Source organism: Hippichthys cyanospilos, chromosome 17 (genome assembly GCF_059441005.1).
Source record: "Hippichthys cyanospilos isolate Australia breed blue-spotted pipefish chromosome 17, RoL_Hcya_1.0, whole genome shotgun sequence".
In the NCBI taxonomy this organism is placed as follows: domain Eukaryota; kingdom Metazoa; phylum Chordata; class Actinopteri; order Syngnathiformes; family Syngnathidae; genus Hippichthys; species Hippichthys cyanospilos.
Genome location: NC_142385.1, coordinates 8,583,168 through 8,698,022, shown reverse-complemented (window position 1 = coordinate 8,698,022; position 114,855 = coordinate 8,583,168). Strand labels below are relative to the sequence as shown.

The 114,855-nt window shown below is 39.3% G+C and overlaps 7 protein-coding genes and 1 non-coding gene across 14 annotated transcripts; 5 read left to right on the top strand and 3 right to left on the bottom strand.

Moving 5' to 3' along the window:
- The first annotated feature begins 20,404 nt into the window (after positions 1-20,404).
- Positions 20,405-34,375, top strand: LOC148409467 (uncharacterized). Its single transcript, XM_088439675.1, has 13 exons — positions 20,405-20,544; positions 22,117-22,656; positions 23,360-23,661; positions 23,772-23,952; positions 25,535-25,674; positions 25,948-26,513; positions 27,252-27,525; positions 28,357-28,549; positions 29,988-30,172; positions 30,833-30,928; positions 31,709-31,867; positions 32,004-32,097; positions 32,205-34,375. The coding sequence occupies exons 2-13, from the start codon at positions 22,127-22,129 to the stop codon at positions 32,266-32,268; spliced, it is 2,784 nt and encodes a 927-aa protein (XP_088295801.1). The 5' UTR covers positions 20,405-20,544; positions 22,117-22,126; the 3' UTR covers positions 32,269-34,375.
- trnas-gcu (transfer RNA serine (anticodon GCU)) lies at positions 29,126-29,207 on the top strand. Its single transcript has one exon. It is a non-coding gene; the product is annotated as a tRNA-Ser (tRNA).
- A 318-nt stretch (positions 34,376-34,693) lies between the features above and the next one.
- On the bottom strand, positions 34,694-37,311 carry LOC148409466 (proline-rich protein 15-like protein B). The gene is made up of 3 exons (XM_088439676.1): positions 37,026-37,311; positions 35,424-35,470; positions 34,694-35,354 (listed from the first exon to the last, which is right to left on the bottom strand). Exons 1-3 carry the CDS (start codon positions 37,045-37,047, stop codon positions 35,031-35,033), a joined length of 393 nt encoding a protein of 130 aa, XP_088295802.1. The 5' UTR covers positions 37,048-37,311; the 3' UTR covers positions 34,694-35,030.
- Positions 37,312-40,228: 2,917 nt separating this feature from the next.
- cdk5rap3 (CDK5 regulatory subunit associated protein 3) lies at positions 40,229-45,994 on the top strand. The gene is made up of 14 exons (XM_088439160.1): positions 40,229-40,353; positions 40,492-40,537; positions 40,884-41,015; positions 41,138-41,238; positions 41,301-41,349; positions 41,444-41,622; positions 42,345-42,481; positions 42,545-42,692; positions 43,559-43,642; positions 43,774-43,855; positions 43,923-44,011; positions 44,105-44,310; positions 45,394-45,565; positions 45,871-45,994. Exons 1-14 carry the CDS (start codon positions 40,348-40,350, stop codon positions 45,934-45,936), a joined length of 1,497 nt encoding a protein of 498 aa, XP_088295286.1. The 5' UTR covers positions 40,229-40,347; the 3' UTR covers positions 45,937-45,994.
- Positions 45,995-46,380: 386 nt separating this feature from the next.
- nfe2l1b (nfe2 like bZIP transcription factor 1b) lies at positions 46,381-56,377 on the top strand. Of its 5 annotated transcripts, none has more exons than XM_088438383.1 (7): positions 46,381-46,583; positions 47,455-48,208; positions 49,562-49,795; positions 50,667-50,756; positions 50,960-51,091; positions 51,606-52,247; positions 52,576-56,377. In XM_088438383.1, the coding sequence occupies exons 2-7, from the start codon at positions 47,660-47,662 to the stop codon at positions 53,218-53,220; spliced, it is 2,292 nt and encodes a 763-aa protein (XP_088294509.1). In that variant the 5' UTR covers positions 46,381-46,583; positions 47,455-47,659; the 3' UTR covers positions 53,221-56,377. The 5 variants fall into 5 exon arrangements, with proteins under 5 accessions (XP_088294509.1, XP_088294511.1, XP_088294507.1 ...); XM_088438385.1 differs by having other exon boundaries at positions 47,451-48,208; positions 50,706-50,756; XM_088438381.1 differs by having other exon boundaries at positions 47,451-48,208.
- A 339-nt stretch (positions 56,378-56,716) lies between these two features.
- cbx1b (chromobox homolog 1b (HP1 beta homolog Drosophila)) lies at positions 56,717-59,933 on the bottom strand. Of its 2 annotated transcripts, XM_088438390.1 has the most exons (8): positions 59,741-59,933; positions 58,687-58,741; positions 58,387-58,471; positions 58,160-58,243; positions 57,887-58,043; positions 57,664-57,817; positions 57,454-57,548; positions 56,717-57,180 (listed from the first exon to the last, which is right to left on the bottom strand). In XM_088438390.1, the coding sequence occupies exons 4-8, from the start codon at positions 58,206-58,208 to the stop codon at positions 57,039-57,041; spliced, it is 597 nt and encodes a 198-aa protein (XP_088294516.1). In that variant the 5' UTR covers positions 58,209-58,243; positions 58,387-58,471; positions 58,687-58,741; positions 59,741-59,933; the 3' UTR covers positions 56,717-57,038. The 2 variants fall into 2 exon arrangements, with proteins under 2 accessions (XP_088294516.1, XP_088294514.1); XM_088438388.1 differs by lacking the exon at positions 58,687-58,741.
- Positions 59,934-59,991: 58 nt separating this feature from the next.
- On the top strand, positions 59,992-67,129 carry snx11 (sorting nexin 11). Of its 2 annotated transcripts, none has more exons than XM_088438387.1 (7): positions 59,992-60,052; positions 62,817-62,924; positions 63,189-63,275; positions 64,559-64,659; positions 64,815-64,910; positions 65,823-66,062; positions 66,214-67,129. In XM_088438387.1, the coding sequence occupies exons 2-7, from the start codon at positions 62,910-62,912 to the stop codon at positions 66,785-66,787; spliced, it is 1,113 nt and encodes a 370-aa protein (XP_088294513.1). In that variant the 5' UTR covers positions 59,992-60,052; positions 62,817-62,909; the 3' UTR covers positions 66,788-67,129. The 2 variants fall into 2 exon arrangements, with proteins under 2 accessions (XP_088294513.1, XP_088294512.1); XM_088438386.1 differs by lacking the exon at positions 59,992-60,052 and adding an exon at positions 60,216-60,777.
- A 1,343-nt stretch (positions 67,130-68,472) lies between these two features.
- skap1 (src kinase associated phosphoprotein 1) lies at positions 68,473-114,507 on the bottom strand. Its single transcript, XM_088439200.1, has 15 exons — positions 114,381-114,507; positions 114,077-114,171; positions 113,074-113,225; positions 112,910-112,951; positions 111,206-111,311; positions 110,749-110,774; positions 109,712-109,828; positions 91,269-91,349; positions 90,289-90,372; positions 90,088-90,212; positions 89,808-89,871; positions 87,352-87,570; positions 82,847-82,900; positions 82,672-82,775; positions 68,473-69,195 (listed from the first exon to the last, which is right to left on the bottom strand). The coding sequence occupies exons 1-15, from the start codon at positions 114,387-114,389 to the stop codon at positions 69,103-69,105; spliced, it is 1,371 nt and encodes a 456-aa protein (XP_088295326.1). The 5' UTR covers positions 114,390-114,507; the 3' UTR covers positions 68,473-69,102.
- Positions 114,508-114,855: the final 348 nt, after the last annotated feature.

The following is a 114,855-nucleotide window of genomic DNA, read 5'->3' as shown; positions in this document are numbered from 1 at the left end:
GAAACACTTTTTTTTGCGACCTATGGTTGTAGAATCTTGTAAATACTCTGTGTCTTTGATAAAAACAAAAAAGATGTTAATACATGTTGAAATAAAATTTAATTATACACCACTTCCTATGATTCCCTGAGTTTTTGTTTTGTTGTGTTTGCTCATCTCAACGGCAATCGAAGTGCATTAAGTATTCTATAATCATTGGTCAATATAATAAATAATCAATGGTATCATATTGTAAAATTACTTGAGACTTTGTTGTTGTTTAACTGTTTTTGCTTAATTCAATTTGCAACAATAATAATGCTCAGCAACACTACTGCAACAAATACACAGATATAATTATCAGTTAGTTTTTGGTTAATAGAGTTTAAATAAAATAACTTATAGTAGGAACTGAACATTTTCATTTGCTGCATTATTTTTGGTTTTCAATCTCATTACACTTACAGTTTCATAAATGAAAAGTACAAATACTAGTAAAATAAATGTTAAACAAGTTCTTATATTTTATTTAGGTTATTTTCTAAATCAGCAACACAACTTCAACAAATACATACAAATACAGTTAACAATATTTTATTTTATTAAACATTTTGTTCATAAGGTTTAATTTAATTAATTTTAATGAAAAACAATGACAGTTTTTTGTGCATAATAGTTTTTCATTCAAATTCATTTAAAGTTCAAGTATTAGTTACATAAAACAAAACCCTAATTTCTGTATTTTTAAGTGGTTAATTGACTACAATTAAACAAACAAAACAATAAAGAAAAATAAAAATAAATACATGTTTAAAAAATTTATTAAATAAATACATTTGCATTCATTTGATATAGCTTATATTACATATTATCCGCAACAAAACACTTTTTGATATTTTAAAGGGACAATGTGTAAGATTTAGACAAGTTTTCATTAAAAATAAATAAATTAAATGATGTTACATTTTAAAAACTTGCGAATAAACGTGTCCTTAACGACCAACAGTATGTTTTAAATATAATCCTAGATCTAGTTATTATTAAATTATATTACTTGGGAGGTGGTAAATGCAGCACCTCCTGTTGTCTGTAATGAAAAACAGTCTAAATCTTACACACTGTCCCTTTAAGTAAAATAAAACACATATTGGTATTTTTTTTATTGGATCGTTTTCCTTTTGGTATTTTATTCACACTTGGTTTAATGCCTTGTTGGAATGTTAATAATGATAAAAATACTAAAAAAAGTGGGGGGGGGTTGTTGTGTTTGACAAAAACTGTCAATTATTATGTGGTTGGTGTTATAAAACAATTAACATTTGTCATGTTCTCCATCTAATAAACTATTACAAACTTTGTATGTTTGTGAACTTTCATAATTTGTATTTTGACCTCATCTACAAACGACCCGATTTCATCTGCCCGCTGCATTGGTTGAAGGTTATTTAGAAATCACATTTGATCTCCTGATGCTTTGGAGCCCCGACTTTCTTTGAGATGATCTCCTCCTCTCCCCAAGTCCAATTAACTTGCCGGTAGATAGGAGGCTATCTGCTGCCCCTCCGACGCAAACCCAGTTCAAGGGTGCTTTTCACTACAGGATGTGGCAGAAAATGAGCGTGCGCTTATCGCCTTTGTTGTGACACGCCGGAGACCTTGGCTGGAGTTGTTTATGAGTTTGAACAGGGATTCGCAAGTGTGGAAAACATCTGACGAAAGCTACTCAGTTCAGACAGCAGGAGAAAGGAAAGGTCAGCCATGACACGTAGGATTATAGGGAAAGGAAGCGCTCCTTCTCTGCTCTATGATACTGCAATCATCTTTTTTATCCCTTTTTTTTTTATTAAATGGATATACTTTGACTTATGTCTGGGACAAAGCAGAAAAGGGCGTCCTTGTTTTGACTTTGGTGAAGGATTTAGAGCACAGCAGCAGCTAATGAAAGGCGAAAAGCCGAGGTAGTGAAAATATGGCCGTTCTTTACTCTGGCCTCCTTGCAGAAAAACAGAATAACAAAAGGAGAGTCAAGAGTGTCATTTTTGCTTTTACCTTTATTAAATTTTGATTTGTAAGGAACATGCCTTTAGCCACAAATTTTATAGCTTTTATAGGAAAGTATATAATAAGATAAAACAAAGGTTATTTGCATCCATATAAAAAAAATATGTGAAAAACTGTTGCACAAATGAAAACGATTAATATTTCCCAGTAGGTTGATGATAAACAACATATGGAAACAATCTTTTTAACCAAGCAGCTAATTTTAGAGTACAGGTAAAAAAATGAAAATGCTGATTCTTAAGTGAATCGATTTTCTGCCACACCCCTTAGAAAAAATGTGTTTGGACAATTAATAGTTATACAGCCTACATATCCTGTATATATATATATATATATATATATATATATATATATATATATATATATATATATATATATATATATATATATATATATATATATATATATATATATATATATATATATATATATATATATATATATATATATATATATATATAAAGTATATATATATTTTTTCTTTTTTTTTTACTGTATGTATGTATATGTTGTTTTTATTGATTAAAATGTATTTGAATAATACTGCCCAAATGTCTATTTTAAAAATCAAATGTGGGTCTTTGGCACGAAACTTCACCCTCCGCCGGTTTATCTTAACTGGTAGATGTCTAATAACCTCTCGAGACTTTGTCATCATTAAATTGGAAGAGATAGTTTTTAAGGGAAGAAATAAAAGTGTTTTTTATCCCCCCATTTCTGTGGTGCCTCTGCACCCTCCCCATAAAGCTACCGTGAACAATGTTTTGTATTTCTAATGTAGTTCTGCACATCATCTTTAGGCGTGACACAGCTTCAGAAATCCAGATCTCAGTGGAATGACGGGTGTCAAGGGACGTTTCTTCCCTCTCTCTCAGATCCACATAAGGAGAATCCGTGTCAGATCACAGCTGGAGAGGTAAGCTTGGGGAACAAAAAGGGAAAGGATGTCTGGCAAGAGAGTGAGGGAGTTCGTATGTAAAGTGGGACAAATGCGCTTATAAATGGTAACATCGTGCAGGAGGTGTTTACCTGCGATTCACATTTGACGTTTGATGCACTAAGTTTATTAATGTCATCTTTCAGTCTCTTTTTTTGTGTCAGGTTTTCAGTAATCTACAGGAGAACTGGAAGGAAAAATCAGCAAATTTGCCTTGCTTCTCATATGTATGAGTGACAGAGTGTCAACAGGTGGCTGGTGCTTCAGCCATAAAAGTCAATAATTTGCGTGGCCACCATTATTTTCCAGTCCAATTTTTTTAAGGTTCTGAGAGATTTCTTTGCCATGAGGTGTCATACGTTTAATACACCTCCGCCACATCCACATCTAAGAAGTTGTTACACAGAGTCAGATGATACCGGGTGAAAAAAATGCATAATTGGGTCTAATTATGAAAATTTTCACCTAAGGGTGTACTTATTTTTGTTGCTAGAATTTTAAAAGGTAAATGGTGATTATGATTACATATTATACATATTTGTATTGTTTCAGTAACCCATGAATTTCTTTTGAACGCTGAATAATGTCAAAATAGCATCTTTCCATTTTTCTGCTTTCAAATGCTCTAGTGTAGGGGGGTCAAAGAGAAAAATCTATTTCCAAGAGGGCTGGATCAATAAATCATGGTATATATTCACGTAACTGTAAAACAACTTCAAATTAATATTTTTTTTTTATACTCTCCAAAATAGTACAAGCACAGCATCACTATAAAACATTAACAGTCCTATTCACCTTAAAACATTTCCAGTTTTTCATATATTGAAAAAATTCATCTTGTTTTTATACTTTACATTACAAAATCATCTGCCGGGACGAAACCCATGGGCCGTATGTTTGACACCCCATCCCATAGGGGTACCAGCCCCTATAAAAAATGGTTTAAAAATAGGGGTATGCGCCTTCACATTCCCCTATTTAATCGTGATTCTGCAAGTATCCGCAATTTAAGTGTTTCCCTGCTTTTCACATTTACATTTAAATTTCATTTAAATTCAATGGAATGCTTTTTAATGCCATGACACTAACAGTGTTTTCTTTTCAAATTAAGAGCAAATAAATTGTAACATCAAGCTACTCATTCCTAAATTGCCTTTTAGTAACGAATTTACAAAATATTTTTTGAAATTTTAAACGGATGCAGATTGTGATGAGTGATGAAATTTTCCTGCAGATTAGACAGGATGATGTGATATCCCCTAGTTTCTGGAGTTTGTATTTACATTTGTATTTCCAAAGTTAAGTAATTTACACTCCATTTATTAAAGATCTTTTTAATTTCATTCAAAAATTCTTTGTCCTGATTCTTGGGTACTTAGCTGGATTAAAAAAAAAAGGGACAACATTAAAAGCGACAACTGGTTGATGGTTGTGAAAACCTGCAGGAAGACAGAAAATGATTCACATGAAAAATTGCTTTTTAGGCCATTTCAATCCAGAGCTACATTGGGAAAACATCTAATACTCTGTGGTGCAACTTCTTTTTGTCAACGCCAGACAGAAACTCTCAGACAGTGTGTGGCGCTCGGACGGCGTTGCCATGGCAACCGAGTGTGGGAGAGGACACCGACTTTGTTTTGGGAAGCAACACTACATTGTCTGAATGAGAATCAGAATCAACTTTCCTGGCCAAGTATGTTCAAACACACAAGAGATTGTATATATATAAATATACAGTATAGTGTATTTGTGTGTGTACAGTATACAAACAATATATTTAATCATGTGTGCCATATGGTATCTTACCCTTCTGAAAGTAGGCGTTTGTTTTTAGAAATGTTTGTGGCATATATGCAGCTGCATTTTCTAATCAACACTCCCACAGCGCTGATAGCATCTTTTGATTGGATTTATTTTCTTAAGGGAAAAGGCCATCCCGCCTCAGCTTGGAAGGCAGGATGGATTCATCATGCTGAAATGCAGCATTATAGATCACAACCCCAAACTATTTTCTCTCCTCGCCTGTGCAGTAAACATCCGAAAGCCCTCAGAGTTGTGGTAAACAATCGCTTTGCCGGCTTGTCATTACAAGCTTGTAAATCGCAAAGACCCCAGGGATGCCGTTCCCGCAGAGCTCACAATCAGTTATTTTCAATTATGTGCTAATGAGTTCGCTAATGAGTTGAGGCAAGGAGAGGGAGAGCGTGATGGTGTATGGCGGCGACAGTCACATGATGGCCAAATGATTCATGTCCACCTTTGCGAACCGATAGCAGGAAGTAAACTTTTCATCTTTGTAATTATAGAAGAAAACGTGTTCTTGTTTGGCTTGACTGCACAGCATCAATTGATTCTTTTTGTTGTTGCTTTTGTTTAGTGGAAGTGGAGATCAATCATTCTACGTGAATCCTGGATTTGCAGTTAGATGCAGGATACTCTGGATATGCTATGCAAGCCTCAGCTGAGTAAATCACGGTTATTAATCACGATTATTCATCATATTTAGTCAAACATGTCCATTTATTGCCCTTCTTTTGAACAAGTAGTATATAAACAAGGCTTCAAGGCTTGATACTTACGAATAATAGTTACAAACTAAAACAAATAAAGTAAATAATAAAGAAAAGTGGCCAAGACATGGCAAAAACTTAGTACCAAGTGCAACACAGCTAACCTACTGTATTTTCCGCACTATAAGGCGCACCGGAATATAAGGCGCACCCTCAATCAATGACATATTTTACAACTTTTCCAATCACACTATATTAATACTCAAAGTAATAACAATAATAACTCAAATAATAACTCTAAACTCTCAATAGCATAATATCTCAATGTCAATATGATCAACAAACACACAAAAGAAACGGGTAAAGCTGACTTTATCAGTTCATTCCCCGTCTACGAATCCCAATCTCAATATTGATCCATACATAAGGCGCACCTGTTTATAAGGCGCACCTTCAGCTTTTTAAAAAAAAATCAAGGCTTTTAGGTGCGTCTTGTAGTGCGGAAAATACGGTACTTGCTGACTGCAAACCAATGAAAAAAAAGGAAGCGTACATAGAACCAAGCACGTTATTTACTTTTATGCAAATTTTAATCAATTTGCTGTCAAAATGTCATTTTCAGTCATTTCAAATCAAATTTATTCCAATTGTGGGTCTCAAGTGACAGCCGGGACTGTATATATTAGGAATCAGGTGAGAAACTCAACGCCATTTCACACTGGTAAATAATATATTAGGGTGAGAAAAGCATAGGCTTTTGTCATGCAAACATGTGGGAAACATTGCCCCCTTGTGGAAGAATGAGAACATGTTTAATTTGACATGTATCCAGCCACCCATTGCTTGCCCCACCGATCGATTGACCAACATGGATGTTTATTTGAGACTGAAAAGGCCTCTGATCTGGCAAAGAAAATGGCAAGACTGATTTGTCGGATGAAGAAAATGCCACATTGCTTTGGAGAAATGGCAGATGGAAACTGCTGCTTTGATTAGATGCCAAAAACTGACATTTATTGCCATGAACATGCCTGACATTTTGCCATGAATACGAGATAGGTGGATCAACGGCGTTTGGCTGTAATACGCTATTCCCTCGGGTATTGCCGACACAAAAGCATTATTTTATACACAGCATTATTATAAATAAAGTGTATGAAATTTGTTTAAATAAAACCTCTCCTCGCATCATAGAGCACTACAACCCACCCCCCATCCATTACACACAATGCAACTTTTTAAAAATAGATAGATGGATGGATTCCAAAAAAAAAAAGGCATAGTAGTTCTTGGAAGAATCGTGAAGTACCGTGAAACAAGTAAATACTTCTTAGGCTGCAGGTCAACACCTGAGCGAGTCACAGCTGCGGTGGTTGTAATGAGGTGAAGACTGTGCGCCTCATGCTCGGTTGCTTCTTTTTCTTGGCTCTGTGTGCGGCAGACACTGAGTATGCGTGTTGTACAACACACACTCTGCAGGGTTTCATTGAGTCATTAATTAAAGCATATTCCATGCAGTTTAAAGTGGTTATTTTGCATCGGGTGTAAACACTCGCGCCGTGTTGCACCAGTCAATTCAGTTCAATTCATCGACACGCTCGGAAACCAGACGCGGCTTTTAATGAAGCAAATAGGAATCCTACTGAGGGAGAAAAGGAGAGAGCAATCGACGCTCGTAAAAGGTATCACATAGTGAGGGGTGGGGGGGATTAGATGCCACCCTGGTGGATTCAGCCGCAACGCTGCCTGGTTGATTATTTTCTATTAATACGACTTGTCGGTGGGTGTGACTTTCTCAGAGGGAAAGAAAGCGGTTGAATTCATAACAAAACAAGTTCAAGGTGACACAGACAAATCTGGGCTTGCAAATGACTGAGCGCAGCAACTCATTTCCAAAAAAAGGCGTTGAAAGTGATCAGAATGAGGGTTTGTGCAAAAGAGGGAAAGTAAAAGACTTTTGTTGCCTAAAATGGAACTTTAACATGATTCATTTATATTTTTTTTTCTTGCTCCTTATCCCACTTATAGTCTGCCTATTTTCTATTCAAACGTCCATACATCCTAACAATCTATTTTACACATTTTATGAGCATACATTCGATAAATAGTATTATTTTTCCCCAGGTCAAGGTTAAAGAAGAAAAAAAAACATATTGGTTACATAATTTGACTGAGAACTGAAATGAGGAATCAACAAAATGATTTATTCAATCAGTCCATCACATATTGTGTGACCTGTGATGACCTTTCAGGCTGCTCCATATACAATCACAGTACAAGTTTGTTGTCAGATTTTAGCGTGTGCGCTTCTTACGCAACACATGCGGATCTTGATTAAATTTTGTCACGTTACATAAGCTCTTCCTCAAAGAGATGCTTACGCCATGAAATTAAAATGCAGGCTAGAAAAAAAAGGCAGTTTAAATTTTAATTGTTTTCTAAGTGCTTTGGCTTGTCAGCTTGACCTTGCTGAGCCGTGGGGAAGGTGGTCCAAATCAAAACTGCACGCTTTGCTTTAAACATTCGCAACTTAGTTGGAGTTAGCGATTAGGAAACTTTTGGAAGGGTAAAAAAATGTTTTTGTGTTCTATTATTTTTGGGGGTGAATGAAATTCATTTTTACTAAATATATATATATATATATATATATATTTCTTTCTTTTTTTTTCATATCATATGATATCCATTTGGTTACGCTTCTTTGCAGTGTGCAAAGACATGTGCCCATAAAGTTAATAGATAGCCAATCGAGTCATAAGGTGGCCATCTAGAAGCCTCACGTTGAACGTGACGTGATTGGATGCTCACTGCAGGGAGGCGGTGCTATGTTGATCAACTGTGTTTCACGTTAGAAATTGAAGTTGATAAATCAAGTTATTAAAAATACATGTCGCTCGACCTAGCTACACTGTGTTGCTTGACTGATCTGCATTAAATATGTAGCAAAAAAATCAAATCTACTCGCTTTTTTTAACCCACTATTGCTTGAAGAAAAGCAAAACGGAAAATAGACAGCTGCGACTTTCAGCATTAGCAATAGAAAAGAATGTATTATTGGAAATGAAACGTACAGACAAACTCTACAAGCAAATCATTGAAGTCTTTCTGAGGAACGAAAGAAGAATGGATTTTGCATTGAAATCTCGATCTTTTTCTCCATTTGTCTGCATCACTTCAATTTGAAGCACTCACTAGATGTATATAGTAAATTGCCATTTGCCTTTGCGCACACATTCATTCATCAATCTGTCCCTGCACTCCCTCTCACTCCCTCCCCCTCTTCATCTGTCTCACTCCGTCACCTCCCCTCCCATTTCCCATTTTGTCTCCTTTCATTTCTCGCTCCTCTTCCTGCTCCCCCATCACACCCTCACTGCACCTTCTCTCCACCCTGAGGATGACACCCCCCTCACCCCCCTCCCCGCTCATGAACACATCTGCGTCATTCTTGTTGTGGAAATACGTCAGAGGCACTTAATAAGCATCCTGAGGGGGGTGCGGGGGGGTCAAAACAGATGAGAATGGGAAGTATGTGTTGAAGAAATGGGGACAAATGGGGGTATAGACGAAAGACGGCGCCAAAATCTGCTTCTCTCATTTACGTCAGCACTGGCGATTACAAAAACTGCAGATATGCAAAACAATTTGCATGCATCCATCTTTAGCTCCTCGTAGGCAATGTACGTCCTGGAGTCCACACATAGCCCGCGCTGTTTTTTTATTTCTTTAATGTATTAATAGGCCAGCACCATAAGTGTGGTTAGAGCAGCCACCGCAAATTTCAGAAGCCCGGGTTCAGTTCCAGCTCTGACTTTTCTGTGTGGAGTTTCCATGTTGTCCCTGTGCCCCCCGTTCTTTTCAGAATCCCCAAAACATGCATGGTACTTGGATACTCCAAATGGCCCCTAGGTCTGAGTGTGAGTTTTCGTTCGTATATGTGTTCCCTGACAACCAGTTCAGGGTGCACCCCACCTCGCCAGCAACCCTAGTGAGGATGCGGAAATAGAAAATGGATGGAATGGATGTTGTATTGATGTCACTTTTTTCTTTGTCAGGTTCAGGCAACCTAGAACATTCAATACACAACAAGGAGACAAACACAAGGACAAACAAGGAGGAAGACAAGAGGCTTGAACTCTTTTTATTCACGAGGAGAGCTTCTACCATTTGGATTACACCATCTGTCCGCCCCTTTTTTATTTGTTAGGGTTGGCCCTAGTTACCAAACTACTTGCTGCCCTAAAAGCTTAGAGGAGACATTATGGCAGCAGGTTAACAATCGGTTTCTGATAGTAGGGGATGTAGGTGATGTCCATATACTATCAATTCACGCAATCACTGCTATCTTCTTTCTGAGGAACATTGCGACAAACCCCGCACCGTTCCATCTTGCGATTAGGTCATCGTGCATGTGATTTGTTCGTCATGCCTGTGATTTAGTCATTAGGCCTACATGCCTGTGATTAGGTCCTTTGGTCATCATGCCTGTGATTCATTACAGCTGCAGGAGACATGACAATTCCAACAACAAAAAAATCTACTCATATACATGTTGCAGAAACAAATATGGGATAACCTATATACAATTATTGTAACATTTAATCCCTTTTTTATTCATTACATCATCATCTTGAAAAAATAATGTGACAAATATATATCCTTCTTTCTAGCCAACCACTTATTGAAACTATACCTCCAAGAAACTTTCTCACCATGCAGCCTCCAAAGTTCATCACAACAAGGCAGCGTTATGTCATACGCGCCAATCTGTCCAGACATTGTATTTCCATCGCATATGTCCCGATGATATTTATAGTAACTTATGCCAGAATCTGTGCCAAAGATGCAGAATGGCGCCAAGAACAGATGGCACTTCCTCTGTTAAGTCGCAGCTTTTCAGTAAAGGACGTGCCATGAGATATAAAAATGGAATGGGGAAGACAGATAAAAATAATGATGCACAGTATGGAGAGAATTTACTTGATGTTGGAGAGTAAAATGTTACCGTGCAACATAGAGATTCATCATTGATTGTTGATTTTTTTTTTTTTTCAGGAACATATTAGCCTCCAATTTTTTTAAAAATATCTGAAAAAAATAAAATGAGCTATTTTCAATAACATGTTGACATGTATTCAACTCTATTTACATTTTTTAATGTTTAATGCTTTATTAAGTGGTTGAAAAACAGACTGGAAAATTTACCCCTTGTCATTTGTTCTGACTGACAAAATTCCAAAAACTCTTATGTCATGACATGTATTCACGTTCACAGCAGTTAGGAACAAACTTTTTTCACTGCAGGTGATGTGTGATGCATTTTCTGTGTTGCCATTGTGGGAATATCTTTAAATATTAATTACCCAAGGGAAAAGGTTGCACTTGTGCAGCGGTGGGGAAACGTTTGAGCTCAAGAGGCACTTGATTTTTAAAAGGAAGTTGTTATTAATTTAAACCGGACTAATGGGCCAAAATGACGCAACCTAAAAATTGGGTTGTTTCTTGCAAATCCCCCTAAATTTAGTTCATTTGTCCCCAAAAACAACCCTAATAGTTTGTGTTATTGTGTTCAAAACAACTCCCTAGAAAGTTGGGTCCATTCAGCTAGGTTAAAAATAACTTAATTATGGGTTGGAAAAAAAAAGAGAAAATATTGGTTTGCACAAAACAATTCCCCAAAATGGGTCGTTCTATACAAAACAACCTAAAAGTTGAATTAATTTTTATAAAACATATAGAATGTTGGATCAAATTAACCCAAATATTGGGTAGGTCCTTTTTGACCCCTAATAAGGTTATTTTGGACCCAACTTTCAGATGTTTTTTTTCCACAAATTAACCCAATTTGAGGTTTGTCTCGACGTGCAGACTATAAATAAGATTATCTCTAAAAAAATGTATAAGTATACCTAAACCTGTATCCTTTTTAATATTAACAAACGAAAAAAGCAATACAAATACATTTTCAGCAACTGCTAATTATTTTTCACACCGTTTATATGGGTTATATATCAGTCTAAAACAAACAAAAAAACAAGTGCATTAAAGTGCCTGAAACTAAAAAAAAATGTACATTTGTATTTTATTGCAATTATACTTTACATGACAAAAACAAAGCCTTTTCTTCGGGGTCATCCATGCCCCCCCTGGCATCACCTCGCATCCCCCACACTGACCCCCACTTTTTCAGAAGCACTGATTTAACACACATTTTTAAGTCAAACAAAGTAAGCCAAAAAGATGTGTTGGTCCCTTTTATGACTCATGTTGACTTATTTTTGACCCAATTATTTGAAAGAATGCCTTATCACCTTTGCTCAGCCCTGCTCTAGTGTATGAATTGACTCTAATTACAATGACTCACCCATGCAGAAAAGATCTCAGGTTCACACGATGTGAACACGCGTCCTCTAAGGCGCGATACTAAAGGTGAGGGTGAAGATCACTTGCGGCAGCGTGACCGAAGGTTTTTTTTTTTTTTAATGTCAAATGCTAAGAGAGATAAGAAGTAAGGAAAAAAACATGGTACTCACGCATGCTTTAGTCTTTAGTTAGCATACTGGCCGTGGGCATCGATAAATGTGAGCAAGTCGCCGTGAAATAAAAGGCTGTTTTTGCTGCTGGTGCTGTGCAGCTTCTGCTGTTTTTACATAAGTGCTAGTGACAAGCCCATTTTTGCCAGAATACCTCAAAGTAAGCTTTCTTTCGAATGTCCTATTGTAATGTGGTAGCATCCCAGTTGGCCATTTTTTTCATTTGGGTGTAAATTATGTGTTTTGTTCCCCATCCCACAATATGTGAAATCTGTTATATCCTCTTGAGACTCAGCCTATTCATTTGAGTCCACTGTAGTGGATATTATTTTTGGTCACTCATTGGAATTTCCCCACTAAGTTTTATGTTTCATGTTTGGGTGGGATGCAATTATTTTTGCATCTTTTTTTTTTTTGCTGAGACACAACAGTGGACATCACTGTTGGATCTCAGGAGGATATAATTACCTGAACTGCCAGGCAGGTCTCACTGCTGAAGGCCGAGGGGAGCCGTCTTGTGTTGCCTCTATCTCCAAAAACGTCTGTTATTTTGGTTTTTATTGAAAACACAGCATTTTTATGCTCTCGAGTTGTGATGGGAACATGAAGCTTCATGAAGTACCTCTGATATGGTTTTACTATTCTATATGGTTCAAAGATGATGGATAACAGTGGACAACAAAAACTAATTGTTTAAATAGTTTATTTTCCAGAAGATCTGAATAACAGCATTCAAAACGGAAAATGAGAATGTAGATCACAAACAGGAATTACCAGCCTTCCCTATAAAGTATTTTTTTTCCCATAATAACAAACCTTGGCATTTTGTAATTTTTTTAGAGGGGCGACAATGGTGATCTGCAATATCACCTGTTTTCATTCTTCTTGTTTAGCCCAATCTTCACACTGGTAGACAAAATAGTGTGTAGCTCCACTATAAGCACATCCAGAATAAGCATGGAGGATGATATAAAAGTATAAGACAATCAAAAAAAAATCTGAATCTAATAACTTAACCAACATTATGGTTTTTGCATCATGTTGCTGCTCTGTTTACAATCCAAATTATGATCCAGCAAGTATAATTTCTTCAGAGAGGACTCGATGCTACATAATGGCCCACTTTCCACAATTTTTACAGATGAATATGTCTGGCTAAAAAAAAAAAAAAAGTGGGCCAGAATTGTCCCTTGAGCCTCCAAGCCTCAACAGGAATGAGATTTATTACCCAGAATGCAGTGTGGGGAAGTGTGTCTGTACTGACCTGCAATAGGCACAATCAATGAAGGGAGAACAAAGCAGCAACTCACAAGAGGCAAACTGTACAATATTTTTAGATACTTTTAAATGAAAAAAAGTGTACTACCTAATGGGCATTTTACATTTTTCTCATTTCAGTCATACAAGCATCTTAACAAGGTAGGCAAACCCATACCAAAACACACTATAAACACACTACAATGCCTAGTGTGTTGTGTAACAACTTGTGTGCTGTACAATGGCTTCATGAGCTCCTCTGGCTCTAGGTTGCAATAAGCAATCGTGTCCACTAGGGCGCATCATTCTATTTCAGACAGCTTTAACCTCTGTAGCCAATGGTCAACTGCTTAACTCATTGAAAAACCATTTCAAGTGACGGTTGCATAAAACTAAATTCAAGTTTAACCACCTGCCATCTGTAGCATACACAACAAGAAAAAGCATGGTTTTGCTGAGCTCAATTGACTAGATAGGCAAGTCCAAACCAGGTCCTCGAGGGCCGCTATCCTGTATTTTTTTTATGTCGCCATCATCCAACGCAGCTGATTCAAACGATCAAGATAGTTATCAGGCTTCCACTGAGCTTGCTGATGAGCGGATCATTTAATCAGGTGTGTTGTGAGCACAGAAACCTCAAAAACACGCAGTATAGCGGCCCTTAGTTTGTTCATCCCTGGACTAGTGTCTTTTGGTGAGGAGGGGGGTTCAAAATCTTCTATTTTTGCATTTCCAAGTTAAAAGGTAATCACAGTGAGATTGTCACTTTGCGATGTGCCCACTGGTTACTTGAATGTTGTCATCTCTTTGCTCGCAGAAAATCTTTTTCTTAACTATGTGCAAGCGATTTATTCATTCAAATTGTATTTAAAAAGCAAAATGACTAAACAAAAAAAACAAAACTTAATATAAAATCTAAACATTGATTTTTCCTTTAGGTCTATACAATGAATCCACTTAGCAATATTGCATGTATTATGCATTTCAGTTCATTAAACCATGACTCTGAAACCGCAACACATTTTTACCTTAAACCACAAATGGCAAGACGTTATCCAATGCATCATTTGAAACATGAGAGATGCACTTTGCCTGCCTCATATCTAACTGTGGATTGCATCCATGACATACACCATCAGTCATGCGGAGTCCATTTGATTTCAGCGGAATGTGCAGATGGCCGATCAATATCTGATGAATGACAGTATGGCTTTTCAAGTGGGGTTGAGCATGCCTAGAAAATGTCAGATGACAATAATTGAATATAGTACACAACAGGGCAGACTTGTAACATGTAACACTGAGATACATATTGCAGGTATGCCTTATTAAATATCCACGGTCAATCACCCCTCATGAGCAGGGCCTCCTTGTACTGCTTATTTGATGTAATCACTTGTTGACACAAGTCATCAAAATGAGCCGCTGTCTCTTCATGTTTATTCTCTCCGCGGCCACTCGAGTCACCCAGCATCATTTCACTCACGTTCCCCTCAGAGCCGGCATACCAAAAGATACTAACAGATGGTTAGTGTGTGTACATACAGCCCATATGTAGGTCAGGTGCGGTGCCCGGCGCCGGTTGCCATAGCAACTGAGAATCAAACAAGAACCGCAATCTTCACCGCTCTCAGAGGGACGGACCCGCGGACACCTCTTATCCTCCCCTCGCTGGTGAACCCCTTTTGAGATTATTTTCCCAGATTATGGCAAATGCATCACGTTAACAGGGCGGGAATGAGTTGAGACCAGTGAGAAAATCAATAATCCAGCACACATCTGGTGTGTCGGGATAACATTTCCAGTCATGCCTTTGCAATTAAAGCCATTAAAATGAAAAAAAATGTAATCTCATGCTGTGACCTCAAATATTGTGCATCCGGAATGGCTTTTCATATTCCCCCCTTTTGCTTTTCTTAGCTTGTTAGCAAAATGTTTGGGACTGATTGCGTTACCAATTCCGTCATCCATTTCCAAAGTATAAAAAAAATAAGAAAATGTTTACTGCTGGTACGTTAAAATCAGATTTTGACATTGTTTTTCAAATTAAATAATAGCTCAAAATCCTTGATTAATTAAAAAGTTGTTGATTAAATTGATAATAAATTAATTTTGACGGAAAAAAACCCATTTTGTCAAAAATATTTTTTAATAACTTTCTAATTCTGAAAGTATTTAAATTTGAAAAAAAGAAAGCTAAAACTGACAATTATTTTAATGATGGAATCATCTTTCATGACAGATCTTTTGTTTTTTTAATTTAAAAACAAGTTTTCACCCCATCCTTTCATAGACTTTATATTGTAGAATACATTTTTGAATGATTTAATTGCCGGTTTGGGCCGCAATATGTCAGAAAATTGGCAAAAATGTTGTTTTCCAAAGTTAAAGCAGATATTTGCAAATATTATTCTTTTATATAAAATGCTAATTTGTCTGCCTTCATAGAGGACTAAAGTTATCTGATAATTTTTCCAGTTGAAAAACTGAGCATTTGGACAATATTATGTCTCCAAACAATTGTTCAATTTGCAAAAATATGTATTAATTTTGTAATTAATTAGTTGTTGATTACGTGTGCGATTTCAAGAACATTGTTTTCCTTGTGTCAAAAAAAATAATTCACCTAATTTAAATATAAATAAAAAACTCAAAACTCAGCTCTTGAAAAATCTGACTTTCCTAAAACTGACATTTTTTATAAGAAGAAAAACGATTTTAAATAATAAGATTTATTTAATTCCAAGAGGAAGTGCTGAATGTACTCGAAAAATATTACAGGACTCCTAATAATGTAACCCCGAATTCAAATTTCAATTGTACATCGAAAAATAGCATTAAAAAGAAAAATACCACAATATAATATCTCTAGACATTTACATCTGCGAGTGGACCAGCCTTTTTATTGACGAGCATGACCTTGATGGTGGGTGGCGGGGGGGCTTCATCGTGACACAAAGGGGGCTCTCCTCGCTTGTCTTCCTGCATCACACATATCACTATGGTGAGCGCACGTGAGTGGACGCGCTGATCCGATGGTGCATGCAGAATGCTGATGAGGAAAGAAAAAGAAGGGAAAAAGAAAGCCTCCTCTGTAGCTGTGAGATAGCGCGGTAGGGCAGGCGCCAGAGAGAAAACAGATCCCCCACCGTCACGTTGCTCATTCGCGTCAAAACGCCTTTATGGTTACGGAGAGTACAGTAAGAGCTCAGATTTTACCTTTGCATGTGCATCGGACTCTCAAGTGAAGGATTTTGGGTCATTCTTATCACAGCTTCCACTCTTAAGTTAAATTCCGTCTTTGTCATCGCTGTGGCCCACTTTTAATGTCTGTCCAGGCTAATGAGGGGAAAATTTAACTGCAGGCTCTCCAGGGAGGCTTTTAGAGGCAACAACATGATTTGATATTAGGCATTGTGTATTTATGCGCAACACAAAAGGGTTTATTCAAAAGGCCAGTGATGATGAGAGACGCTTGATGTCTTTTCCAGGTCACAATCGAGCGAGGAGGATTGAATGAAGGCCAAAGGGATTTGTTTGCAGGGACAACAATTCATTGAATGCTATTAAGGGAAAACGTTCCAAAGCCAAAACATCAAGGCCGTCACATTTAGGACAATGCATACAACACCAAGCAGTGTATGCAACAACCAGTGCACAATATGCGCTTCTGAGAGACAATTACATTTAAAATACAATCATAATAATAACTTACTTTTGAATGACATGAAAATGTGTTACTCACACGGTTTAATTCGCTCAAATTGTTGGTCCTGTTGTGTTGTATTGTGCCGGACGTTGTGTCACTTTGGCATTACCTTGTTAAATTCCTAAAATGTAATTCTGAGTCATCACAGAATCCAGGCATTCATTCTCATGTACTTACTTGCAGTATTAGTATTATTATTTATTTATTTTAGAGTAAGGAAGTGTCTGAAAAAAGCTAGCACATTAACTCCCAGATATACTATAATTATACAGCTTTACCGTTCAGACATTAATTCTCCTGTTCTAATTATCATGATTGTGATTATTAATAATATGTAATACTAGGTTAAGGGAGTGTCTGAAAATAGCTTGCACAATCAATCGCAAAGAAATACAGTTATTATACATCTTTACCATTAAGATATTCAATCCAATGTTCTTATTACAATATTAACTTTTTCAAATTCTAAAGATGGAATTTTATCATATATCTTTACAGAGAGCCCAGACATTTAATCCCATGTCCCATCCCATGTTTAATCCCATCCCACATTTAGAGTGTGTGTGTGTACATATATATATATATATATATATATATATATATATATATATATATATATATATATATATATATATATATATATATATATATATATATATATATATATATATATATATATATATATATATATATATATATATATATATATATATATATATATATATATATATATATATATATATATATATATATATATATATATATATATATATATATATATATATATAGATAGATAGATAGATAGATAGATAGATAGATAGATAGATAGATAGATAGATAGATAGATAGATAGATAGATAGATAGATATGGATTTTTTTGGTACAGTAAATGTGTGAAAATATCTGGCGCGGATTGAGGTAATATGATTTGTGTTATTTTTACACTCTGAGATGCTGTTTTGGTGTAGAACTGCACTCTAGCATTCATACTGTAATTTCAATTCTTTGATAATAGACCAGCGCTAGCAGCGGTAGCAATAATTGCAGTAGTGGTTGCCATAGTAACAGCAATAGCTGTTGAATAGTAATTGTAGTAATGGTAATATTAACAATAATAGTAACAGTACGTAATTGCAATAATATTAGCAATAGTGTTTGTAGTTAGGGATGTTTGATGCCAGTTTTTCAGACAAGCACTCAATTCTTGAAAAGTCAGCTAACACACAAAATTTGCACCCCTCAAAAATTATGACATAATAAATAAATAAGTATCTATTCCAATGTGGCATTTTCCTTAAAGAGACAGTGTGGAGAATTTAGTGCTCTCAAGTGTATAAATTAAAAAGTATTCTTTTTAAAAGCCCATTAGATTTCAATAATTCTTAGTTTGTGATAGTAAAACTGCTCCAAGAAATCCACAGTAGCGGTTGTTCATTCATTGTCATTATCATTTGCTAATATATCTTGTTTTATATAAACTCTGCTTCTACTCAACACTAGCAAGATCTTGACTCACTGCACTGTACTGTCAAATCTCCAACAAGTGACATGATGACACATTAAAGTATGACACATTTTGCTGAGCTCAGACTTTCCAGTGCACTACTGTGCAAATTCTATAAATACTTTTTTATTTTTCTTCTTGGCAAGAAAACAAAAAAATACAATGATGAAATTGGCCAGGTTGTGGTGAAATAAGGTTTTAATCGTAATTAAGAGTCTGAGAAACGTAACAAATTGTAATTGATATGATGAACGGCAGCCCCCTGCCAGTTATGTAAGTGTTATGATGAATTGGCTGTCAGATTAGGTTCAGCACAGTCAATCTTCTCCTCCTCCTCCGCCACCTCTTTCAACCATGAAACAAATTGTCAATGCACTGAATGTACTGGGTAGATGAGTCTATATTAAATCATTGTGGTAATTAAGCGGGATTGTGTTAGGCCCACCTCTACATGCAGGGAACCCGTCATTCATGCTCAGAACAATAAAGCAGATGTTCTAACCACTAGGCCACTGTGCTGCCCCCCCCCCCCCCCCTCGAAAAAAAACTCCAGTGATCGATATACAAGTGTGTAAGAAAGATTTGTTTTCTTAAATATGTGTTGTTGCGACCTCAAGCAAAATCAAGGTGATATCGTGTCAATAGCGTCACCCTGTGGCAGTTGGCGGCGTTGACGCAATTTTGTTTTAAAACGTCCCAGCTTTCTATTCATAAATTTGTTTTGTTCTATTCTCATTCGTGCTATCGTCATTTCCTATTCTGCAGCTAAAATGACAATTAAAAAAAAATCTTACTCACAACATAAGTCAACACCAGTTTTTTTTGTTTGTTTTTTGTTTTTTTTTAAATTTAGGAGAGCAAGTGTATATATTAATGAATATTTCTGTAAATGCACCAGAGCTAGCCAAGAAGCGAGTTTGTACCTGCAGTCCCCAAAGCAACCGGGTGTACGGGGTCTTGCGCAAGGGCACGGCAACATGGTCGCAATGGTCGAGGTATCGAACCCCCAGATTTCTTTCTTTCTTTGTTTGTTTGTTTTTTTCTCTTTTATTGCCTACTTTATCATTTGCTCGATTGTGGAATGCAGTCTGCTCGGGAAGTGAAAAGAATAAGAATTTAATTGTGTGGTATTACTATGCATATGACAATAAAACTCTTGAATCTTGAAACGACCAAGCTTCCACTGAACCATGCTGTTCCACTTTTTGCCCTTGTCTTGTAAATTTGGAGAAAAACTCTCTCTATGTAGCAATTTTCCAGTGATCCAGCTCGGTATTAAAAGTGAAACAAGAGGTATGTTTTCATTTTGACTTTTTTAAAGTGCTTTTTGACACATGGATTCTAACTGAAAAGTTATAAATAATAATAACACGAATAATACAATAATAATAATGAATAATAATTAGTTAAACTCCTTAAGAGTTCCAGTAGTTGGAGAAAGGTTATATTTTATTTTTTTAATGTCAAAGGGCTGAGGCGGGACTTCCCGTCGGTGGTGACGAAAAATGGGTTCAGGGGGCCCCCTTCAGGTCTGATTTAGGGTTTTATGACTTGAAATTCAAACCGCCCGAACAAGAGGTTATGGAACTCGGCCTGAATGACTAATTACAAATATCCAACAAGTAAGAGGACCTTAACATAAATGTATTCCATTTGAAGAGATTTGTGACTATATTTAGTGTCAATACTAACATTTTATTTTGTACTAAAAATATTACTAATGTTTTACTTGGAGCGCAAAAGTTTGCCCCACTCTCTTGTAAGCTTTTGTTTGTCATTTTTCGTTCGTTTGTTTGTTTATTAATATAGTGACGGCGTGCAACCTGTCGTGAGGAAGTAAGGGGGTGGTTTAAAAGCATCATCATCATGCCCCCCACCCCCAAACTCCAGCCTGACGGTCCGCCTACTCCAGGGGGGAGAAAGTGCTGCTTTGTGAATAAAGGGAGCGGCGGAAGGGTCTGAAAGCAAACTTTTTCAAAAGAAGGGGAAAAGGCCGTTTTTTTCCTGCACCTTTCGGTGTGAAGAAGCTTCTACAGCACGCACGGAGCGACACGGTAACCCACGCTTAGAAAACCGCCGTTTTAGGAGTGTGTGCGCGTTTGTGTTTTGGGATGCAAAAGATGCATGCACGGCAGCCGAACCGTGACCGGAATAAGTGTGGAGTAATGATTGGTTATTCCCATGCACGATTCGCAGCGTCGCGGGTCATCCGTGTTTTCGCACTCGGTCAAGCGATTTTACTCGAGATGTTGTTCATGCATGCGAACTTTCCGTTTCGCAACATGACATGACTCACTCATAAGACGTGCGATGACCGGTGTCACAATTCCACGCACACACACACGCGCGCGCACACACACAGACAGAGAACTCATTCATGCCTTTATTATGAGTGTCTCTCGTGGACGTTTCACGTCAACGTGTTTTACTTTTTGAATGCGGTTTTGTTGTTTACGATTTCTATTGAAAGCGCCACATTTTATGGTAGTGATTCATAATGACATGCCAATTGTTTAAGACTGAACCATCTGCGCAACACGTGTCAATACAGATGCATCCGTTTTCAAAATTGTTGTCCGTAGCAGGGGTTCTCAAACTTTTTGGAGTTAGGGACCCCTTCTGAAAGCAAATTTTCCAAGGGCACCCCATTGCAAATGTTGCAGAAAAAAAGTGCCCTTTTTTCACAAGCATATTCAATTTGACAACAAATACAATTGTTACTTTTCAGCCATACTGAAGTTTACAAAATAAATATTGCAAATTACGTGCTTCTTCACTACAAAATTGTTGTTCACTACAATAGTGACTAAATAATCAAGCTATTTGATGATGACATGTGGGTCTTATTGACAAATTGAAAAATTATTACAATTTAAAAGATTAGTCAATTCTACTAAACTGGTAGAATTGATGGTTTATTGAAGAGTCATGAATACATTCATAATTTAATGTAAATTAAAAGGAAATTAACACAAATATATGTTTTTTATCAATACCCCGAAATATTTTATGGACCTCCAGCTTTGAGAACCACTGCTGTAGATCACTGGATCGCAATCGGGGGGTAATGAAGTCACTTCAGGGAGTACATGCGATTTGAATAGGGTTTCTGTAGGTATCAGCAAACATAATTTTTATTGCTGTCATATGAAGAGTACATTTTTCCTTTCAGGTTAAGAGCAAATTGATTGGAACATGAAGCAACCTTTTTTTGCTAAATGGTATTATCAGTGACCTTTTTGTAAATAAAATTCCTTCATTAAGTTTTGGAAGTGCACATGAATTAACGTTTTGTGCTATTAGTGGGGAACTTGGCTGGAAAAAAATATTTCACAGAAAGTGCATGATTGAAAATAGGTTGAGAACCTCTGCTGTATATAAATTGTACGTACATCATGTGCTAGGGTTAGGGTTACAAACATTTTTTAAAAATGAAAATTAAGTGTATATCTTATGTTGAAACCAAGCTATAATTATAGTGCAAAATGTCTTTGGTTTTTGTCATTGCTGGTTAAAATTACACAGGATCTTTTGGGGTTTATTTTGAAAGTATTTGTTTTGGTGTTTTTGAGATTCAGAACAGTGTCTACCCCGGAAAAATCTATATGCTTTTTTCATTCATGTAGGAGCTGCTCCATGATGGCGGTGTTCACATGTTTGTGTCTGTTGCTGCTGGGGGCGCTGGTTCGAGGGGATCCCTGCCTCATCATCAGCGAGATCAACGCCGACAACCCCAAACTGGACACCAGCGAGTTCGTGGAGTTGTACCACACCAGCGGACAGCGGTCCTCGCTGGACGGATACACTATGGTCTTTTATAACGGGAACGGAAACGTGGCTTATAAAGTCTTAGACCTGAAGGGCCACAGCACAGACGACAGGGGTTTCTTCTTGGTGGGCTCCAAGGACATGCTCCCCAAACCCGCCATCCCCCTGCCTCCCAACACAGTCCAGAACGGTCCGGATGACGCCGTTGTGCTCTACCACACGTCTGCGGCGCGTTACGTTGAGAAGATGAACGTCACCGCCCTGGGTTTGGTGGACGCCGTTGTTTATACGACGCGCAAGACGGGCGGTGCCAAGGTCCTTGCGGAGATCCTCACCCCGGGGGAGCTGCCCTTTGTCGAGGATGAAACCACCTTGGAGGGAGACGAATCCATCGAGAGGTATTTAAAGGGAGAAGTGTTGACAGTTTTGAGTGCCCATACCTGGGTTCCCAAATGGGAGTATAAGTACATCAAGGCAGAATCTCACAAGTGAGATTTTTAAGAATTTATGAATGCATCAGCAAATCTAGTTTCATGCGTTTTAATTGCCTGATTTTTTCCCAAATAAAGAGGAAATTCACTCAAATATGCAGAACAAAATACACCTAGAGAAAACGTAAAAATGTTGTTTTGTCTTGAAATGTCGTTCTTCTGCACTTCAAATCACTTTATCGAACAAAATAAGCTCTTCAAAGTCAGAGATAATACTATGTAAAATGTCATGCTTGCAACACTCAGTGAACAAGAACAATTATCTTCATAGCATATGCATATTTTGTCTTGGTATTATGCATACATTAGCTACACCCGTCTTTCTGTCTAACTTGCATGCTAGTGTTTGATAGCTAGAGCTAGCTAGATAGCTACTGTACATAGTGCTAGCTTGTTTAGACCTTGTGCTTGCTGATTATCTATCTATCTATCTATCTATCTATCTATCTATCTATCTATCTATCTATCTATCTATCTATCTATCTATCTATCTATCTATCTATCTATCTAGCTAGCTAGCTAGCTAGCTAGCTAGCTAGCTAATCTAAATCTAATCTAAATCTAATCTAAATCTAATCTAAATCTAATCTGATATATGTAATCTATCTAGGTGTTTGTTGTCTGAAGATCAGTGGGGCTTCAGGGTGTCGTCGCCCTCCCCAGGCCAGAGGAACAATTGCACGGCCGCAATTGCAGCAACACCGCCGAACCTGCCCGTCATCACTGAGCTGAAGCTGGGCGGAGGTCAAGTGGACGGCTTCGTTGAGCTGGCGTTCGCATCCGAGGTCCGTCCTCTGGTGTTGGTGGTGCTGAATGGGAGAACGGACAGAGTTAGCGTCAGTTTGAACGTGGATGCCGACACCTCCAGGAATGGTCTTATCGCCATGATTGTTGATAAGCAGTATATGAAAGGTAAGTTTGTATGTTTTTAGGTTAGTATTGTACCATTGTGTTTTGATGTAGAACTGGTGTCGATAATTGCCTCATGTTTTTTTTTTTGTTTCTTTGTTTTTGTTTTTCAGGAGATGAGTCAGGGGCTGTGGCCATATACAGTGGGACAACCTCGGATTTTCCTGTGGGCAGCCCCCTAAGTGAGATTGAGCCTCTAGACTCGTTTGTGTTTGCCGGCCCCGGAGACAAGCCGAGCGCCAACCTCACCGAAACCCTCATCCCCGGCCGGCAGCCCTATCAGCTCAGCAACAGGTGAGGAAATAGGACTCCCTTGGAGCACAGACCTGCAGTGGCTCATTTCAAGGTTTCGCAAAGGAAATAAAGGTCAAAAACATGTTTTTTTGTTTTTGTTTATTTGTTTTGGTCACCTCCTCCAAGTAGTTTTAGCGTTTGCATTAACCTGAGATTTTAAAATATACTGAAAAAGTGACATCCATGCAAAAATACTTTAAACGTAATTATTAAATGATGTAAATATTTCAGTAAAATATACTGTAAGAATAAAAATAATTTGATATTCATTAGCTTATTCCGTTTCATTATTGTAAAAGCCCAGTCTCCCCCACTTCAGAATGGTTGGACCTAAACTGTCATATACCACCTAGTATCACCTGTCAACTTTATTTAAAATTAAGTCAATTATTTCTTTTTGACAGGAGATATTAACTAGGTGGAATTTTATGTGCATAGATCTTTTTTTTTTCTTTTTACTTACAAATAGATCAAAAGATGACAATACCGACTACAAAGTTGAATAGATCTGACAATGCTGCCACAGCAAACTTTTAAAGATTTATTTGGTAAACCTAAAATGGTTTGCATCGTTTTAAGGGCGTTTAGATTAAAAACTGTCTGTGTTCTTATCGCAACACGATTTGAATGTTTGTATGGATGGAGGGGGTGGGTTTATGGTCACCTCGTGACCATTGTGGTTTTTGCAGAAGTATGCCTTCCTGTATTTTCATCTAAAATGCACACTTTGTCATGCTGACTCAGACTTCATCACATAACATCAGGTTCTCCTTTCAATTTCAACAAAAGATGTAAAGAACACATGTTTTTGTTTTTCATTGTTTTTCTTTGCCTGCAATAAAGCAAAAATGTCAAGAAAAGCCTACTAGATATCAAAAAATTATTTGGGGTTAAAATAGATTTTTTTCATAGAGTTCCATTGAGGTCTTTTCATTACATCACAAAAACTTGACATTCAAACATTCAATAAAAGTCTAGACTTTTTATATCCTTTCCAAACCAACAGATCTATCGATAGATTATAGGCCTGCAACTATTATTCTCATAATTGATTAATCTGGCATTTAGTATGTCTATTGATCAATTAATTAAATAAAACACATTTTATTTTCTTTCTTTAATCAAAAACAAAACATTATTCCAAATTGATAGCACAAAAAACATAATTTAAATCTTATTAATTCTTTTGCCCGTAACGTGTTGGGAAACAGGTCAAAATGTAAGTAAAAGGGAAATGATTTATTTTGATTCAATTCCAAGACAATAAGTGCTTTCTTGGAGGATGACGGAGCTGAAAAAAATTACACAGTTGACAAGCAAAAATTCTGAGCATGTGAACAATTTTAAATGAACTAATTCAGTGCCATTGACGACAAAAGACATCGACGACCCATTTTTATACAGAAATAAAAGATCCGTTTTAACTGGGCTGGCAGTAAATGGATTAAAAAGATGTCTAAACTACTAATCGATTATCAGAAACCATCATTAAGCAATCCAATCATTTTAATTGTTGCAGCTCTATGTATAGCTATAATGTACGTGTCATGATTATATTTTTCTTCTTTTTTTACTTTGTCAGTTTAAAAGAGGGCGGCTTCTACCTCAGCCGTTGTGGCATGGCCATGTGGACCAGAGATCCCGGCGTCTTCTGGGAGGCCCCGCAAACCCCGGGGCAACCCAACCAGTGCCCCTGGCCAAAAATCTGCCCTCATACCATGGGTGAGTGTAGTATCAACTTGCTGTCATGCATGTGTAAATAATTAACTATTTGGATAGAAGCATTGGAACAAATGGCTGATTTTTGACACTGACGAATCAAAACGATGAATCAAGAAATTAGGGACACCCACGGGAGAATATTTATGAAGCTTTGCTCCCTCACGGTCCAGCCCAGTTCAAAGAAATTTTTGACTTACATAGCTGTCCTTTCAAAATGAATCTATAATGTCAATGGTCGTCAATAGCAGTGAATGCATTCTCTTGTTGAATTAGTTCCTGGAGGAGGTGCAGATACATCCCCGCACCTTCCATCTTGGGGGACCGGTGACTTCCTGATCAATGAGCTGAACACGGACACCCCCGGCACGGCTGAGGACGGCGAGTACGTGGAGCTGTGGCACCCATCCGGACGCCGCATGTCCCTGCTGGGCATCTGGATTCTGTTTTTTAGCGCGCACAACAATAAACCCTACAGGGAGCTCAGCCTCAGTGGGCACTTCACCACCGCCAAGGGCTACTTCCTGTTGGGAAGCGACAGGCTGGTACCTGCGCCTTCTCTCCGCCTACCTCCCAACACCATCCAAAACGGACCGGACGCCGTAGCGCTGTACCGTAGCCCATTCGGCCCCCCGTCGGCGGAGCAAAGGGGGATCCCCACCAAAGGGCTCCTGGATGCTGTGGTGTATCGCAAGATGGGATCGGATAAGGAGGCGCAGGATCTGAGTAAGGCGCTGACACCTGGTCAGCTTCCCCTACTGGAGGATCCGGAGGTTCTTCCTGGTGATGAGGCGCTCAGCCGCTGCAGGGGCCTTTATCCGTATGACCTGTCCGCATTTTCCGTAAGTATAACGCAAAACATATCTACAACTCATCAGCTTGGTTAGATTTTAGCCAAATCCTTAACCCAGTTTTTGCTCGGTCCCTTTTGCAAAGGGTGCTGGGTTAGCTATTTCACACACTTTGGGTTACTTTTCACCGAGTGGTGGGTGAATAGTGTCAATTGTTGTACACGTCCCTAGTATAAAAGTTTATCAATTTATAAGTACTTAGAAATGAACACACAGTGCCGTTTGGAAATCAGGGGTGTCAAACTCATTTTTATCATGGGCCACTTTGTAGTTATAGTATCTGTCGTTTTGACCCTGACGTCAAATATACCATATTTTCCGCACGATAAGGCGCACCTAAAAGCCTTTTTTTTAAAAAGCTGATGGTGCGCCTTATAATCGGGTGCGCCTTATATATGGATCAATATTGAGATTGGGATGCGTAGATGGAGAATGAAGTGATAAAGTAAGCTTTACCTGTTTCTTTTGTGTGTTTACAGTTGAACAAGGTTGGTCATACTGACATTGAGTTATTACGCTATTGAGAGTTTAGAGTTATTATTTGAGTTATCGTTGTTATTACTTTGAGTATTACTACATTGTGATTGAAAAAGTTTTAAAATATGTCATTAATTGAGGGTGCGCCTTATAATCCGGTGCGCCTTATATATTATATATATACTATTTTGGGATGTTTTTTTTTTTTTTTTAAACAATTCATTTTTTTTTTCCTTTCATCAACCCTCACAGGTAGCGCCGCCAACTCCCCTGCGGGAGAACAGTTGTCCCCGACCACCTCCCGCTCCCGAGGGCGTGGTCATTAATGAGGTGGCCAGTGGCCACTGGACCAATCACAGCCAGCAAAGGTCCTTTGTGGAGCTGCACGGCCCTCCGCTGACCCACCTGCATGGCCTGGTGCTGGTCGTGTTTGACCAGGAACAGAGCAACGCGATCGTCGCGCTTCCTCTGACCGGATTGACCGACGAGGATGGCTATTACATGGTCGGGAATTTCACGCAAGCGGGTGAGCACAGACAGGAAATGATAGAAAACTAGAGCTGTTGTTTTTTCAAGGGGAAATCAACCCCCCAAAATTCCTTACAATAATATTTTCCATCCAGGCCCACTAGTGTAAAAATGTCATTCTGTATAATATTGGATTGGTGGAGTATGAATTAAAGAGCAAAAGCTAAACATTTTTTATTCAGCTTAAAGGGGCGGCCATTTTGCATTTGTGGTCATTGATTGAAAATGACATCCCATGTGCTCAGAACTCAGGTAACATCCAATCACGGCTCATCTTGTGACCCTCACATTGCGCAACAGGGAGTGACAAAATGACCTCCCCCAAAGATGGAAAAAAACTAGTGGGATTGGCTGCTTAATTTATGATCCACAAACAAAAAAAATTGATTACAAGTGTGTGTTTAGATGAGTGAGGGCGCATAGAACACATTACTGTAAAGCAGTCCTCAAATTGCAGGCCCCCCAGGGGGAATAACCTTGGGGAACAGGCTTTTCTTTTGCCGTGCGAAGTGTATTTGCACATTCACGGCACCAGGTGTTACTGTGATGTCCTCATGGTCAAAGTGTGTGAGAGTTACAAACTTTTTAAATTGCTGTCAACTGTCTACTCACACAATTTTTATAGCTAATGATCCATTTTTAATCATCATGGGGGGTGGGCGTGATTTTTTTTCTTTTTTTTCTAGGGGAAAAGTACTGCAAGAAAATGTTTGTGTGGTCTTCCCCTTAATTGTGACCACATAACAGTTTTTATTTCAACCAACTGTTTTTTCCTTCATACTGCTACACACTTTGATTCTCCACGCTCAAATTTCTCTTCTCTGGATAGATCAGACTTTCCCCGAAGGCATCAATGTACCGGCACGAGGAGCAGTCCTCTTGTGCTACGACCTTTTCAGCGTTTGTAGAGCTGCCACGGCCCTCACCAATTCCAGTCGGCGGGATGAACTCATGTTCAGTGACGTCCAGCTGTTGCTCTCCTCAGTGTCCACTAGAGGGAGCCAGGTCATTCCGGCTCTAAGGTAAGCGCAGAAATGTGCAGTTAATCGCAGTTTATTATCTGCCTAACATATGCAGTGTTCTCTTGTTTATCACAGGGACCCCCCCCCCAAAAAAAAAAAAAAAAAAACACAAATAAATTGAAATCCACGTAGAGGTTGATGATTACTTTGTTGGTTTATTATATGTCATGCGTTTTCACAAAACCAAGCAGATGTCTGTGAGTTATTGATGACAATATGAATTTTGCACAGAAATTTCTATTTTGGAAATTTGACAACAACAAGCTCCTTAAGGTATCGACATTCATTTTCGAGCTGTCGAAAGATTTAAATTGATATCGAAGCGTATGAAAATACGCTTTCACTTCCTGTTTCTGGTTCATATCATCTTCCTAAAATACTGGTTGCTATGGACATTTTAAAGATGAAAATTGATCACTTAGCCAATCAGTATGCAGACTACAATGCATTCATGCTCCTTAAAAAAGAACATGAAAAAACAGCGAGATCATGAAAATTGACTGACGTGTTTACTAAATTTCTATTCGTTTTTCAGCTATTTTTGTTTGCGTATGTAAATCTCCATATGGTTTTTCAGACGAGGTGACCGAGTGGTTAAGGTGATGGACTGCTAATCCATTGTGCTCTGCACGCATGGGTTCAAATCCCATCCTCGTCGTAACTCAATTCCACTTACTTTTTCCAAAAAACACTTTGCATGCGTTAGCTTGAGTCCCATCATCGGCAGAGTTTTTTAGCTTTCTTCTTTTCCAACATAAGGTGATGGACCGCTAATCCATTGTTCACCCAACGTGTCCGTTGGAATACCATCTTCTTCGAAACGCGTTGCCCTTTTCCTTTTGTTGTTTTCGAATAAATACTGCGCGTGTGGGTTTCGAATTCCATCCTCGTCAGAATATGTTGGCGTTTTCCTTTTGTTTTTCCGACAAATGCTCTGCAAGCGTGAGATGGAATCGCATCATCGTCGGAATTTGTTGCCGTTTTCCTTTTATCAACGTAATAAAAAGCTAATCCATTGTGCTTCTTTGCATTCTTCAAGAAACATCGACAAACAAATCATAGGATGACACAATAAATGCTTATTTTTAATATGTCAAATATGTCCAACTCTTAATGAAATTTTTCTCATTATCTCATTATTATATGATTGGATTTTTTTGATTTTTAACTTGGTCGCCTTGTTTAGGTGAGAAGTTCTTGATTTTACCAGTAACAAGGTCAAAAACCTGGTTTTCAGACAATCGCATCTATTTAATTTGTCATCTTTACAGGCTTGATGAGTACTTTCGGGACGTGTAATCTATTTCGCAATTTGTCCTAATATTAAGACACTGATGAAAAAAAACTGCATCTATTTTAACAACATCAACTCGATGATTATTTTTTTGTTTGCGTTGATTTCCTTTTTTTCATTATGTTTTTGTCTGTGCATGCTCAGGTCAGTGAAAAACGGTGCAGTTTCTCTCAGCCGCTGTGCATGCTGCGATGTGAGGAGCCCTTCTTCCTGGACGACGTCATCGCCGACCCCTCATGGCCCCAACATCTGCCCCAGCTCGGCCTTCTCTAGTCACATTGACATTTGCCTCGGACCACCGTCCAGCGGCTGGTCGGAGAAGTTTGGAGGTGAATGAAACCGTGCTGTGAAGTGTATGATGAAATTCTGAATCAAACCATGAAGAAGCACTGGAGAAAAAAGTACTGTATTTTTCAGACTGTAATCCGCACCGGAGTAGAAGCCGCACTAACAAATATTTAACAGAAAATGTGTCATGTATAAGCCACACGGGACGATATGGCACAGGTTGTAACATCAGATATTTACTCAGAAAGATAGTACATGGAAGTTTTTGAAGCCTAATGAGGATGGATAAATTTTTTATTTTCTATTCAAATTGCCTTGTTACAGCAACAGTTAGAATACTGCACCAACACAACAGTAATATGCCTGATTGTGTTTATTATTAGAAAGTGCTCCCTGGTGGCGAGTAAAATAGTAGTTTGAACCCAATAGCAACCCCTTTTTCTGTCCCCCTTTGTTTACTGACAGATCGCTCTAGAATTGCTAAAAAAAAATGCAGATAAACCGCACTAGACTATAAGTCGCAGGGTTCAAAAACGTGATAGTTATAGTCTGAAAATTATGGTACTCGTAAGAGTTTTGATAGCAAGAGTGTGGTATGTAGGTTGCTAGCTACTTAGCTAACTACCCGCAAGAAGAAAGTTAAGCTGGATTATTTTTTGTAAATAATAATACAGCGTATCATTTTTGTGGTATGTTTTCAGATTGTAGTGGTCTCATTCTGGGGAAGAGGATTGTACAAGTGGCCCACTACCTGGAGCAGAAGTGTCTTTGTGGAATATCCGTATTATCGCTCCAAGGTGAAACCTTTTGTTAAAGGAATATGTGTAATTAGTGCTGCACAATTATATCCAAAATAATAATCACTATTATTTTGGTCAGTATTGAAATCATGATTACTAACCACAATTATCTATCATGTTTGGTCAAACATGTCTATTTATTGCCCTTTTTTTTTAAACACACGATTTATAAACAAGGCTTAATACTTACAAATAATAATAATAAACTTAAATAAATAAAGTCATTAATCATTTAAACAAATTCACCAAAAACCTGGCACACTAGACCTTACTTGCTGACTGCAAATTAATGAAAAAAATGAAGCCTACTTACAACCAAGCACATTAATTACTTTTACACAAATTTTAATCAATTGGCATTTTCGGTCATTTCAAACCGAATCTATTCAAATTTTTTGACAATCGAATTTTTCAAAATGTTTCTCAATTGACAGCTAGCACTGTATATATTAGAAATCAGGTGGGAAACTCAACGCCATTTCACTCTGGTAATTAATATATTAGGGTGAGAAAGCAGACGCTTTTGTCATCCAACCGTGTGTGAAGCATTGCCCCCTGGTGGTAGGATGACAAAGTGCTGCGTTTGACATGTAGGTAGCTGCTTTTTAAACGTTAATATCGCCGAGTTTCAGCTTAATTAATCGTGGCAGGCAATATTGTATCGTGATTAAAATTCGGTTAATTATGCGGCTCTTTGTGCAATTTAAGAAGATCGTATTATTTGTCCTTCACAATCTTCACCGCATTCCAATTAACTTCGCTTTGCTCTCGTGCAAGGAGCCAATTTCTCATGTGTGTCCGGCTGGTTGCGAGTGTGGGGAAACATTCGAGCCTTCTCCGACCACCAGAGGGCACTCATCATCCAAACGTCCGCTGTGAACCTGTCACATGCTGATGTTTGCTCCGCCCCCTCCACTGACCGACGCATCAGTACAGGTCAGTAAGTTCTTTGCGGACTCTTCATTAAATTCAAAGACCTTTAATTTACATATTTACTGTATTGGAGTAAATAGTCTAAGGATAATTTGGCTGAACAAATATTTTACATGTTACATGGCATTTTTTTTCCTAGGGTCCAGCCTGGGTTTACAGATTGGTCTTATAGTCGCAGTTCTCCTGCTACTCGCACTTGGAGCGGCTCTTGTCACATATTTCTACAAAAGGAGGTATGTATTCTCATTTCTTTATTTGGGTCACATTAGAGATGACTTTTGCTTCATACAAAGATTGAAAGATTTTTTTTTTTTTTTTAAATGTTCCCTGCTTTCATCAGGCGTCCTCTGGACTACGCCACCATGGAGTTGAGTGAGCACGCAGAGGGTCTCTCAGATCTATAGTCCAGGAATAAGCCGAGGGACTTTTGAGTTGTCATGTGACTGTGAGTGTTTGTGTTTTGATAGTGAAAATTAGCTGTTGTAGAACATATTTTTTTATCGTGTCATCTTTTGTAAACAATGAGGGTTACTACTATGAAAGGGAAAGAAGTACCCGAGGGAATTGTGTGTGTGGGGGGGCGGGGTCATACTTGAGAAAAAAGTCATTTTTCTTTTGTGGAACATGACTTGAACATGACTGTTGGTAAATTTTTCAGCAATCGAAGCAAGAAGTTAGAAACCGAGGCCTAACACAAATATTATGGAGTTGTAGAAAATGTTTATAGCTGCTTATGTTGACGCTTTCCAGGGGTGTCAAACTCGTTTTTGTTGCAAGCCGTGGGGAAATTGTGGTTTTCCTTCAGGGGGTCACTTTATGACTGTGAAAACCATATTCATGTATTTACATATGTACAACTCCTCCCGTATACATATTTTTTGTTACTATGCTGTATGTATTTCTAACGACAAATTTAATTTCACTCCAACAACAGCTTACCAAGTTTCCTTTAGCATCAACGTTAGCGTCAACGTTGCCTCAAACAATATCCGCATTTTTACCCCTTAACGTAACTTCTAACTTCAGAGCTAATGAAACGTTCCATCACGTCGCTGTTTGCCATCAAGTCGACTGTCTATAATCTGATGTAGCTACGCCTCCGCTAACATGGCTCTTCAGAAGAAGCTAGGGCATTAAAACACGAGCGCAAAAATAAGCCTTTGCTATTATTGTTGGACTTGAATGAAAGTTCTCTAGTGATGGACTCATGAAGCTTCATAAAGCACTTGTGATATATTTTTTTACTCCTTTCCTCTTGGTTCAAAGAAGTGAGGGAAATTGAATACATTTCCACTTCACTAGTGTTTATTTTTAAACCGAGTGCATCATCTAGAATGCTTCATGAAGCTTCATTATCCCATCATCACTCATATTTACTTTGTGTAGCATATCAAATAAGATTGATACTCATTGCTTAGCTGCAAAGATTTTACTTTTGTAATGTGAATGTGTTACAGTTACCACTTTCTAGACTCACTTTAAAAAGCGATATGTTTACATTTTCTTATCTTACGATAAAGGGAAGTGAGCCTTGATGTGGACAGTCGTTTCTTTTATGAAGGTAAATATGAGCGGGGTCTAGTTTACGTTTGTTGATAGCGCCTCCAAAATGGTCACTGTGCCTTGTGTTGTGTGTGTGTGTTTTATTTTTTATTTTGCTTGATCTGTCATTTGTTCAAGGAACCGATGCAGTATAAAATACATATAACTTTTTTTTTTTTTAGATTCTATACAGTAACTTGTATGTAAAGTAATTACACAGGCATAGGAGGTAGTATTAGGGCTACACAGAAGACACAAAAACTAAAAAAATCTAAAATTAAATGCGTCACAATGTCATGAGAATTTAAATGCAGTTGGCATAAAAGCAGTCACCTAAATCGTAGCAGTTTGAACTGTATTGTTGTAAAATTAATGTCGTTGTCTTTATTTTTGGAGATGACGTTTTTTTCTTGTTTAAAGAAGAAGCTTTCCTCACAATGATTGGACTTTATTCTCAAACGTCATTACTGTTCTTGTAGTATTGATAAAATTACAAACATATTTATTTCCGATTTTTTCCTCCTAGTAATATAGCATTTTCTTTTCAGTATGACCCAAATAGTCTTTCGTAGAATCAAAGTGCCATAAACGACTCCAGTATCTTCCTCAAATGAGAAATGAGGTCAATTATTATTTAGAATTGTCTGAATAAATCCTGTCGAATCATATTCACCTTAGAGACACATAAATGTGAGATGACCACATTACTGTAAAGTTTTATAGTGTCTTTTTTTTGGAACTGTTGATTGTTGAAAAGTGAAAGTAGGAAATTGCATTGTAGTTGTACACCCCGGGTAATATATCATAGTCTGTATTTTTGACTTGAAAATTGAATCATACTGAAACTTATCATGTTTTTTTTTTTTTTGTGAAACAAAAAGCAGTATTAATGTACAAATGTTGACCATACATGGTCTTGCATAGACTGGAAAAAACAGTCACTGTCTTCCTAAATGTTTGAAATAAAAATTTCCCTCTGTTGAAAGTGTGGTGCCTATTCCGAATATGTGACCAGCAGGTGTCACTATTAAGCTCTACTTAAAAGAATGAAGACAAGTTGGATCCTTGGATGGACCGGCAGGTGTCCGCTTACCGTCGTCATGGCAACAAAGGCAGCCAAATGTGAGGCTCGAACTTCCATCCTTTTTTTGCTGAGCAAGGACAAGTCAATCCTAGCGAATATTCAGAGGCGGGTCTAGACCAATTTTACTGGTTGGGGGGGGGCCAAGTGGGGCACAGTTTTTTGAGGAATGTGTGAGAAAAACACCACACACATAAGGGAATATCCAAACTTAGAATGTCTACATTGTGGTAGAAAATACAAACAGGAAGACACATTTTTACATCAACACGTCTTTGTAGAACGTATCAAAAGGAACATCCACAGTCTTTTTTAATATTTACAACAAAATGTTTCTCCACTTTGATTACAGTACTTCACTTGTGTACTGATTGTGTAGCACAAGTGAACAGAGTTAGTAAGAATAAAACACTCCCGTTAGAATATTAAAATGTACAAATTGACCAGAGCACATATAGGTTTTGTTTGAGTCTTCGATGTTGATCTGGCACATGTAAGTCCACAGTTAACGTGCTACGTGTCACTCTTTTTTTTATTGCGGTTCTACTCGGCTAGGTTCTGCTCCCCAAACAGGTCCGGGTTCTCAGCCAACGTCGCTCGGATCTTCTTCTTCTCCTTGAAGCGTCCGGAGTGGGAAACCTTGACGTGGCGCCCCTTAGTGGCCGACTTGTCCACAATCTTCTCCAGCCTGGCGCTGAACTCGGCAGTTTCCGGAGCGGGCCCGCCGTTCCCCGAGGTTTCTATGGTGTTGCTGCCGTACTCCGCCGGAATCTCGTACAGGACCTTGGACTCGGACTTCTTCTTGCGGGAGAAGGTGAGTTTCCACCAGCTGGGGTCAGCCATGATGGCGGGATAGACGCGAGACCTGGTGGATACATCAGGATTGTGATCTTTTTGTGTGTGTGCGTTATTTTTAGCGCCACCTGACACTTGTCTCTCAGCTGATGAATGGATGAATAATTTAATGAAGGAGTATCTTGTGTCTGTGAGCATACGTGATGTCATGCAAACACCTTCTGGTTGAGGTAACAACACTACAGAGCACTTGCTTAACATTTGCATTCTACTATACTCATCTACTTTTCATTTGACTGAGCTTCGCCTTGAACTGCTTGACTTGTTGCCTTTGTCTTTCTCATAACTCTACTATACTCAGTTTATGGCACTACTGCATCCTACATAACTCCATTGGTACTCAAAATTCTTAGCATTCATGAAATAGCCTTCTAGTACCTACTACTATTTAACAGGGTTCCTGTAGTTATAATTATACACTGACAGAAACAGTGTTTTGTTTGTTTGTTTTCAAATTGAAAGCAAATTAATTGGAACATGAAACAACTTCTGTGTCTATGCTTTAAACCAGTGGTGTTCAACCTTTTTGCAATCATGTACCACTTGTGCAAATATTTTTTCAGCTACATACCCTCCAGCCTGTGTAAACATTTTTGGATGAGGGAAAAAAAGACTTAAAAGAGAGTGCTGTGCCATTCATGTCTGATTTATTACATTTCAGAAGTATATTTTTTTTTATACTTTACTATAATACAGAGGGTTTTTTTTTTTAGCTATGGCACACTTATTTTCTTTCTCAAGGCACACCATCAGCCAAAATTTTTAAAATTTGAAATTCTGTAGCCTATATTGACAATATAAAGTAATTCTAATCGGATAAGGAATCAGGTAAACACATTTCAACACATAAGATCTCGTCTCAAAGTACTGAGCTGCCGACAGTTACCCACATGCTATTTTTGTGTAAAAAGGCATGCTACTTACAGATCAAAACTTAAAAAAATACATGTACACCCTTTGTAATTCTGTCTTGAAAAGTTGATTCCTTTGCACTTCTATAGATTGAAGCAGAAATCATTTTGGATTAATTGAATCGAAACGTTTTGAATCAGAAATTGTTGAGGATCAAATTCGATTCTGAATTGAATCAGAGACTCCCAAATCAGAAAAGAATCGAATCATGAGACATCCAAAGATTCCCACCCCTACTATATATACTATATTCTTAACCTGTTTGTAGTGATGTGAAATATTTTTTCAGCCAATTATTACATAACCATTGCAAAGCGTTTTGGAGGAAAAAACAAACAAACTTTAAAAAAAAAATACTGTACTGAGCCATGTGTGTTTAACTATATTAAAATGTGGACCTATAATTGTGGTGATAAAACATATTTTATTCAGCAACTTAAGAAAATATCATTTATAACATCAAATGAGTTATGTATTTTCAGGCTTGTCAGCTATAAAATACTATCACTAGTCACAATGTGCATCTGTATAAAACTTAACAAAATAAAGGCGGTCAATACTCTTGCAGAGGGCTCACTATAAGATCATTTAGAAGAAGTTGTTTCATGTTCCAATTGATTGACTCTTAATTAGAAAAGAAACATTTACTGTTCCTCATGTGATAATAAAAAGGCAACAAATTAGAATGTTTGTTCAATTTGATCCCAAGGGGTCTTCAAGTACCTCCAGGGGTATTCGCAGCCCGATTTGAGAAGCACTGTTTTACATTACCCTGCACTGCATCACACTCCATTAAAGCTTTCGCTGCATTACTCCACTCGGTTGTCCGCTCTTTGTTGCAGACGGATTAGGAAATTGTTATCACACAATTGTGTCCTGTTGTGATTGTCCCGCAGTGAAAGAGTGTGCATTTGTTCTCAGTTTTCTCCCAGCAGCTATGCAAATAGCAAACATGTGCGGGGCTCTTATCAGTGAAGTGCACACCTGTCGGCACAAAGGTCCCACGGCGTGTTTGATCTGCTGTGTTGACTCCTAAAGTCGTAAAGGTTTTATTTCTTTTTATGCTGCTAAAAGGCTTGTGCATCAAGCTCGATGTATTATGTGTGGTTCGCTGTTCAGGGGCATATGCCAATTTAACATTATCTTTTTTTTTTTTTTATACGTCATATCAAAATTATTTCCCAGGGATTTAACATTTTGCAAATTTCTGTTTGCGCATTTGGAGACATTTGTGCACATTGTTGATGCCTTTTTTTTTTAACTAAATGCAAATGTGTAGCCCTTCAAAGTTAAATACAACTGAACTTACACAAGCATTCAACTAGTGCTAAAAAGGATCCTGGTTAGCTTCCGAAAAATAACTTTTGCAATGTGTGCATAAATCCCCCTGGCGTGTCGGACCTTTGACTGTTGACTCAGTGGAAGCCTAAGCATGGTTAAATTTTAATAAGTTACCGTGTGTGTTCTGTCATGCCTCAACACATCACAGCAGCAGAACAATCCAAAAAAGAACAGGAACACTTTGCACCGTTTTTTTTCCAAATCACTAACCAAGTGACAGCGACAGAAGGTGCTCGCTGTCACACTGTCTTGTGTTTGTGATTGTAACTTTCAATTGATTTTGTTTCGTTTGTTACCGTGGTTACAATAGATGGATAGATTTATCCTCCTGAGACCCAGCCTACTGATTTTTGTCCACTGTGCTGGACATTTGTTTTGATCTTTTTTTGACTCCATGGAGTCAAAGTTCTAGTGTCCTCAACAGAGGACACCCTGGCCTTTCCAATGATGTTTCGTGTTTGGGTGCAATCTCAACTTTGGTATCTTGGAGAGACAAAATGGACACAACAGTGGACACAAAAAAACAGGCTGAGTCTCAGGAGGACATAGATACATAGAAGATGACCCGACACATTTGACGCCATCACTCGGTTCCTTTGCAAGGAAAAGTATGATTTCGGATTGTCCCTGAACGCAACACATGGTAGACAGATATACAGATGGATGTCCTACCTTGCTGGCTGTAGAAGATTAAAAAAAGCAAAGTTGTGCCGCCATCTTTAAAAAGTCTTTCCCCCCTTTTTGTGGTCTTTTGTCAGGTAAGCAGCATCTCTCTTATCCGCCTGTCTTTGACCACAGTCTCACCTTGTCACCCTGCAGCCCCAGCCACCTGACACACACACACCCACACACCTTGGTCCCGCCCAGTCGAGTGCAGGCGTGTGTGACGGTGACTCAGTGGGACCTTCCTTGGGTCCACGTCGTAGAGATTCCTGAGAACCGTGCAGCTTTCCAAATCCGCACATAAATTTCCCTTTATCAGCCACTCGGGCCCTAATGTGGAAGTTGGACTCGGAATAAAGTCATCTTTGTGTTTGACTTGTCCCACTCCTGTTTCACAACTGGGATTGCACACACACACACACACACACACACAAACTGAACGGAGACTGTAGTCAGCCATGTTTTGCATATGTTGTATGAGGCCTTCACACGCTTACTCTGGAAGTTTGCTTGAAATTCAAATGGATTCCCTTGTATAAATTTTAAGCCACCGAAGAACTAGCGTGAGTCAACTCTTTTCCTGTCGTTTTTAAGCTAACTACAGAGATGTGAAGACACATTTCTGAATACTGGTCTAAATCTAGATTTCGACCTTATTTTGACTGGCAGTATTTTTTTTCTATTGCACTCAGTACTTTGCCTGATTCTCTAGTGCAACACTGGGCCAACTCCATTTTCCAAGATGGCTCTTCCCTTCAACTACAGCTTTACCTTCTGCAAACAGTCCAGAAAGTGAAAGAATGGATGACTGTAAAAAATGAGAAATATTGGCAGATTTTTGAACTCGTCTTTCTCTTTTGCACTTTTTCTACACTAATTTACTTCTTATCTTTCAGGCAACCTTGATGGTACAGATAAAAATTCGTCAAATAATATGGGCAATTATGATGGTATCAGTGGAGGAAATCGCAAGCAGTGCAAGCAAAATTAATTCTATGTTTTGCAAAATGCCAATCAGTGGAAAACTACGGTGGCCGAGAGCCCTCAATGCTGCAGATAAGAAAAACGTGTGGGCTCTCGGCCACCGTAGAAAACCCCACTCTTAAAAAAGTATTGCGTCAAGAAAGGATAAACAAACAAACAAAAATCTCACAGAGTTCACTGTAGCCATAAAACTTTAAATCATTTTCCTGCAAATGACAAAAATAGAGAACTGCATTCCTATGAAATATTGGATGTTTATCGCTATACACCGTAAACATCTCAGTGTGAGCCAATACATTCTAAGACAGGATGAGGTAGAGTAGGGTTTCAAAACAAAGTTTTGATCGGGGTAAGAGTTTCGACTGGATTAGAGTTCTTTTTCTCTCACTTCTTCCATTCCTTTTATTATTAAATAATTTGACAATAATTTGAAAAAAAAGTTGTGGCTCATAACCAACGCCAATAAACAGATTAGCTGGAAAGAGGCTGTCCAATAAATCACAAAATTTATGATTAACGAGTGTGGGTGTCTGGAATGAATGTAGTCATACAATAACATCATATCTAACTAGGCCATTTATATTTGAAAAGGGTTTACAGATTAATTGTTTTATTGTAAATATAATCTACATGAACAGAAGCACTTTTTCTCGATTTCAGACAAACGAGAAACTATTGATACCGATTACTGTTACATAAATAAATCTGCATCGAATGCCTTAATATTTCGGGATGTCTGGCAACTAGAGCGTTGAATAAGATAAATGCATCTCTACTTAATTCCCCAGCAGAGATTAAAAAAAGTGAACGCTCACCTAATTCTTTGTTAATACATTCGTTATAAGCATTGATTAAGATCTGTCGCCCTCTACTGATAGACTATATAAACTGCAAAATAGATCAACGGCCAATCACCAATCAGAGTCAAGTTCTAGCAAACTACGCTTTGATTGGCTAGTTTTTTGATAATGTAACATCGACGTTTTCTATTGGTTTTCTCTCTCGAAACGTGTCAAAACCGGATGATGAGCACTTCTTCAACTCAGTCCACTAATAAACATGGAATAAAGCCGTAAAATAGGATTTAAAAGAAGAACAAGTCATAATGGAGGTAAGGGAAAATAAATAACTGCCCCTATTACCGTGAGGTATATGTTTTAAAGCTCCGTAAGGTGTAATTTTGCAGATTTCCGTCGCTTCTGAACCGTAAAATGTACGATTTCGAATGTTCATCTTCTTACTTCAACAGAACATACAGAACGTCCCAATCGACATCCAGACGAACAAACTTTTGGGTAAGACCGACAGCAATATTTTCTACTTTAAAGCTATGCTTTCGTGGACCTTCGGAAAGTAGTCGATGGTGCGTTCAGTGTCCTCATGTAGACCAATGTTTACGACCTTTATTGAGCGCTACATAACTTTCGAAACATTTTCAATCATGTATCACACAAAAATATAATGCTGTGCTGAGCATTATTATAATGACGAATACTCATGTTAATTGTATCCTCTGCCATCTAGTGGACGAATGTTTAATTACTCTGCCTATCAGTATAGGTCGCCAACCTAGATAGACGAATCCATTGAGTCAAATTTGATCATTTCCCATGGTACTTCCGAAAATGTAAATGTGTGCAGACTGGCTGATAGATCGACGTCACTGCAATCTCAAGTGGCAAAATGGCATCAAAGGGATCCGAGAGAAGATCAACGCCGCCATGCAGGACATGCCAGAGAACGAGGAGATCAAGCAGCTCCTCTCAGGCTCCTGTGGGTTCTTATCCCCTTTGGATCTTGATGCATGATTGCCATGTGTTGACATTTACGTTTTTTACAACCGTCGTTTTTTTTTGTCTCTGCGTTAACATACTAATTGATCTTGTTACACGTAGATATTCACTACTTCCACTGCTTGAGAATCGTGGACATCCTGAAGGGAACGGAAGAGTCAACCAAGAACATTTTTGGAAAATATTCCTCGCAGAGGATGAAGGTGAGAAGATCCAAAAGGTGAAGAAATTCCAATTTTCTGATGCTTTGGTTGTCTCCTTTCAGGACTGGCAAGAGATTGTGCATCTGTACCAGGCGGAGAATATCTATTTAGGCAAGTGCAGACTAATTACAAGATCTTTTGAAAACATTGGAAAAAGGGGCAGCAAGTAAGCCCTGTGTTGTTTTATTTTGATTTTTTTTAACAGCCGAGGTGGCCAGCCTACTGATTCGCAACGTGAGTTACGAAGGCCCGGCTCTGAGAAAGCAGGTGGCCAAAGCCAAGCAGCTGCAACAGGAGATGAACCGACGTGAGGTGGAGTGCCAGAACCTGGCCGCTGACATGCGGGACCACTACTATGCCGCCTGCAAGCAGTACGGCATCAAGGTGAGTGAGGCTATGAAGGATTAGAAATAATGGTGGGTGGTACATATGCATCTGGGGGTGTGTTCAATTTCATTATTCAAAAACCCAGTCTCCCCCCATATCAGAATGGTTTTACCCAAACTCTAATGCTACCTAACATCACCAGCCAATCACTTGGAAATTTTATTTAAAACTATGTCATTGCTTTCTTTTTTAGAACAGATCTTTACTATGACCTCAATGGAGGACACTTCCTCCTTATGGGCACGCATCTTTATTTATTAATAATGAATTATTGGGTTATCCTTAAGTGCTTTACGTTGATCACTTGGTCGAAAAAAAAATACTTCACAAGAAAAAAGATCGAAAACAGCTGCCTTAGCAAACACCAATTTCATTTATTTTTACCTAAGTAATATAAAACACAATGAATAACATTGCAGTTGCAATATAGTTGGATAGCTATCTTGACCTAGCTAGCTAGCTACGTCAAGGTAGGTCAAGCTAGCTAGCTAACTCGCTTGCTAGCTGTCTAACTACTGTAACTAACTAGCTAGCTATATAGCGAGCCAGATCAGGGTCCAACAAGCTAGCTAGCCGCAGAACTACCTGGCTAACTAGCTGTGTAGTAGAGGAAGAAAATAATTGATTCCATTTGGGGAAACAGTACAATATGTAAAATTACAATTGCAAAAACATGCTATGCTGGTTTCACTATTATCAGAATTCTGCACCTCTCCCAGGGAGACAATGTTCCTCGTGAGCTGCAGGCTTTAGTCAAAGATCTACCAGACGTTCTTGACAAAGTGGGGACGGATGCCGCCAGGCTTGAAGAGAAAATCCAATTTTACGCCGCTTTCACCAACTTTGTTTGCAAGTGGTGAGTACACGATCCTAAAGGAACTCCTGTCCCATTGCTGAGCTGAGGAAAACTGGTCGGCAGGTCGGAGCCGGTTCTTCCTATGTTGACATTCGCGCAGAAACGAGGGAATTCTACTTTCTACGAGTGGAGGACCGGAAAGGTTCCCACGTTGGTAGAGAGGCCGCGTGTGGAGGAGACGCCTGTTGAAGCGCCACCGGCAGAGGACACGGTAAGTAAACATCTCGGTGTAGATCACGGGTCAAATTCAAGATCAGTGTGCAGAAAAATCCATCCAACCATTTTGTAGAGCCGCTTATCCTCACGAGGGTCGCAGGCTTGCTGGTGCCTATCCCAGCTGACTTCGTTCAGGCAGTAGGTGGGGGATGCCATGAACTGGTTGCCAGCCAATTGCAGGGCACTCAGAGACAAATGACCATTCACGCACCCAATCGCACCTAAGGACAATTTAGTATGTCCAATACACCTGCCATGCTTGTTTTTGGAGTATGGGAGGAACCCACACAGGCTCGAGGAGAACATGCAAACGGCACACAGGAAGACCGGAGCGAGGTGCATTTGAATTCGGGTCCCTGAACTGCGAGGCGGATTCTCCACTGAGCCACTCCTTACCCCCTATGAAATTTTTTTTGAGCCGAGTACCCCTTAAATGTATTTTTGAACTACATTTTTAGTGGTATCAATACACATATGAAGATGGATAATGAAACATCTGTTATTCCTTCCTTGTCTGCTGCAAAAATTGCATCACTGACTGCAAATCCGTACAAAAACATTTTGCAAATGTGTCACTATAATACAATTTTACAAGAAGTTGCTTCTTGTTCCAATTCATTTGCTCTTGATTTGAAAAGAAAACGTAGTGTCCCTTTCATGGTATTAAAAAGCATTAACTTTTCACTGGTACCTGCAGAAACCCTGTTAAAATCTCATGTGCCCACTGAAGTGCCTCCATGCAGCCATTTTCGAGCAGCTAAAATAGTTTTGAACTGCAGTCCCAACGTGAAATAGTTTTATTCATACAAAAGTCACTCATTAACAATAGGTAACTAAGTGACGTTTTTTTTTGTGCTTCAGATTGACTGGGGAGACTTCGGCACTCAGGAGTCGAATTCCGAAATCACAGTTGAGGATGGGATCGACTGGGGTATCAGTGTGGAGGTATCTGAGGTTTTGTATTGTATTTTGGAAAAAAGCTGTGACATAACCTAATGTGGAAAAAGTGAAAAACTGCGAATACTTTTCGGATGGATTGTATATGCACGACATCGCCTGATGTTTTCTGCCAACAGGACGGCGGCGGCGATACGATCGACTGGGGGGACGGCGACCACGCTCCCGTTGAGATTGAAGTCGTACAAGCAGGCACAGACTGTGAGTGGAACAAATAGCTTTGTTTGAAAGTTTTTATGTTTGTTAAAGAAGTTGCACGTCGTCGTAGGTCCTGAAGGCGTGGCCAAAGGCAGCGATGCCTTGAGCTTGCTGGAGAACGCTAAGTCACGCTGTCAGTTCATCGATGAACTCATGGAGGTACAGGTCACAATTACATTAGTTAGAAAATACCCAGAACAGATTTAGCCAATCCCTGCCTTAGAAGTTCACCCTGTTCCTGTCCCCACACAGTTGGAAATGTTCCTCAGGCAGCGCCTCAACGAGATGGGCCAAGAGAGCGACGTGGTGGCCATCAGTCAGTTTCAGTCGGCGCCGCACATCATTCAAATCCAGAGCAGCGAGCATATCCGGGGAATGCTTTCGGAAGTTCAGGACCTGCTGGGCCGACTCACGTCGCTCCAGATGCAGCACCTCTTCATGATCTTAGCCTCGCCGCGGTATGTAACTGCAATCCATTAAAAAAAAAGAAATGCTTCCAGCACAGTTGAACTTGATCTTGAGTTTGATCGTTTATAGCCGTCAATGGCAGCAAATGAGATCATTTGTTTTGTTGTTTTACATATTTCTTTACATTTCTTAGCTCATTCAATATCAAAGATTTATTTTGTTTTTTTCTTTTTTTCTCATGCCTTGAAACCCGCTACTTTTAGTCCAGTGTGCCTTATTGGCAGTTTTATTCACAAGCCAGCAGGGGGCAATCCCATTAAAGTTTAGTGAGACAGATGCCGATGATATCAAAGTATAGATTTGGAGTTTGAACTGGTATTTTGCTCAACACCAGGGGGCACTCTTACGTGTTTACGCAAGCAGGCATGTTACTGATGTATTGGTGCAGTATTCTAACAATACAAGTGTGTTGGTGTCAAAAGTGTTAGTGCTAGTGTTGTTTCTAAACTGCAGGCATGTTCAGTCTTTGTTGAAGGCATGATAATGCTGTAACCAGGCAGTTTGGGGGGAAAAAAGTTTAGTTAAAAAACAAATACCCAATTTCAATGTATTCCTGTGTAAAAATCTGATGTTACAACCTGTGGTTTATAGTCCGGTGCATCTTGAAAATACATTTTCTGTTAATTTTTTGTTGGTGCGACTTATGCTCCGGAAAATATGAGGCTTCGGATCCTAAATTAATAAATAACTTTAGGTATTAAAGTACTGACGTTGTGAATTTGATTGACGTAATTAATTACTTTGCGCATTCAAGTATGAAAGAAATCAAGTAATCGATTACTTTATTACTTAATTACCTACTACAGTACCAATAGTGATGATTACTTTAGTACTTAATTTAGTGCCCGCCATTCTTACACATTCCTTAAAATGGAACAAGATAAAAATAGGAAACTGAGATTGAATGTTTTGACTTTTAAAAAATGTAAAAATGTCTTTGGGATCAAATGAGTTAACAGGGAAGGAAGTTATCTGTAAAGATATTCTGCCACTGACTATCTCTACTCTTGAGTTTATTGTTTTCTCAACAAGGTCCTTGTCATAAATAAAATGTAATAAATGCTTGAGTGCAGGTATGTGGAGCGTGTGACAGAAGTGCTGAGGCAGAAAATGAAAGAGGCTGATCTTCTGGAGGTGAAGGCCATCAGCATGGTGGAGAAGAGGCGGGAAGCCGTGGAAGAACAGTCTAGGTTGGAGCCTCGAATTGATCTTCTGGTAGAACGCACGCAGGAGCTCAAAAAATCGGTAAGCATATTATTGTGAATGCTGGGGAGCATACCGCAGCTGTCGGGCGGAAATCTTTGTCCAAATATGGCCAGTTTGATCTTTTAGTTAGCTTTTGTCAAGTATCAAACGGTATATATAAAATCTCCTGTTGTCACCCTTTACATTTCCCGCATTTCTTCTAATTCATATCCAGGTTTTATATAGAAATTACATTCTCTAACTATTGCTACCCACTGTATCCTAAATAACATGAATCTATTCTATTCAAATGTTTTATCCGTCCCAGTGTTTGTATTAAGTGTTGCTTACTTTACTCCTCATAGATTGAAAGTGACATTTCCAAGCGCTACAACAACCGACCGGTCAACTTGATGGGTGTCATCATATAGTGTTTATCCAGGACAAAATTAAAAGTTTTATTTCAATTAAAAAGTGCCGTAACGTGTGTATTTGTGTGTATGTGTTAGAAACTGTCCATTCATCCCTTCTCTAGACTTATTTTTCAAGTTTTTGGCCTTTCATTTACACACTTATTTAGGGTGGAAACTGTCTTAATTTTACTCCATAAGTTGATGACATAAAAGTAGCCAGCACAACATATTGCATCGGGTTACATCATTTAGTGAAACAATAACAGAAAACCCGCAATACAAAATATGAGTCATGTGAAAGTAAGAGAGTAGCAGCTGTTCTTTTTCTTAAAAGGAAAGAGTTCTGCCCTGTGACGTGTATGGTCTGATGATATTTATAAATCCGTGGAGGGGAATTTCAGTCGGCTGATGAAAGCTGTCGACTAGAATGTTCTACGCATGCGCCGTGCGAAAGCGTGTTTTGGTGTCAAGCGCTAGCTAGGCTAACGCTAGCGGGAGCAGCTAGCAATTCTGCAAGTCATGCTGGGCCATCCAACGAGGGAAGGCTGGGTGGGCTGAGCTAAATGGGACGACGGCAACACGGAACTTTTGAAGAGGCTGGATTGTAATAGCCGAGCTTCGTCAACTTTGTGACATGGAGACTTAACACAAAAAAGCTTTTTGACGTGAGTATTAAATCCGTGTTTTGAAATGCGTAACCCGGTATATCTTTGCAAACGACGTCATTACGTTAGATAACGCGTCCACGAGGAGCCAACCTTTGTAAGGGAATAAATGTACGTGTTTCAACAATTAACTTATTCAGTCAAGTACTTTGCGGAGTATTTGCTATTTTGACAGCAAAAAGTAGCCCGACGAGGCTAATCGCAGCGTGACACCTGCGACTTCCAATAGAACTTGAGACTTCGTCCCGTCCCGCCCTCGCTACGTCTATCATTGGCTGCTAAAGGCTGCACTGGCGTGTCGCTTCCGCGTTTGGGCTGCGGCGAATGGCTTACACCACACGTCAATCACCACTTGTTGCTAGGGAGAATGATGCTAAAACGTCAAAATCCGGTGTAGGCGTCTCTCACTTTCGTTTTCAGTTGAAAAATCACAGAAACTTACACTCGCACGGTTAAATGACCCTACAACTATAATATGCTTTGTTTATAATTTTATACTTTGATGCACCTTCGAAGGATTGTTAAATACAAGGTGGCTAAGTGTTAGCCACCAGGAAGAAGGAGAGGAGGGAGGGAGGGACCTCCCTCGTCTGCTGCTCGGCCAGCTTTCACCTTCAGCCTCACCGCAAGAAGTTGTTGTCCCGTCAAGGGTGGGGTGCGTGATGCTTAAACCGCTCCTCGGTTGAGGTAAATAGGAAAAAATGACAGCGACGTTGTTGGGAGTTGTCTGCGGCGTGGCGAGCGACTAAATCCTGCTGGTCTTGTCTCAAATGTGCAAATGTAGCCGGGCTTGGAGATGGAGATGTCTGAAATGTCTGCTGCTTCCTCACAGCTCTGTGGAGCATTCACGGTTGCTTCTCTCGCCAGGAAGATGACAACCATATGAAGAAGGAAAGTGGACCCTCTCACAAGTGGAAACGTTTGTCCCCTCCCCAGAGCTGAGATCGTTTCTTTCTGGAGTCTTCCTTACTCGTTTTCAAGCCCTTTAATCCTGTAATTGTCGGATCAAGGCCCCGTTTTTTGTTTTTGTTTTATTTTTTTTTTTACTTTCACCTTTCTGTTCCTTTTGCAAAGAAATGCTTTACCTGAAAAAGTACTTCACAGAGGGCCTGATTCAGTTCACCATCCTTCTGAGTCTAATCGGGGTGCGGGTGGACGTGGACACCTACCTGAGCGGCCAGCTGCCACCCCTGAGGGAGATCATCCTGGGCCCCAGCTCCGCCTACACGCCCACTCAGTTCCACAACCTGCGTAACACGCTGGACGGCTATGGCATTCACCCCAAGAGCGTGGACCTGGACCAGTTTTTCGCCACCCGCCGCCTGCTGAACCGGGTGCGCCAGCTGGATCGCCTCTCTGTGCCCAGCCCTGAGCTCGACACCTGGCTGGTGCACCGCGACGGGGAGAGCGGCCAGTCGGGCGGCGCCAGCATCACCCTGGACAATGGGGGCGGCCTCGAGGACGTGAATGACCTCGACGCTGCCCCGGCCATGAGGGGGACTGGAGAAGGTGAAGGGGGGCCGCCCGAGACCACATACAACCTCAATATAGCCGATGGCAGCCTGGGGGCAGTGGCATCCGAAGGCGACCAGCGACAGGACAGCAATGACGACCTCAGCAAAGAGGTAAAATAGGCGCAGTCACACCTGTAAATACGTTAACCCTTGTGCAGTGTTTTGATCATTTTGGGGTCATTTTCTAACACATCATTCTTTCAATATTTTAGCAGATGGATGGCATACTTCAGGTAGCGCGATAACTAAGTGGTTGGGCCATTTTGAACTTTGACATGTCACCATTTGGGTGAAATTTCACACCCCTGGTGCCTTCTTTCAATGCTTTCCCTTTATTATGATATACTTTTGATATAAAGACCAAAGGATTAGACTATATTGTGCAAGGGTTAAAGTCTAGCAAAAACTTACGCAAGCACCCTACAGGTTGGCGTGAGCGCAGATTCGAACCCAGAACCTCAAAAATGTGCGACTGTAAAATGCGACTAATCTTATTATTAGCATCTTTCGTCTCTTAAGAATGTGCATATTGTTGCAGCACACAAAGTCTTTGTGGTGCCATAATCAAGTAAGACTCCAATTTGGTCACATCACGGTCACATGGTCATGTTAGCTTAGCGCTAATATGCTAACATCAGCTGACTCACGTTTTTATAACTCAAAAAGAATACATTGCCTGCATTGAGCGGTTTGTGTTACTTTGATTTAGCAATTTTTATTCATTCGAAATTTGTGCTTACAATACATAATTCAGTAATTTATAATATAAAAGGTCATTTCCCCTGATGACTTAGGATGTGCGGCCCGATGTTTTCATAATACAAGCTGTTCAGCCCATTGTTTTGCTTTGGTTTGTGGGTAGAAGCTAGAAGCTCTTTATGAACTTAACTCATAACTTCGCAAGAAGCTACTTGGCATACACCGAAGAACCACAAAGCTAGGCTTTAGATAACTCAATGGCTTAAAGCCAACACACAATGTGAAAAACCATAGAATGAATAAATAGTGTCTTGATAATGTCATAACCTCTTTGAGCAATAGATATTTAGTTAAGCAACACATAATATAACTATACTCAAATTAATATATTCTTTATCATCTGTGAAGAACAACTATTACTGGACCTTATTAACAAGTTATAACCATCAGTGTTTATACGCATGAGTGTCTTGTACTATGCTGCCTCGAGGTGGCCAAAGCACACACAGCAGAAGCAACACAATGTTGACGATATTAAAGTGTGTTACTGTTTATTCACTTTTTTCCGGTAGGCTTGAATAGAACATATTAAAAGCAGTTCCGTTCATTTTCATTGAGAACGGTGTCTTGATTTAAGAGCACTCTCTAGTCTAGAAAGAAAAACTTATATCCCCAAGGAACCATTGTATCGGCAATGATAAGATAAGGTGAATATACACGGACATGAATGTGCATTATTACGTTTGTGCAACTGTTTTCCCGCAGGACATCGACCTGATTGACATCCTGTGGCGACAGGACATTGACCTGGGCGCGGGCAGGGAGGTGTTTAACTACACTAGCCGGCAGAAGGACAACGAGGAGGACAAGCCTCGCCCGGCCCAGGAAAGCAAGGACAACAACGAAGAGCAGCAGCAGCGCGAAAGCTGGAGGAACGACGTTAACCTCCAGACGCTTCGCTCTGTGGACATAGAGACGGGAGAAAGCATCCCGCAGCAGGTTAAATAGCCTTCTTTGTTTTGTCTTCTTTTTATTATGTGGTTTCCCAATATCGGTGCCAAACTTTCTTCAGAATCTGCCCGAACCAATTCTTTTTGTGTTGGTTCTCATTTTTTTTGCAACGTTGCAACCCTTTTGAAATATTTTTTCCAACCATGTACGCCCTAACCCACACAAAGCTTTTTTTTTTTTGGGTGCTCATCTGCTGGAAAATTGATTCACTAATGACAATGCACATCGATATAAAACTAGACAAGATAAAGGCATACAATGTTTTGCATGGGAGTCACTATAATGTAAATTAGCAGTAAGTTGCTTCATGTTCCAATTAGTTTGCTCTTAATTTGAAAAGAAAACTATACGGTTCCTGTCACAACATTAAAAAGCATTGCATTTAGTTTAATGATGCCTGCAGAAACCCTTTCAAAATCTCATATACGCCCATGGGTACACTTACCTTGATTTTACAGCCAAAAAACTTGTCAAATAAGTACTAAACTACCGATTAGCTTTTGGCGAGAATTACTACCAAGCCTTGAGCGTAAACCGCTTGTAAAGAGTAACCCACCACCTAAGATATAAATAAATATGTGCAAAGTATAACCAAAGAGTCTCCATTCAGCAACAAAGTCAGCACATTTGGGAGAAATATGATCAGGTTAGCTTTTTCAAGCACAATTTGACACCTACCCTGACTTGAATTTAGTCCTAGACCAAGCTTATGCAACCAAAATTTGTTTGTGCAATTATTTTGATTGATTGTATAAGATTTTTTACTCCGCTTCCTACACCTTTTGCGTTATGCTCTTCATCATCTTCGCTGCCTCACATTTTCACACATTTTCCACTTTGTGATGTGCATGTTGTGCAGCAGCCTACAGCGGGCTCACAGACCTCCCTGTCTCTGCAGGAGTGCTTGAGGCTGCTGGAGGCCACGTTCCCCTTCGGAGAAGATTCTGAGGTACACAGAAAACAAATTATTGCAACAACCACACATGCAATTGATTTTTTTTTTTTTAATGGATAATTTACTGTAGGTGACATTTACAATAATTTTGAATCAATGATCACGTCCAAGTGTGACTGTCTACACAACTTGAACTTTTCTTATGGGTCAACAAATATAGTGCAAGGTAACTTTTTTCTTTCTTTTTTCTTTCTTAGTTTCCCACACAGGCCGCACCACCCGAAGTGGCGGCCCCCGGTGCAGAAACTCCGTCCACATCGCAGGGCCTGGCACCCCAGCTGGACCTTGAGCAACAGTGGCAGGATATCATGGCCGTCATGGAGCTGCAAGTAGGCAAATCTCAACACTTAGACGCAGCCACAAATTGCTGATTCAGACTTCCAACACCTGCAGTCAGTTGGCGACCAGTCCAGAGTGTGTTTGCCCCCCTCCCCTTGCCCATAGTCAGCAAGGATGGGTTCCCAGTAAATAAGCACCATTTTTTTCATTCATTGAAATTATTAAATACATGAACCACGAATTAGGTTTTACCTGTACTTTTAACTTTTGGAAATATTCTGAACAGTTAAAAATAGGGTTAGGTTATATCTTATACCTACAACAAAAACAAAATCTGACATTAAGCAAGTCATCCTTAAGTATAGCGCTGCAATATAACACTTCATCAAATCATCTGCATCCAAAAGAAAGCTTTTTGTTATTTTTTTTAAATCAAATTCTATGTCAAGAGTTTTACCCAGATTGAATACTGTCCTGGTTTCAGCCTGTCAAAAGTCTCTCAAAACTTCAAAATTATATACAAATTAAAGTCATTTGAATGTAATGTGGCATTTTGTGTCAAAGGCCATGGATATGAACAATACCGACGCAGGATGCGGCGTTGACATCAGCAGGACGTTAACATCAGATTTTGGACTGGTCCCACCCTCTGCGCCGGTCCACCAGGACGTGAGTCTCCACCAGGCCTCGCTGGCCACCTGCAGTCAGGAGTTCCCTCCGGTTTTCCCGCCTCACCTGGATTCAGCCGGCGGGGTCCGAGCATCCTCCAGCAACTCCAGCCACATCAACGCCACCTTCGGGACCAGCAATCTCACCGGACTCTTTCTGCCCCCCCTTCTCAATGCCACCGGTGCCAATGTTACCGGCGTGCCCATCCCCGCGGACCCGTTCGGCGGGCTTCTGGAGGAATCCATGCTGGATGAGATCAGCCTCCTGGACCTGGCCATGGAGGAGGGCTTCAGCCACGCCCAGGCCTCGCAGCTCCGGGACGAGCTGGACTCGGACTCGGGCCTGTCCCTGGACTCCAGCCGGAGCCCGGCGTCTCCCAGCAGCTCGGAGACGTCCTCCTCCTCCTCTTCATCGACCTCCGCCACCTTCTCAGAGGAGGGCGCCGTGGGCTACAGCACCGCCGCATCGGACTCGGAGGAAGGAGCCGTGGGCGGCTACCAGCCGGAATACAGCAAGCTCTGCCGCATGAGCTTTCAGGTTGTTGTTTTAATTCAAGTCATCCATAAGCAAGACATGTAAGCTGTAGCCAATCCGAGCTGACTTTGGTGAGCGGCAGAGTACGCTCTGAACTCGTCTCGATTCAATTTCATTTGTTGGAATGTTGAATCATTCATTTATTGTGCCACTTAACTTTTTGGAGTCCAATGTCTGGGCACGTAAACATAATGAGGACGAGTTGCCAAATTGTTGATTGTGATTGGCCTGTCCAAATGGAGGAATGCACGGCCTAGAAAATAACTAAAGTATGTCAAACTATCATGCAATCTTAAACTATCATGCAATCTTTGTCTGTTTATCCATCCAGGACAACTTTCATGGCCTCCCCCAGTTAGGAGGAATCAACCACAACCATACCTACAACATACCGCTCGGAACGCCTTTCACAGAGCACTCGGATCTTCCCAAAAAGCAGAACCCCAAGAACTCCAAGCTATCCCCTTCGACATCCGAGCTCCTGGACAAGTACTCGAGTCGGGACGAGCGGCGAGCCCGAGCCATGAAGATCCCCTTCTCCAACGACAAGATTGTCAATCTTCCAGTGGAGGAGTTCAACGAGCTCCTGTCCAAGCACCAGCTGAGCGAGGCGCAGTTGGCGCTGGTCCGAGACATCCGCCGGCGCGGCAAGAACAAGATGGCGGCGCAAAACTGTCGCAAGCGCAAGCTGGACACCATCATCAACCTGGAAGAGGGCGTCCACCAGCTAAGGCGCGACAAAGCCCGGCTGCTCAAGGAAAAGATGGAGTTCCTGCGCTGCATTCGGCAAATGAAGCAGAAAATGCAGAGTCTGTGCCAGGAGGTTTTCGCCCAAGTCCGGGATGAGCAAGGCCGCCCCTACCCGCCCAGTCGGTACTCTCTCCAGTACGCCGCGGACGGCAGCATTTTGGTGGTCCCGCGCGCCGAGCAGAATCGGCCCAAGCCAGACAAAAAGTCCAAGGACAAGAAGAAGTGAGGTCAGCAATCTCATAGGGGACTTTATGCACACGCGACCGAGGCAAGGCCCGCCAACCTGCCCGTGCTTGACTTCTTGCGTTCGTTTGGCCCTTTTTTCATTCTGCTAAGCGTTATTTTCCCTCGCTTTGATCACTCATCTTTCCGGAATTCCAAGGCGGGAAAAGGGAACGCAAAGACAATTTTTCAGAAGTTGCAATTTGGAAACCGGTCGGAGGACAAATGGCGGTCAGCCAGTGAGCTTTTGAAGGTCCGGTACTCACTTTCTCAGAGTACCCAAGAACTTCATACTCCTGCCTCCACCTGATCTCAATGGTTACTGCTTGATTCTTGAAAAGAGCCAAGCCATGAAAACTTATTTATCTGATGACAAGATCATGAAGATCCAAAGAGATCGTTGAGATCCAATGAGATCGTCAAGATCCAAAAACAAGATCAAGGTCTAAAAACTAATAAAGATCCAAGAATGAAGTCAAGATCTAAAAATGAGATCAAGATCCACCAACATCAAGCTCCAGCAATGAGTTCATTAAGCGTCGACAAGATCATTAACAACATGAGATCATTAAGATCCAACAAGATCATCAAGAGCTAACCATGAGCTCAGGATCGAATGCAGTCAAGATCCAAAAACTGGATTATTACAATCCAATGAGATGATCAAGATTCAACAAGGAAATAATCAAGATTCAATGGGAAGATCATCAAGATTCAACAGGAAAATCATCAAGATTAAAGACGATTCTCATGATTCAATAAGCTCACCTAGATTCAGCAAGAAGATCATCAAGGTCCAGCTAGATCATCAAGCTCCAACAAGCAGATCATCAACCTCGTGAGGGAGTTGATCAAGCCTTCTGTCCAAGAACTAGAACTAAAGCCTCTCTTTTTCCCTTGGGCTACTTGATCGCTCATGGACTGGACTTTTGAGCTGGGAAAAAACGCGCTTTGGGGAGACCGGTCACAGGAAGAATCATCAAGAATTGTTCTGAAGGTGCGAACCACTTTTTCTGAGCTCCTGCATCTCCACAACAAGCAGAACCCCTCAAAACTTGAAGGATCCACCTCCGCGAGAACTTCTGGATCCATTTCTCCAATCACAAGACAGTGAAATCTCTTATGGATGAGCTACTGCTCCTTGTTTCGCACCCCTCGCTCAGCCAGCCCACTGATCTTTGTGGACTTCAGAGATAAGAGATGGGATGGTAGCTTTGCGGAGGACAAGATCTTCGGTTGCGGGATCCGTCCTCGGGTAAGAAAGTGTGCCGAGGGTTTGACATAGTGCTGCCTTGCAACGTGTATCCACGTCTTATTCGTCTAGATTTCCATCAACATGTACCGTTATCTCCAAAGGGTTCGGCTCGATGCGCTCTGCTGACATTAACTCTTCATAGTCTGTAGTCTTGGGGTTCTCAAGCTTTTTGGGTTCAAGGACCTCTTACAGGGGAGGATTCTTTTTCAGGCGCGCCCTCATAATCCTACAACCAATCATACGGTAACTGTCATAATAAATGTTACAACCTAGATATTTCAGACTGTTAATACAGGGGGGGTCTAACTCAAGGCCCAGGGGCCAGATCTGGTCTGCCATATAATTTTCGTGCCCCACTAAAGCAGGTACCGTGTCTACTACTGTTTTTTTTTTTTTTTTGTTATTAGAAATCCTTTCTTTAAGATCCTGTAGTGATTTTGTATCAATGTTTGAAGGTATTTGTTGAAATTGTACAGACCGAGGAATGTGTAGATTGTGGGGGGTAAAGCATTAAACAGTTTTTCGTCATTGCAATCTTACTGATATAATTAAAAATGGAGCCAGTGACGCATTCGGGCCCCTAGCGTGGGTCCCCAAACTATATAAAACACACACCTCTTTATTAGTGCTACCCAGCCCAATTTTGACGACTAGTTAACTAACTTGCCATGCCTAAACCCTAAAAGTATAGTTTAGAGAGCTTCATTCCCTTGAATTCGGTTAGCGATTGTCGCTAGCTGAAGATACTGCTTACATTCAGAACATCGCTGCAAACAGGAGCTAGTTTACAGAAGCAACTTTTTTGCCACGTACTAATTTAGTATCTTTACCGGCTAAAGACAATTTGTCGAATTAATTTACCAACTGAGTTACACCTTGCCCCCAGGTGGTCCGGGGACCCCAGTTTGAGAACCGCTGCTGTAGTCCCTGCAAGTCAGCTTTACATTCAAAGTCTGCACTATTTTTTTCATTTTTTTTTTTTTTTTTATGTAATCATCAGAATGAGGGGAGTGCTGGAATTTTTTATTTTTATTTTAAAGGAACCTCTGTCAAACTACATTTGTCTCAGACTTTATTGACTGGTCTTAGGGTGAGTGTTTGTTTTTGTTTTGGTTTTTTTTGCCGTTCTTTGTTAAACTACTGTAGCGTGGAATGTTGTACCGATACGGGGAAACATGTTCTCGTCATTGGGGGCTTTGCGAAAAGATGATTTTTGGTCCTGAAAAGAAACCGAAGGATGTGAAAAATATGTGGCGTCCCGAACATGAGATTTTTTTTTTTTTTTTCCCCTGGGTTGGGCATAATTGAGATGCAACTTTGCACTAAAGATGAGGTTGTGGCCACAAAACACAAATGTGTGGGTTTAATATTCCCATGAACGGCTCAGATGTTTGGCTAAGCAAATGGAGCACACTTTCACCACAAAGTAAAATCTTAACACCCCGTATCAATTTCTCTGGAAGGTCCACATAATTTGTTTACCAAAGTGTTAAAGGATGGGTAATTCCATTCCTATTATAGCTATATTTTTTGCTCATGTTTTACTTATTCACATTTTACTTATTCAAGCCATTTTTTAGTTTACAAATTTACCATTTGTGTGCATTATGCCTTATTCTTGGTCACAAATTAGCATCTGACGTGCGTGTTGTATCAAGATTGTGAACCCATTTATTTTTTTCTTTCATTTTTGGGGCTCCATTGAAGATTTAAAGTGAGCGTGAAAGCATCTCCTCTCAGTCTCCAACTCTTGCATCCTGCTAAAACTTAAGCACTTTTATTTGTCTGTTCTGTAAATATTTGTCAACCCTCTGCCATCTTTTTGTTTAGATGTAGTTCCATCATGTTTGCTGGCAATCAACATTTGTTTTTATGGATTAATGATAATAAAGTGTTTTTATTTCCAGCGGTTGCAGTGTCATCTAAATCAGATTAAATTTGCAATACATATATATATTTTTCTTTCATCTGAAATGCATTTGCAATAAAATAAGGATTTCAGGCACTTTGATGCACTTTTTATACAGGTTACAGCTTTGTCTAAACTGTAAAAGTAATTAACTGTTAAGTAGATTTATAGTATTATTTTGTTAATGTTGAAAAAAATATACAGGTTTAGTATACAATTTTTATAGTCATCGTGTCAAGTGAGGAGGGGAGGGGCAAAAGCTTTCTCTTTCGTGGCAAAATATAATTGAGAAGCACTGCTTTACCCCAACGTGACTGACTACCCAACTAACACCAGTTATAACAAAAAGTGAGTTTATTGTCCAAAAAATGACAGCAAGACATGGAAAATCAATAACCATCACCAAGCACAGAATCATCACGGTAAATGGAACATCATAGGAACACGACGGCTAAATTGTAGGGGGAAAAAAATGGCACATAAGCAATAATGGCAAAAGGTGTGAAATGACAAGTTTTAACACTGCATGGACACTGTCAAGCAGGATGATGAAGTTCTAAACACGTAAAAGCACAACCAACGTCAGACTAAACGTGAAGTGTCCCCCCCCCCCCCCCCCCCCCGGAATCAAAAGTAAAACCGAGTTCAAAACTACACTTTAGTTTTTCTCGTCTTTCTTCTCATCTTCGCTTGGGTACGAGTGCCAGGTGAGCCGCTCCTCATAGAATGAAATCACCACCTGCGGACACTTGACGTTGGCCTCTTTGGCCGGGACCAGGTCTGCCTCGTCTGAATTTTTCCTTTACAAAGAAAAAAAGTAGACCAACATTAATGCTTTTGTTCTTCATTTTAAACCCGTCAAAACCATACCGATGGACGGACGAAGCTTCACGAAGCACTTGTGACTTTTTTTCTTTTACTCCGAGGAGACAAAGGGAAATTACATCTCCCACTGCCATATTGTTTATCTTTCAACCGAGAGCAACATCTGGAGGAGTCAAAACATCACAGGTGCTTCATGAAGCTTCATTTTGCCTATCACAAATAGTTTAAAAAATGTAGAAAGTACGAACCACTTCATAAGAAACATGAGCTCTCCTGTGGAATCTGTGGCTCCGATGATTCTCTCGGGGTCCAAACCTCTAGCGAAGCCCCTCAGCTTCTCCGTCTGACAAACCACAACATTCACCAATCGTTGCGGGGGACGAACGGTCATTTTTAGGTATTTCCGATAACCCCGAAAAAATTTGGAGGGGTTCCTCCCGACGTTTTTTTAAACTTACATCATCTTTCTTCCTTTTGGATTTGCTTTCTTCTCCGTCTCCATCAGCGGACGCCTTTCTTTTGCCCTCGTGCGCCGACTTCTGAGATTGGAGGAACTCTGCGATGAGGTCGGGACAGTCAAGATTGTCCTCCGGTTCCCACGTGTTATCTTCCCTGCGTACACAAAACAGTTGAGTTACCTTAAAAAAAAAAAAAAAAAAAGATGCTGATTGGCGTACTCACTCCGAGAATCCTTTCCACTTGAGGAGGTACTCCACCCTCCCTTTGACCACGCGCCGATTCAGGACTTTCTCCACCACGTATTCCTCTTCCTCCTCCTCCTCCTCAGCTACATCATCTGCCTTCTTCTCCTTCTTCTCTGCCGCTGGCACCTTACTCTCTGGCGGACAACAACGTACAATACACGAGAGTGGATTTTGAGATAGAATGAATACCAACTACAAAAAAAAAAAAAACGGAGGATTTTTGTTTTGGTGAAGAATGTTGCAACCAAACCTTCTGTAACACTGGGACCATCGTTGGGGGTTTCTGTAGTCAGGCTCATACTCAAATATGTAGAACTGGAGACCAACAGAGGTCCTGCTCAAATTGATACGGAAGAAAAGAGCTCAACATACAACCATAACCCTTGCCACCAATCCACTAAGTTTACCACTAAATAAAATTTATATCGAATTGTCCTGTGATCTGTTGCCACATTGTGAAAGTGAATTACAACTTACTTCACTACAAACAGAAGTTTGCAGAGGCTAGAATTCTTCAGAAAGGAGGCTTCAAGCTTTTCAACGCCACTCCTGGTTGAAGTGACTGTAATTTAAAAAAAAAAATAAAAAAGAACATTGAATGGATAAAATAAACCACATTAACTTGAGGAATTTCGGCGAGCTTCAATTATTTGGTTCTTAACCCAGGTTCAATCGAAACCTAACGGTTTGGTGAGTCGGTCCCAGGGCTGGACGGAACCTCTGCTACCGTAATCAAGACACACTTGACTCATTGTGTCAATTCGTGATAACACACACCGCTTGGCCATCACTGGGTGCAGATGATCACATTCCATTGCTTGGCCAATCAGTGCTGCAGGAATTTACAGCACTCGTTAGTTGACTGATTTGGTACGTCGATGTAATAAATATTTGAATCTTCTATAACTATGTCTAGCTATAAAATAAACTTATACCAATGCACCGGATTTTAAAAAAAATGCTATTTATCACTAAAGAAGGGTTTGATGAATGCACATACGAAACGCATGGGGTTCAGTATCTTCAACAATGTTAACTGCTGCTTTAAAACTGACTTACAATGCTTAACAAGTCATGCATTTAAATACATTTGCATTACACTGCCCCCTGATGGCCACAGTGTGCACACCAGAAGGAGAAACACAATGCAAAAGGCCTTGCAGCATGAAATTATGATGCACCCGTTTTGTTTTGTTTTTGCACCTTTTGTATTGACAACACTAAATATTTTGGGCTATTGTAATGAAACAGAATAATTTATTCAGGGCGAGGGGAAAAAAAAGAGTTGATCAAATCAATTTGAAAAGGTAAGCAAAAACGCATGCATGTGTTTATAAAGAAAAAAAACCTGCAAGGAACCACCTGTTCAATCAAGATCGCATTCGAGAAACAAAAGCGTCGGGGAATGTGTGCCCGTGCTATTTAAGCGGGAAACAAAACATTTTTGTGCTTTTTAAAACGGCCATGTTTTGTCTACGGTCGCCGCTAGGTAGCGTGAAGAGACGAGCAGCGCGGCGACAAAGCCATGCATGCATGAGGCGACTAACATGGAGAAAGCGTTGCATCCTCCATATTGTCTTGTTCTACCTTTGCCTCCAAATCGGGATGCGCCTAGCGGCATTTGCATGCACAGTTCTTTTATTTCCTATCAAAGCGGACTCCATGTGACGCGACAATGGGAAGCTAGATAAAAATGAGCGAATTCCAGAGGCTAACGGCTAGCGATCATCGCTTTCTCCCTGCCTCCCTCTCTCATATACACACACACACACACACATACATTGTGCTTTAAAGCACTCGCTTTTGGAGGGAAAAAAAAGAATCAACTCACCGCTTACTCAGTTTGCTTTTTTAAAAAAAAGACCTCCAACGGAAAAGGACCACAGCGCCACGCTGGGCTTTTATCCTAGGCCAATAACGTCGGCGTTTGATGGTGTGTTTTTTTTTTCCCCTCTGCCTGGTAGGTAGCACACTGCGGCTAGCGTTTGACTAGCTTGGAGCTAAATGTAGCCTAGCGTCCCCGCCCCTTTTCGTCTGAGACGAGATGGGGAGAGCGGTGCGCATTGCGCATGCGCTTGGGCCATTGTGACGCCAAGCATAGCAGACTTATACCATTCATTTATTGCGATGTGCGGTTTCGTTGGTAAGTACACTATGCGTATTTTTATTAATCAAACAAAACAGTGAGGCTTATTTTTATTTTTTTGTTACCCACTATGTCTGTAATTTTACACCAATCACACGCCACTCTCGCACCCAGTCTCGCGTAATGTCGCTTTGAGGACCCTCGGATTTTTTTGTGTATATATTTTTTACTGATCTATGGTTTGTTAGCATGGGGACTGCGAGACTTGTCGCCTGCCGCGCGGTGATATGTTTATGATGTGTTAGAAGCGCATCTTGGATTAATTCCTGACGACATGTTCAAATGAACTAAAATGTGTGGTTGTGTATGTGTGTGTGTGTGCCACACACATGAGACAGGGTTGTTGGGAGGGGGGTATGTGTCTCTAAAGGTCAGGTTATCCTTTTAACGAGCGCAGAAAACCCGCGGATTAGATTTTTTTCCTTAAAACCCCGAAAGTAACATATTTGGAAGGACGGCCCAATGCGCATGCGTACAAAATGAGGAGGACGTAAACACCCCTTTCTTCCGCCCTGTCTGACGTCATGGAAGCGTGAGGCTAGCATGGCTATCGTACTGTAGCTCTGGTGTTACTTGCGAAATGGAGATTGGAGTTTTTTGGACTGACAAGCCGCCAATCAGAGAATTTTCGCGTCACATTTCAGAGGAACAACAACATCTACCAGCAGGCCGACTTCAAACACAAGAGGTCGCTTTGCTAATTGAAAAACACTTCGTTCAAAGTAAGTCCAACCGGGTTAGCTTTAGCTCGTGTTTGTTTTAGCGGATCAACTACGAACACTTGACAGCTGTCTTAAACCGCCTCACTTGTCTGTTAACATTTTTCAAAACGCTATTAAGTTCAAACTCATGTTAAAGTAATATTTTCAACTCATTGCGAACAAGTGTGAACAATCCCTACATTATTTAGTGCCTCGCACTAATGTTACATCTGTAAACATATTTGATGTTTTGCTTAAAGACGTGCTTGGAAAATGAAGCACGTGTGATTTTTTATTTTTTTTTTTACTCCTCTAGATGGTGCTCTTGGTTTAAAACTGCAGTGGAATGTGCAATTTTCCCTGCTTCTTTCAACCAAGCGTGTCAAAAGAGTTGTGTCAAAAGTGCTTCATGAAGCTTCGTGTGTCCTTTACTACTCTATCTATCTATCTATCTATCTATCTATCTATCTATCTATCTATCTATCTATCTATCTATCTATCTATCTATCTATCTATCTATCTATCTATCTATCTATCCAATCAATCAATTTAAATGCTGGCATGTATGCATTTAAATTGCTGGATATTTATGTACCATGTCGCAAGACCATTCTGCTCATTTTTCATTTCAATTGATTCGTCTCCCTCCCTGGCCTTGTGATGCGGAGCTAAGTCACTGCTGGATGGCTTGTTATTGTTGAGATGGAAAGCATGCACAAGCTGCAGTTCAAGTAGGATGTTCACGCTGGATAAATGAAATGCGAAGGAATTACACAAGGTTGATTTGATGAAATGTAAAAGAAAAAAATCGGTCAAGAGATGTGGAACAAGAAGGTAAAAATCTCTTCATTTTGTGGAATATTGGGAGGGTTATAGCTATGTACAGTATGTGTTTTATGATTTCTTTTAGTGTTGGAATGATTTGAATTGCTCTAAATATGCGGACAGACGTTTTTAATATTATATATGTAATATAACTTTGGTGTGTGGATTTGTGATAGTTGTCTTGAATGAGTTGAACATTTTGAGGTAAAAAATATAAAATGTACTACTGAGCATCCCTTCATTTGGGAAATTGTATGTGCGCTGGAATTTTGGGAGTATAGAAAATTGTAAAATATTCTAAATCGTTTAAAAAAAACTTTGTGTTGATTGTCTTGTTAACTTTAATATTTTTTGTACATATGGGAAAATGTGGAATCTAGTGAATGAAGGAATTTGGTATCTGGGTCTCTTAAAGAGATCAGCTGATTCAACTGATATGAGTCAATTATGGCCATTTTCATCAGTAAAACTTTAGTGTTTTGTTTATAATTTTAATGACTAAATTGTTTTCTGTGTACAATTAATCATTTTAAAAGCAAGTTTTTCCTCTTGTTGTCGACTGAAAATTACATCACTTGTGCTCAAGTCCCAGCTAATGACCAATCACAGCTTGACTTGTAAATCTCACATGGCCAATAGGTGAGCCATGATTGGTGTATACCGGGGGTCCCCAACCACCGGTCCGTGGATCAACTGGTACCGGGCGGCGTGGGCCACACCCAAAATAATATTTTGGAACTGATTTAGTTCAACAGTTCATTTATTTGTGCTTTGTGTGGCTTGATCTTTGTTTTTTGGCGCCGCCTCTGGCCGCTGTTGATATTACATTTTGTAGTGAGAAGAATGGTGTGGTTGTGAGAGCAGTCAGTTGGTGACGTTGTTTTGTCTCTGTGAAATCTGGCCCACGGCTGTCTGTAAATTGTCCTTTCTTTGTAAGAATGTTGATGCACGATAATATGGCCAAAATTATTATTTTTTGTTGAGCCAACATCTTGTGACTGTGGATAACATGCTGGCTTATATTAGTTCTTATCGTCATCATGTTATAAAGCGTTGCCCTGTATGCGTTTAGCTCGTTGGCGTTTTGGTTTGCGCCAGGTATTTCCCTTGAAATGAATTGCATTTGTCATTCAGTTTTGTGATTGACTTAATTTGCGTGCATTTTTTTGTACACCAAAAACAGAATTTGTGTGGTCATAGTGCAACAAGTGACTTTTCCTTTTCCTGTTTGCCAGCCTGAGTCATGGACACAGTGTGCACCATGTGAATTGAAACCGCTTCTTGTGTCTCCCCTCGCTTCGCACGCCAGCATCGTCGTGGCTGTGACCATGAACCACGAAGATGTAAGTCAACCCTTCATACTTTTATAGACACCATATGATCCCACGTCCGTTTCATAACCGAGTATGTAATCCGGCGCATGCGTTAAAATCTCACATCTGTTTTCATCATGGGACAAAGTGTGACCACAATTAAACAATATATTCAACTGGCGTATGCTGTGGTCCGCAGAAAAATAGATCAGGGGCAACAAAATGGCCCCCGGGCCGTAATTTGGACACCTCCGCTTTATTGGATGTAATTTTTTTCACCGCACCTCTTCGCAGGAGTTTGTTGCCGTGCGGGTTCAAGATCCTCGGGTGCAGAACGAAGGCATGTGGAATTCCTACGTGGATTACAAGATCTTCCTCCACGTGAGTACCGGTCCTGAATTTTGGAATCTTTTGTCACAAAATTTGAGGAGTCTTACTAAGGTAAAGAACAGACTTGATGATTGCTTTGAAATCAAAAGGCAAGCGCGTCGTATTAAGAGCCAGTCATACTTGTTGCGCTAATTTAGCCATTGTCACTGTTAAATTGGTCAGTTTAAATGTATTTATTTATTTATGTTTTCAGAATGAAGTAAACAAATTTATTAGATTTATTTTGACCAATTTATGAATTTAATCCATTGATATAGTTTGTTTTATTTTTTGTATTGGTAAAATGAAAGACATTTAACAGTTTTTGTTTTTTTTTTCAAATCAATATGTAGGTAATTTTTCTTATTTGAAATGAGCGGAAATTAAACATTTGAGTGAAATTAAAGTATTAGAGGTTATCTTTATACCTTTTTTAATTAAAACTTGTCCAAATCACCCCCTCAACTCAATTGCTTCAGTACTTTATGAAAGCAAACTGATTTTAATCCAAATTTGGATTAAACATTGGATACCCTTTTGTTAAGGACTGATACCAATAAAAGTACTGAGACTAATAGAATGTATTGATACCAATAATTTTGAGAGAAAATCCTCACTGCCCACCCTCCCTCCAAAAAATAACAAATGACAACATTTTAAAGAAAGACCTATATATTTTAATCGAGTATTTTTCCTGGAAATTGGCTTTCTACTTGGTGATATTAAAACTTATCCAAGAAAGGCAGTCGCTACTGGTATAGGCCGCATACCAATACTTTATGTATTGATTAAATGTAGATCTTTAAGTAAGATTGGTGCCAAAAAAGCCTACAAAATCAGGATTTTTTGCTATAAATTTTTTGTAAAATATCCCGCTGCATGTCAACATGTGACATTTTTTGTGAAACCGAGACAGATGAGACTAGCAGCCAGTTTCGTGGCGTGGCCGCGGCAACCGTCGAGTCAGCAACGGCGAGCCCCCTCTTGTGATCTTGCGTCACCGCCGCCCACATCAATCCTGACTGTGCACAAACACATTCACCCTGCCTATAATTTTAGTGACACACAAAAAAAAAAAACACTTTTTCCCTCTCAATGTCTCGGAGTCAACAGGAAGAGGCGGGAAAAAAAATCATTAGTCAGAATATAGATAAACAGGGAATAAAAGGAAGTCCAGAGGTGAAAGGTCGACGTGCATGTCAGGCCAGGGGGAAAAAAACGACACTAAAAGCTCTCAAATGTATGTGTGTGTGTGTGTGTGTGTGTGTGTGTGTGTGTGTGTGTGTGTGTTGCAGACCAACAGTAAGGCGTTCACCGCCAAGACGTCGTGTGTGCGGCGGCGCTACAGCGAATTTGTGTGGCTCAAGAAAAAGCTACAGAAGAACGCCGGCTTGGTGTGAGTTGAGGAGTTTCTTTTCGACACAAGTAGTGGCCCGGTTAAAACGGGCCTTGGTCTATAGACGTCAATGGCGCTGAAGGAGTTAAGAGAAAGAACACAAGTGTGATGTGAAGGAAGGATTTTGATGGAAGGGTTTGTGGTCCCGCACGCAGGCCGGTTCCTGACCTCCCTGGAAAGTCTTTCTTCTCCTTCAGCAACGAGGACTTCCTGGAGCGCAGGCGCCAAGGGCTTCAAGTCTTCCTCCACAAGTCGGTCGCGTCCTTCGTTACCAGTCTTTCCACTTTCTTTCATTTGGACTTATTTACTTTGTGTGTGGATGTGTCTTTTTGTGTGTCTTTCTACTTTGAGGCCTTCTGAATTTGGGGGGTTTTGAGTAGTTTTGGTCTCCCCATTTTTTTTTTGTGGTGTTTTTATTTTCCGTTTTTTTTTCGCGTACTCAGTCAGGTGTCTTCACAGATTTTGATTGTGTGTTTTTTGTTTATTTTTTGTCTTTGGATGTTTTTTTTCCAAGTGTCTGCAATTTTTTCCTACTTGTGTTAAGTGTGTGATTGTTTTGCACACTTGTTTTGCGCGCATGCCTCTTTGCACATTTTGCCTGTGCGTTTTTTTTTGTGTTTTTTGTTTATTTTTTGTCTTTGTTTGGGTTTTTTCCCAAGTGTCTGCGATTTTTTTCCTACTTGTGTTAAGTGTGTGATTGTTTTGCACATTTGTTTTGCGCGCATGCGTCTTTGCACATTTTGCCTGTGCTTTTTTTTTTGTTATTTTTTTACGTCTTCACTTATTTGTGTTTTATTGCTTTTGATATTTTTTGCTTTGGGGTGGTTTTTGTGTGTATTTTGTAGCTACTTTTCATTGTGGTTCATTAGTGTGCTGTGTTATTTGTTTTGTGTGCCCATTGTTTTATTTAGTTTTGTTATGTGTAATTTTTCTTTGAGTGTATTGATCATGCCTGTGTTTTTTGCCAGTTTTTTTTTTTTACTTTTTTTGTTTTTTTTCGCTTTGTGTGCGCGTTTCTTCATTTGATTGCTTAACTATTTTTCTTTTTGTGTGCCGTCTGTTTAGTTTTTTCTTTTTCCATTCCGCTTAACGTAACAAAGGCAACATCTTAAAAGGTTTTCGTTTAAGTTGAAATCCCGTGTGAAATGTTCCGCGCGTTTCAGGGTGGTGAACATGACGGTGTGCCTGTCGGACAGCCAGCTGCACCTGTTCCTGCAGACGCAGCTGCCCGTGGGCCACATTTTGGACTGCGTGCAAGGCCACACCCCCTACACGGTGACGGACGCCATATTGACCTACGCCTCGTCCAATCGGGGCTGGGCCCAGGCTCAGGAGGAAGACGCCGCCGCCGCCGCCGTCGTCCCCGAGCCGAGTCTCAGCGTGTTTTACGAGTCCATGGAGAGGTGTGTTCCGATTAATCGGCCAAGAAAAAGAATGCATTTTATCTGTCAACTTGAATTTGTGACACTCGCAGAAGCATATATGCTCATTTTGAAATATTTTTAAAATCATGCACCTCCAGGGCTACTATTTCTATGTCATTTTTCCGCACAGTCCGGCTCCTCATCAGCCTCACCATCAGAACAAAAACGGCAAGAGCCCGGCGCTCTTCCCGCCCGCCGCTTCCGGTGACATTCTTGAAGACCGGGTCATTGCCACGCCGGCCATCTTCTACCTGGGGGACGAGCGGGCGCCGATTGAAAACGTCGCGCCGGGAAGCGCTCTCGTGGAGACGTCCGCGGAGGTTCACTCTCCCGACTCATCTCTTCCGGAGGAAGCGCGGGTGGCGGTCGCGGCGCCCGGACCCGAAGCGGCGGAGGAACCCGTGGCCGTCGGGCCGAGCGAGGACGACGCCGCCTCGCTGTCGTCGTCCAACGAGAGCATCGTACAGGTCAGCGACGAAGAAGACGCGGTCCGCCGTGACGGTTTGTCGCCCAACAACTTGGTCAAGATGTCTCCCGGGGACGATGGACGCTGGCCGCGGGCGTCCGGCGCCGAGGAGCTTCAAGTCAACGGTCACGCTGACCGGGATCTCAGTAACTCTCTGGATGACAATTTTGCTGAGAATGATTTTAGCGTGCTGGGGAGCAGCTCCGCTCCCGAGTTAGCCCACGGAACACACATTTAACACACCGAAGAGGGTGTGTGTGTGTGTTTTTTTTTGTTGGGGGGGGGGGGGGTACTACTTATTTTTCCTCATACATTTTTTGTGAGGTTGAAATGGATACCCCCATTCCTAAAAATTGTCTACAAGACGGTGGCAAAGCACTTTTCCTAAAGTTTTTTTTTTCTTTTAAAATTCTGCACAAAACTTAGCATGTGAAACATTTTATGTTTGTCAAAAGGGATACCAGTTGTTCATTTCGCTTGGATCTCCTGAACCTGTCATCACCTCAGTTGTGGCATTGTAAGCTCACTTTGGAACTATGGATGTAAAGTATGGAGTAAAATTCATTTCTGGTTGAACCTACTGCACATCTTGTATTTTCTTCACATTTTATATTGATGAGTAAAAAAAGATTTAAAAGATAAACTATATACCCCAATCTCCCCCCAAAAAACAGTCTTATATTGACCTACACTTTTTTTTCCATTTGGAACAGCCTTACTATATGCTACTATATGCTTTATGCTTCATGGTTGCTTCATGGTTGTTTTTTGTGGGGGAGAAAAGCCTTACTAAACTAAAAAGCCTTACTTTTTCTGTTGTTTTTTTATTTGCAAAAAGAAAAAACCTCACTATACATGGTCTTTTTTGCTAAATGCCTTACTATACATGAGGAAAAAAAACTATGTGGTCATTTTTTGCAAAAAAAAAAGCTATACTAAACATGGTAGTTTTTTTGCCGGGGAAAAAAGCCTTAACCAAACATGTTCTTTTGTTTTATTTGCAAAAAAAAGAAGCTTATAATACATGGTCTTTTTTGAGGGGAAAAAAAGGCTCACAGGGATGGTCTTTTTGAAAAAAAAAAAAAAAACAATATACCCCAATCGCCCCCAAAAAACAGACCTACACTTTTTTTTCATTTGTAACAGTCTTACTATATGCTACAAATGCTTTACTAAATATGGTTGTTATTTGTGGGGAAAAAAGCCTTACTAATCTTTGATGCAAAAAAAAAAAAAAACTACAGTACAAGGTCGTTGTTTTTGTCGGGAAAAAAGCCTTAACATTTTTTTTTTTTTTTACATCACACTATTCATGGGCATTTTTTGAAAAAAAAAAAAAAAAAAAAAAAAAGCCTTACTATACACAGTTAGTTTTTTACCCAATAAAGCATTACTATACATGGTCTTTTTACGAAAAAAAAAGCCTTACAAAAAATGGTCGTTTTGCCCAAAAACAAAAAAATGCAGTTTATCTTTTGCTTAAAAAAAGCCTTACTATATATGTTTGTTTTTTTTTTGCAAAGAAAAAAAACGCTTTACTAAACATTACTATACATTAAAATAATTTTTTTTGCCTGATGAAGCCTTACTATACATGGTCGTTTTTGTTTTTTTCAAAAAAGCCTCACAATACGCAGTTGTTTTTCACATTAATGAAAAGCCTTACTATACATGGTCCTGTCTTTTAATCTTCAAAAATGCCATAATTAATATGGTTGCTTTTTCGCAAAAAGCCTGTTTTTTTCCCAAACAAAAGCCTTACGACGTATACGTTTTTTTTCATGAACAAAGCCTGACTACACATTGTTGTTTTCATTAAATCAGCCTTACTATACGTGATCTTTTTTTTTTTTTGGGGTCAATATATATTTTTTTTATGTGTGGCATTGGTCAGAAATACAGAGACGTATTCCAATATTCATTCAAGAGTTTATTTCAAATAATTACAAGTTAAAATAGGTCGACAGGGCTGGAGCTTCTGGGACCCGCACACCGGAGAGGAACAAAACCAGTAAAGTGAAGTCGCACACACTTCAAAACGGCAAAAAAGCTTGATCATGGCCATGGTCATTCTTTTGGGAATACATTTTTTCCAAGTAAAAAAAAAACATTTTGCGAAAGAACAGCTTTCTATACGTGGTCTTTTTTTGTGTGGAAAAACAATGTTTTTCAGGCATTATATTGTCTTTATTTCCTTAACAAAATGCTTCACCATGCATGGTAGACTATTAATTTATTTTAAATCTTGCCATTTTTTTTACTCTCCTCGAAGAAAAGGTCATTAAAAGAAAAGTGGTTATTTTGGGGTGGAAGGGAAATAAAAAAGCTACCCTTTGACTCTTGTACTTATTTCAAGGGAAGCTCTGCCACCTAGCGGCCAAAAGGAAACCTGCAAAACTTAGAAACCACCAATCGCTTTTCCACACGATTGTAAACATTTCACAAATGTCAGCAATACACTACTTTTTATTGACAGAAAAGTGGGCGGGAAAAAAAATCAGTTTTTAGAAATATGTCACTTTTTTGGAGGGAGATATTCATTGTGAATGCAGCTCAAAGGATGTAGGCCGGGTGCAGGAAGTCCTTGGGGACGATACCCACAACGCCGTTCAGCTCGCCCACCCACCAGCCGTCGATGTTGTACTCCTGCAAACATTGAAACATGCCAATCATTCTCATTGGGAAAAATTCAGAGCAATTCCAAATCAAATGTGAATTATTTTTACACCAGAAATGTTTAGGCTAAAGTGGCTCACGTGAACTCGGGGAGTTTTAATTGTGTATAATTCTTTTTAAAATGTTTACTTGTTTACAAATACTATCTATAATCAATGTTATTAGTTAGCTAACCAAATATTTCAAGAGGTCATATTAAAACATTCTAATGTAGCCTATATACAAAATCGTTCATGTTATTTTTTTGTAGAAGTAATTTATTGTCACTTTTGCCTATTTATGATTAATCTATCATCAAAGTCCAAAGTGTGCATATTTTTTACTTTTATTGGTATCAAACGACTAAGAGATTGAGACATAAAGTTAGAACACAAAAGAAATTCCTACAAGCTAAAAAGAAAGATGACTAATGTCTCCAGCTGATCATCCATGTGTGTAATTGAAATACAGGCAAGTGTGTAAACTTTTGAGCGAAAGAACAACAATCTAATTGCATTTGGCCCTGTAATTGACAGCGGTAAACATGAATAACTCATCACCTTATGCCATTAAATTACATTGTGATTCACAATATTAAAAAAGAAGAAGAAAAAAAAAGACTTTAAATGAAACAATTTAGCCGCCAGCAGGTGAACAAACATGTTAATTGGCACTTTGGTGTGTAACCATGTTTTATTACTCTTGTTTTTGTTAGAGCTGTTTGATGAATAGAATCGCATAAAGGATTCACAACAATCCAATGTGGAAGTTATCTTTCTGCCTATTCTATCTTCCTACAGTAAATTGCAGTTATCTATCTATCTATCTATCTATCTATCTATCTATCTATCTATCTATCTATCTATCTATCTATCTATCTATCTATCTATCTATCTATCTATCTAATCTTGCTAGAAATCAAGCTAGCTTTCTATCCATCGCACCTTGCTAGCTATCAAGCTAGCTTTCTTTCGTTTTTGTCTATCAATCACTATCGCACGTTGCTAGCAATCAAGCTAGCTTTCTATCACACCTTGGTAGCTACCAAGCTAGCTTTCTAGATATCGCACCTTGCTAGCTATCAAGCTAGCTTTCTATCGACCCTTGGTAGCTATCAAATTGGCTTTCTAGATATTGCACCAATATAGCTATCAAGTTAGCTTCATAGCTATAATCCATGGCACCTTTCTACCAGTCAATCTAGCTTTCTATCTATCACACTTTGTTAGCTATCAGCTAGCTTTCTATTGTTTTTGTCTATCAATCTCAATCCATCACACCTTGCTAGCAATCAAGCTAGCTTTCTATCACACTTTAGTAGCTATTAACCTAGCTTTCTAGATATTGCACCTTGGTATCTATCAAGCTAGCTTTTTATCTATCTATCTATCTATCTATCTATCTATCTATCTATCTATCTATCTATCTATCTATCTATCTATCTATCTATCTATCTATCTATCTATCTATCTATCTATCTATCTGTCTGTCTGTCTGTCTGTCTGTCTGTCTGTCTGTCTGTCTGTCTGTCTGTCTGTCAATCAGTCGGTCTGTGTGTCTAGCATTCAAGCTAGTTTTACATCCATTGCACGTAGCTAGCTATCGAGCTAGCTTTCTATCCGTCCATCCATCTATCCATAAAAATTTCCATCAGCGAAATGTTCCTCCCCCAAGGGGGGCGCTGCAGTACTCTTGCAGCCACCGCAGCGACAAGCGAATTGTATTTATCTGTAGCGCCCATCTGTGCAAAAGACTCTCAAACTCTCCCCCGGAAAGGTCTTTTGGATTATCGTCGGCGGCATTTTAATACGAGTGGCGGGGCGCGAGGCGAGGCGAGGCGGGGTGGCAGAGCCAATGGCGCTGGGAGTCTGTCAGGCGTGCAGAGTCCATCTTCCTCGCGCTCGCAACGGGTTCATCCAGAGTACACCTGCTGTAATGGCCGCATCCCTGAGTGAATTATCCAAATGACAAAATCTACGTGCTCCTCCTTCTGTTTGATGTCTTTTTTAAAGGGGGAAATGGTGGGAGGCCGGGCAAGGGCTGAGCGGGGAGGGGGGGGCATGATTGAGCACAATATTTTGATGGGGGGGGGGGTTAGTTTTTTTTCCCCCACAGGATTTTTAATGTTTCTTTTTTTTTTTCATTTGTGAGGGGGGCCATTGTTTTTTGTTTTTTTTGCTGTAGAAAAAAAATGCATTTGTTTTGGACAGTACAATGCTTTTATTTAGGGGAAACAAAGTTTAAAATATGTCTTTGCTTTTTACAATTTTGAAGGTCTGTTTTTGGGGGGCAACTTTACATTTGAAAGAAATAAAGTAGTTTGGAGGGGAGGAAAATCATCATTCAAATAAATTATCATTCAATTGTTCAAGGAGATGGAGTTAAGAACAATTTTATTTTCCTCCCAAAACATATTTCAACAAGTTTAAGAAAAAAAATTAAAATTTCTAAAAAGTTCAATATTATTAATAGTAAAAAAAAATCACAAATATTTCTATTTTCTTGAATAAGCATTTTAGTTAAGAGAGTTTTGAGGGTAAAAAAAGTTTAATTTTCATGGGGGTAGTTTTTTTTTTAAAAAAAAACACAATTTTATCAATTGCTAACAAAAACATAAGCCCTCTATTTCATTTCATTTTTCTTTTGGACGGGGGTCTGAACGAACGTCGCCAACAGCGCCGCGCGGCGGCGGCGGGTCGACTCGTTGACCTCCCGGTGACTCTTCTCCATCCTCCGCCATCGAGGGAACAATCTGGAGTTGCCACGGCAACAGCAGCAGTGTGCCCGCCGCCGTCCTTTATTTACCACTCAGGGGGGCTGGCTAATGGCAGCGTCCTGATAGGCACATCGCTCAGCGCCAGGAGGAAGGTGAGCCCGTGGCGTCATGGCCGCCGCCGTCGCCTCACCTTCATTCTCCTGCTTGCTGCTTACAAATATTTGCCTATTAATTAAAAAAATATATTTCTAGCAAAAATTTACTGTAGGTTTTGTATTTAAGGTTTTTGTGTGCAATATATATTTCATGTATAGAGAAGAGATTTAAGGGCGAATAAACAGCTTGGATTATGCTATCGAACTACATAATCATCTGCAGTATTGAACATTTATTTTATGGATGGTCAAGTATAGAAACTCGTGATATGGACCAGTCTCTTGGAGCAATCTTGCTATCACAATTTCAAAATCCCTCATGCACTAATCTGCCTCACCACCAGTCATTTTACCGCATGCACACGTGCACCTTACAAATCCTGCACAGTGCAGGAAAGCTGCTAAATACGTAATATTTTGCACTACATGATGTTTTGCGCTATCATCCTCTTACGCAACACCTATTCATTTATTAGTGGTTCATTGTTATTACTCTGTTTTTTTTTTTGGTTTGTTTTTGTTTTATTGCCTACTATATTATTTGCTTGATTGTAGAATGGGGTCTATTCGGGGCAGTGAACAGAATAAGAATTTTATTGTGTAGTATGGCTATGTATATGACAATAAAACTTTTGAATCTTAAATTTATCTAAGAAAAAGTGCTATGATGGAATATATAATTTTTCAAACAAATCTGAGGGTGGGGGGTTGTCAATTAAAAAGTATTACTGGTATCTGTGACTACTCAAATTGAGTACTGGTATTGGTCTGAAAACAAAAGTTGATTTATTTTATTAACAAGAAATTCCTTTAAAAAAATCCACAATAAATGTGTTAAATAGGGATGAAAATGAAGAAGTGAAAGTGAAAAAAGTAAAGAAGGTGAATACGCAAATTTGCAGGTGCTGAACTGTGAAGCTGCGTCAACTATAGTTTTGCTAGTTGCAATACCATCTTTCCCCACTAGATGGTAGACATGGATTGGCACCTTATACTTTCTTTCACTCCAATCAATAAGCAGCTTTTCAACGTGCAGCAAACAATCACGCAACGATGCTGAAATTTTCAAAGGAGATTTTTTCTTTTTTTGGGGGGTGTGGAACGCCTTGAATGAGTACTTTATTTCAAATGTTGGTTTGCCGTTCAAAAACTCTATCATTCTCGAATGGTCATTTTTCGGCAAGGGAACCCTTTGTACTAGGCGTAAGAAACAATATGGCTGTTTTGTTAATTGTCAATCTATCCATCTATCTATTTGCGCGTAGTTGGTTTGGCACTAATAACGGTACGCGAGAGGTGCTCGCTGGCCACCAGCTGACTTGAGGCAGGCCTTGGGAGTGATGGAGCGCAGGAAGTGTCTCATTGCCCCGCCGCTGAACCCGCCGCCTAACGCCCGCCCCGCCCCGCCCCACCCCGCCTACCTCCTCTTCCTCCTCGCCCGCGCTCAGATAGGCTGCACTTCCTCCATCACGCTAACAAAGAAACATGGAGGAGGCCTTGGCTAGGCGGGGACAATCTCATCATCTGTAACATGCAATCGGGTACAATATAGGAGCCAACCTACTTGCCTAAAACTTGAATTACAGAAGGAAAATGAAATCGCCTTTAGCGGATATTTTCCTATAGGGTCAAATGTCACCATTAGAAAAAGCCATTTGAGTCAATTGCTATTTAGTTTAAATTCCAGGCTAAAGTCAAACAGATGTTACATTACTCAGTCTATGTTGTGTTTTTCAGTGTGTTGGATGTCTAAATGGAAAGGCTATCATTTATTTAAGGGGGAAAAAAAAAAAGTCAAATTTATTCAGGAAGGGAGTAAGTCAGTTTTTGGGGGAGAAGAAGTCATTAAAAAAATTGAATTTTCAATACAGCGTTCCCAGGCTGCATCATAGTTCGGTTACCGCGGCTTCACTCTATTACGGATTTTTAGTTATGAACATAACTTTTTGAATTGCAGGTTTATGTCGCAATTTTTCTTGTAATTTTTCTTCCTTTTTAGTAAGACAAGTCAAAAAACAGCAATGTCATTTATTTGAAAAAAAAAAAAAAAAAAAAAACCATGGACATGGATTTATGACCATATTTACCACGCTAATTTTTGTTGATATTTTTCCTCCTCCTAAGTCGGACCTGACAAAACAGTAAAAAAAAAAAAAATTCATCTGATACTCGGCGGTTTTCAGTTACAGCCAGTATGTTTGCAAACGTAACCCCAATGACAGAATTTTTTTCCCCCCACTGATACCAGTATGAAAGTACCAACGCCTTTTTTACAGTACTTTCAATGTGTACATATATATATATATATATATATATATATATATATATATATATATATATATATATATATATATATATATATATATAAAGAAAAACACAATAATTTAACACAATAAAAAAATAATTGTGAATACGACTTAAGTCTCTGTGGCTAGTATCAGCTAGCTCCTCAAGTACTCAATACCCTAAAATAAGGATTGATATTGAACAGGTATCTGCACTAACTCTTTTATTGTAGAACTATATTTTAGCAAAATTAAATGTATCAATAGAAATGATCACTTTTTATATGAATGTCAGTCACCTCGTGCTAAACGGGGGTCTGCGTGTCGAAACAAAAGATGTCGAAACCTTTGCGAAACACGCTTGCCACCCGCGTACCTCGGCACTTCCAAAGGACCGATTAGTGTCCACCTTTGTTGCGGGAGGGCTTTTAATTAGTGCGGCGAAGACGAGGAAGAAGCTAGTAGAAGATCCCAGCACGACGAGACGAAAAGCAAAAAAAAAAAGTGTGCTTTGGGACGGCGCGGGGCTGCTTAAGCTAATGGCCATTTAAAGAGCATTTGTGTATGCCACTGCGCATCTGTAATGATGACGGCTGTTTACGCCCCCCCCTTCCCCAATTTATAATAATCAAGCGGAATGGATCGGGCTGCGGGCCGGGCTGAATGATGAGCTACTGTAGTTGACCGGACGGTGACCGTTGCCTCCCGCGTGACCCCGGACCCCAGACTCACCCCCTGCTACTCGGGGTGGTAAATAGGATGTCTTGCTTGGTGTCTATGGCCACAATAGCGGCGGGGGTCCTTAAATGGCTGCGTGACAGAGGGGGGGGGGGGGGGGGGAGTTCACACAAAAGAAGAAAGGAAGACCTCGGCGTCCCTTTTGTCTCCCGGATTTGACTTTTTATGGAACCCGGGAGACGACAAGGACAGGTTGGATTTCATACGTATGTGCGCGAGCAAGCTGACCTCGCAAATTATGGGCGCGGATATTAGAAGGCCGGCATCGGACTTTTGAAAGAATCCCACGGCCGATAACGGTCGATAAAACTGTGTTGACTTCAAGGAACTATTTATTGCAATTTTGAGTTGACTTTAGGACAACACTTTGCCCCTTCATTTTTAGTATTTTAATTAATCCTTTAAGTTCCAAAGTAGCAAAATTGCACCAAGCAACGTTTACTCAGTATGCCTTTATTAAGCTGCGACCTCATCAAATAGTGACATGAAAATATATTGAAAACAAAAAACTGACACTTATTAAGAATTTTTGAAAAACTTTCTTTCTTTAGAAAACTATCAGGAGCTATTGTTTTAAGTTTGAATAAGGTACTAGGTATCAGTATTGACTTATTTGAAGGTTTCAAGACTTGTGATGGCAACTGAATCCGAAGAATAGAAAACTAATCATTTTGTGCCAGTTTAAGAAAATTTACTGTATTATTGTGATTTTTTTTTCAGGAAAATATTTGTATCAAAAGTAGTAGTGGTATCGCTACTTCCAAACGTATGGGTAAGAAAGGGTACAGGACATCTTAAATTGTAACTGAACTGTACTGATTAAATTTTAAACACAGATGACAACTGTGAATAACGGATTAAAAAAATATCATTTAGCAAATCTGGAAAGTTGTTTAATAAATGTATTCTTAAAGACCTTTGTGACAAAGTTTTTTTGGATTTGTTCTTTTTTTGGATCTTGATAAATAATAGTTTCCCTTTTATTGAATATTAATATTACTTCCAAATATCCTCCTTGACTCCTAATAATTGAAAAACAGTATCTCTAATTTAACGTAGGTGCAATTTATCGACAACAAATCGATGATCAAATTCATCAAAAACTATTCTGATAATTAGAGTCCTTGTGTAATTGGAAATTGTACTAATTTTCGCAAAGCCACAACCCTGGCTAATGAAAAAGTAAAATTGGTGTCAAGGGAGGAGCTAAGTTATCGCCTGACTTGTTTGTGCTATGTTTAACTTTTAAAATATGCAAGATAATTATGTTAAAAAAATAGGAGTCGGATGTGGTTTTCATTTTTTTTTTTTTTACTCTTCTTCCCCTGGGGATCACTGCAATGTTGTCATTATATTACATTTACACTGATGTATTAAAATGACATTTATTGAGCACAGCTTAATCTGGCAAATGCTGGAAATGGCCTCTTTCAGCATTGCATCATCCCTCAAAAGCTTGCCAGAACACGGCCATACAGAGCAGCAGAAGAATCCATTTGGATGAAAGTTATAGTGGTAACAAAAAGGGTTACGGCTACAAAATGAGTTCTTGAGGAAAGTTTGGGTTTAATGGGAGGATAAGGCTTTCAAAGTAAGATTTCAAGGCAGAATTAGAGCTTTAAATTTTGGTTTCAAAATGGTGTGCCTGGGTTAGTTTGGGGGTTTTAAAAGAGGGATAAGGTATTAAGGAGTTTAAAAAGCTTTTCTAACAATTCATGCAGTTTTTTTTAAACTAAAATGCTTTAGTTAGTTTTAGTTGATTTTTTTTAAATATACGATAGAATAATGTGTAGTAAAATAAACTACAATTCTCAAATAACCGTTTGACTTTGCTCTTAATTTACAGCCGTACAGTAAAATCATAGTACATATATTTAAAAAAAAAAAACGTAGTTTGTGTATGATATCCCTTGACAAAGATAAAAAGGACTAGGGTACACTTATAATTGAGTAAAGTAATGTTTCCATTCCCTGAAAAAAGCATTTTCTCTTTTTACTTTATTTCACTACTATTTTTTTTTCAATTTGTAAAGCTTTGCTTTTGCAAATATATTTAGTGTGTAATGTCTTTTTACGTGGCTTTTTTTTCGTTCAAGTCTCAAAAGACATCATAGATTCCGCCATCTTTCCTCCGATTTCGGTTTCCTGCAATTCGCCAGCAGGTGTCACTGCTGCCCACGCTCTTTAGTCTCTTTTGACAAGCAGCTGGACACTTTGGAGCTCGCCAGTCATTGGCGGGCTCTCCTCCACTAATGCCGACTTTGATTGGCTGACACTCTGAGGACTAGGGCAGACATGGCGGCAAAAAAAAAAGGGAAAAAAAAGCGTGCAGAAGCAGGAAAGGCGGGTTTGCGCCATAAATCTCCCAGTGCATCTCAGCGTTCTCCATGAGCGCCTGTGGGAATAGTGGAATGTGACAGCTGACCTGTGGAGTCCACGTCGCCGGGCACATAAATTAGTGGGGCAGAATGCGGGGACAAGCTGATGTTGTAGCGAGGGGCACATGTGAAACAACAGCCCTTTAGCCGCTGTGACAAATTCAAGCAATAGCGGAACCGCGTGTAAATCAATAATCAATCGGCGCTGGAGCAGCGGGCTATGGAGCCCCAGACTTGACGCGAGGGGGGGGGGGGAAATTGAAACTGGCCACGTGGCAGATATAACGTGGATAAAATGCTCATTTGTAGCCACAAAATGCTAATTTGTTCTCACAAATGAGCATTTTGTGGTTACAACTTGATGATTTATGGCGCCATTGTGCCATAATGTGCAGAAAAGGGGGCTTCCCTAAATATGTTAGGTTCTGTTAGCCTAAAAATAAAAAAAAATATTTTGTCAACTTTATAGTAATCTGCAGACACACAAAAAACCTTGGCAATGAATGATTAATCATTTGGATGTCGTGTACACACGTTACACCCGTTTGGGAACCACAAATGAATACTTGGTGTGCACATTGTAACTCATGTGGCCACAAATGAGTATTTTGTGAGCATTTTATTTTTATAATGCGGACAATTGTTTTTCCAGATCATGTCTGGTGTCTCGTAAAATGCTGCTTAAGTATTTAGTTGGCAGCAAAATGAGTACACATGTTGAAACTACTTTCTAAGGCAAAAACACAAACGAGGCCGTCAAAACAAATTTGAGGAAATAATTTAGAATTTTGTGCAACAGATTGCCACAAATCTTTTACTTCGGTCAATTACAACGTTTGCCCAAATAAAAATGTTCTTCGATTGGCAGATGAATTAAAAATCTATATAAAGAATTACAGAAACGACCTTAGACAGTTTAACAACACTTCAGCTGGGTAAAAAAAAGACTTTGATTACTTCGTCATTTTAAAAATCGGTGATTTGAAAATACACAAGTCAAGAAATTGAGGTTTTGCACAAATGCTGGATGAATAGTTCATAAGACATGTTTACAATTGTTATTTACAATTTAACTGCGGTATTTAAGATATTTATAAGCCATGAATGTTTTTTTTTTGCACACGCCATTAAATGTTCAATTATGTTTAAACAGATTGAAAATAGTTTAGATGATCGCTGTCTCAATTTGCACAAGATTTTTTTTTGAATAAATGTGCAAGTGTTTGTTGGGTTATTTACTTTGATTTATTAAAAAAGAAAAATCTGATTTTATGTTATTTAGAACATAGAAAAAACGGCAAAAAATGGCTGTTCTTAATTTTGGGGCGCAATTTTTGAATGTCATTATCTTTGACGAACACGTATGTTATGATATGTTGAAATAAAGTCAGCTCAACTCAGCAAAAGACAAATAATATTGATTTAGCCAATTTTTAAAGAGCTAATATCAGTCGATCAAATTATTAACCCTTTGGGCCTTCGTTTTACATGCATGCTATCTCTACCGTGACAGCAGTTTCAATTCCCCAGCGCCATGTCATTTTTGTTTCGTTTCGACATCAACACAGCGGCGACACGCTCTGAAAAACGCACATGAACCTAAATAAGACGCCGGCACCGAAGAACTCTTATGACGGATGTCTCAGGATCCCGCGTCGCAGCCAAGATGGCGACGGCCGAGAGATGACTTTTCCCCGACTAATGGGATTCACATGAGTTGTGGGCTTCTTAATTTATTTACTTTGTCATTGATATGCGAACGCATACAGTAAAAACGCGCGCACTTTACAGTAAGTGAGCGATCGATAATGACGGACGAGGGTCTTGCGCGCAACGGGCACGTTGCGCTCAGTTCACAGCCACACGACACCGCGTGTCCATTCCGCAACGCCGGCGCTCAGTCTTCCGCGCAACACGTTGTTAGCGCCATTGATTTAGCACTTAGCGCGTGTCCTTATTACCTTGTAATTATGCTCTGTGTTGACATAACAGCGCGGACAAGCCCCCCCCCCACCCCACACAATTTATGAGCTTTTATTACGCTGGTTTTATGTGCGCGGCTCCCAGTTATATGGGCGGCAGAACGGAGTCCCAACCCGAGGCCCGTATTTCACTAGCAGAGGTCAAGGTTCTTCGGAATCCTGCCGTAAAAGTCGACGGCTCGCGCAAGACGCGGGGAAGTCCTCCCGGAGGGCTCGTTAAAGTAAATAGGCGATTGCGGGCTATAATCGGCGCGGCGCTATTCAGCGGGGGTGTTATATGGACGCGGGTCATCAAAGCAGACACTTAGGAGACGACAGGAGATTGTCTCGTGCGATTTACGGCGGCGGCGTCCGAAACGTGCGCGGAAGTGAACTTTGACTTGAGGCTGAGTTACATCGGCGGGTCACTGACGCATTCAAGTCAAAATTAGAAAAACAAAAAGTCTATACACCACTGCTAGCTCTAACAAGGTATCGGCGTTTGTGGAACGACGATAAGATTGACGTAAGGAAATCCACCAGGTTTTTTTTTTTTTTTAATCCATTTTCACTCAGTTTTTATCCATTTTGTATTTGGTATTTTCTCACAAATCGGTATTGGTCTATTTCTAAAATTCTGGTTGCCATTAAATCCATTTGAAAGTCCAGGGAACAATTTATTTCAATTTTCAGTTAATTTTATAAGAAATTCTGATGACCCTGCTAACGCTGCACCTTTTGTTTGGAATTTAAACAAAGATAAGTGAAATTTGAACATTTATGTTTTGAAATTTTGGAGAGCAATATTTACACTATTGTAGAAAACTATCGGGAGTTGTTTACTCTTTTAAGTTTTCATTTAAAGGGATCGTCCAGCAATTTAGCCATATTCACAAACTAAAAAGTTGTCCATAATTTGATACAAATATAAATAATACATTGACAAACTGGCCACCCCCAACAATGGATAAATACGGGTGAATTTTGCTGCTTAATTCATAATCCACAAATGCAATATTGACCGGTGTAATGTTTTTAGAATAATGGTGGCAAAGATTATATGGTGAAGGCAATTTTTTTTTTTTACTTAAAGTCCCTACTCGAAACGCACCTCTTTAGATAAAGGTTTCCCTATAGAATGCTCTTGTTTTATGTTACTTTGCTATACAGTATATTATTGATCAATTTATATTGCTTGAATGACATAAAAGCCTCCTAAAATAAAATACATTGTTATTACAAAGCACTTGGGAGAGACGAATGTATGGTAGCCGTTTTGACATTTTCAGCCTATCAGTAGCGCCTGATAGGCTGAAAATGTCAAAACAGGTGACCATTTCATCCATCTGGCAGTGCCAGAAGGAGCTGCCAACTTATTTTCAGCTGCCTGCACGTCAGCCGCGAAGCAAACACCCTTAAGTGTCTTTAAATGTTGATTAAATGTCCACTCTTGGACTCCACTGCTTCCAGGCGGTTTGGACAAGAGAGCTTCGTTTTGCACATACATGCTTTTTTTTTTTTATGACTTTAAAGGTGACTTGTTTATTGATTGTTTATGTTTCCCGTTATGGGTTCTTGAAGGCACATTCACTGTTTGGGTGTAAATATTAAATAAACATGTGAAAAGCAGAAACTTTTTCTCAAGATTGTTTCTCAAAAGCTATCATTTCCTCCAATTGAGACAAAGCACAGCCGCCAATCTCCATGTTGGAGGTAGCAAAAGTAACACGACGCAAGGTTTGGATTTCCTGTAGGGGGCGCTGCAGGGAGCCGCGCGAATGCTATCGCCAGCCAGCAGTTGATGTCAATCGGGAAGGCAGGCAGACTCAATTAACCCCTGCGATGGCGCCGGCGTAATGAACAACAGCGCCATTACGCAGCACCATCGCGGCACTTCACCACGGTGCCTGTGAGGAGAATGATGCCCCCGCTAGGCTGTCTGGCACTCATAAACTCTGTAGGGAATGTGACTACCACAATAAGGAATTTCACCGCTCTCTAACAGCGAATTTCATTGCTCTCTAACTGGGAATTTCACTGCTCTCTGACAGGGAATGCCACCGCTAATAGCCATTGCACACAGGGCCATTTGGATCAATGCTGCTGATTTGTCACGCACCGTGCACTTTTCTTCATCTTCTTTCCCAGAGCGGCCAAAGGTCGCCTGCTAGTTTTGCCACGACTCAAAATTTGTGTGTGTATGGATATATTTTCAAGAAAAACTATCTCTTTAAGGCCTCGAACAGGGGTGGTCAAACTTTTTGACTCGAGGTCCGCAAATGGTTTGAAAATGTAACAAAAGTGCTGAACCAGGAGCAGATGGGAGCAATGTTTTGATAATCCAGTAAAAAATGCAGACGTCAAGAAAACATGCGCTTTAACTTCAATGGAAAAATAACAAAAGCATTACAATTCTATCATTCAAGTCCTATGTATTTAACTATTTATTCAAATGACTTTTCCACTTACTGAAAATTAAATAAACACAATACACAATAAATCTTAACGGGCCATATTCTTTGCCCATGCCTAGTCCAGATTTTCATTTTTCAGCAGCCAAAAGTAATAAGGAATTAGTAAAATAAGGAATTAGTAAAGATGAATGTGCCAAAACTGTAATCGCGTTTTACTCAGAACTAGAGAATTCAACATCCAACTTACTGTATCATCAATTGAGCTACCTCCATATATTATGTATTATCATTTAATTAGAATTTATCAAAATGATTTTATTTTATTTTCGCAGACATAAGCCTGATTTTGTGACCACCATATATATATATATATATATATATATATATATATATATATATATATATATATATATATATATATATATATATATATATATATATATATGTATACATACACACTCACACACACACTTGTCTCTTTTATAGGATTTTTTCCCCATCTCTAATAGGTATAGCTAGTTATGATTTGGTCTTGACCATAGTTGTTTTCGTTTTTTTCAATTAGCTAGTTCTAATGACCTTTCATTCATTCGTTCAATAGTTTTCATTAACTTTTTTTGTTTCACTATGTTCTGGGATTTTTTCTGTTTCAATATAGTTTTTTTATATAGTACTCAGCATTTGTTGAGTGCAGGAAAAAATATTATTAAAGATTGCATAATAAAGTTAACTGTAATTACCAAATGATTCTGACAGTCCTTTTTCTGTACAGTTGAACAGTAACACCAAACAAAACAAATATGAAAATGTCCATACAGACCTTACTGAGGATAAAGATGAGATCTCCTCTGAGAAAAGACAACTCATCTGGCGTGTCAGCCTGGCAGTCCCACACCGCCTGGTAGTAGCTGGCATAATCCAAACCTGTCCAAGACACAACATTAAAAAACACAGTCATTTTTTTGAACTAATCATTCAATTAGCTAATATAATACCTGCATTGTCATTTAACTCCAAGCAGTCGGCTGGTGGATCCGGAAAGTCCTCATCTAAGAAAACAAAGAACACATATTACATTTAAATATATGTTTGGATTAAATGTTTGTACAGCACGTTGGCTAATGCAGCGGTTTTTAAATCGATTTTTAAAAAATCTGTACTGTAATAACGCCTGATTTTGGGGTTATATTATAAACATAGCAAGAGCGCGATACCACAGTGATTACCTTTTTTTTTCATTCAATAAAAAGCATAAAAAATGAGCACTGCTGTCTATCTTTTTTATATGAAGTTTGCCTTTCTAATTTAGTGGAATATAAGTTCAAATCAATAGCAATCATGAACAATTCCAAAACCTTTTCATCCTCTTTGAAATATGTATTGTTATAAACTCCATTATGGCATTTAAAATGTGCAATAGCACACAAACGAGAGTATTGACAGTTTGTATTGAAGTGCAGCATTGGCATTAAAACAGGGAGCGGAAAATGACGCGGCTCAATGCTAACATTTGCTGATGCGCATCCATTCAAGAAGACAATAAAAAAGCAGTTAAAAAATACATAAAATGGATCAGGAGTCAATGTGAGATTCATGTGAACGCGGGGCGGGATGATTGTTATTTTCTGCCCTCCGATGACGATCGATATGAGGAAGAGGATGTCGCCGCGCCTCATTGGCCGAGGGGGTCGGGGGGGGCGTGGCACACGTGGCGGGCTGTGCTGGGACACGGTGATACCGTCGACGGACCCGCACATCCATCGTCAACACTCGCGGGATGACAGCCACGCCAGCACCAGGCAACACTATACTGCTGCCAGCAAGCTGCACCCATGCTTCCAGGAAGACAGGACACACACACACACACACTTATACGCACATACACAACTCCAATGATTGACACGGGTCCATCTGTCCAAATATGCCGTTTGTATTTTTTTTTTTTTCTTTGTCCTGAGTCAGCTGGATCTGCTTCAAACGGAAAATATCTCTGATGGTTCTAAAAACACTAAAAATATACTTCTAATATGTATATTGAAAAATGGTTCTAATGGGGTTAACTGGTGAGTGAAAAAGGGCGCTAACATGGTCATGTCGGTACTAAAAATATGCTTCCAATATGAAACTACAACTCTGAAGGATATAGTTGCATTCATCTTAAACCGAAATTAAATATAAATCTAACATGGTACTTGGGGGACAAAATAAGGACGTTCGATAATACTTTTTCAGAGCGATACAAGTATCAACATTCAACTAGTGTTGACATTGCAAGTACCGATATGACTACTACTCATGATACACAAAATTTCTCGCCACGAAATTGACAGAAAAAATACCTACGTATTCCAATAAAACACTTTCTTAAAATGTTATGAAATCAAAGGCATTCTTCTGTTCTTCTCATTTATAATGATAATTTCTATTTCATGATCCTAAAACTGCTTCAAGGAGCTGCCGACGCCTCAAGTATAATACGTTGAAATAAGGCCAGGTATCATACGGATATCGAGTATGATCAGAATAATGAAAAAACATATGTAACAAATATGAAAATCAAGTGTAGTATGTAATGTATATTTGTAAAATTCCCAGAAAATCACAATATTGTAATTTTTTTGCAGCAAAGGTCTACAGGCTACACATCGTTGGGGCTACCTGGTGCCCGTAGGCATCGTGATGATGACCTCTGTTTTGACCTCATTGTTTAAAAGTATTATTACAATTGGTATTTGATATCAGTGTCTGTCTGTGACTCAAAAGTTAAATACTCATATCAATGTCGATCTGAAGAAAAAATTCGTATCGAACATCACTAATTAAAATATAGTTGTAACATGGTTAAATGACTAATTTGGTTTGAATATGGTTTGATATGCACTAAAAATATGATACTGTGCTTCTATATAGGCAAAAATGTTTTAATATGATTCAACAGATACTGTAAATAGTAATGATGTGTTACAGTCATTATTTTAAGGTATTGGGTACTCATGGAGGCTGCTGATACCAGTCACCAATACTTGAAGTGACACTGTGTTAGATTTAGACCGTTTTTCATTAAAAATGAGTACATTAATAAAAAATTTAAAAACTTGCAAATAAATGTGTTCTTATCAACCAAAAGTATGTTTTAAATATAATCGTAGGTCTAGTCGACATTAAATGATATTACATGAGAGTTGGCACTCTTTCGGAGGTCGCCATGTCTGTTATAGCCACGGACAGCAGGAGGAGTGTTTATTGCTGCATTTACCGTTATGCCCCTGAAACTCCCACAGGCGCATGCAAAAAATTACACATACTTCCTTTAAGGCAAAAATAAAAATAAAAATACATTGAGTAAATCCTACTCTGCAGTAGTTGGCGCTATATTGCAATAGTTTGACACATTGAGGTAAATTATCACAAATATTCTAATGAAGCTTTATGTCTCAAAAATATTAAAGGTATCCGTACCAAAAAATGGTATGGAACATCATTAATATGATTCCAACATATCAGAGTGGGGTACTACAATCGCGGTTACAATTTATTTCCACTACGGAGCCGGAACCAAAAAATATTGCTCTAATACCTGATTTTAAGGTATTGTAAAATAATGTTTTTTATGGTTCCGAACCATTGTTATACAGTACTACAAAATATTTGGTCCCAAAACGTCCACTTACAAAAAATACGGTTCTCATATCAAAGTTTCTGACATGTGGTTCTGGTTCCCCCAAAAAAGGCGCGGTTGCCGCCAAGGTAAACTTTTGAGTTCCAAAGCCCGGCCGCTTCCATAACTCTGCGATGGCGGCGCATGAAAACGGCCATAAATACAAACGCAAGGGAAAGTAATGAGAGCGAGAGAGCAAAGTGCGCGGCGCGTTGATTGATAAGTGACGGGGTGAGAATGTGAAGGAAAGAGGCCGTCACCCGATCCGCCATCTGTGGTCGGGCCCTGCGCCTCCTCCCAGATGGCTTTGAACGGCGGCGTGACACACACAAGACTGATCAGCCTCTCAGCGCAGATTTTGGCTAAGGTAATGTACTCACTGAGTGAAACTGAATCTTGATGTATCTTATTTAATAGAAGCAGTGATGGACGATGGCCCTGAGAAGATCCGACCGCGCCTTTTGTCCTCCTTCTCGGGGACACGTGGGCGCGCGCGGCCTCGGCAAAGACTCGCAGGAACGTTCTCCGTCAAAATCCCGGAAATCTAGCCCAGAATTCACATGAAGAGCTCCAGAACTATTCTAAGCTCCCAGGCAGTAACTAAATCCCTGTTGCTGGGCAATTTAAAAAAAAAAAAAAGAAAAACGGACGCACATTGTCAAACGATGGCAATGATGGACACGAATCGTCACTATGCCCAAATCGACCCTACAGGTCGGAAATTGTTCTGGTCTACATAAACAACTATTTGGGTTCTACAGATACTGAACATGGTTCTAAAAAGGGCTGGATGATTTTCAAAAATAATTAAATTGCAATTGTTTTCACCTCGATAAAAAGATTGCCACTTACCCCAATCGATTCCAAAGAGGCATTTCTTTTTTCCCCAAAATATTAGGAAAAAGAAGGGCCTGGTTCTGAATCGGGTTTATGTTTCTTAATAATAAACTTGAATAAAAAAAAACAAACATGAATAGTTAGAAGAAACTATGGGTTTTAATATGCAGTCATTACAATAAAATTGGAATTCAGTGTTTTTTTTTTAAATCATTATTTACTAATTTCCAGATTTAAAGTTTAGCAATAGAATTTTGTGTTTTTCCTTTCAGTGCCTGTAGCGATTATTAATAGTCAAGAGGCTAATAACCAATATATTATATTTTCACTTCCAATAAAAGGGCAAAACATATTGGCATCAAAATTTTAAAAACTCTTAAATGTTGCAATGTCTAAAAGCATATGTTCAAGAAAAAGCAAAATCAGATTTGCTTATGCATTACTCGGGAAGGTTTTATTTTTTAACTTGTGAAACTTTTGACTGATATTTAAATTCACTCCAAAAAACGTAGGCCTAGCATAATTCAGGCAATAAAAATATGATTCAATGAGAATAATGAACATTTGTAATGTTTTGTTTTTTTTTAAATAAGGGTTTCTGGGTAGTAAAATATGGTTCTTATGGGTCTTAAAAATACATCTCGTCAGATTAATCCCAGATTTGACACGAAGAGCTCCAGAACTATTTTAAGCTCCCAGACGGGTCTTCATTACCACCAAATTGCTGTTGCTAGGCGATTTTATCCAAAACTCTACTTTGTGAGCTGAAATGTGAGGCTATTTGTTGCCTGGCAACATCAGCTAATTGGATGTGCTGTAACATAACGAAAGTACCCATCCTTCAATCCCTCCATTTTATCTTCAGCTTTTCTGATCATGCCGCCAGGTGAGCTGGACTTTAGACAAGAGGCTAGTAAAATCTGGATTATGTCATCAGCCAACTGCAGGCCATAAAAGGTTTTTCATAAAAGGTTTTTGTCCGAACGACAAAAGGTAACTCCTTACCCGGCAGAACCTCGTAAATGTCACTGTCGTCCTCTTCGTCCGCTTCTTCCCGCCTTCCCGCGCTACTGTGAGACGCCCGGTTGGCGACAGCAGCGGCGGACCAGGGCGGGACCGGGCCGCTGGGCCTGTCTATGTCATCGTAGGTCGCCTCCTTGTCCTCCTCCTCATCCTCATTATCCTCCTCGTCCTCGTCGAACGGAATGGTGCTGGAGCTAAGATCTGATGATAGAAGAATATTCACAAAAAGAGCTTGCCTTTGGATTTCCGTGACCACCTGGCTCTGATTAGTCATTGCAAACAATAAAAATCACTTCCAGAAAGTCTCCAATGTTTATTAATTATAATCTAGCAACTGACATACGCATTGTTTCAATCTTGGACATGGTCCCGATGAGATGCTCGAGGCAGAACACAGTCAGCCCGGTTATGAGTTTTTAATGACAACCTCCTGGCTAATGACACTGGAAACTATGTGTGTACTCTTCTGTTGGACATGTTGGCCCACAGTATTCTGTTGGCTCATTTGCAGAACCAGGTGGGAACTAGCGGTAGCACTCTACAGTGGCTTGCGTCCTACTCGTCAGGAACCGGGGTTGCTAAAAGACCCACTGTGCCCCCTTTGTCATATAGTGTACCACAGGGCTCAATCTTGGGGCCTCTTCTGTTTTCATTGTAGCTGTTACCCCTGGGAAAAGGATTTGCTTTTGTCATGCCAAATGTAATTGTAATAAAATAAGAATTGTATTTATTTATTTTTTAAGTTTCCGACACTTTGATGCACTTGGTTATTGTTTTTTTCTGTTTCAGACTAAGCTGTAACCTGTAAAAACACTGTAAAAAATAAACAGTTGTTGAAAGTTGACTTCTTCTTCTTTTGATAATGTTAAAAAGGATACAGGTTAACGTATACTTTTACAATTTTTATAGACAATAATCTTATTTGTAGTCAATACATCAAGTAGGGGAGCGCGAGAAAAATATTCTTTTTTCTGGGGGGGGGCTTGGCAAATATAATTGAGAAGCACTGGTCAACAGGTAGAAAAAAAAAGGTTATAGAATGATTTCATTGGTTTCTTAAAACACGGTTTTCACATGGGTCTACAGGGATATACAATATAATTCTACTAATTGCAAATACATGATTCTAATATGAATCGCCGTGTAGAAACATTTGGTCTGATCTGACCCGCTATTCTTAAAGAAAAAAGAAACTGCCGAAGATGTAGCGCAGCCTTTTTACGTTGAGGAGGCCCATCCATCATCGGCCTCCTTTTTGTCGTCAGAAACAAGGAAGTAAGACAAACTGCTGAGTGTCCGTTACTTCCCGCAAGTGGCGCGGCCCGAGCCCGAGCCCGAGTCCGTTTTAATGTAGACGGGGAGGGGACGGCGGCCCCCCGCTCGCTCCAGATGTACGAGCGGCCTCATTGCGGGCGACGGGGGCCGCTGCAACACGAGGTATCAGGTCCGGGCAGAAATCAATGTCACGGGAGGATAACCAGAACAGCTACAAATCAATTTCCTGTAAGCTGGAATTCAGTAGGAGGGGAGCAAGGGGGGTTCGAAATAACGCGCAAGAAAGGGATGGTGACATGCAAGTTATGTGTGCTTTTGTTTGATTTCTCAGCTGAGATTACAGTGTGTATGTTTAAATGTGTGTTTGTGATAGCACTGAATAGGCCTTAAAATCTTCAATTTTCTTTCACAAAAATCATAATTCTCGTTTTAATCCAGTTTTTCTGCAAAGGGTTTTGCTGTTTTTCCCTAGTGTTTTATTTCCTTCATTTTGAACTTCAATACATTTAACCATAAAAAATAGAGATCATTTTTAGGGCAGATGTGAAAATATGTGCTTCATCTTGGATATAAATTTTGTTTCTGCCAAAACACAAGAGACACATCTAAAAACTACCTTTAATAAATTAACATTTTTAACGTGAAACAATGACAATTGACAATTGATCTACCACACTAAGTCACTAAGTTTGCAACATTAACTCTGCTTTTAGCTGTCCTCAAAATATTTTTAACAATGTACAATTTGTGAAAAGTTTTGTTTTTCATAGCCAAGTACCCTATAAACATCACAAAATATCTTTGCACAGTGCGGTGTGAACTGTGCTGTGTCTGATATAGTTGCTTCATGTTCCAATTAATTTGCTCTTAATATGAATATAAAATGTGCTATTCCTGTGATGGAATAAAAAAAAAAAAAATCAAATCTGACATGCTGATACATGAAGTAATCCTGATAACATTTTAGGTACCCCCTGAGGTGCATTCGCGTACCCCCGTTTGAGAACCACTAGCTGCTTTATGTTTTCATCCATGCTGTTAGTGCAAGCAGTGTGCAGCAAAAATGACCCCCACCGCACCAAAAAAAAAAAGCCTAAGTCAAGTGAATAAACTGAAATTGATAGTGTCCAAACCTACGGATGTTCATAAAAGTTGTTACTTGCCTCGCAACACAAAGCTGATTTGGTCGACCCACTCTCGAGCCTCCTCAGGACTGCTGGCCGTGAACTAGAAAGAAACAGCAAAATAAAGAAATAAATCACACCAAAATATACTTTCAGCAAGATGGAGTCAAGACATTTTGTAAATAACCATCAATTCATGATCATTGCTTTGATATATTAAAATAACACACGCAGGAATCAATCGATCAATATCAATTCAGGAACTCGCTTTTTCATTTTTGTTTTGGATTTCTTCGCATCAGTGTCATGTATTAGCAACCTGGAAAGTCCTCCGTCCGGGAGCAGTCAGCTCAAAGCAGGCGTTCCTTTTGGAGTCTTTCCTCAAGTTGTTGACAAGCTGGACGCTGTAGTCGTTGATGTAAAACGAGCCCTTCTGTTGTTTATCTACAGGGAGAGGAAGACTAAATGAAAGACTCCAGCCGATTAAGCTCACCTTCAGCTTGCATTTTTGCCAGCCAACCTTTGTCGCTGCCAAAGTAAAAGAAGACGGAATTGTTGAGGACACACCATCTCTTCTGCCACTCGGAGCCAAAGAAGCTGTGATCTGGAAAGAAAAAAAAACGCGCCGCGTATTTGAAAATTCCCGTTCGGATAAGGTGATGACCACGAGTGTGAGGCTAGGTCAAGTGGAATCTCATGAATATCGAGTCAAGGTCAAGTTGAGTCTTTCATGGTCGCACGGCTTAGCTCACGAGCCCTGTCCTGACCTTGTGAATAGACCCAATTTCCTCGGTGCACATGCTTAAGCTAAAACGTGACTCCTAATGTTTAGTTGTCATATAGTGGGATCCATGTTTCTCCAAAATCATCACTTTTCAGAAGACCCCCCCCAAATACCTCAAGTCTGTTTATTTGTAAAAAAAATAATATCCACACGTGTGAACTGATCAATCCTTTAGTGTATATAAATTTTTAAAGGGATCCTCCAGTTATTTAGAAAATTTCAGTGGTAGGATGTGATTATTTTGTCTCGAATTAATTTGAGGACGGAATTATTTTTCACGTACTATTAATACTTAAAAAAAAAAAAAAACATTTTGCCACTTGCTGTTGACTAAAAATGAGATCACATGTGCTGAAGTTTGGGACAAATAGGCCTTTAGTACAGGTACTGTCAACACCAAAATGATAAAAATGTGTTTTTAAACGTATTAACTGAACACAAACAAAAATTGTGTTATTTAAATAAAAACAAAATCAACTTTTTCTTTACAGCTGAAAACGTCTAAATAAGCGGACTATGCCTTAAGGAATTTGAAATTGGCCCCCATTCATTGGGGTGTGTCATCATGGTCACCCCAAAATTCTGGCTGTGCCCCAGATGAGCAAGAAGAGGGTGTAAAACACACAAAAAAACAGTTTAGTTTTCCATGCGTGTTATCCAAGCAAGTCGAGATGTGACTCAGGTTTACCGCACCAAAAAGATGCCCGTTGTAATACCTCGACGTTTCTTTTCCAAGAAGCCCTGCCTCAGGATGTTTCCAAGGTCTTGAGCCGCAGTGAGTGGGATGTCTTCAAAATCTTAAAACATAAAGAAAACTTCATGAAAAACCATGAAAAAGATTGAGAGCTCGAGCCCCTATATTTTTGCCTATGCCATCCAACGTAGGCGGAGAATGTGAATGAGAATGAGGATTATTTCGAGGACTGGCCAAAAAAGGGCCCATTCATCGCTGCTTGTGGCTTTTAAATCATCTTTAATCATCCCGGCACCAATTCCTTCCAGGATGATCTTTATTCCCGAGGCGGGTCATGATGGCGATGTAAGCCTGCGCACTATGGATCAAATACATGGCCGCCAGGCTTTGGGAAGTGAGATCAATACATTTACAGTGCTGCTAAGCTCTGCAGACATTCATCTGCTCACGCTGCACCCGAGACTCAAAACCCTTTCATTTCAAAAGTTTACATCAGTGACTTTAATGACAAATGTACGGATAAGTACTTGTTTATGTTACCGTTGAAGCTCTTGGGGAAAAAAATGTGTATATAGGTGTCTTTTTTCAGCCTTCAACCAAAAAAAAAAAAAAAATGATGAAACTGACCCAAGGTGGGCCTCGGGGGTCGCGTTGGGATGTGTCGTTTCCGTACGTCAAAAACAAAGTTCAGCTCCCTACATAATCATTTGTCACCTGGAATTGGCCCAGTGGGAGGCAAGCCGAGGGTTAACGCAGTGTTTTTCTAGAGTATTTCTAGAAAATTTGGAGGTGGCTGCCAAATTACAGACCCCCTAAGGTAGCTCTTGTAGCAACTTTAGTTTAATTTCTGGTTTGTCTGCAGGAGAATTGCATCACTAATGACATTTCACACTCGTATAAAACATCATTTAAAGGAATAAAATATTTTGCAAAAACCTCAACACAATTTTGCAATTATGTTTGTTTCAATTCATTTGCGCTTAATTTGAAAACTAACTCTTTCATCATATCATCGCATTAGTTTTGCTGATACGAGCAGGAAAAGATTCCCCCCATTTGAGAAGCGCTGTCCCCCTTTTATCCATCTCAGAGGGCAGCCATTTTGACATTTCCACTGTCAACCAATCGGAAATGACATCACAGAAACAAATGGCTCAGAAAAAAGGACGCCGCCGGGTGGATTTTTTTGCTCAATTCACGGTTCTAAAATGCAAAATTAATTAGAAAGCTGCATAGTGGCACCTCATAGAACATACTATTGCAAAGAATATTTTACATGACATCCTTTTAAAATCAAAGAATAATGTAAAAAGGTGACATTATTTTTCTAAACGCATTTTGTATTTTTAAACGAGTAAATAGTTTTCAACTAAGGACATCTTATTTGGCGGAAAATAGTGCCATAAACGAGCGTGACTTTATCCCTATTCTCCATGTAAAAGCAAGTGTGCTTTGTTTCAAGCGCTTCATCTGAAGCGCAGATGAAACTTTCCGGAAGCTCTGTGATTTCTCCTGCATTCAGAGTGTACTATTTTGACAGATGAGCGAGTCGCACAGGCGTTAACGTATCTCCAATTCCGTCTTTGTGGATGGACCGACCGCCGACACTATAAATACGGAGGTGCGAGAAGGGGCGGCTTTGTCAAAGAACCCAATTCAGTCCATCATAACAAACGGAGACCATTACGCTCCCCCACCTCATCTATCCGCCGGCAGCCTGCCTGCTAATCCCCTCATCCGTCTGCTTCCTCGCTCTTCATTCGTCTCAAGAGGTCGAGCCCAGCTAATGGCGAAGTAGGTGCAACATGCTTGAGTCAATAAACATCACACATTTAGGCGGAAAGTACACTCCTGAGTCACCTGACCTCACGTCACCTCAAGAAAATAGGATTGTTCTACATTATTCCACATGGGGGCAGCATATACAACAATCACAATAAATGTTTTTTTGTTGTAGGTAAATCCTTGTCTAAATCGCCTACTCTAACGTTTTTTGAAGACATGTGTTGAAAAGTTACTGTTCATGAATCACTGGATATTTTGATGCAAAAAAAAAAAAAAAATCTTTTGCAATAGATGATCAGATGCTAAAGGCTAGCTGCTTAACATTTACAATATCTGACAAAATATGTAACGGAAGAGGAAATCACTCAGTAACCTAAAGGTAGAAAGGGGGGAAAACAGCTTAAGGAATGCAATAAATAAAAATATAACAATTAAAAAAAATTTAAATCCTCAGCAGGCATGCTGAAGAAACAGAAAGAAGCTTACGTGGCCCGCAAGCCACATTTTGCCCACTACTGCCCTCTAATACTAGTCATAAAGACTTCATCAAAATCTGCAAGCAGACGGCTGCACTCTTTCATAAAAGTCATAAATTGCTCAATCAATTATTCAGGCCAATAGCACGACTTCATTTTCATCCCCTTTTGAGTTTTAATTAGCACCATCCACAGCTCCGCTATTGACATTAATTTGATGGGAACGGATCGATCTTTCCCGCATAAACTATTTAGTGGAGCGCAATTAGCCGCAGAGACAAGCGGACGGATGCGGCGTGTTTGCTAAATGAAAGTGAAGTGGAGTAGCAACAAAAAGACTCAAAAAAAGCAGAAATGAACGACAGGTTTATATCGAGACAAAAATAGACAGCGATACAGCGCTGCCTTGAGATACCAGTGACATGTCTTTGGAGGGTTTTTTTTTTTTTTTTTGCCAAAAAATAAGATACACGCACTGTATTCTGGCTGCTAGCTAGCTATGGAACAAATACAACCCTTCAGAATTTTTTCTTTATTTTTTTTCCAGAAAAAAAGGAATCAAGCTGCTTATTACCACTCAGTAGCTTACCATCAAACAAACATGAAAGACAACAATTATTTTTGGACTTAAAAACAAACCAAATAGCTAGCAAACAATGCGAAAGAGGAGCTAACAAATAGCATCTGTGTAATTCTTTAAGAACACAGTGCATATCATAAAAAAAAAAAAAAAAAGACTAATGTTAGTGGAACTTACTAGTTGTGAAACAGGTGTCGAAGCCACACACAGCACAACGTGAATTCAACATGGCAAAAATTGGTCAACTATTTATGTTTGATTTAAATTGGTTATTATTGACATATCTCACTAAGTAGAATGATATAGACTGTCATTTGGTGGATTATTGGCATTTCCATTCATTTCAATGGAGAAAGATGATTTCAGACAAGTATTTTGGTCAAGGATTTGAACATAAGTCAGGGCATATCGCAAGGCACCACTGTAGAAAAATAGACCATAGATAGAGACTATAGATGGATATATAAGTAATAAACATGGAGAGAAAGACAGACATTAGCTTCAAGGAGAGTCTACACCACAATGCATGGGGTGGCCAGCTGTTTGGCACATCTCTCATTTGGTTACTCACACCATCTCAGCGTGACGTTACGAGCTCGGAAGACTGAACGCTGATGATTGACGGGTGAGCGGCAGAGGCACTTAATGACTACTCTCATTAAAATCCACTCCGGTCGAGCTCAAAGTCAATCAGGAATGGAAGGAAACGCACAGGCGGCACTACTAATACGCTGCATTAAAACTAGCGGTGATCATAATGCAGCGTTCTTGCAGCGGAGATCCAGAGAAGATGATGCGAAAGAGTATGGAGATGCTACCGTGACTGTACTGCTTCACACAGCAGGTGGCGGCGCTTTGGAAAAGGCCATTTCATTGTAGCCGCAGGAAGCCAAACATGGAAGTTAAAAGCTATCCGTCAGTGTTTTCTTTGATGATGTGTATTATGTAATGAGCGAGAAATTTAGTGACAATGCTGGCTTTTTTCCATTATTTATATTGCCTTCTCCTTGGGTGCTAAAGTTAACACAGGTTGCTATTACTTTGTAGCTTAGCGATCAGGTCAATGGTTGGAATTGCTGACACTTACAAAAAAAATAAATAACATGATTTTAGGTAAAACTGCATACATTTACATTGTTACACTGTTTTTTCATCAAAGCGTGTCGTATTAAACATGCAGTACAGCACCCAAAGCCAAACATGTATAACGTAGCCGCTAGCAAGAATGCTACTTGCGAACCAACAACAAATGTAGATATAAATGACACAAAATAAGGTACTCATTAAAATGGCTCATAAAAAACGTTTTTAATTAAATCAATTGACTCATGTAATTTGATTTAATTTGAATTTAACTCATTATGTGCTAGGTATTTTCAGGCACTCATTTACCTTACTATTTGAAGTAAAAAAAATACAGTAAATAAGTATGGATTTAATGTCTGGACTCTGTAAAAACATATAAATTCGTCTATGGGGTTCAATGGGTAACATGGTAGTTACATAGAGATGAAAATTGCAAATATATTGTTTTTCAAAATTGCTCAGCCCAATTAAGGACCATGTATAAAAGATTGTAAATAAATACATGGGATTAAATGTCTAAACTGTAAAGAGGTACAGTATAATTATGTCTTTAGGATGGAATGTGCCGGCTATTTTGAGACGCTCCTATGCTGATATTTGGGGGGAAAAAAAATCTGCAAATTAGTACGATTCAAAAGGTGAGATTAATCGCATTTTAAACAGTTTGACGGCTCTCTAAAATATATATATATATATATATATATATATATATATACATACATACATATTTTTATATATATATATATATATATATAATTTTTTTTTTTTTTAAATAAGTGTATACAGTATACATTCAGTACATACCTATACATAGATATACACACACACACACACACACACATATTCACATTTAAACACGTGACTAGTGATATGAATCAGAGAATCTGTTTGAATATTTGAATATGTCCTGCCCTTGAATCGTATAGCACCTTCTTCTTAGAGATATGTATAGAATCGTCCTTTAATTTACGCAACAGGAAAAAATGATTTGATGTTAGTGATGATTTGTTGCTTCATTAAATTTAACTTAGTTTGGTCCAAGATATCAGTCTTATGTCGGTGAGCTGTACATCCCTAAAATATGTACATATATTCTAGCATACATACGTACGTTGTCTAGGTGACCACTTTGAAACGCAGTATAGAAGCCACAGCTGATCTTGCGTCGCGATAAAAAAAAAAAAACGCTTGCGAGGTGTATTTTGCGCGAGCTAGCATTCCGCACTTAGTGGGATGAGCCCGGGAGGTGACAAAGCGCAGGTAGGCATGAAGATGTCATATGTTTCCTCTCTGCTGTGCTTAGTCCTTGGATGCGAGAGGCATTGCATTGATGCAGCGTTTGGGGGAGGTGGCGGGACGTGACCCCCGCGTGAACCCTGCTGATGAGGTGAAACAGAAGGCAAAGAGAGGCGGCCCGGCCCTGAGGGGGCCGCGGGGAGGAATGCTGCCGATTCCAGGGAGCCGGCGACCGCAGAGCCTCTCCGATGGCGTCCTTGATTAGGAAAAAGGATTCACTGGGTGCACCTTCACCCGCCCGGCCCTCAATCTGCACACGGGCCCTGGCCAAATTGACACATTTTTCCTCATTACGGACGGGGAGGCCTTTGCGGCGAGTCCCTGCAGCCGGCGCGCAGACCGACAGGCACTGAGGTTAAGGGCGCCGCGTCCTCCCTTACCCTCCTCCCTCGCCTTGATTTGATTAGGACCCGAGTCGTCGATACAGAGAGCGTGTTTAGAAGCTCCTAATGCACACACAACATGCGGCGCATTACGGCGGGCCCGGGAGATGCCTGCGTCCTCATCTAATCAGCTTTAATGGCACAGGCAATTTATGCTGGGCTTTTTGATCAGGCGCGTCAATCAGATTAAGTCACAAATCTCCGCAGGTAAAAAGCCTTCGGAGGCCCGAACGCAAAGCGGAGAGTGATTGGGCAATTTCCGGGGCCGGTTTTGAACAGAGGAAGTTTTCTCTTATTTTGTTTTTCAAGAAATTTCATACGGCGCTTCAGACTTGACATAGGAGGGGTGCGGGGAATAACATTGTGGCCAAACTATATGTGCGCAAGAAATACATATTAGCTAACGTGCAAGAAATACTAATATTATGCTCACAAAATGCAGCTTAAATAGTAAAATCATAGCTGAACAGTTGTTAGCAAATTGAGAGGGAACTAGGGAAGTAAAGATACACTTTGCTAATCAAGACCTCATGTTGTTAATGTGAATTTTAAACATTATTAGTATTTCATGTGCACATGAATATATGAACTTTATACATACATGCAATGTAAGGTCCAGCAGAAAAAATAAAATCAAAAAAAAAAAAATATATATATATATATATATATTTTTTTTTTTTCTCCCTTTAATGTATTTATTTTGCTGGACCTTATAAAATGTTATATATACATTCTATATATAGTGTATGTATATTACATTACAGTATTACATTTATAACATAAATACACATACTATACATATTATATTTTACAATGTTTTGGCCTTGAATCGAATTATCACCAAATTAGTGGGGTTTTATCAAACCAATTTATACACAAGGTATAAATCAGTATAAGTTGGTTTGCTCAATACTGATTTGTCATTGTTTTATTTTTATTTATAATTAACTTGAATCATTTGGCTTTGTTGATCTTTGACCTATATGTGAATATCATCAGATGCGCAAATTAATATTTCATGCGCACATTATACCTATTCCACAATAATCATTTGTAACCAAAATGAAATTCTCATGTGAAGACATGAACAAAGACAGTTCATTTGTGTCCTAGGATGGCGCAAAAATACAAATTTGTGACGACTAATGCAGGAACAAAATACAGACGACTAATATTAATATCAGTTTTGGACAGTTGGGTGAGCAAATGGAACGCATAAGCTCTACAAACAGCAAGGAAGGAAAAAAAATATTGCCGTCTTTAATAAAAGTGCATTTCATTTGTTTACCAACATGTCTGAGTGGGTGCAAATATATATATAGTGGTCACAATTTAGGATTTTGAGACCACAAATTTGCATTTTGCACATGACACTTTAGCTATTTTATGGCCACAATATACTGTATATGCACACCAAATACATTTTTTGCGCACTTTATATATTTTCAGCAATGCCTCCGTGCTCTGAACTTTCCCCCAACTTGTACAGAAGTTGTTCATCTTGGCGATGGCATAGCTGGAGATGACACTTCCATTGCGCGCGCAGCACACGCAAAGAACACTAAAGGGGCTAAATTTACTACGTGACATGGGCTTCCCCCTGGGCAGCCATAAGCGGCGTTGACGGTGACCCTGAATTTCCCTTTTGGAGATTTACTACCACCATTCAAATGCTTAAGTGCAGATACAATGATCCTCTAATCGCAGGGGACGCTTTTCTGCCGCTCGGACAGCGGAGGTGAAAAAGGAATATAAATACTAACAACGGAGGCGTTGGGGGCCCACAGAGGCGGCGGATGGGCGATAAAAACGGGACACGAGGCCGTCAAAGCCAGCCTGGAGGCTGAAACGCTTTGGGAAAAATCAACACGCTTAAACGGACGGTTATTGCAATTTTTACTTGCTTTTATTTCCGCTGGAATGGCACTAATACTCAGTACATATTTTCTTATCGGGGTTCTTCAGCAATAATACTGTCATTTTTCTTAAACAATTGCTGATTATTGTTATTTTAACTAAGAATTGTGCTAAACAGCAGAATTGTTTGTTAAACTACTAATACAAGTGGTGACAAAAGTTTCCTTGGATTCAAACGGTCATATTTTGATTTTTTTTTAAGTAAATAATTATTGTAATTTCTAGAAATCAACTTTCTCACCAATGCCTTTATATGCTTTAAAAAAACAAGCTAAAATTAGAAGGGTAAAAATGTGCTGAGATTTTTTGTATTTTGGTATACCTTTTGAGATGTCAAAATCAAACACAAAATGTAAATACTTAAAAACTATCGTTCTATATTTCCATTTAAAAGGTAATAATTTGTATTACTTGTATTACAAAAATATTTTTCTTGAATAAATTGTGTGAATCCTAATTACAGACTAATTAAACACACACACACACACACACACACACGTAAAGTCAATGTAATTGCCAAAGAAGAAATGACGTGTAAAACAATTAATAATAAAAAAGGTATAACATAGTTTCTGGTTTTTGTTTTCAACACTATGGTAATCATGCTTAAATGTTATTTTAATGTTTCATACAATGTGAACATCACTAAGTACCATGCCTATGAAAAGTACAAATCAAAATCATGAAAAATAAATAACACATGTAATTGGGTTTGTAATCTCCTCTTTGAGCAAAAAGCCCATTCTAATGTGATTGAGTTTCTGTTTGAAATGTTTAAAGTTAAAAAACAAACACACAGCTTTGTCAAAACAGCGTTTCCAGCTAAGACATTCTCGCGCGCCAAAAGAATTTCCCTAATCCCCGTCCATTAACTATATGTCAAAAACTCCGCGAGTAAAGACAACAAAGGCACGGCGGCGCTGGCCCACTTGGCTCGGCCCGGCGTCGTCAAGAGGGATGCGTGGTCAACATCCTCCAATAAGTCCGCAAGGGCATGTTAATGAGTCTAAAGTGCTCATTAGAGTAACAATTAAACACACGGATCCCAGAGGCTTTGCGAGCGGGTTAAAGCGTGCGCGCCAGCGGCCCGGCGCCGAGCTCCCATCTCCATTTATTTCCCTAAGAAATCAGCGAGGCCACCTGGGCTTGGCATCGCAACTTCATTCATCTCCAGAAATGGATTCCAGTGGAGGGCAAAATCAAATTCTCATTAGCAAGGCAGCAGAGAAAGGAGGAGCGCGCGCGCGGGTGGGTACCTGGGAACGCTAACCTCTGCGTGAACCCGCCGCATCTGATAGTTTTGCTATTTGTCTGTGACATTGACAGCTCGGGGGGAGATTAGGACTTCCCACTTTGCATTCTGCCCGCGCCGCCTTACAGATGGACCGCAGTACAATTTCCCTCTGCCTTTTTCGTTTTTTTTCTTCTTTTTTTTCCACCCTCTCTCATCCGAGCGCTCGGAGAGTCGCACCGGAGGCGAGCGGCGGTTGTAATTAGAACGGGCGAGACGATAAAACAAAGCAAACGAGGAGCGAGGCTGCGTGAGACAAACTGGGAGGATGCAACCGCTGCACAGCAATTGTGTGTGTGTGTGTGTGTGTGTGTGTGTGTGTTGAGGGGGGGGGGGGGGGGGGGGGGGGGGGGGGTGATGGATACCCTTTGGTTAAATACGTCCAAATCCCCCCTTCAAGCCACTCTCGTCTTGCCAGCCAGTGTGAATGAGTGTGAGTGTGTGTGAGAGAGAGAGAGAGAGAGAGAGAGAGAGCACAAGATTAATAGTATAAACAGAGAGAGAGAGAGAGAGAGAAAGAGGAGGGGGCGAGCGAAGAAGACTATCAGCATCTGCAGCAGCAGCAGCGGCGGCAGCACAGTAGCCCCCAGGGGAACGCGGTGAACTTTTGAACCCTGATGGCGAACAGTCGCAGCCATGCAAAGCGCTTGTCGCCGCCTCGTAATGGCCGCCCGCCTCGCCGGGAAAGCGAGCGGAGGGGAACGAGCCGGCGTGGAGGTCATTAGCGTACTTGTCGCCTGCGTGGCAAACGAGCCGCCGCCAAACGCGGTCACAGCTGTGATCAGGTCGCAAACTTGTCGCAGACTAAGCCCGCGCTGGACGCGGGTACCTCGGCGAGGTTGACTTAAGTTCCAAAGATGACAAAATGGTTACACATACTGTATACACAAATCCCACGAGACCAGATATGCGACATTCAGTCAGTAAGGAGAAATGTGTCATGTAAAATAACGCCTCATATAAATTTTCCACTTTGGCCTATTTTTTTTTGCGGTGTTTACAAACCATTGTTGTTTAATCTGCCAATATCCCACCATCCTTTTCATCAACAATATGACGGAAATATTTTGCCACTTGGAAGTAATTAGAGTAACCTGTATTTTTCCTTAAAGGGACAATGTGTAAGATTTAGACTCTTTTTCATTACAGACAGCAGGAGGACCTGCATTTACCATTTTCCATAGCCATAAAAGACATGGCAGCCTCCGGAGGGGTGCCACCCCCCATGTAATATCATTTAATGATAACTAGAACTACGATTATTTTTAAAACATACTGTTAATCGTTAAGGTCGTTAAATTTACTATCATTTACTTTTTTATCATTTTTTTTTTTTAATGAAAAACGTTCTAAATCTTTCACATTAAGGGCTGCAGAAATTGAGAATTTGGGTTTATATATATATATATATATATATATATATATACACACATACATACATAGCTAGGCAAAAAACAAATAGAAACACAGAAAACTAACACAGTTCCACATCATTGTGAATGACATTTTTTTAAATCAACTTTTTTTGTTAAACATTTGAGTTAGCACGGTTTGTTCAAAAGCGATCGTTACGAACAGCAACTGTCAGGATTAATGTATGCAGATACTTTTTCCTCTATTAAACTGCCTTTGAAAGGTAATCTGCTCTCACCCGCTGAAAGAGCACTCAAGTGCTGCTAGCTAGCGGCTGATTTATGCTAGAGGCTGCACTAAACGCTGGCAACAGGCACCATACAATAAAACGCCAGAGTAATTAAGACGTTTTTTTAGCGCGGTGAATTGGTGATTGAATGTGATTTCAGAACAACGTTGTGCTGTTTGTATCGAACCGCGACTCATGATTCTCCAGCAGCAGCAGTTTTGTGTTATAAAGTCAGCCGTTGTTGCGACACGCTTCAGGGAAAAAAATTCTAAATACAACACTACTCTAGTGGGTATGGTAACATGTTTTTTTCCCCACTCATTCTCACCACAATTAGCAGCCTGTTTTGCTGTAAGAGCAGTAAAAGGCAGTGCATTCTCCTATGTTCTCCACTTTTAAAAAACTTATATATATATATATATATATATATATATCTCATGGAACTCTTCATCTCGCAAGATCTCGTTACATGAGATCTCATCCCATGCTTTGTAACTAGGTACAAAACATTAATTACTGAAATTATGTGCATTTTTCCAAAACCATGAGCTTATTTAGCATTGTGATTTAGTTCCAAGTTGTAGCATTGTCATAGGAATATTTTTTTTTTGATAGCATAAATGTTGAGCTAATGCTGGCTAGCTTTAAATGAACATGCATTCTTCTTCTTCTCAGTGATAAAAGTAAGCAAAAACTATTTTGTGTGTAGATGTCACTTCAAAGTCAAGCATCAAACCTAATCTCACGCTCTCAAAGTTCTCCGTAAGTCAACTTGGCGCCTCGCGAGGAGCCAGTTGGCAGCGAGAAGGTTGCTGATGGAGAACATTTCGCTTTTCGAGCGCACTGGCTCTCGTAACGCCGTTCCAAACTGGCAGCCTTTAGATTTAATATTCCATTTGCCGCCTCGCCGTAATAATGTTGTTACTGCAGATTGGCTGCTCGTATTCAAATGAGAAAGCCATGAGACATCACTTCACACTGGTTATAATGCCGCAAAATTCCTTGGCCAATACTGTAATTGCTGGAGGGAAGCCGGGCGTTCCTTAAATAGGCAGCAAAAACACCTGCCTTCACTCAATCGCCAAATATAGGACATGAGAGATCTCTACAGTTAATAAATACAAAGCGAGGCAGGTTTCGTTAAGGCAATCAAAATGGACACCTGAGCAACACTACCCGCGTTCTATAAAGTCTGAAAATCGTTTAATTTGAAAATGGAGGGTGTCACAATTCAAACAAGAATTTTTTTGTTTTTTTTTAGAAAGTAAATTGTTAACTGAATAAATGTACATCACTAAGAGCCTGGTAATACATAATAAAGAAATAATTTACAGTAACCCTTATTTGCTGTAAAACATATTTTTTCATTTTAAGTTCACCTTATTAAATCAAAGTTAACTGATTTTAAAATAAGAAATCTTCTGAAATTCCCATTATGTTATCATTCAGTATATTAATTTACGCAAAAAAATAATTAGCAAAAACGATTTAGCAAGATAGAAAACAGGCAAATATCAATAACTAGGACAGAGCAATAAATCAAATTCATTCGATTGATTTGTTGTTTTCAAAATTGGAGATTTGAAAGTTTTTAAATCGTAAAATGTTTTGCAAAAGTGGCAAAATGTTGAGTGCTTTGCAAGACATGTTTACAATAGTTGATGTCAACTTAACTCAGTCAGTGCTTGAATGAGTTAATTGTGACATTTAAGCAAGTTATGCACAAACTATGAATATTAAATTCATATTAAAAATAATGTAAAATCAGTATATGTTATTAGTGTCTAAATATTTTCCCATAGGATGTGTTTTTCACTATATCAAACAAATGTTTATTGGGTTTGTTTATTCCATTAAATTTGAATAAAATTGCAATTGCTCAAAATGATTGGTGAAAATCGCCCAGCATCAACTACCATTGATGATTATTAAGTGATTGATTAATCTGTTGTTGATCGTTCTGTTGAATTGTCTTTTCAAGAATGAGTTCATTTCTATTTCTTCACTCCAGAACAGGATTTTTTTTCTTGACTTGGCAGTGGAGAAAATGCTGTAACATTTTTTGGTGATCCATTTACTGGTTTGGTCATCAAAATGGCTATATAGCCCCCCCCAAATCCCTAGAAATCCCTGCAATTGTTTACATTTTCAAATGACCACATTCCAACGAAATTACAATGTCCCATCCCTGGCTGGTTGTTTTGAGAACAGGCCCGTAGGCTAGTCCTGCCATCCTTGGAATTTAATTGGTTGAGCCCCTGATTTATTGAGTGTGAAATTAAAATAAATAAAAAACAATTTTACACATTTAACATTTTAAAGGAATTGGTTAAATAAATCTAATAAAAATGTACATAATCATGAGTCTCTCATATTTGCTGAAATCTATTGTTATCTATTGGAGAATTATTGTTTCTTTTTTATTTCAATTATCATATTAAGTAAGCATTAATTGATTTGAAATATAAGAAAACTAGGAAATAAACACAATTAAAACTATTATTTTATATATATATATATATATATATATATATATATATATAAAAAATAATATATATATATATATATATATATATATATATATATATATATATATATATATATATATATATATATATATATATCCCCCCTTGAGGCCCAGCCTATTCATTAATGTCTATTTTGTCTCGCAAAAGAGCAAAGTTAATTGCATTCCACCCAAACACATGCCAGGATGTCCCCCGCTGTGGACACTAGGGCTTAATAGTGTAGTTCAAGGTAGTCCAAAGATAGAGACCAAAAACAAATGTCAACTAGAGTGGACACAAATAAATTGGCTTGGATCTCCAATTTCAAAATATTAGAATTAAATTTTTTTTTAAAACGAATGAATTCGATGCTTATCTGACGTTGGAATGACTGTGCCCATTTGTCCATTTTGAAAATGATTCTGTACCAGATCGTTGACACGAATATGTACAGTGTGCGCGTGTGTGGCAAATGACAAAGCCTTTTACCTCCGTGTTTATGTATTTAGATGTGCAGGAATGTGATGCATGCAAAAAAGGAGGGGTATGTGTGTATACATATGTGTGTGGGTGGGTGGGTGAAAAATGATGCACGGTGCATGAGCCCCAAATAGCCCAGCGCGAGGTGGAGGGCACGGTCGGCGTCAGACGAGGCCGCGGCGAGGACGCAGGCGCGCGGAGGGGTCAGCGGTGCGGTCAGCGGGTGAAACGCAGTTCACATTAGCATGCAGACAGCCGGCCTAACAATGGAGCCTCCATCTGTTCCCGTCAGCCATTACAAATCTGGTGTCAGGCGCTCCGCCGAAGACAACGGGCCGCCGCATCTCATCAAAGCCGGGCGACGGAGAACGCAGCCGTCCGCTTGGCACTCGCGCGCGGCCATTACTGAGAATGATTCATCCTCGCCCATGAGGAGCTCGCAAATATGAGGAAATGATCGGCAAAATAAGCACAGAGGTTACGTTGGGAGTCGCTCTACCGTAAAGTCAGGTCGCCATTTTGTAGCGCTGTTCCAATGTGCGGTGAGAATATGTTATCCTCTATATGATGGGTTCTCAAATGGCTGTTTGTGAAGGCATTTGAGGTACGTGAGATATTAACACGTTTTTGCAGGGATCAGCAAATCTAATGTTTTTTAAAGCCGCAAAAGGAACAGTTCTTTGCAAAGTAAGGGTAAACTAATTGGAACATGAAGCAAATTATTGCTAGATTGTGGTATAATGACTCCTTTGCAAAATGCTGTATGCCTTTGAGCTTTAAGTAGATGCACATTAGGGCTGTGCAATTTGTCATTTTAAAAATTGAAGATTTGAAAAATATTTTTGCCATCTTGTATTTTTATTTTTTATTTTAACCTTAATCTTTGCAAAAGTGGCAATAATCTGGTTAGGTGGTTTACAAGACATGTTTACAATTGGAACGTACCTAGATACTTGTAGCATTTAAAAGGATAATCCACGTTTTAGCTCATTTTCAAAGCAAAAAGTTAATATTTTGTCTATAATTAACTCTGAGAAGTACCAGACAATTTTCGACAATCCCTTAGCCTAAAAAAAATACATAAAAATAAAACACAAACACAACTAAGCAATGACAAAATGACATCTTTAGTACAAAATGAGTTAATTTGAGTAACGACCAATCAATCGTGCTTCAGCTTCTGAACGTCACATGACCAACAGGTAAGCCATGATTGGTGGTTAGATAAGCACTAATGATTTTATTTTCAGTTGACAACAAGTAAAAAAAAACATATTTTTAAAGGTATTAACGGTACATAAAAAATAATCATAGTTTGTCAAATCAATTATAGACAAAATATTAGTGTTCAAGATGGTCAATTAATGCACTCATAATCATAAGCTATGAACATTAATTAAACTAAGATTATGTTAAACCTGATTATAAAGCAGTATTCATTCGATTCGTCAGAATAATTAACAACTTTTTCCCAAATAAATCAAACGTTTAAATAAATGTTTGTTGCGTTTAATGCTTCTCTTAAAATTGATTAAATTAAAATGGCCAGAATGACTGATGACAACTGAAATTTGGCCAAATCGCCCAGTGCTAATGCAGTCATTGGTGACGAACATTTGCTGAGTAAAATAAGCAAAGAGATACTAAATGTAGCTCCAGTTCATTTAGAAGTCATTTTTCTTATCCAAAAATGCTTTGCACTTATGAAAAGGGCACTTTGCTGAAAAATATGCCACATATTCCAAAAAGGTTGCCAAACATTGCCCCATATCATGGCTATACCATATCCCACAATGTATTTTTTAAAGTAGTGAATATTAATGCTCACTGGGAAAAAAAAGTGCATGACATAATGCCTCCATATGGAATTAAAAAAAAAAAAAATCAGTTTTGGGGGTACTAACTCTCAGTATGAGACAAGATGTGGCAAGAGTAATCAAATCAGATTAAAAAAAAAATACTAATGCTTTATTCAAAAATAGCATATTATTTCAAATAAAGCATGCACAAATGCGTTCTGTTAATGATTTTATCCAAATTAAGAAAAATTGTGATTTTTTTTGCATGTTTGTTAATATTTATCTTTAATCAATGTAAAAAATCAGTATTATAAATCTAAGGCTTTGCACAATTACGCAAGATCTCAAAATGATGAACCAACATAATCACTTTGATCGATGACTTGCCAGTTACTCATTGTGGGTCTTTTTATTTGTAAGAATTTTGTGAAATGCACTCACTTTAAATCTATTTATTGTTATTGGAATGTATGTCGCAACTCAAGACTCGAGGACTAGATCCGGCCCACCACACAATTTTATGTGGCCCACAAAGATCAAAACTTGTCAAAAAATGTCAACTTCCATGATTCTTGCGAAAATATGTTCTCAAATTCCATATTTTCAAGTGTAATAAATAATAATGCTGTGCAAGATATTTTCTAACCCTTTTTTTTTCCAGTAACTTGAAGAGCAATTGAACAAACTTGGATCCTGATTCCAAAATGAATAATCCATCTAATCGAAGTGTATTTGTAAAACCATTTACTTGGTTTCACCGTCATGACAAAGCAGCCTGCAATAAAAATTAATTTGACACCCCTGATGTATCTTTTTGCTGAATATTGATTACACAAGGTAAACTAGCTGACGTTGATCCAGAGCGCTGTAATTATGCAACAGCAATGACATAATTAAACACGCGCCCCAAAATTATTTTTCATTCGACTCATGAGTGAATTATATCGTCCGCTTGATAAAAATCTCAATATAGTGATTAAGAAGTAGAAAATGAGTGAATGATTCCCCCCACGCAAGATATGAGCGCAACTCCTTCCAGTCCAATCAAATACATCCCAGGGGAATTTAAATGAGCACCGCCTGACGTATGATGTCACTGATTTTCATTAAGTGTTTTTTTCCCCCCTGCATGAAAGTGCACCCAGTGAACACAAGTTGAACTTTGAACTCCACATGCCCTTTGGCTGAGGACACAAGCCATTCACTACGCTAACACCATCATGAGAAAGAATCGCACAGTGCCAGAGGCGCCTCTCCGGGAAGCAAAGGTTGCGCTTGTTAATGCCGCGCTAAAATGTTTACGTTTCAAGTCCGGCTATCTGATGTTGTTTGATTTGGGCCAAATTGCTCATTGGGGAGCTAATTGGCTATCGTTCACGTTTAACACTGACAACGGTGACGCGCGCTGGCAAAGGTTTCGAAAAAGCGGTTACAGCAAAATCGGAAAATGGCTATATGTCGCCCATTGCTAGACGACGTGGTGGTTGGAGCTTGCGAGATGCTGCCGAGAAAAAGAGGCCAAAAACCTTGTTTATGATACATTGCCTTATGTTTAGGCTCAATTGGTTTGTTGTCTTAGGGACCGCTTCAAAAAAGTCAAACTGAATGCTGCTAACTGAATACATTAGGTTTGTATCAATTCAAGGTTCATTTGCAATGCCTTTTAGTGTAAGCCTAACCTATTGGCTACAGTATACAATTGGATATAAAATGTAAAAAAGTATATATACATATACACACACACACACACACACACACACACACACACACACACACACACGCACACACGATTAAGTATAGGGCCAAAACTCACTTTAGTTCAAGAGACTGGCTAGCCTTATTTTAAGGTATTGGGTCATTGTGAAGGCTGTCGATACCAACCACTGATACTTTATTAATTCAATCCTTAATGCATTTTTTTTGAAAGAGTCCAGACATTCATTCCTAGGTACTTATTTACATTATAAAAAAAAAAAATGTTTGGTTGAAGGTTAAAAATGGCTGAGAGTAAATGAATGAAGTACTGCACTAAAGTAATCAATTACTTCAGATAATTAAGTACAGAAGTAATAGATTGCTTTAAGAAAGTACGTGCTCAATTAATCCATATTTTAGGTAATGCTTTTGTATTTAAATACATCAGGAGAGGACATTGAAAAAAATAAAGCTTATTAAAAAGCAATTGGACTTAAAAAAAAATCCATCCATTCATCCATCCATTATTCTGACCACAATATTTTTGAAAATGTAACATTTTTCAAAGGATGTTAGTTTTCAATGACCTTAACATGCATGTTCATTCAAAACACGTGAAGAAGCTCAATGCAATGCAAAACCCGCAGTCGAAACCACGGCCTCTGAACCTCGAAGCAAATGTACTAGCCGCTCATCCACCACGCTGCTATTTTAAAGAAAATACTACAGGAAAAAAATACGATCATCCAGCCCATCTGCAGCATTTTCCCTACCTCGGAGACGCAAGATTTGACGTAGCCATATTTGACGACAACCAGCTGGCATTAATGAGCAGCGTGCTAAAACCACCAGAAACATTTCCCTCTCTGTGCGCACAAAATAGTCTACATGTGCTCCCTAAAAAAAATAAATAAAGAAAGAAATGGGCACCAGACGCACCCAAGTCTATAATGCCCACCTGCGGCATGTCAAGGGCGATTAGCTGGCGCAGCGAATTGGGAATACAAAAATTCTGATGAGGAGGGAGGGAGTAAGATGGAGGGAAAGATTGATAAAGCCAGAGAGGGACAGGACACACATGGCCCCTCAGGTACAGTGTTGTATTTCAAACCCGCTTGTGAAAGAATAGAGGGGCCGGGGCTCAATCAATCACAGGCTGCGTTAGCCCACAGCTACGCAGCCTACCGCCTGTGTGGCCCGCCAACAACACGCAACCACCACCGGGGGGCGCTCGAGCTCACCAATCAGGCCAGTGAGGGAGCAGCGGTAGCCCACCTGCTCACTGGCCAATAGCGGAGGGAGGGGGTTCAAGGGAGGAGTCGGTGATGTCACGGAGGTATGGCGTGATCTGTTTTCTCAAATTAGGACAACAATGTGCGCTTCCTGTGGAGTGAAGAGGCCATCTGAGAGGGTGTTAAAAGTGCAGCCAGGCAGCTTTCTCAGAGGAAACGAACAATAACTCTTCCTTTTAATTGCCTCGCTCCATCTATAACACACACGCGCGGAGGGTGAGACGGTGGGCACTTACACTCAGCCGCTCCTTCGTCCTGATTGTCGGAGGCCAGCGAAGCGTCGTCAGACGGCGCGGAGCGGCCCAGGCTGGAGCTGCGGTTGTCGTCAGAACCGTCTTCTTCCCTGGAATCGGCTGAATGGGGCAGCGGAGGACAGGGAAGTCAGCATTGGCTGGCTAAAGGAAGTACTTGAGTATAAGTACTCAAGTATAAAAGTACTGACCTGACTTCTTCATTGAACTACAAAAATGAACAGATTCTGAAACGTACTGAAGACCAAAAATAATTTTCCTGTTATTTACATACAATATTAACGTTTAGAATGTGAACTGCGGAAACAAAAAAAGCTAATTTAGCTAACTGAAAAAGAAAAACGGACCTTTCTGGTCTTTTTTTTAATTAGATCTGTCCACACACTGGCTATAATGGGTTACCCTCCAGAGTCCACTCCAGATTCCCCTTCTCACAATCCCCCACCCCCAGTGTGACATGCGCGCACTCAGGGCCAACAACGAGCCACTCTAAAATCAGCCATTGCAGCCTGAAACCAGTTTGCCAACGGGGTGCTCTTAAGCAGCAGTTAAGAGTATCTTTAGGGGCACACGAAAGCACTTCAGGGGGTACATAAGATTTTAACATTTCTGAGGGTATCGGCACATTGAACAGAAACATTATGTTAACCTTTTCAAATTAAGAGCAGACCGATTGGAACATGAAGCAACTTCTGCAAAAAGATGTTATAGGGACTCCTTTGCAAATTGTTGTGAGCCTTTATTTTGGTAACTTTTAAACATGATGTCAGGAGCGCTGCAATTTTCCAGTAAACAAGCCAGAAATGGTACAAACCTACGCAAAGCATTTTTGGATAAACAAAAATATAGTACTGTGCCTCCTACATAGTTCTGTCTCTTCACATTTTCAGCAGGTATCTTCATTACGTAAATATTTTTTTTAAATATTAGTACTTTGCTACATCACACCATCTTAGTGGGGCTTGCAAACATTCACTCCACTAGGTTGTTGCTAATGGCATGTGCACACGCATGATACTTACAGCGGAAGGGGAATTCCTGAGGGTTTCTGCGAAGAAAAAAAAAATATCAAGTCAGCTTCTTAAGTTAAAGACCACAAAGCCAGCGCATACGCTTTGTATCACAGAGTTTCCGGACATTTTCCTTACTACAGATTTTGCTACTATCGCGTTCACAAATTGAATCAAATTAAAAGAAAATAAGAAAAAGGTTCTCTTGCATGAGATCTTTAAAAAACTGATAACCGCAATAGGCAACAAGCCATTAGACTCAATGAGTTCATCTGAATGTCACAAACTGTGTTTAAGGCAATTACAGCACCAATTAGAGTTCTTGTTCAGTATTAGCAGAAAACATTAGATAATTGGGCCATGAAATTAGACCGTGACGCTTGAGTGGTCCTTTCAAAAATTAAAAAAAAAAAAAAGGGGGGGGGGGGGGGGGGGGGGGGGGCTAACTACTGATGATGTCAACGTTTACCTCACGTGCACCACCCTGAAATTATTCAGTAGGACTTTGCGGGTTTCGGAAGCATTTTCACTCAGCTGCTCGTCCTGAAGGATCTCGGCTACAAAAAGCTCGCAGTCTGAACACAAAGGGAGAGAGAAAAAGGAAAGATCTTATATTGTTAAAACGACGGTAAGAAGTGTACTCAACAGACCTTAGATCCATTAGGAAAATGAGAAAATGGTGCTTATTGTGTTCATATTTGGAATGTGACTATTCTTTGATACATGAACGCACTTGGGGCTAATATCATAAAGTTAAAAGCAAGTACTATCATAATTAACTCTATAATCTCTTTTACTTAATGATCATTAAAAGAGACATTAAAAGTGTCAGTGGCTTTTTTTCCTTCACCATGCAAGGCACGATGCCCATTTGATTTTTTTTTTGTAAAATCAGATTTTTTCAATGTATGTTTCTACAATATTTAATAAAATAAAAATGTGACTCAGAATGCTTCTGTAAAGTCCAATTTATACCCAGTTGGTGCACAAAAAAAATCTCGATTATAATGTTACACTTTAAAGGGGCAATTTGTAAGATTTAGACTGTTTTTCATTAAAAAGGAATAAATTAAATGATTATAAATTTTAAAAACTTGCAAATAAATGTATTCTTAATGACCAACAGTATGTTTTAAATATAATGGTGGGGCTAGTTAATATTAAATCATATTACATGGGGGGGTGACACTCCTCCGGAGGCGGCCATGTCTGTTATAACTAGGGACAATGGTAAATTCAGCACTTCCTGCTGTCCGTAATGAATAACGGTCTCAATCTTACACACTGTCCCTTTAAGTGATTTTATTTTCAAATCATACAATTTCCACACGGGCATGAAAAAAATTAGAAATAACCTGCCAGTGTTAGCATCGCTTAAATTATGTGAAAAATTTACAGGGTTTCCGACTGCATAGACATGTTGGACATTCCAGTACATTTTTCAGTTCAATTTAAGAGCAAATTAATTGGAAGAAACAACTCGTGTACTCCAGCCCATTTTGTTTATTGTAAATTTCTCAAGAGACTCCACAAATAAATGTAAGGTATATTTTGCATATTTATCATTGCTAAATTATCCTTTAGTGACTCCTCTGCACAACGTTGTATGCATTTATGAATACAATGTATTGATGAGATTACAATTTATGAATACATGAGCTACAGTATATTATAAAAAAGCCCAGATATCATTAAACGTTCAATGAAAAAAAGCTCAATAAATCGGAAAAAAAGGCACAGCACTCTGTTTTGTTTTTTTCAACCAAAAATACTTTTCATTGGTTAAGGGGGTACTTGGAAAAAAATAAATGAATAAATACACAGGAGGTGTACCATTGAAAACAGGTTGAGAACAACCGTTCTAAATGATGCCGCATGTTACAGACAGCAAATAAAACTGGTGGAAAAAAAAAAAACAGGTTGGCCAACATCTCTAATCTGATTTGATTCTCTCTCACCCTCAGTCATATCTTGACACATGCAAATGTATGTCCAAAGGCCTAGAGCTTTAGCCTGGGTGTGAATGATGTACTTATTCATTTTGTTCTGGATCACTTCCAATCCACTATGGTGCCATGTATCACATTATATTTTTACTCAGTCACTTCAATCACTTAAGATTTAAAAATAGTGTATTAAAAAAAACAAAAAAAACAAAGCAGAGCAACTTTACCATCTAGTAGTCTCCTGATGTCATTTGGAAGGGTCCCCATTCCTGAAATCCACAAGTGCAACACCGTCTGGACTGGCAGCGCTCGACGAGACTTCCTATTGCCTTTTACCCCGCACACCCGACCCGACGTCCTGTTACAGCGTTGACACAGAAACAAAAACCACCTGCGCTCCGAAAGCCAACTTCCGTGCCAGTAGCATCGAGGTGCACATGCGACTGTGCATTATGGGGGCGTGGACGCAAGATGATAACTTCCTGTGGTTTCTCAGTTGATGCTGACAGCAGGGTTGACAGGAAGTGAAGGCCCGAGCTCGTCCTACAGCATCAAGCCATAGAAAAGTTAAAAAAAAAAAAAAAAAAAGAAAGAAAAAGTATAGAAGAAAAATTTAGGGTCTCCCTTCCTATGTTGCTTATATTTACTTAAAACACCATTTAACATTTAACATACAGTATAGCGCAGACCTTTACTAAGACTAAACCATTCTCTACAAGTAAGGAGGTGACATTATAGCAAACTGAGTGTTTCAAATGGCCAAAATAATATTTAATTACTTCTAAGGCCTTTATAGCTTCTGGACACAATTTTCATTCTTCCTTGTGTCATACACTATTCTACAACAATATTTTGAAGAAAATGTTTACGTGATTTGTGCAACCTGCTATTTGGAGCTGTCCTAACTTACTGGTATGCAAGTCAAAACTAATTATATGAATACCTCATTACAATAAAGTTAGTCCAAGACTGTAGCATTAAGGTTTATATTTTAGCAGATATTTGTATCGTTATAAATCTTTTCAATTAAAATCTCAGCCTTCGGGCTTATTTGAATGATCAGCTTGAATGGCTATGAAGCAAAATAGAGCTAAAGTAGTGCAGTGCATTACGCAGGGTAGCTACAGAGAAATTTTTGTTTATATCACTTCTATTGCATAAATGTAAACAAATTGTAAATAAATTTAAACTTCTACACACCTTAAATAATGTCATGACGTCACTTATCGTGGTTATGTTTCTACTGCGTTTTTTGCGTGAGTTTGATTTAAACACCTCAAACATCCGCATTTGACGAACCCAAACTTTCGGTCGTCTTTTTAAATGTAACAAATGCATTTGATATGTACAAGCATTAGGCCATTTACACGTAGTTTTAATAAGCTCGAACTTACCTTAATTGCTTCCTAATTGCATTGAAGTCCCGTTTGAGCACCAACGCCATTTTGGGTTGTTTGCTATATGAAAAGGCCAGGTGTGATGGGTGGGGCTAAAACGGTACGTCATTGAAACGTAAGACCCACGTGACCATTCAACCCAGAATTTTTTAATTTTTAAATAAATACATTTAGAAGTTAATCAAATTTATAATAAAGATACTACCGGCCAAACTGTCACCCAACGCAATTTTAAATTCGTGTTTTATCTTAATTAGGTTAGTTACACATATCCAAATTATCATCTATAATTTTTATCCACCTGTTTCATTAGAGGTCTTTTTTGTCGACTGTGCGCTCTAGTTAAACTACTAAAACATCAATGTCTTGTTAAGTCCTGCCAACCTTACACCGAACAATAAAAAAAAGCTTTGCAAGTATTGATGTTCGAACATACTGGACGGTCTTCCTGTTTATTTGAATGTTGCGTTCATAGAACTGGGAAATTTTAATTATAAGACTTCGTCTTTCAATTACCATACAAACATACATTATTAACCGATTGCAGACAATGTTCAGGTGTACATTGCCACCTATTGTACAAGAGTTGGTAACACTCAGAGATAATGGCTGCGAAACATTTCACAATAAAATGGCTGCCCTAGAATGTTTAACCTGGAGTGTATACACCCAGTGAATGTTTTTAAAGACAGAATTTGTTGCACGAGTTTATCCATTGGGATGTTTTTTGTTTTTTGTTTTTTTTTAAATAATGATGACGACATACTGCTGCTTTG

What these genes read in the sequence shown, in the direction of transcription:
- nfe2l1b (XM_088438383.1), top strand. Translation starts at nt 47,660, where the DNA reads ATGCTTTACCTGAAAAAGTACTTCACAGAGGGCCTGATTCAGTTCACC. An exon ending in ATGACGACCTCAGCAAAGAG is followed by an intron (nt 48,209 to 49,561) that starts GTAAAATAGGCG and finishes GTTTTCCCGCAG; the next exon opens with GACATCGACCTGATTGACAT. An exon ending in CCTTCGGAGAAGATTCTGAG is followed by an intron (nt 50,757 to 50,959) that starts GTACACAGAAAA and finishes TTTCTTTCTTAG; the next exon opens with TTTCCCACACAGGCCGCACC.
- snx11 (XM_088438387.1), top strand. An exon ending in CAGAAGAACGCCGGCTTGGT is followed by an intron (nt 64,660 to 64,814) that starts GTGAGTTGAGGA and finishes TCCCGCACGCAG; the next exon opens with GCCGGTTCCTGACCTCCCTG. An exon ending in CTTCAAGTCTTCCTCCACAA is followed by an intron (nt 64,911 to 65,822) that starts GTCGGTCGCGTC and finishes CGCGCGTTTCAG; the next exon opens with GGTGGTGAACATGACGGTGT.
- skap1 (XM_088439200.1), bottom strand. An exon ending in CATCAGGAGACTACTAGATG is followed by an intron (nt 111,312 to 112,909) that starts GTAAAGTTGCTC and finishes CTTTGTGTTCAG; the next exon opens with ACTGCGAGCTTTTTGTAGCC. An exon ending in TTACTTTGGCAGCGACAAAG is followed by an intron (nt 90,213 to 90,288) that starts GTTGGCTGGCAA and finishes CTCTCCCTGTAG; the next exon opens with ATAAACAACAGAAGGGCTCG.
- cbx1b (XM_088438390.1), bottom strand. Translation starts at nt 58,208, where the DNA reads ATGAGCCTGACTACAGAAACCCCCAACGATGGTCCCAGTGTTACAGAA. An exon ending in CCAAAAGGAAGAAAGATGAT is followed by an intron (nt 57,549 to 57,663) that starts GTAAGTTTAAAA and finishes GTGGTTTGTCAG; the next exon opens with ACGGAGAAGCTGAGGGGCTT. An exon ending in CTCATGTTTCTTATGAAGTG is followed by an intron (nt 57,181 to 57,453) that starts GTTCGTACTTTC and finishes TTCTTTGTAAAG; the next exon opens with GAAAAATTCAGACGAGGCAG.
- LOC148409466 (XM_088439676.1), bottom strand. Translation starts at nt 37,047, where the DNA reads ATGGAGTGTGATGCAGTGCAGG. An exon ending in GGAGTGTGATGCAGTGCAGG is followed by an intron (nt 35,471 to 37,025) that starts GTAATGTAAAAC and finishes GTATGCTCACAG; the next exon opens with ACACAAGATACTCCTTCATT. An exon ending in TCATCCATTCATCAGCTGAG is followed by an intron (nt 35,355 to 35,423) that starts AGACAAGTGTCA and finishes GATGTATCCACC; the next exon opens with AGGTCTCGCGTCTATCCCGC.
- LOC148409467 (XM_088439675.1), top strand. Translation starts at nt 22,127, where the DNA reads ATGATGGCGGTGTTCACATGTTTGTGTCTGTTGCTGCTGGGGGCGCTG. An exon ending in AATCTGCCCTCATACCATGG is followed by an intron (nt 25,675 to 25,947) that starts GTGAGTGTAGTA and finishes TTGTTGAATTAG; the next exon opens with TTCCTGGAGGAGGTGCAGAT. An exon ending in CAGGTCATTCCGGCTCTAAG is followed by an intron (nt 28,550 to 29,987) that starts GTAAGCGCAGAA and finishes GTGCATGCTCAG; the next exon opens with GTCAGTGAAAAACGGTGCAG.
- cdk5rap3 (XM_088439160.1), top strand. An exon ending in ATTCCTCGCAGAGGATGAAG is followed by an intron (nt 41,239 to 41,300) that starts GTGAGAAGATCC and finishes GTCTCCTTTCAG; the next exon opens with GACTGGCAAGAGATTGTGCA. An exon ending in ACTGGGGTATCAGTGTGGAG is followed by an intron (nt 43,643 to 43,773) that starts GTATCTGAGGTT and finishes TTCTGCCAACAG; the next exon opens with GACGGCGGCGGCGATACGAT.